This window comes from Drosophila erecta, unplaced genomic scaffold, assembly GCF_003286155.1.
Source record: "Drosophila erecta strain 14021-0224.00,06,07 unplaced genomic scaffold, DereRS2 tig00000092-arrow-pilon, whole genome shotgun sequence".
In the NCBI taxonomy this organism is placed as follows: domain Eukaryota; kingdom Metazoa; phylum Arthropoda; class Insecta; order Diptera; family Drosophilidae; genus Drosophila; species Drosophila erecta.
The window spans coordinates 8743606-8875097 of record NW_020825207.1 but is presented as its reverse complement, the minus strand read 5'-3'; the positions used below and the strand labels follow the sequence as shown (position 1 = coordinate 8875097).

The 131492-nt window shown below is 47.2% G+C and overlaps 25 protein-coding genes across 50 annotated transcripts in view; 14 read left to right on the top strand and 11 right to left on the bottom strand.

The window, feature by feature from the left end:
* Positions 1-12087, bottom strand: part of LOC6548773 (pikachurin) — a 24859-nt gene extending 12772 nt beyond the window's left edge. Inside the window, exons 1-12 of one of the 4 annotated variants that reach the window (XM_026980409.1) lie at positions 11540-12087; positions 5473-5878; positions 3739-3855; positions 2270-3092; positions 1921-2063; positions 1507-1853; positions 1259-1448; positions 1066-1202; positions 787-1004; positions 640-715; positions 426-578; positions 1-361 (exon numbers count right to left, since the gene is read on the bottom strand). The exon at positions 1-361 is cut by the window's left edge and continues 1063 nt beyond it. In XM_026980409.1, the coding sequence (XP_026836210.1) occupies positions 1-361; positions 426-578; positions 640-715; positions 787-1004; positions 1066-1202; positions 1259-1448; positions 1507-1853; positions 1921-2063; positions 2270-3092; positions 3739-3855; positions 5473-5605 (2698 nt within the window). In that variant the 5' untranslated portion in view covers positions 5606-5878; positions 11540-12087. The remainder of the gene's footprint in view (positions 362-425; positions 579-639; positions 716-786; positions 1005-1065; positions 1203-1258; positions 1449-1506; positions 1854-1920; positions 2064-2269; positions 3093-3738; positions 3856-5472; positions 5879-11539) is intronic. The other 3 variants (XM_001975392.3, XM_026980408.1, XM_015156213.2) reach the window with 3 other exon arrangements.
* A 1884-nt stretch (positions 12088-13971) lies between these two features.
* Positions 13972-15578, bottom strand: LOC6548774. Its single transcript, XM_001975393.3, has 6 exons — positions 15347-15578; positions 15147-15272; positions 14941-15087; positions 14611-14728; positions 14382-14551; positions 13972-14249 (listed from the first exon to the last, which is right to left on the bottom strand). The coding sequence occupies exons 1-6, from the start codon at positions 15546-15548 to the stop codon at positions 14065-14067; spliced, it is 948 nt and encodes a 315-aa protein (XP_001975429.1). The 5' UTR covers positions 15549-15578; the 3' UTR covers positions 13972-14064.
* Positions 15579-16084: 506 nt separating this feature from the next.
* LOC6548775 (FAS-associated factor 1) lies at positions 16085-19519 on the top strand. 2 transcript variants are annotated; one of them, XM_015156817.2, is made up of 13 exons: positions 16085-16272; positions 16426-16494; positions 16586-16820; positions 16894-17022; positions 17091-17280; positions 17335-17536; positions 17596-17803; positions 17862-18007; positions 18069-18223; positions 18282-18427; positions 18487-18761; positions 18821-18940; positions 18998-19519. In XM_015156817.2, exons 1-13 carry the CDS (start codon positions 16234-16236, stop codon positions 19154-19156), a joined length of 2073 nt encoding a protein of 690 aa, XP_015012303.1. In that variant the 5' UTR covers positions 16085-16233; the 3' UTR covers positions 19157-19519. The 2 variants fall into 2 exon arrangements, with proteins under 2 accessions (XP_015012303.1, XP_001975430.1); XM_001975394.3 differs by having other exon boundaries at positions 16879-17022.
* Positions 19516-26279, bottom strand: LOC6548776 (putative ferric-chelate reductase 1 homolog). 2 transcript variants are annotated; one of them, XM_001975395.3, is made up of 8 exons: positions 26134-26279; positions 21738-22224; positions 21340-21674; positions 21127-21278; positions 20442-21063; positions 20265-20377; positions 19918-20046; positions 19516-19853 (listed from the first exon to the last, which is right to left on the bottom strand). In XM_001975395.3, the coding sequence occupies exons 2-8, from the start codon at positions 22208-22210 to the stop codon at positions 19734-19736; spliced, it is 1944 nt and encodes a 647-aa protein (XP_001975431.1). In that variant the 5' UTR covers positions 22211-22224; positions 26134-26279; the 3' UTR covers positions 19516-19733. The 2 variants fall into 2 exon arrangements, with proteins under 2 accessions (XP_001975431.1, XP_026835893.1); XM_026980092.1 differs by having other exon boundaries at positions 19522-19853; positions 19918-20073.
* Positions 26280-27173: 894 nt separating this feature from the next.
* Positions 27174-28225, top strand: LOC6548777 (ER membrane protein complex subunit 7 homolog). The gene is made up of 3 exons (XM_001975396.3): positions 27174-27604; positions 27665-27811; positions 27875-28225. Exons 1-3 carry the CDS (start codon positions 27269-27271, stop codon positions 28127-28129), a joined length of 738 nt encoding a protein of 245 aa, XP_001975432.1. The 5' UTR covers positions 27174-27268; the 3' UTR covers positions 28130-28225.
* Positions 28214-29395, bottom strand: LOC6548778 (exosome complex exonuclease RRP42). The gene is made up of 4 exons (XM_001975397.3): positions 29224-29395; positions 28979-29175; positions 28762-28927; positions 28214-28708 (listed from the first exon to the last, which is right to left on the bottom strand). Exons 1-4 carry the CDS (start codon positions 29278-29280, stop codon positions 28238-28240), a joined length of 891 nt encoding a protein of 296 aa, XP_001975433.1. The 5' UTR covers positions 29281-29395; the 3' UTR covers positions 28214-28237.
* Positions 29396-29568: 173 nt separating this feature from the next.
* Positions 29569-30593, top strand: LOC6548779 (proteasome subunit beta type-6). The gene is made up of 3 exons (XM_001975398.3): positions 29569-29738; positions 29802-30276; positions 30352-30593. The coding sequence occupies exons 1-3, from the start codon at positions 29694-29696 to the stop codon at positions 30504-30506; spliced, it is 675 nt and encodes a 224-aa protein (XP_001975434.1). The 5' UTR covers positions 29569-29693; the 3' UTR covers positions 30507-30593.
* Positions 30586-36231, bottom strand: LOC6548750 (monocarboxylate transporter 13). Of its 2 annotated transcripts, none has more exons than XM_015156212.2 (4): positions 35786-36231; positions 32325-32440; positions 31782-32255; positions 30586-31723 (listed from the first exon to the last, which is right to left on the bottom strand). In XM_015156212.2, the coding sequence occupies exons 2-4, from the start codon at positions 32400-32402 to the stop codon at positions 30860-30862; spliced, it is 1416 nt and encodes a 471-aa protein (XP_015011698.1). In that variant the 5' UTR covers positions 32403-32440; positions 35786-36231; the 3' UTR covers positions 30586-30859. The 2 variants fall into 2 exon arrangements, with proteins under 2 accessions (XP_015011698.1, XP_001975435.2); XM_001975399.3 differs by lacking the exon at positions 35786-36231 and adding an exon at positions 32548-32819.
* LOC6548751 (transcription factor grauzone) lies at positions 32917-34959 on the top strand. The gene is made up of 4 exons (XM_001975400.3): positions 32917-33154; positions 33213-34156; positions 34211-34592; positions 34644-34959. Exons 1-4 carry the CDS (start codon positions 33035-33037, stop codon positions 34911-34913), a joined length of 1716 nt encoding a protein of 571 aa, XP_001975436.1. The 5' UTR covers positions 32917-33034; the 3' UTR covers positions 34914-34959.
* Positions 36232-37539: 1308 nt separating the features above from the next.
* LOC6548752 (ubiquitin-fold modifier-conjugating enzyme 1) lies at positions 37540-38344 on the top strand. The gene is made up of 3 exons (XM_001975401.3): positions 37540-37791; positions 37854-38153; positions 38215-38344. Exons 1-3 carry the CDS (start codon positions 37669-37671, stop codon positions 38284-38286), a joined length of 495 nt encoding a protein of 164 aa, XP_001975437.1. The 5' UTR covers positions 37540-37668; the 3' UTR covers positions 38287-38344.
* Position 38345: 1 nt separating this feature from the next.
* On the bottom strand, positions 38346-43635 carry LOC6548753 (transmembrane protein 131 homolog). Its single transcript, XM_001975402.3, has 3 exons — positions 42754-43635; positions 38995-42697; positions 38346-38930 (listed from the first exon to the last, which is right to left on the bottom strand). The coding sequence occupies exons 1-3, from the start codon at positions 43318-43320 to the stop codon at positions 38494-38496; spliced, it is 4707 nt and encodes a 1568-aa protein (XP_001975438.1). The 5' UTR covers positions 43321-43635; the 3' UTR covers positions 38346-38493.
* Positions 43636-43978: 343 nt separating this feature from the next.
* On the top strand, positions 43979-51390 carry LOC6548754 (ATP-citrate synthase). 4 transcript variants are annotated; one of them, XM_015156819.2, is made up of 9 exons: positions 43979-44110; positions 45302-45467; positions 46940-47125; positions 47187-47913; positions 47972-48295; positions 48877-49024; positions 49099-50332; positions 50395-50735; positions 50799-51390. In XM_015156819.2, the coding sequence occupies exons 2-9, from the start codon at positions 45309-45311 to the stop codon at positions 50965-50967; spliced, it is 3288 nt and encodes a 1095-aa protein (XP_015012305.1). In that variant the 5' UTR covers positions 43979-44110; positions 45302-45308; the 3' UTR covers positions 50968-51390. The 4 variants fall into 4 exon arrangements, with proteins under 4 accessions (XP_015012305.1, XP_015012306.1, XP_001975439.1 ...); XM_015156820.2 differs by having other exon boundaries at positions 48826-49024; XM_001975403.3 differs by lacking the exon at positions 43979-44110 and adding an exon at positions 44992-45214.
* A 92-nt stretch (positions 51391-51482) lies between these two features.
* On the bottom strand, positions 51483-52621 carry LOC6548755 (transmembrane protein 208). Its single transcript, XM_001975404.3, has 4 exons — positions 52480-52621; positions 52259-52414; positions 52063-52199; positions 51483-52005 (listed from the first exon to the last, which is right to left on the bottom strand). The coding sequence occupies exons 1-4, from the start codon at positions 52483-52485 to the stop codon at positions 51780-51782; spliced, it is 525 nt and encodes a 174-aa protein (XP_001975440.1). The 5' UTR covers positions 52486-52621; the 3' UTR covers positions 51483-51779.
* Positions 52622-52774: 153 nt separating this feature from the next.
* Positions 52775-53829, top strand: LOC6548756 (peroxisomal membrane protein 11B). Its single transcript, XM_001975405.3, has 2 exons — positions 52775-53089; positions 53147-53829. The coding sequence occupies exons 1-2, from the start codon at positions 52912-52914 to the stop codon at positions 53698-53700; spliced, it is 732 nt and encodes a 243-aa protein (XP_001975441.2). The 5' UTR covers positions 52775-52911; the 3' UTR covers positions 53701-53829.
* Positions 53830-53858: 29 nt separating this feature from the next.
* Positions 53859-55572, top strand: LOC6548757 (palmitoyltransferase ZDHHC3). Its single transcript, XM_001975406.3, has 4 exons — positions 53859-54319; positions 54580-54801; positions 54872-55084; positions 55155-55572. The coding sequence occupies exons 1-4, from the start codon at positions 54032-54034 to the stop codon at positions 55311-55313; spliced, it is 882 nt and encodes a 293-aa protein (XP_001975442.1). The 5' UTR covers positions 53859-54031; the 3' UTR covers positions 55314-55572.
* A 3801-nt stretch (positions 55573-59373) lies between these two features.
* LOC6548715 (muscle M-line assembly protein unc-89) lies at positions 59374-65302 on the top strand. The gene is made up of 7 exons (XM_026980214.1): positions 59374-59465; positions 59566-59857; positions 59935-60419; positions 60573-60664; positions 61049-61261; positions 61327-65211; positions 65274-65302. The coding sequence occupies exons 1-7, from the start codon at positions 59374-59376 to the stop codon at positions 65300-65302; spliced, it is 5088 nt and encodes a 1695-aa protein (XP_026836015.1).
* Positions 65270-97489, top strand: LOC6548717 (myosin light chain kinase, smooth muscle). 5 transcript variants are annotated; one of them, XM_001975411.3, is made up of 21 exons: positions 65270-75375; positions 81608-82318; positions 82379-83122; positions 83248-83955; positions 84019-84191; positions 84533-84620; positions 85110-86433; positions 86495-86627; positions 87612-87780; positions 89533-89578; positions 89638-90509; positions 90586-90997; positions 91235-91613; positions 92948-93256; positions 93947-94221; positions 94285-94797; positions 94855-95196; positions 95253-95354; positions 95410-95587; positions 95715-96429; positions 96793-97489. In XM_001975411.3, the coding sequence occupies exons 1-21, from the start codon at positions 65367-65369 to the stop codon at positions 97158-97160; spliced, it is 18570 nt and encodes a 6189-aa protein (XP_001975447.3). In that variant the 5' UTR covers positions 65270-65366; the 3' UTR covers positions 97161-97489. The 5 variants fall into 5 exon arrangements, with proteins under 5 accessions (XP_001975447.3, XP_015012311.1, XP_015012310.1 ...); XM_015156824.2 differs by lacking the exons at positions 65270-75375; positions 81608-82318; positions 82379-83122; ... (8 more) ...; positions 90586-90997; positions 91235-91613 and adding an exon at positions 92002-92103; XM_026980403.1 differs by lacking the exons at positions 65270-75375; positions 81608-82318; positions 82379-83122; ... (8 more) ...; positions 90586-90997; positions 91235-91613 and adding an exon at positions 92540-92873.
* Positions 87782-89378, bottom strand: LOC6548718. Its single transcript, XM_001975412.3, has 3 exons — positions 89153-89378; positions 88890-89083; positions 87782-88832 (listed from the first exon to the last, which is right to left on the bottom strand). Exons 1-3 carry the CDS (start codon positions 89287-89289, stop codon positions 87802-87804), a joined length of 1362 nt encoding a protein of 453 aa, XP_001975448.1. The 5' UTR covers positions 89290-89378; the 3' UTR covers positions 87782-87801.
* LOC6548719 (probable cytochrome P450 4aa1) lies at positions 97158-101519 on the bottom strand. Its single transcript, XM_001975413.3, has 4 exons — positions 101302-101519; positions 98980-99163; positions 98534-98917; positions 97158-98473 (listed from the first exon to the last, which is right to left on the bottom strand). The coding sequence occupies exons 1-4, from the start codon at positions 101317-101319 to the stop codon at positions 97527-97529; spliced, it is 1533 nt and encodes a 510-aa protein (XP_001975449.2). The 5' UTR covers positions 101320-101519; the 3' UTR covers positions 97158-97526.
* LOC6548864 (cytochrome c oxidase subunit 6A1, mitochondrial) lies at positions 99907-100416 on the bottom strand. Its single transcript, XM_001975414.3, has 2 exons — positions 99982-100416; positions 99907-99924 (listed from the first exon to the last, which is right to left on the bottom strand). Exon 1 carries the CDS (start codon positions 100318-100320, stop codon positions 100036-100038), a length of 285 nt encoding a protein of 94 aa, XP_001975450.1. The 5' UTR covers positions 100321-100416; the 3' UTR covers positions 99907-99924; positions 99982-100035.
* A 1295-nt stretch (positions 101520-102814) lies between the features above and the next one.
* Positions 102815-103695, top strand: LOC6548865 (trypsin alpha-3). Its single transcript, XM_001975415.3, has one exon. It carries the CDS (start codon positions 102819-102821, stop codon positions 103599-103601), a length of 783 nt encoding a protein of 260 aa, XP_001975451.1. The 5' UTR covers positions 102815-102818; the 3' UTR covers positions 103602-103695.
* Positions 103696-104075: 380 nt separating this feature from the next.
* On the top strand, positions 104076-108270 carry LOC6548866 (myeloid leukemia factor). Of its 7 annotated transcripts, XR_003407939.1 has the most exons (6): positions 104076-104259; positions 104937-105157; positions 105216-105744; positions 106305-106496; positions 106852-107135; positions 107570-107646. XR_003407939.1 is itself a non-coding variant. In XM_026981155.1 (5 exons), the coding sequence occupies exons 1-5, from the start codon at positions 104204-104206 to the stop codon at positions 107688-107690; spliced, it is 1110 nt and encodes a 369-aa protein (XP_026836956.1). In that variant the 5' UTR covers positions 104076-104203; the 3' UTR covers positions 107691-108270. The 7 variants fall into 7 exon arrangements, 5 of the variants coding, with proteins under 5 accessions (XP_026836956.1, XP_001975452.1, XP_015012317.1 ...); XM_026981155.1 differs by lacking the exon at positions 106852-107135 and having other exon boundaries at positions 104076-104250; positions 107570-108270; XM_001975416.3 differs by lacking the exon at positions 106852-107135 and having other exon boundaries at positions 107570-108270.
* On the bottom strand, positions 108221-109391 carry LOC6548867. The gene is made up of 2 exons (XM_001975417.3): positions 109248-109391; positions 108221-109190 (listed from the first exon to the last, which is right to left on the bottom strand). Exons 1-2 carry the CDS (start codon positions 109273-109275, stop codon positions 108322-108324), a joined length of 897 nt encoding a protein of 298 aa, XP_001975453.1. The 5' UTR covers positions 109276-109391; the 3' UTR covers positions 108221-108321.
* LOC6548868 (death-associated inhibitor of apoptosis 2) lies at positions 109384-112082 on the top strand. The gene is made up of 4 exons (XM_026981154.1): positions 109384-109461; positions 109589-109970; positions 110432-111464; positions 111524-112082. Exons 2-4 carry the CDS (start codon positions 109599-109601, stop codon positions 111610-111612), a joined length of 1494 nt encoding a protein of 497 aa, XP_026836955.1. The 5' UTR covers positions 109384-109461; positions 109589-109598; the 3' UTR covers positions 111613-112082.
* A 243-nt stretch (positions 112083-112325) lies between these two features.
* LOC6548869 lies at positions 112326-121585 on the top strand. 7 transcript variants are annotated; one of them, XM_026981150.1, is made up of 8 exons: positions 112326-112835; positions 116944-117823; positions 117933-119119; positions 119183-119350; positions 119414-119693; positions 119755-120539; positions 120608-120843; positions 120905-121585. In XM_026981150.1, exons 2-8 carry the CDS (start codon positions 117013-117015, stop codon positions 121431-121433), a joined length of 3996 nt encoding a protein of 1331 aa, XP_026836951.1. In that variant the 5' UTR covers positions 112326-112835; positions 116944-117012; the 3' UTR covers positions 121434-121585. The 7 variants fall into 7 exon arrangements, with proteins under 7 accessions (XP_026836951.1, XP_015012322.1, XP_015012321.1 ...); XM_015156836.2 differs by having other exon boundaries at positions 112327-112603; positions 119186-119350; XM_015156835.2 differs by having other exon boundaries at positions 112327-112603.
* The last annotated feature ends 9907 nt before the right edge of the window (positions 121586-131492 follow it).

Below are 131492 nucleotides of genomic sequence, written 5' to 3'. Positions count from 1 at the left end.
TTGTGGTCGTGCTGGTGCTCGTGCTCGTGGCAGGGGTTGGCTTATGCAAATTCCTGTGCTTTTTGGAATGCTTCTTGTGCGCCAAGCCAGACACCTTCTTCGCTGCCTCTCCATTGTCCTTCGTCTCGAGGACCTTGGACTTGTGGAGGGCCAGCTCGGGCAGCTGCTCGGGCGGCACCTCGGCGGCCTTGTTGCAGCGCTCGTTGTGGATGCTGCAGCGGCACTCGTAGCTCTCCATTTGAGGCACGCACTCCGCCAGGGGGCCGCACGGTCGTGCCACACAGGCGTGGGGGCAGTTGCCGATGTTGCTGCCACCCAAAGCCTCCGCCACAATGCCCAGCGAGTGGCCATTGATGTCGATCTGTGAGTGGTGAACAATGGTAGACAATGGGATTGAAAGCGGAAATGGGATGTGTACCACCTACCCTCTGGATGCAGCCAACGAAGAAGGGTTTGTACTTGAGGTCCAGAGGCAGACGGTCCACGTGGTTAACGCCTCCCACAAACAGATTCTGGTCCAGCGACAAGTGCCAGAAGCCGTTCGATGAAATGGTCAAGACCTCCTGATGCTTGTCCACCTAGGGAATCGAAAATCAATAGGTGGGTAAAGGAAGTTGAAGGACCGCGAGGACTCCCTACCTTGAGCACCGCCAGCCGAGCTGTTCGAGAGATCTTGATGGTGTGCCACTGACCCAAACTGAGAGAATGTTCGCTCCTGGGAAGAAAAATCGTATATTTAATTTCAGATGCTTCATAAATGTGACCTAATACGGCTGTAGTACTCACCGCACTAAAGCTGGTCCACTGCCGAGATCAAAGGCGAACTCCACAAAGCCGTCGTTGAGGTAGAGGGCTATAAAGTCTCCTCGATGCTCTGGACCTGAGTACAGGATCAAGCCATCTGCCTGCTCGGGCTTCAGGGTCACCTTTAGCTCCAACCAAATAAGGGCACTATCACCCAGTGGAGCGTAGCGCAGGAAAGATGAGCCATTGAAGGCGGGAACCTAAGAGATGGTGGGTATTTGGATAACCGAATGGCTAAAAGATATTTCAAAGAACACCTACCTGTAGATCCATTCGAATCTCACACAAATCTCCAACAAATCCTATTGGACATAGGCATATAGCGCCCTGATCTGAAGGTAGGCACTTGCCACCATGCTGGCAAGGATACCTCACACACTTGTCAGTGGAGCAGTCCTCTGTGGGACGTTGTTAATATAGAAGGCTGTTTGAAACTCTATTAATCACAACTTACGTATATCGAAGCCATTGATGACATCGCCCAAGGGATGCTCTGTGAACTTGTAGTCATGTTCGTTGGCCACAAAGCGACGAATGCAGCCGGCGAATCCCTCGGCCAGAGGTAGACGCTTGGCCAATCCAGTTATGTTGCCAATTCCACCCAGAAAAACTGGTTCCCGGAATGTAATCCGTGAGAATAGTCCCTGAAAGAGTACAGCTCATGTACGAAAAGGTTTTCTAACTCTGCCAAGGACAACTTACATTGGATCTTCCCTGGACCTTGGTGCCATGATTGAGTACCAACCAGGCATCCCATCGATGACGGTAGATGATCACCGAGTTCCATTCGTTCAGCAGGATGGTCTCCCGAGATCGAACGCTGCCTACGCCGGAACCGCAGTCAAACCAGAACTCCACAAAGCCCTTGTTTAGTAGCAGGGCCATGAAGTCGCCGGTGAGATCATCGCGCTCTCCGCTCAGCAGTATAATGCCGTCAAAGGACTCTGGACGGAATTCGATGCGCAGTTGAACGTGCTTGTAGGCGCCATGGAGTGCCGGAAATGCTAGCCAGGATCTCTTGGCGAAACGCGGAACATGTGCCCGTATATCTGTGGCCATTCACAAAAGTAACCATGTTAACTTTAACAAGATTTGCTCCTTCGAGGATCCACTCACCTTCCTGGCAGCCAGTGCCCGTTTTGCCAAAGGGACAAAGACAACGAGAGCTGGCGGCAGTTGCCTCCAAGGCACAGATTCCATCGGAACCACAATCCAGACTGCATGTGGGAGTGCTTCTGCAGTTGGAAGAGTTGATTAAACTACATTAAATTAGTTTTAAAGTACTTTTCCAGCTTTCACAACCAGCATGTACGCATCTAAGTTCGCACAATTTCTGCATACCAAAGTTCAACATGACCAACAAAGAAATACTTTTGGAAAGGCCAAAGGATTTCGCCCACCCAAATTGCTTAAGGAATGTCCCACCCCCAACCCCAAGTAATACTCGTACATTGCTATGACCCACCTGTCTGTTGTCATGGCTGCTCCCACTGCAGCCGGTTCCGCTGCTGATATGTTCTCAAGTCGGTTGCTCTCCCTCGTGATATGCATTTGGACCTTGTTGCTGGTTGCGTTTGGGTACTTCCTGCGGTTCTTGGCCGTGTTAGTATTGCTTGTCTGCTGATATGTTTGCGATTTGCTGTTGCGTCTTAAGTTTAATTGATTATTGTTGACATCGTCGTAGACGGACATGTCCGACTTGTAGCCGTAGCTATAGTCATCGCTGGCGTCACCCTCGCCATAGTCCACATCGACTCGGTTCCTGGGCGCCCTGGTGGGGGATCTCCTTGTGGTCGTGGTCCTCGTGGTTGTGCTGGCGGTTGCCCTTGGGGTGCTTCTGCTGGGAGTCGGGGGCATTGAGACGGGCCGTGCCGTGCTGGCCGCCTTGAAGTCGGCCACATCCTGCTCCTGGCCCTCGGACTCCGAGTTGAAGTTGATGCTCTCCGCTGATATGTAGTAATCGTTTGAATTGACTTTCTGTTGCTGTTGCTGCTGCTGCTGTTGCTGAAGATTCAGCGATTGCTGCTTCTGCTCCTGTGTCTCCGAGTTGCTGTCCTCCAGTTCGCCATAATCGTAGCTGTCGCCCTCGGATCCGGACTCATCCTCTGCGTTTTCATTGCCCGCCGGCGAAGCGGATTGCGAGGCGGATAGGGCGAACGTGGACTTGGCCATCGCCTTGCCACCATCGTCGTTCGCCAGCTTGGCGCTGAACGAGGCGCCCTTCTGGTAGAGCACATCCTCGTCCGACTTGCCACGCCCATCCAAACTGTTGGACGTGGCGTTAATTACTGGAAAATCGAATTGGATCGGGTTACGGAATGCAACCGTTTTAATTAAATTCAGCGAGTGAGCGGGACAAATGCATGCTTTTTAATACATTAATTTCCTCATTAATAAAAAAATCTACGACCAAAAATTAAATATTCCCAACTCAATAATTACGGCTAACTGAGGGCAACAACAAAAACGTGATCCTAGCTACATCGATATTATTTTAAATTAGAACGCCGCTTGACCAACAATAACTGATTGTATTTCATGTAATTTTTTCAACACATTGTCCAAAACGCACGAATTACATGCAAAATACACGCAGACGTAAAATAATACCGAGTAAGAACACAAAAATATCAATTTGTCGACCAGCCGGGGGGCATCAACATTTCGGAGCCGAGCATTGCAAAATTGCAAAATTGCAAATTCCCCAAACAAGTCGTTGCCAAATATAAATAGCACCAGAGCACGGGAAGGGGGAGTACTCATCCCGCCCTCTCTGATGCCAGTGCCATCCATTACAGGTGATTTCCAAATAATAACCGAAATGCCAAATCAATTTTGTGGCCTGGCGCTAGAAACCTGCATCCATGCACCACATACATACTCGCATATCTGCATATACATAGCAGTATATCCCCAATCCCATCCAGAACGCACCTTGACAGCTGTAACCGTTCTTGTTCAGCTCGTAGCCCTCGATGCAGTCGCACTCGTACATTCCATCGTGGATCTCGTAGCATAGCTGTTCGCAGGGGCTGGTGTGTCCACAGTGGCCTGTTTTTCGTGGGTGGAGCGGAAAGAGCGTGGTGGAGGGTTTTTAGTGGGATTGTTCAGTTAGCATTGTGGCATATTCGAGTAGAAGGGAGTGATAAGGGGCGATAAGGGGGCAATAAGGGCGGGGGCAACTTTTCGGTCGAGCCGAGTCGTTTCAGTTCGGTTCATAATTTCAGTTCACTTCAGTTGAGTTTAGTTGAGTGTCCCGTCTGCCTGTCTACGCCTACGTCCATGTCTCCTCCGTTTATTCCTGCTACGAGGTGTGGGTGTGTGTGTGTGTGATCCTGGGTGTGACCGACGTGTCCGCAATAAATTCTAATAAGCTTTAAGGACTTTGGGCCTGGTTTCGTTTCGGTCTGCTCCTGACTTTCGGGCATACGTTTTCCGTAATTTACTGCTGGCCATGGCAGCATTTCAAATGCACCAACCCACCTACCCACCGACCCACCTTCGCCATCTTCGCCATCTGACCGCACAAATTCATAATGACTACTTAAATAACTCGGCTGGGCGATAGTTCTGCTTGGCTGTTTTTAGTGGGTAATGGAAAAGTTTTTCGTACCCAGTTCGATGGCAATTTAAATGCAAATTCTATAGGCAGGAGGCGGATGAAAATCACGGCACATTTGGGCTTGCATTCTTGCCGCTCACTTGACACCGAAATTGTGCCAGAGCAGAGGAGGAAATGGCTGGGAAAACATTCGAAAAGGGAAAGGAAGGGAAAGAAAAGTAAAACATTACAAGCATTACGCATACGCCCGAGTGGCCCGGCACTTACGTCACACATTGTATTAAATGGAACGAACGCAGAGGCACTTTCTGAAGATGGAGACACGAACACGTCAGCTACTCTGTTAAAGTGCCATCAAAAGGAGGATGGAACGGACAGGGGCGTAGATGGGGCAGGATTCACAGGGGATGGCTGGGCGTGCGCCATTCTGGACAAAGCTTGTGCATGCATGCAGACTTGCTAGTTGATTAAGCAACTGTGGGAACGATTAAAGTGCACTGGACACACAAACCCATTTGCATATGCACACTGCACACAAGAGCGCTGGCTTCGGTCACACAGGACCTATCCCCCGTTTATCCTTGTTGAAAACTCCTTTGCCCGCCGGCCGTGCATTGCGTATTCAAATTGAAATTGAAAAATCGCATTTTGTATGCAATTGAAATCGAAGTGTCAGCAGCACACACATCAGCATCGTCGCCAATGACAGATTCGCCCCCATTGGTCCTGGAAATATGACAACAGCCATTGCACAACTTTCACCTTCCCGCATCGCCTCGCCCTCATCATCAGCCGTTCGTTTGGGTTCGGTTTTTCTGGTTTCCTGGTTTACTGGTTTCCTGGTCTTTGGCCCCTACGCTCACGCATAATTAAGTCGCTCATTAATGTCAAATGCCGCACAATAGTGCCTCGTTTATTGATATGTCGAAAGGGTTGGGGGCGGTAAAGTGGGGTAGGGCTCTTCAAAGTTGAATTGCCCGTGCCAAATATCGAACTTGAAGTGCTGGAAATTTCCGCAATTAGGCCCCTGGCACAGTCACATGGGCAGGGGTGGGGGCGGGGGCGGGGCGTGATTCATTTGGGGGTTCGGTTTCTGTCAAACGCACCTTGAAAGGCCGCCTCCTCCGGCTCCGGGATCGCACCCACTGCAATGCTGGCCGACGATAGTGATGATAGCACCAGGAGGAGCCACACGCAGACGACTCGGCAGTGGTGATGGTGATGCTTTGAAGTTGACATGCTGCACTCTGTCCACAGGTGGGCGCAACGGGGCGTATACTTGGTGCGGCGAAGGGTTCCCTCTGCTTTCTTTCGGCGCTCAATTCAGTTGGCTTCGACGACAGATGGTAGTGGTGCTCTGCTCGCTGGCGTTCCAGTTCCAATTGCGATTGCGATTCCGAGTCCTTTGGCCATCAGCCAGCGGCGAGCATGGAGCGTGCATGCGTCTCGACGTTGCCTCCGCGACTGTTGCTCCTAGTCCTGCCGCCAGTCCTTGTGCCCGAGTCCCAGCACCTGAAAGTACCAGCACACACAAGAACACACACAGAAACGCGACACAAGCGCGCAATTAGTAGGCGGCAAAAGCAGAGGCAAGAGAGCTCAAGCCGACGCAAACGCAAATCAAGTGGTCATTATAATACAACCACAAATTGCTAAACACGCAGTGGCCAAATGGAACACCGCCGGGGAACCAGGTTTCGTGGATTGGTGCGGGGGGTAAGCAAGAAGTATACACTAAAAAAATAAACTGGAGTTAAATACGGGGGGTATTAGGGAGTTAGTTGTATTTATTAGTTATGGGATTTGATATGATATGATTTTATGTTATATTAGTGACATGTTTAACTAATCTTGCACTTCATAAATTATAAAAGGCCCTTTGTTCACAACCCAAAAATAGTTCAAAAATAATCAAAATATAAGCAGGGACCATTGCAATAGCCAAATCAAAGGCCTTCGAATTATTTCCTCTCGTTCCACAGAATCATACCTAATTTCTCTCCCTGTAGACAGGAGCATAGGCTTGAGTTCTGGCATGATTCATGGCGTTAGTAAAATCAATAGGAGCCACCATGGCAACGCCGCCACAACAAATAGACAAAGCCCCACATCAAGCGTGGCCACTCCTACACATTACCCAAACCCCACCCATCAGGCACCAGCACCACCCATTCCACCTACTTTGAGCAGCCCACCTGCCAACTGGCGTCCTACCTTAAGCCAAATACTGTGTGGCCAAGTAATTAGAAATCAATACGAGCACAATTCGGCAAAGTGTCTACCCTGCATAGCAAAATAGCTGGGCATGGGCATAGATACTTGCCGCAGGCAGCAGCAGTAGTTGATGGAAAAATCGAAGACGCAAAGAAATCCAAGTTTTCTTTGCCCATTTTCGGGCCTTTTCGTTGGCCAATTTTAAATTGAAATGTCAGATGTCTGCAAGATGGAAGGAAAATGCGTGCAAATGTTATTAGGCACACACACACACACACATGCACACCCATCTCCCTTCTCACTCTTGCTTCCTTCTCCTGTCTCTCTCTAGCCCCGTACTGCTATCTCTTTCGCTGGCATCGCACTTAACCCGTGCTCGAGAAATGTGTAGCATACTTACTGGGGCAAACATTGCAACCGCAGCATCTCCGCTGTTTCGGTTTTTGCTCTGCTGTTCTGCTCCGTTCTGTTCCTTTCGCCCCACTCTTTGTTTTTCTGACGTTATTTATTTATACTCTTTGGTGCCCCACTGGGGCATGAGGCATCCAGATTCAGGAAGTCCCCCAGACGACCGGATGTTTGATTTGATTAATTAAGCTAAACCAACTGGAAGTTGCTTCTATTAACTGTTTGTGCTGATGTTGCTTTATTTCGGTGTTTTATTCATTTACAATGTACTCCGTGCTAGATAAAAATAGATACAAATAGATGCATGTGTTGCATCAGTTTTTTAACGAAGAATGAGTTTTCTTTAGATGAACCTTCCGAAGATATCAGCTCCTTGTCCATAAGACGTTGAATCTTAACTGAATTCTTTGATTTAGGGATTTTTTTATATTTTCTTATAAAATTATGCTTGCCAAGCAAACGACTCATTGATCATTCTATATAACTTATGATTTTCAAAGCCTATAATGTAAAAACCTCAAATGTTTATATAAACATTCTAATGTAATTACGTACGACTTTGACCTTTTATCTACCGATCTGTAAGCTTTGTGTAGTTCAACAGAACAAAAACTTTTTGGAAAATAGCTTGTATCTGAAAAGGTCAAGAAATCAATAGAACCACCTTACTTGTTTTCTATATGAATCACTTTTAATGGCTTCCAAAGACCAAAATGAAAGGTAGTGTAAGCCTGCAATCGCTGTTGGAAACCCCTTGTAAGCGTACTATATATTTTTATGGCAATTTTCATATGCCTGCGCTTAAAATCGCGTTGACTGCCTGCGGCCTCGGGAGGTTTTCCCCAACCTCCACCCCTTACCCTCCCCTTTCCTCCACTCATTTCCCTTTGGGGCTTTCCTTTGCTGTATTAGTGTGTGTGCGTATGAGTGGGTAAGCACTCGCAATGGTTGTGCGTGCAAGAAAAGTTTTTGCTTTTTTTTATAAGTTTGACGTAAGGCTAAAAAACCCATCGCCATTCCGCACTGTCTCAACTTGAGTCAGTCGAGGTCTCGTTTTTCGTATTTTATTTATTTACTTTTTTTTTTGTTTTTCGGGGGCGACCAAATGTTGCCGTATTCATTTATATCGATTTTTCCACCTTGGCTATTTACCCACACTCTCGACACACACAGCCACACACACACACAGACACACACAGCCACACACACACACACACGCAGACGGTGCAGAGAGGTTGACATACTACCCACATACTTCTTTTCTTTTTGTACGTTTGTATCTGCACACTCTGTACGTTATATTTTCGCATTTCTTTCATTCGGGATATCCCCACTGCCAACCCGTTTTTGTAGTGTTTTCTCCATTTTCAATTTTTTTTTTTTTTTTTTGCATTTTTATTGCGTTTTTAATGGCATTTCTTTCCGGTACAACGCCTCCGAATGGCCAGCAATGTAGAATGTGGAAACCCGTCGCCCAGAATTCACTTTTGTGTGGGTGCCGTGCGGGGGATTCCCCGCTATCCGTGCTCCTTTTTCCCATTCGAGAACTCGAAATGCATGCCGTCGATGTGTGGATGGAAAACTCATTATTCAGGTAAGCAGCGGCACAAAAACGTGAGCTCATTTGCCTGGAAAATGCGACCTCAGGAACTAATTAGAACGCATGGGTATCGAACTTCATAATAGGCAATCGTTCAACAGCAACAACGAGCCGTTCAACATTCTCGACAATCGTCAATATCCATTGTTAACTTTCTCGTTTTGAGAATAAGTTGATCCACCCAATTAGCCTAATGGACAAAGATGAGTGCTCCAAGTGGCAGTGATTTAATTACACAATTAAAAGCTCATTGGGCAGCGGCCTTTCATCGTCGATGTCTGATATCCGATAGTTGACTCTACGGAATCCATATTCGTCGCTCGGCTCATTTATCACAGATTACCGACTTTCATTTGAGTCGAGTGAAGGCTGCGGCATAAAGTTTATGCATCGTAAATCGTAAACTCAAAACTTTCGCCCACTAGATACTACGTGACCACCAAGTGAGGCGGAATTTTTCATCTGCGGGAATACTCTGGTATTCCAAACAGACCACAACAAATGATCAAATTGCTCTGGAGAGTCGCAAACTTTTGTCCAGAGATATGCCCAAAAACTATGGGGTTTGCAGTGAAAGTGAGTCGGAGCCGGATAAGTGGTAAACGAATTATTTGCATGCGCATAAAGTGTTGCCTGCTTTTGAGCGTTCTGGCCAAGTGTCCTTTGTGGTTGAAAAACGAAGGGGATAAGCCTAAGCCCCCGTTGCTTTTCAATTATTAAGGAGCGCTGCTCTCGATGCCATGGCTAGTTTATTGATTCAAAAGGCAAACAAGGCCAAACAAAATGGCTTCCAGCGGAATAATATCCATAGCTGATGTCACGCAAAAACTTTATACAGAAAGCCAATACAGGGGAAATCCCCGAGCGCACTGAATCGAAATCAGAATCACAACCTCAGAGCGGAAAAGTTAAGTTGGAAATGAAACGAAACAAAACAAAGTAGAGCGAATACGCAAACTAAAACTAAAACAGAAGCAGCGAAATACAATAAAAGCTGGCCAAAAGAAATGGAAACAGGAGCGGAAAACAGAAAACAGAAGCTGATTCCTATACAGCAGCCAAACACAAAGGGAAAACGTTGGTCCGGCAATAAATTGTGTTTTTATAAGGCAGGTAAATAGAGCACAAAATCCGAGGAGGGCCAATTGGGTGGCCAGCAACCACAAAATACACGGAAACACAGAAAAAACAAGGCGCATCTTGAGGGTAGGAACTCGAATCAACTCGATTCACGCATGCCACACTTCTGACTCCCCGAAACTGGCCAAAATGACAGGCAAGAGACAGCCGAGCGACCACAGTGGAGATACGCTAATTGGGCTAATCTCCGTCGCTATTCCTGCGCATTGAGGCAGTTTTATGGGAAGCCTTAAGGGTACGACCTATTTAAAAGGGGGAAAGGGAACCGGTGAATTACTCTGTAATTTTATTTCAACACGAAATCTGATAAAACGACCTTCTTACTAACTTTATTTTTATAGAGAATATTACTTAAAAGCACGAAGTCTTATGACTATTAACTCTACCCCAAGCTGCACGATGAAGAAATTATACAAAATCATAAAAATTCACTACAATAACTGAATGTCATATATAGAGTATTTTATTTGTTTTAGTTGGGATTTAGGCAATTAGCAAATAAAATGCAGCCAATTCACTTCAATAGTTGCGCGACTGGAAATATAAACTAATTGACAACATGTGTCTATTATTAACTTAAGCTACTATCTGAACCGGGTGTTTTAATTGACTTAAAGAATTGGATTACTAAAAACAAATGCATTTACTGCTTACATATATGTTTTTGGGCGAAAACTGTTTCTTTTGTAAACAGTTCTTACAGGTTTTTGGTAATCAAATAAAAGCTATCAATAAAAACATGTGAATCAAAACAAGATCAACGAGAATTTTGTGCTGTTTTTAGAAGTATGCATTTAATAAATATGATTGTATGATGCACTATGATGATAAGCAAAACATCATAAAAAGAAAAACACAGACTCAGAAAAACACAGAAAGTAAGAACAATACTTTTAAGTTAGCCTGCCGCAACTGAATCCAATTTAGAAATAAAATAAATATTAGTTTCGTTTTCCGACGGATGGTAAATCAATAACACGACATGTGTTATTTAAAAATTGATAAGGATTTCATTCTTAAGCTGTCTTTCGTGCCAATCAAATCAAACTGGTTTTAGTTTTGGGAAATGGGTGGCTTGAAGCGCACTATCCCAAGTTTCCACTGTAATAGCCTTGAGGTTTGGCGCGTTTTTTTCATGGGGCTTATCCTGCCTGCGCTTTGAGTGCTTAGACATCGGCCCAACGTCGCACTAAATATATATCCTCCTATATATCCTGCTATATATGCTGCTGTATGCGGGACGCGGGCCTAATTTATGGCGAATTCGCAGGTGCGCGTTTTACTTGAGAGCTGTCAAAGACCGCGTTCCTCGCCACAACGGCAACAAAGGCAACAGCAACAACAAAGTAATTTCCCCCGCAAGGACCCAAGGACTAAAACAAAAGCACACACATATATTCTCACTCAGCTCGAGGGAGTGTGTGTGTGTGTGTATGTTTGTGTGGGAGTGGGCGATTTTATGTGAGTGCTTCTGTGTGCGTGTGGGTGGAAAAGGGGAACTCCCCCAAAGACTTTTGAACTGCTGGCGATGTGAACGAACTGGTAATTATCAACATCATCATTGCAACTTTAGTTTGACCCAAAAATCGCAATAAATAAATAAAAGTGGTGCGTGTGCGTGTGAGTGAGTGCCTGTGCTTGTGTATGTGTATGGATGGATGTATGGATATGTATGGATGTGGGTGTGAGGGCAGTGGAGTGGCCACTTGAAGTTCGGTAGCCACATAAATTTCCATTATTTCATTTCGCTATTTTACGTCTCCTTAAAGTACACGCACACACACACACACATGCCCAGATGAAATCCTTACGCTTGCTGTTGCTCCTGCTGCTCCTCTTCTTGCTCAACTGCCTCTGGCTTCGTCCTCGCTGATTTCTGATTCCCTCTCTCCTCTCCGCTCCTCCTGCGACTCCTCTTCCACTGGCCTGTGCTTTATTTTTCGGCGTTCAGCGATTTTCGTGGTATTTACATTTACACACTCCTGCACACCCACACACTCTCACTCACTGGGGAGACTCACTCACACTCACACTGACACATTCAGCTGTCGTATAAGCTGACTTTCACATTGCACTTACGATTTTTCGATCGGAGCACTTGAAAATCGACAATTATGGGTGAATTTCCACGCTTTGGCTAGTTTCCTGCAATGGCTATATAGCTTATTCGTTGTGCGACGGTGTGTGTATGTATTATTTTGGTTGTATCCTGCGAGCGTATGTCTGATGGCGGATACGGATGATTTCTGGCGTTTCTAGCGATTCCGTTTGTTTTTCGTGGAGCGTAACGTTTTTACACTCTAATTGACGGGAGACTACTGAGCGTATGACAGTCGATTTGGTATGGAAAAGCCACTTGCCAAACGGAAGAGAGATTGAGAAAGAGAGAGCGGGAGCGGGAGCGGGAGCGGGAGAGAGAGCGTCTAGCAGTCGCAGGAAAAAAACAAACCCACGCAGACATCTCGGAGAGTGCCGGACACGGAGTCCTTGGTCCTGGTCCTCCTCGTTGTTTTTATATCCGCTGTCCGATTATCCGGCCATGTAAAGAGGCGCCAATTCAATTCACACAGTGAGCTCGGCTAATAGGGTTGCAAGGATGGCTTCTTTTGAAAAAGTTTGTTTTATTGACAACAAACCAAGTCTCGCGCTTATTTGAAATATTTTTTATTTTTTCTAGCTTTAGCTTATAGATTTCCTTAACCGAGTGCAAAGTATCTGTAGTAAACTTCTAAAAACCATATCCTTAAATATATTTACAAATGAAACACATGTTATTGTGCGCTTAGAGCCATATTGTCATTTGAAAATGCTTAATAATACTTAAAGATTTTAAGGATTTTTATCTGTTTCTACCGCTTTTGTTGTTGTTTTTATTTGGTAAATAAATATTAATTCTGTGCTAATTCGACGCCCACCTGGCAACTCTGGAGCAGCTCCAAAAGCTCCCTCTCCCTTGCTCTCCACCCCATACAAGTCCCACGCACGCGTGTGCTGCATGGGAGCGAGAGAGCCAAAACAAAAAGAGCGCAGTCAAGCATTCCGGGCTCGGATTACAACAACAGACAGGCGAGAAGTTAACGGTGAAAGATGTGCGGCGCTGAGAGTCGGAGAGAATGTTAAACAACATTTTGTTGTTGCCGCTGCCAGCGAACTAACAGTTAACAGCACAATAAACACCTCCGGAGAGCCACATAGCCACACTTTAAGAGACATAAGCCCATAATGAACTCGACGACGACACGCGTGTACAAAAACAACCCGGGACGCCTGCCACTTGCGGGGAGTGGGTGGGCGGGTGTATTGTTGTTATTTGTGCAGTGGCCAGTAAGTCAGCTGATCAGGTTCAGGTTGCAAGGGTTGATGAAGGGTTGATGTTGGTGCTCGCCTGCCGAAAGGAATGATAAAAAAGGAAAACATATTGGAGTGGGCACAGGCATGTCCAGGGGGCTAGGACCCCAGCCAGTGGCCAGCACCCCGCATCCTCAGCCCACGATGGTAACCGAGACTTGGCAAGTCTGTTGTCGGCGTTGTTGCTGCATTGACAAGTCGACGTTACTAATGACCCATCGCTATTCATGACCCCCGACAAAGCGAACGACGTATGACATGGTTGTTTGTGTGTCTGGCTGCACTTGGAGAAATGTCTGCCCTAAAATGGGTCTGTACTCCCAAACACAAATCGATCAACAGATTTAGATATAAATAGTATTCAGAAATGGAAAAATAGGTACAAAACAAAGTAGTACTTTTAGGATTGGGGAGGAGGAAGGATCTAGAACCTCTGCCAAAGGACTTAATGTTGCGCTCGGTGCATATGTTGCAGGCTTGCTGGTTGCATTCCCCCACCCCCTGTGCCGGGCCATCCCCGTCGACATTCAGCAAATGAGGCATTAATATCCAGCCGGGGACCTCCTGAACCCAGAGCCCAGAAGCCAGAGCCCAAAAGCCAGGCGGCGACCCCTTTTCCTTCCGATGGCCCTCGGGCTTCACAGCTCCGGCTTCCATGTTTTCGAGTATGTCAGGGCAAATATTAGTATTCCACTTCAGTGTGAGCATTTTGTAATGGAAAGTGTTGCCGTCGCATCTCTCGTCCTGCTGCATATCCATCAGTCGAGCAACCAAGCGCAAGTAATGTGTCACATTACAAATGTTTTTTCCGTTCCGCCACTCAAAGCGAAGTGCACCCCCCATCATCACTTCTCCACGACGCATTTCAATAACAAAAGTATTAACCACGCCACTTGCTGAAATCGACACAACCATAAAGCAATAAGTGCGACTTTATTAACTTATCAAGCAGAAGCAGAAATTATGGATGGGGCTTTGGATTAGGAGCTTAGTGCAGCAGCAGCAGTGCATTTGTGTAGAAGACCAGGGCCAAATCGCTTATGTGCTGTCTATTGTCGTCATCAGCCAATACGTTGATGTCCTTCGGCGAGTTCCCCTCCAACCAGCTGCCAATTTCCATTACGTTGCGCCAATTGACAAACTCATTGTAGCCAAACAGCCCGCAGATGGTGGCTGCGATGTCGGAGATATGTGGCAAAGGCAAAGGCAGAGATATATGTCAGCGATACCAGCAAGGATAGCCCATAGAACAGCAGCAGCAGCAGCAACAGCAACATCACCACCAACCCACTGAACCCTGCTCACCTTGCTCCAGATAGAGATCGCGATATGCGACGGGCAGCCCCAGGCTTCGGATGGCGTTCTGCTCGCGTTCCACCTCATCGCACTGACTCCTGGCCAGCAGTTGGTACACCTGCGGGGGGCTGAGGTGGGGGGCACAGGCCTGATGCTGCAGCACGTAGAGCAGAAGGACCCTAGATGGAGTTATCGTCTAGCTTTAGAGGTCTTAGGCGGAAGATATGTGTACGCTCACTGGTGGGTTCTCTGGTATCCGTAGGTTGGTGCATCACTGGCCAGGAGTTCCAGACAATCGCCGGAGACCAGCTTGCAGTCGGGTGGCTTCAATTCCACAATGTCCCGGAGGCAGAGGTCTAGTAAATGTAATCAAATATGTCATGCACAAAGGCAAATCAAACCCCTGGTTGCGATAGCTTAAATGAAAAATCTGGCGAAATATTGGGGAAGCTGCGATATATAAGATTTAACTACATTCTACTAATGAATTATTTATATGATATTATTATATATACTATATATAACACCCAAGAATTAGGTTTCACTGTGTGGATTTAGCCAAACTCACCGGACTGCGTCCTGTTGAGCTGGCCCTCGTTGACCACTTTTGAGTAGACCTCGGCCAGCTGCTCGTACTCCCCATTGGCATCCAGTTCGCCCAGTTTCAGCGAGGGCGGCAGCAGCAACACATTCCCCTGAAAGGCGATGCTAAGAACTAACCAGAAATTAGCATACATAAGTAATAATACGCAGTTAGTTGTGTAGCAAGCATACTCTCCCCCTGGACGCCCTGGTCCCTGGACAGCAGTCCCGATCCCCTCCTGATGTGCTCCATTCTGTGCAGCAGATGGTAGTAGAGCTGCCGCTCGTAACGCGTGGGTGCCACGTAGCGCAGTTTCTCTGCAATGGACGGGGCATAAATAAATACGCACATCCGTCATCCGTATCGCGAGTGTACGGTTCATTGAGCTTACGTTTTATCAGGAACTGCGAGAGCAGCAGGGCGAATGTGGAGCTGGCACTCAGCCGGCGTCCTCCGGAGAGTCCGTCCAGTAGCCGGTAGATGCGATGAGGCAAAACCTGGTCAGTATCCGATCCTGCTCCATGGATTGGCGGCAGCAGGAAACCGCCGGTAATGGCCAGTAGAAGAGCGTATTTCAGGCCCACGAGCAACATGTTGTCAGCTTACCAGCCCGGAGTCGTCTACACCACAGCTCCATCCTGGCCATCTACAAGTCACTTCGGACCGCGTCTTTGATTTCGCCACTTCATGAAGATTAATTGAGCCGCATTTATATCGCCGGCTGTGCGGAGGCTCTTTTATTCGTCCCCGGGGGCGCAAAGTATAAAGTTTCTCATATTAATCACAATTTACAGCTGAATACATTTCGCAGATTGAAGGATTGGCTTTCAGTTTTAGTGGGAATTCAGGACTTTCTTCTGTGGGCAGTTCATATCGTTTGAATTCGGATTTGCAAAGTTTTCCCGCCATTCAGCTTGAATTTAACTGACTGCAAGCGAGTTAACAGAGCTGTAGCTAACAGCTGCAACTGCCTATGAAGTATATCGTATCCGGTTGCCAGTGTTTCATTTGTCGTCTAAATTAATCAATTTCCAATCAGCATAGGTTGAAAAAATTTAAAAAAATAAACAAAAAATAATTAAATAAATATAAAACAAGTAGGAAAAATGTAATTCAAAGTGCCGTTAGCAGAAGTATCGTTACTACGCATAAATTGCTTACTCGCAACTGGCCACACTGACTAGCCACTTTTTTCTTTGTGTAATTTTTTGTAGTGAAAATCGGTAGAGTTTAAAGAAGAATTTATCGGTCAAATAAAGCGAACCACAAACGTTTCCAATGTCGGAGAACAAGGAAGAGACCCTGGCCAGTTTTCAGGTAATGCTCTTCATAGATCTCCCCCGAAAACACCCTCAATTTCGCTGCGCACATTGCGATGCGTGTGCGTTTTTGGTGTGTGGGTGACTTTGGCAGATAGTTCCAATATCGAACTATTACTATATGGTATATGGTCTTTATGCTCATCCGCAGAGCATCACGGGAATTGACGATGTGGGTGAAGCCTTTGCCCACTTGGAGGAGGCCGACTGGAATCTGATGGTGAGTGTGCAGGTTCTTTGTTCAGTTGCCCTGCTTTGGATGCCCCATCTCCGGACATGCTTTGTCATAACACTACGTTGTTGCTTTGCAGGAGGCACTGAGTCGGGTGATCCCGCACGACGATGCGCCGCTGGCCAGTCCCCATCCTATCCAAGGGCCAGAGCCACCGGCCAGGAATCCCGTGGAGAGCACCAATGGCTTCCGTCCGCCTGGTTATGATGAGATGCCCGGGACCTCGAACGCTTCCGGTTTCTTTGCAGCCGCCCTGCATAACCAGAACCAAAACCTAAACCTAAATCAGCCGCACATCCAGCAAAGATTTCCAAGTGAGTTGAACATGATAGCGCCGCTTTTGTGCCTTGACTTGAAACGTATCTACTATAGCGTCACAATTGCTAGCCCAGCTGACGTCCAGTATTAACCTGGACCCCGCGTCCAGCCAAAACAACAACCAGAACGTGGTCACCTTCAACATCCACTTTAACCAGCAGCTCTACCAGATCCGTTTACCATTGGAGGCCACAGTTGGTAAGGATTTCTATTGGATCTTGATCTCGAGCCGCCTGAGCCAACTTATCCATAAATCTCCCTATTAGAACAATTGAAACGCAAAATCTTTGACGAGACAAGTGTGCCGGTGTGCAGGCAAGCCATTCGCGGCTGGCCACCCTCGAAAGCCAGCGATGCACAGCAGCTGGGCACGCGTATATGCAACCTAGATCTCGCACCGGAGAACGAACTGATCCTGGTGGACCTCACCGACGACGGTTTCATGGACACCGAACAGTGAGTCCCCTCGAAAATACTCTTTAAATCATTATACTCAATAATCTTGCGTAGAGATGAAGTGACGCAGCGCGTGGACAAGAACTTCACCATTTTCATACAGTTCGAATCGGACACCCCACTCACTCTAAGCATGTCAGGACGTACGACAGTGCAGGAGGTAAAGATGAACGTGTGCGACATCAAGAGCATACCAGTGCGCCACCAGGAGTGGACCGGCTGGCCTAATGGTTGTGACAATGACACCACTCTGGCGGTACGTCGAAATAAATAATTTCTGATGTTAGCTTAATTCTAATGCTTCAAACTCTTTAGCAATCTGGTATTGGGCTGTCGCATAGATTCGCTGTTCGCAGCACGGAGCGTGCAGCGCCAACAAATTCCAACCAGCACAACGCATTCGAAGTAGTGACTGCGGACAGCGAGAGCTCAGCTGATGAGTTCGAGGATGCTACAGACTTCAACAACGCCGAGTACATATTCACTGACTTGCCACCCGCTCAGCACCTTAACAGACACTTAAGTGAGCATTATAAATACATTCTTTCTAATGCATTCGGTAAAGCTATTTAATTTTCTAGTACCAAACAACACGGATGACGAGACAAGTGGCTCTACGCAGTTTGTCGAGAACTACAAGGCGCGCTATGGCGAGCCCTGTCCCGAATTTTTTGTGGGCAGTCTTGAAAGCGCCAAGCAGCTGGCCTGCCTTAGACCCGCCAAGGAGGTAATATTTGGCTTATTCCTCTTGTAAGTTTTTACTAGCTGACTTTTTTTTATGATTTTAGCGTAAGTTGCTGGCTATTTACTTGCATCACGGCAAGAGCATTCTTATCAACGTTTTCTGTGATCAACTGATGAAACATGAGAGCATTATCCAAACTTTCAAAGAAAAATTCGTTCTATATGGCTGGGATATGACCTACGAGAGCAACAAGGACATGTGAGCCGTTATTGGTGTACTTCTATCTTATTTTATTGATAATTTATGTGTGCCGCAGGTTTCTCTCCTCGTTGACCGCTTGCATTAGCAGCAACGCATCTCTGACGGCCAGAAACATTAAATTGGATAAGCTGCCAGCCATTATGTTGGTGGGAAAAAGCCGCCAGCTGGGCAGCAATTGCGAAGTTTTGTCTGTGATTCATGGTATGCCCACTGAAATCTTTAAAATGTGGTATTTCGTATTATAATTTAATACTTTGTAGGTAACATTGGTCTGGATGACTTGCTTACGAGGCTTATTGAAACCTGTGAGATGTTTGAAGAGCAGCTGCAGGTGGAAATACGGCAAGAGGACGAACGCGCTGCCCGTGATCAGGTGAAGGCAGAGCAGGACATGGCCTATCAGGAAACTTTGCAAGCCGACATGGCTAAGGATGCGGCAAAGCGCCAGAAGGAGGCTGCCCAATTGGCCGAGCGAAAACGAATCGAGTCCGAGCGAGCCGAAGAAGATGCTAGACGGGAGTCCATTAGATTAGTTGTAAGTTCTTGTGGTTTTTCGTTTATAAAGAGCTTATAAAAAAAACATCTTTCGCCCAGGCTCAACAATCCTTACCTCAGGAGCCGTCGGAACAGGAAACGGGGACTTCTAAGATACGTGTGCGTAAGCCCACGGGCGATTTTCTGGAGCGGCGCTTCTTTACCAACAACAACCTACAGGTAAGTGCTACTGAGCAAGCACTTGAATCGCCTGCTGACTGTTCTCTGTTCCACCAGGATCTGCTCAACTTTGTTACGGCCAACGGTTTTCTCATCGAGGAGTACAAACTAATCAGCAGCTGGCCGCGTCGGGATCTCACGGCCATCGAGAGTAGCCAAACACTAGAGTCGCTCAAGCTCTATCCGCAGGAAACGGTCATCCTGGAGGAGCGATGATTCCGCTTGTTACTTTAAGGCAGTTCCGTTCGATTGGTTTTAGTTTTTGCATTAATATCTGAAGATTGTAGATCTACCTATAATTTACGTACTTTAATTAAGCGGAGCAAGCAACACGTTTACGAAAGCATACACACCACATACATACATATATACCTATATCTAAAGATAATGATAATGTCTAGCTGCAATTAAGAGTCAAAGTTTTATACAAATCCATACTATTCATAGGATATCCAACTTGCAATCCGATTGAGCAGCACTCTCCAGCACCAGATACTACCGGTAAAATATATATGCATGTAGCGCAGCAGATAGAAATTGAGCAGAGCAGCAAAGAATAGAAAGGAAATACTGCATTTATGTTGGCTTGTTTTATTTTATTAATAATAAATTATATAACATGTACTGAACGCTCCGCCCCAGGTTACACATGCGCCTAATTACACTTAACAACACAAAGCTGGATGGGAAAAAGGGTTGGGATTTGGGCGGAGGGGAGGGCAGAGCCGTGGGCGGAAGGGGTTAAACAATGAGCACACAAATCTGACACGAGTATTGGAAGGGAATTGAGCGCCTAGGACTTCCCCAGGAATTGTTCGATGGGCGCCAGCACAACCAGCAGAATCAGCACCGTGACGAAGAGAACCAGCACCACGCCGTAAACTCCAAGCAAACCCTTGCGCATGCCCGCATACTGAAATTGGAAAGTAACAGGATGAAGAATATCGACGATATTGATCCGTGTTAACACTACTTACCGGGGCATCCATCTTTCGCTCCATGCTCATGCCATTCCGCATGGCGTGCTGCTGATGATGGGACATATCGCCCATTTGGAAGGTGTTCGCCCGCTGGCTCTGATGACGCTCCGAGGCCATGCCGCCAATCTGCCAATGATTCAAACACAAGCCGATCTACACATTAAGGGACATAGCCACCAGTTCTCGAGGGGATGATGGGTGACAGATGAATTAGTATGGAATGAATGAATGTTTAGGGACACAACTAGAACCACTGTACAGGCAGGCGATGCTGGGTCTAATCTTTGTACACTTCGGGGTCAGATGAGAGGGGATAACCAACCACTACAGAACGGTTTACTTACGGAGAATATCAGGTGGACCAGCACCTGTACCACCACGAAGCTGACCAGAATCCAGTCCATCCATTCGGGCAGCTCGGCCTTTGGTAGTTTTACCGAGAAGAAGATGGTAACAACTGCAAGAAGATTTTGGAGTAAGACATGAAATGTATTTGGATGATCTCCGACCGCTGAACTTACTTCCCAGAATATGGGCCAGGTTACCGCCCAGCCAATGACCCCAGTTGAAATACGGCCGCTTCTTGTCATTGGGTCCCGGCCGGAACAGAGCTCCAATGGGTTGAATGAAGCACAATATAACCGTGATCAGACCGATTATCGAGTGGGCATGCCACACAGCCCGCTTCAGCTCCACCCAGATGAGTACGTAAGCGGCCACCGTGAGCGACCAGGTGGTGACCATGAGGAGGCGATGCCAGGCGAACCACTGATCCTTGCCGCAGCTCTGGCTGCCCACCCACGTCTGCTTGAAGTAGCGCGCAAAGATGATGCCCAGCGAGGTGGTTCCAATCCATGCGGCAATCATGAAGGCTCCATGGAGCTGGATCAGCAGCCTGCTAGATCCGCTCAAGTCTTGCACCTCCGCCAGATTGATCGGCTGCGCGGAGGGTAGTCGTCCGATGTCGTGGTAGCCCACGCTGTTCTCCTTAAGACTGCTGCCCGATGCCACCAACAGGTGGTACTTGCCATTGCGCAGATCAAAGGTGCGTCCCTGGACATTGGTCACTGCATCCCTTTGCACACGGCAGTAGATCACTCCGTCCACAATGGAGGCGTCCAGCAGGCGAGCTGAGTTCTGGTTCTATAAAGAGCGGTAATCCATTAATTCAATATTCTTCATTTGATATGGTGATATTCAACTTACCACACTGGATCTCACTGCCGAGTAAGGAGAGGCCGAAGTCAAGGAGGAATACAGGTTAACCCTGCCATTCTCTGGCACACACTCGGAGGTCAAGTCGTCACCCATCTTGGCGTCATCAGAAAGACCAACAGCAACGTAAGCAGCATTGGTTCCTAGAAAAAGCGATGAAGATGAAGACCAGCTTTGGGAAAAATAAAAAAACAGGTGACTCACCCTTGCCGGACTGAATCTCAAACTCAAAGACATCTCCTCGCACCGTGACCACAGTAATGGAGGTACAACTCTGCGTAGCCACGCAACCGTCGGGGAATCCAAAGCAGTTCTTGCTCTGTCCGCAGCCATTGTAGATGGGATCCGAGGAAACGGCGACCACGTTGTTTGGCGCCACATAGCTGGGCGGCACATAGGGAGCACGAGTGGTGCCCGCGGGGTAAGATGGACTCTGTGTGGGTAGTGGTGGAGCAGCGGACAGATCGCGACGTACTATCTGGACGGGCTGGGAGGGCACGCCCACCCAGAATTCATTGTAGCTCTGGGCAATGGTGGCACTGATGGGTATAAGTAAAATATAGAATCATTGAAGCCTGGCAGTTAAGGTCCCAGTGACTCACTTGAAGACCACCTGGCCGAGGAAGTCCACTGGTGATTGCCACTCCAGGATAACCTGCTGCTTGGGCCCGGCATTGCTATGCGTGGCTGAATTATTCACGGAGTTCTCGCAGTTCATGAGCTTAATGGTGCCATCGCGGGCGGGTCCAAATTGTCCGATGATCTGATGAGGTGGATTCCGATTGCGCGCCTGGATCATGTAGCCGCCGAAACTAAGGCCAGCCGGCACACCCGTCAGATCCACGCGAAGCGTCTGACCCTGGCCAAGTGTCGAGGAGGAGGTCTCCACGCTGAAGGGCGACACACTGTTCTGGGGCAGCACACTGCCGCCGGAGTGGAACGGCAGCATGGTGTCGCACACGGTTTCCGGAGCACCTTGCGGCAGACTCTGTCCCGGATCCGGCCAGGTGGCCATCGCCAGCAGCGCCGTCACCAGCGTTGCCAGCCAACTCCGCATCGTCAGCGGCCGCATCATCGTGAATGGAGCACCTGTCGTGGTAGACAATGCCGCTTAGAGTTCTGGTATCGAATGGTAATTGAGTGATCAGTAGCGAACCGTGTCCCGACTTCCGTTCCCCTATGTTTCCTCCTCACCCCAGAAAGAAACCATATATGTATGTACATATGTACGTTGCTATCTGAAACCCTCGTCAGACATTCGTCATTTCCATCTTGTGTCGTCTGTTTAATTACCATGGCATAAATAATTGCTTTCCCGCTTATCGGGGGCACGTTTTCAGCGAACCCGCAAACAAATGAATTGCGAATCTATCTGTGCATCTACATATTTGATAAAGATCGAAGTATCAACAGCTGCTGAGTGGATGGGCACTTTAAGTACCTATGACATAGGGTAAGAGAACGTTCCAATAGAAATATAAGTATGCTCCATAGGTACTTCTCCTAACATTAGTCTAATTGATATGCTTCTTAAGCAAATTACTAAGAATACATCCCAGCTCCTCGTTAGGTTAAGCTGCTCATTTGAAATGAATGTTCCAAACGACAAATTAAGAACCAATTTGTTTGGCATTATGTAGCCCACACATCAAAAGACTGTACCACAAATCAAAATACAGCCATTTAATTACGACTGCGGCCGCTACTGGCCGAGATTGTGTTTTCCCGATACAAATATATGCATTTGCGGGCGGACGTATCGCTTAACACCGTTTAGCTTTCAGATTGCCGGCCACTCAGCGCTTATCACTTTGGGAATATCACGGCTCGTCGGGCATCGCTGCGTATGCGTACTATTTTTACTGACTGCAAATATATATTACGCATACGCTTATGAATCGAGCTAATTACTCGCTAGCGGCCATAAATCAACGTTTATTATTACTTAAGCAAATCGGCGCATTAGATGAGATTTACGAGCTACGGGTGCTACTTTTGTTCATACTCGCAGGTTAAGAAAACATTAACGAGGTCAGTTCCCCCTTTGAGTCACAAGATGACTTTTGCTTTCGGCGAAGCCAAGATCAAGATCAATGAGGAAGTGAGTGGGTAGAATACATTATGGGCCTGGGACTTTCCCATGTGCGGCGGTGGCAATACAGACGACAGTGATTCATCGACAACCGCACGGACATTTGTATCTGTATCTGTATCGCCTGTATATTTTTATCCCGCTCCGTGTCAAGAATTCGAATTGAACTTGAATTTGAAAGCGTTTACGATTGACCTTGCCGGGTTTTATAGCGCATGTATCTCATATAAGCGTGCTTACTTGTTTTTATTCATTTGCCTTTCTGTGAAATGCCAGCCAAATGTTAATTAAAGCGCGGCTTAAGCTCGATACAGTCATTGTTTACAACAATTTTTGGCAGCTGGCTTTGGCTGAACCTTTGACCACTTGGTCTTTTAAGAACCGCACAATGGGTGTTCGCATTTGGGTAGACCTTGAAAGTCAAATGTATTGATTGTGAGTGATTTATCTGAAAAGCATTCAGCCAGACCTTCGCGAAGGTAACACTTCGCGTATCTACATCGGTGGTTGGATACATATGCGTACATATGTATGTATCTGAATGTTCGCACTCTCTGTAGAAGGCAAAGTGAAAACCGAAAGAAATTTCACCTGCCGCCGTGGCACCAAAGTTACGATAAATGCTTTCCATTAAATTCTTGGCACATTAATAAGCGTTTCGCGCCATATAGCCATTGGCCTACCCATATAACCCTATGACCACGACTCAACAACAAACTCAACTGGAACTCGGCTTTTGTTTTCTGTGAACGTGGGACAAAACTGATTAGCGACTTTTCCGACAGCAACAATGAGCCATTATGTGGGCCCCCACCAACAACAGCGTGACTCCAACATGCTCATTGTGAGGGGTATATATCGCATGCATATATACACGGTATGCAGTGCACACATAGAGCTTGTCTTGCCCTTGCTAAAAAAGCCAGTTTTGAAACTCGTCACAAAATAATCGCAATTTGAATGCTATCGGTGTGTGTATGCACGAAATATAACCACTTATACGTTTTTGACAGTCCAACTCTAATTGCTTCGATCAATGCGAATGGCATGTAGATCGCCGCCATAAAGGTAAACGACTTGGTTAAACCCACCGCCTTGGACTGGATGTCACTCCAGATGGTTTGTGCTGAATCACCCACTTCTAGAGTTGCGTAAAGCAATCATAATTGGCATATGCCTGTAAGTCGATAAGATTTCACTTGACTTTGGCTAGTCCGTTAGATTGGGGCGCAATCAGGCCAAGAATTAGGTCTTCATATGCTGGTTTTTTCGCTTTATCATCCATTTGACGTGTTGGATGTACTGTTCCTGGGTAATTTTGTAGCACACGCCAGCTATTGGCTTTTGACCCCATCCAAAGAGTTCAAAGGGGGGCGTGCCTTGGGTATGGGGTTTGACCAGACCAATTTCCTTGCACCGTCACAATCTTGGCCGGACATCGCGTGCCAGCACCTGTGTAAACTGGGTTAACTACTGGCCTGTGGTGCGCAGTTCCAGGTACCCAGGCACTAGAGCCTTCAATCCATTCGGTTTGCTTTTTGGAAAGGAAGCATTGCTACTGAATTTTCAGGCTGGCTCTGTGCATACCGAATACGATTGATCAACATTTGCACATGGAACTTGATTGGCATGTGTCAAAGATGAGGGCCTTAGTTAATGTTTAACCAGGCGATAGTCGCACGACTATTTATAGATCGATTTGAACTACCTATGGCTACGAATAATGAAATATATGAGAATTTCAGTATCTATAGGATAACCCATAATCATCATATGTCTTCTTGACCGTGCCTATTAAGTATTTAATGTAGTATATAAGGTAGTATATATGTTATTTGTATAGTATGGCCATCTAAAATGCCCTCAAAGCAACTTCTGTCCAAAGTAAGTGCAAATTAATTGATTGAGATACGAACAGGTGCTCACTGTAAAACCTGGTAGAATGCGTTAACTGTGCCACAGTCGCGGGCCGAGAAAAAGGCCTTAACGACTCGAATATTGATTCGATGTATTCACATAAAATGCCCATTAGATGACATCATATGGCACAGATCGAGGAAATCGCGTCGCAAAGTGGGGCCAAAACAAAAACTGTAGCAATTGTCGTCATTAGTGTGTCTCAACTTATGCATGGAAGTGCACTTGTGGAAAGTGACTGTCGCCGCTGATTTATCAGCCATCGAATTGCGCAAGCCACTGGGCTCGTGGACGCGAGTGTGTCCATTCCTATAAAGGGACCAAGGCACGTCCCGAGATAAACCCGAATAGGTTGGTCTTCTGTTTTCACTACCTTTCCGTCGCGACTTGTTTACATCACACAATTTTGCGCAGGCGCGACGCTTGACATCACTCACTAGCTTTTATTTCTCTGCTCATTTAATTAATTATTAGCCATTGTACTCGTAATAGAAGACTTTCATTGCGTCTTGCCATTGAAATGTTGTGTGCGAAAAAAGATAAATCTATGCAAGCGTTGAATTGAATGGGCAGGGGGTGGGGGAAGGTGGAAGGGAGAAGGGAGAAGTGGGAAGGGGAAGGTGGATTTGTGTGATCTCAGCATCATTAACATTTCTGAAACCGGTTTCACTGTACATGCGACACAGTTCAAGTGGATTGGATACAAAAACACAGCAATAGCTTTGGAATTTTTATGTACTGATTAGGGGATCGGTCTCAAATTCGATGCGTTCTCAAACATATGTACATATGTCCTATTGACATTGTCTGAACGAACACCAGAAGAAGCTAGGGCTGTGCTTCAGGGTGAACTTGATGTGTCACTTGTTGCACGTTGCAAAACTGCATGTGGCACTTATTGGCCATGGGCACACCTGCACGCCCAGTAGAACTACATCGCCATTCATCGCGAATAGCTCAAAACCCGTTTGGTCAAAGCACGCACTAACCTAAAATCGCTGTCAACAATATTCGAAAATCACTCCGAGCTGCGTTAGCTCCGTAAATTCTCCGCAAATAAACCGTATGGATATGGCAAACCGAACGCAACGAATTGCCGCCAACGACTGAAAAGTCGGCGGAGAGCGATGGAAAAGTGCTGAGAAGTAAGTATTTGAAGTGGTTTCAGTCGTGTATCGATAGTGAAGCCAACCCGCCGATACCACCAACTACCGAGCTTTTTGGTTTTAAGCCAGCGAAACTGGTTTTTAAATACCTTAATACAGTTTGATACCAACGTTTTAAAAAGGCTCCATTTCAATTTCATACTGCACAACAAATTTTGAGGGTTTATTCTTTAGAGCTAACTTCAATTATGAAATCTTAAGTATTGCCCAGCTAAGTGGCAAAATAAATTCGCTGAACTATTTAATATTAAAACGTAAATACAAATATTCTAGTGAAGCTCACAGACAATTTTTACAACTACAGAATTTTGTTCTGTGCTGTCCAGATTACTATGTATATGTAGAACAGGGACCAAGATTTTCAATCTAATAATAAATCCAATATTCTATTAAAGTATCCCATTTTTAAGGAGGCCTTGCGAATCGAATTTAGCTAGATGCTTATCTTCTGGTTATTCTTGAGTCCTCGAATGTTTACTTTCAATCGTTTGATTGAGTGATAACCTGGAAGCGAGATTTGTAGCGAACGAATTCGAAGGATGATTATTCCGGCAGGGAGATCTTATGCTTTAAGCTTTTTTGTCTTAAGGGTTTTAGGCACCATATCCTTATGGATATCCATATATTTCCTCCTTTTTACCAAAAAAGAAAATGACTTTCCTTTCTAAGAGTTAAAGTCACCATAAGCAAGACAAGAAAATGTTTTTGAAAAGACTTACACCTAAACAGATGTATAATATATTAAATTGCTTCAAATACCTTGCACGTCTTTCATTACAATAATGAAAAATCAACTTTCTTTCATTTTCAATTGCACATTTAAATTTACCGCAAATCCATTACATTTGGGGAAAATTGTTGCCAGCCCTGACATTGGATTTTTCACAACCTCAAACAACGGTCACACTATCGGCTGACTATTGAAAAATTTGAGAAAAAAATTAATTTGACCCGAATAATGCGCTTAAAGTTATTTATTTTTACGGCGCTTCTCGCCCTTGTCAGCTGCGAGGTTATCATTGGCCAGGATGAACTGGTGGACGAGGTGTCTGGCCTGTTCACCATCGAAGGACGTGTTTCTCCGCCTGATTCCCTTTTTTCACCCATTCAAGGAGGCGGACGAAGTGCTCCGGTGAATAAGAATGCTCCCAAATGGCACACGGAGATTACGCTGTCCATCAATGACGGCGAGTTCAAGGGATTCGTCCGAGAGGATGGACAGTTTATGATCAGCGGAGTGCCCTCTGGCAGCTATATCCTGGATGTCCACCACCCGGATGTGTTCTATGAGCCGGTCAGTTAAGGGAATCCCTTCAATAGAACGCCACATTTACTGACATTTCTTCAATTGCAGGTGCGCGTCGAAATTAATCCAAAGGGAAAATTCCGCGCCCGCAAAGTGAACTTTGTCCAGCCCGCCCAAATTATGCAGGTGCCATATCCACTGCGCGTGAAGCCACTAATGCCCTTTAAATACTTCCAGACCAGAGAGCAGTGGAAGGTACGCTATTATGTTGCCTAACACGGTAGAAACGCAAATCTAACTTTTGGTCTTGACCCGCAGATCACCGACTTCCTGTTCAGCCCCATGGTCCTGATGATGGTCCTGCCCCTGCTCCTTATGCTGGTGCTGCCCAAGATGATTAACGATCCCGAGACCAAGAAAGAGATCGACAATTTACAGTTCCCCAAGATGGGCAATGATATGCCAGAGATCAGCGAAATGCTGACTTCCCTGCTAACGGGCAAGCAGCCAGAGCCCAAGGAGAAAAAGCCTGCTCCGGCAGTCAGGCAGGCGAAGAAGCGGAAGGACCAGTAGTAGTTGGCCACCAGATAGCTTTTAGATTTAAACCTAATCAGAGCTCCGAGCTGAAAGTCAAAGTCAGGTCGAATAAATGGTAAATTTTCATTATAAGACATTGCCGCTTTATTTGAGAAACCCAATTGTTTGCGGCCGCTTGGGTCCGACACGCTCCTGCTCTAGATTCAGCATTTTAGTAAGCAGCCGGTCCAGGTGCTCGCCAATGGCCAGACCCAACTCCAGACAGTTGCGCATGGTGTCCCGGTGCATGGCCCCACCGCCGGTCAAGTGTGTTCCCGAAAGGAATGCCTGTCCATCCCTCATGGAAACTGACACAACCACGCTTACTGTGCTGCAGACCTCCTCCTCCGCCGAAGGATCCACTAGGCAATAGTCACCGACCTTGCAAACTGTAACCAACAGTGGAACAGTCTCAATGCTGATGCGGGTGCAGTCATACGGATTATCCGATATAATGAGGTCTGTAATGCCGGCATCCAACATGGTGGCCGTCACCCGGGGCAACTTTGTGTTGAACAGAGCTGCTTTGGCGGCCAGCGACACTGCATCGTGTAGATTGCCGCCACACTCCAGAATCTGCAAGAACAGGCATTAACAATTGGATATACTTAGGCACACTTGAGTCTAACCAAGATGTCTATGTAAAGCTTCCAGCACTGCTGACCCGGAATGAGGCACAACGTGCGGTAGTCGAACGCCAGTGGCGATTCGTAGGCATTCTGCAGGGAGAGAATCAGTTCCTGGGCCAGATCCGACCCCCCGCGTCCCTCAAACTCTGGCGTGGCGTTAGCAGAGCTAAAATATATATGTTATGGCACATATTTTGAAGTTCTTCAGTATCATTACCAATCCACAAAGAACTCGAGTTTACCAAACTCGGGAGTCAGCGGGTTGGGAACATCAATCTCGGTTTTCACGCCCACCAGTATGTCTGTGTTGGCAAGTCGAAGGCGGGCGGAGCCACTAGCATTGCTGACCAGTCCGGTTTCCAGGTCCATGGGTCGGTAATCCCGTCGAGAACGTCCATCGCAACGAAAGTCATCCTAGAATCGAATAGTTTAAGGAACAGCCTAAATTTCCATTTCACTTACCTCCACGCCGTGTAGAATATATGTTTTTTCTGCTTCGCTTAGTGCAACATATGCCATTTTAGTCTTAATTTACGCAAACAAATATTCAAAACAAATTCAACATGTGCAATGAACTAACATCGATACTATCGATGTCCCGAACTTCGACAGACCAGGGCTGCCACAAATACCTGAATTCGATAGTTGATAGGTGAAACAAGAAATGTATTCCATACGGCTAAGAAGTTAAATATACAACATTTTAAACATAATTAATAGACATTTGTTCCCATGGGCGACTTTACACTGCCCTTCAATTAAGTGCGAAAGGTGTATTTTTCTGTGTGAGGGCAGGGTCGGACAACAACATTTCGAGCACAGTCGTTTCCAAATCTGGTAACACTTTTCCAAAACAAGCCAGTCATTTCGTTCTTGCGGCTTTTCAACAAACATCAATTGTAAATTGAATTGTGACAAATTGAAAGATCAAAATGCTTCCCGACTTTGATTTAACCGATACGCCGGTCAGCACTGGCGTAAGTATGAAGCCCATAACCCACATAAATGCGTACTAAGAGCACAGTCCTACCGATTTGCAGACCACCATTATGGCCGTGGAGTTCGATGGCGGAGTGGTTATTGGAGCCGATTCGCGCACTAGCTCTGGCGCCTATGTGGCCAACCGGGTCACCGACAAGCTGACCCGCATCACGGATAAAGTGTACTGCTGCCGCAGCGGATCCGCCGCCGACACCCAGGCCATTGCCGACATTGTGGCCTACTCCCTGAACTATCACGAAAACCAGACCAACAAGGAGGCTCTGGTGTTCGAAGCCGCCTCAGAGTTCCGTAACTACTGCTACAGCTACCGCGAGTCTCTGCTCGCCGGCATTATTGTGGCTGGTTGGGATGAGCAGCGCGGCGGCCAGGTGTACAGCATCCCGTTGGGAGGCATGCTTACCCGCGAGTCCTGCACTATCGGCGGATCGGGATCCAGTTTTATCTACGGATTTGTAAGGGAGCACTACCGCCCCAACATGCAGTTGGAGGAGTGCGTTTCGTTTGTCAAGAAGGGTGAGTAGTCTATTCCCATAATGATGCTAACAAAGTTTATTTTCAAACTAATCCCATTTAAACCTCCTCTAACAGCTGTCCAGCACGCTATTTACCACGACGGCAGCTCCGGCGGTGTGGTACGCATTGGCATCATCACCAAGGATGGCATTGAGCGCCGTATCTTCTACAACACGGAATCGGGCGCATCCGCTGTCTCCAGCACTCCCAGCTTCATTTCCTCGGAATAAATAGTATACTTACCCAAATAAGATCGATCAGAGGAAGAGTTGCAAACTCGTCTCATGCTAATAAACTTGGTTTTTGTAATATGGTTACTTTAATTTGTATTTTGGCTCTTATGGCAGTACAAAAGTTAAGTCTCTATTGGGTAAATGGTAATAAATAATCGAAAACCTAAGCCTAAGATGCATAGTCATACAAATAGTGCTGTTCCTGACACTGGTCCTTCCTCACAACTCAGATAACTACTGCGGCGAGATTGGAATGTTCCCTACAGGTAAGTCATTCCACCGCCTATCACATGACAGTCAATACCGAAATCCCTCGCTTACACTCTAATTCAGTCCAAGTGCACAATAATTTAGGAGTTGAGTTTGGTCACCTCGGCTGCGTCTATAGACTGCGTCTCCATGGACTTGTTGGTGGCACAGCGCTGCCTGCGGTGGCGGTACAATATCTCCGGGGTCCAAAACAGAACCACCGCTAGCAGAATAGCTCCTTGAGCATACAGGCAGATAAGGTAGGAGTCGGCGTAGTCTCGTACCCATCCCAGCAGCTGACCCACTGTGATTACAATAATGCCTTTGGACATCATGCTCAGTCCGAGGCCGCCGGCTAGTTTTTCCGAGCGGCAATGCGCCGATATGGTGAGATTGTTGTTAATTACGGTGGCTGATTTCATCATGCCCGTCAGCACAGACATGGAGATGATCACGGGCAGCGCTTGATTCTCGGCAAGCACACAACGGGCGACAAAGAGTCCAACAATGCCGATCAGGAACACCACACGATAGGGGATTCTAAGGTGATCTGTGACGATGGGCAGTAACAAACGACACACAATGTCAGCTCCAGCGACAAGGGACATGCAGAATGCCACCATCTGGCTGTTCAGTTTTGCCGTTTGTTCAAGGAAACCAGGAAAGATCATCGTGAAGTTTATGGTGGCCGTGTAGACTAGAGCCATGCCCACAATGATGCTCCAAAATACTACATCTTTGAGCAGCTCCAGATCCATTGCTTGTACCAGACGTTGTCCCATTCGGCTGCACAGAGTATCCACATTTGGCGGGCTACGCTCGGTTTTGCTTTGGTTTGTAGAAATAACAACCACTTGAAGGGGACTAGTCCTCTCGCCATCGGTCTCGGCCAGGAGTCGAATGTGTTTGCGGTTGTTGTGCTTGGCAGGCGGATTTAGGGGTTTCAAGAAGGCAGCACCAAAAAGCTGTGAAGTACTGAGGCTGTAAGCATTGGATTAACCCAATTTTATATTCTTAACTTACCCCAAATAGTGATAGGGAAGACATGGATAGGACGGCGTAGCGAAAACCATGGTTATCCAAGAGGTAACGCACTAGGTGGGGGATAAGCACCTGACCAAGTCCAGCACCTGCCAATGAGACACCCACAGCTCGTCCTCGCTTTGTCGTAAAGTACGAGTTAATGGCCATGAATGTGGAGGGCGAGATGAGGCCCAGTCCGAAGCCCACGAAGAAACTGTAGCCCAGAATAAAGTGCCAGCTTTCTGTAGCAAAGGCGCACAGAGCCAGGCCCAGGGCGACTAGGATGCAGCCTGTCGCGGCAACATTTCGGGGCTTAAAGCTTTTAATTGCGGGTCCAATGAAGAGGCCAGAAAAGTTAAGAGCCAGGCTGTTTAGATTTGTGATCAAGGCCGCGGTGAAGGTGTCCTCTTGCATTTTCTGCAGCTCACCCACAAAGAGCTGGCCGAAGACTGACAAAATGGATTGGTTGGTCATCTGGAAGCCGGCATGTGCAATAAAAATGTTTACTTTTGTGTTTTCGTTTCAAGAGTATTGACCACTCACATTAATCAACGCCACGGCCGCTACCACAATCCATCCGTAGCCGCCATCGGGCACAACGCGACTCGACTGCACATCCATGACTGTGCTCTCCGGGTTTCTCGTCGAGATTAAGCTGGCTAAAAATATGTAAACAGCGATAAGTGGACTTTTAAAACGTCTGGCTTTGTTTATGGCGTCTAAACGCAGGTGTAAAATGTGCGTTCCGATAAGAAATCGGACTTACACATCGGAGACGAGGTGAACGGCTCGTCTCAGTGATTTCTCCAAACTGCGTGGCCATTTCGTAAACAACGTTTTAACAAATTAAGGCGAATTAAAGCTTAAATTAAAATAAATTAATCTCAAAGTCGCAACACTTTGAGATAGTATGACCTGTCTGCGAATGCAATAAAATGTACATACTAAAAACTGCGCACTTCTTATGAGTGTGATATGCACCTTCCCTTTATGTGCCAGACTGTCATTTTGTTTAACAAAATAATTACGGTTTTTCTATTGCTGATAGTGCTTATCTAATTGTTAAATGCAAATAAAGGCAAATAACCCAATGTAGTTAGTTTGAAAACACTACGGTCCCACTATTCTGGATCGGCTTATCGATAGCCGCTAGCGATGACAGTAATCAGCTGTGCGTTGGCCTGCTTTTAATTGTAAAATAACACAAATTGTTAATATTTTTTGTTGTATATGTACCTGCGTCTCTTTTACAAATGCCTTGCTTTTTGTGCACTAAAAGTGTGGATGACGTGTTCGGCAATATAGAATTTGCCTCAGAGGAAGCCGATTCATTGGGCCTGCGATGCATCATCGAGAAACACTTCTGGCTCCAGGTAAACAAACCAATAACATCTTTAGTATTATTATTATTGAGGAGTCCACTTTTTTCAGATCCCTGCCTCAAGAACCGGCTATGTGTGCGGCGCTTGCTGGGAGCAGCTGCTGCTCTTCCACAACTTTTACCTTAATGTGGAACAAGCTCACAAAGCACTGGGTGAAACTGCATTGAAGGAGACATCCCCGCCAGAAGTGGTTGCTTCCGCACTAGAGGAGCACATCGTAAAAAGCGAGCAGGCTGACAGCGTAGCCGCTGCCGTCAAACGCCGACGTGGCCGTCCTCGAAAAGTCACTCAACACGATGCACGCGAGGAGCTGAAGAGCGTGCTGGAGCAAATAAACCTAAACGAAATAAAAATCGAGTTCCCTGAAGCTGACTTGACAATTGCCGATGTGCTTGAGGATCAGGAGGAGCATGATTTCCTGCCCGACGACTGCATCAGCAAGGAGGGCGCGGAGGAGCCAGAGGACTTGGAGAAAGAACAGCCGAAGCTTAAGCGAAAAGTTAGCGGACGCTCAAGAGGTCGTGGACGTGTGCGATTGGCGGAACGGCCCCAAACAAGCGCGCTGCCCAAAATCCAGAAATCACAAGAATTCAACGAATATATTCGTGAGCACTATAAAGTTCAGTGCCACATCTGTAACTTGCCAATGGAGGGTTTCTCCGAGATGCTGGCCCATGTACGACGCGAGCACAAGCAGCGCGGCTATTCTATGTGCTGCAACCGAAAGTTCTGGAAGCGCGGCGTTCTTGTGGACCATTTGCGACGTCACCAGGACCCTGAAACCTTTAAGTGCTCCATCTGCGCACGCGTGATGGGCCACCGTCGAAGTCTGGAGTTGCACATGCGCATGCATGAGATCAAGACGCGCGGGCGACTCTATCACTGCGAACAGTGCTCCAAGGGCTTCTTCAGCGCAGTTGTTTATGAGCGCCACAAGCTCACTCATATACCCCGAGAGCAGTGGCTGGTGAAATGCACGCACTGCGAGAAAACGTGAGTGAGCAAAAGATGTGCGGTTTTTCAGATTGTTACATTTGTATTTTTCAGTTATCCCAGTCAGTATACGATGCAGCAACATGTTAAGCTGGTCCATTTGAATTTATATGCCAAGATCTGTGATGTCTGTGGAAAATCCATCAGAGGTCGCGAAGCCTTGGCCAGGCACATGGAGGAGCACACGGGCGGGCCGCAGGCAGCAATCAAGTGCCACTTGTGCGACTCAATGCTAACCACCAAATATGGACTTGCCCGCCACATAAAAATGATGCATACCGCTGAGAACCTGCAGCCGATGCAGTGCGAATTTTGTCTGAAGATTTCCCCGAGTCTACAGGCACACCAGCACCATATTAAGTACACCCACAATACGGTGCGTAGCCATCAGTGTCCCATGTGCGAAAAGGCCTTCAAGAGGCCGAATGAGCTAAAGGTAATTAGTAAAATTATTAACAAAGCAGGTGTTATGGAACTATTCTTGCAGGAACACATGACAACCCATACTGGCGAGGTTTTGTACACATGCCCCCATTGTCCGCAGACCTTTAATTCAAATGCCAACATGCATGCACACCGCAAGAAGGTGCACCGCAAGGAGTGGGAAGAGAACCGCCACAAGCGACTGAATCGTCCTCGCAAATCGGACACGATCATCGCCGTTAGTGTACGCAAGACCACAGAGACCAGGCAGGATGGAGGGATGGGAACTGCAGGAGCGATAGCAACTACCAACAGCCCTGGATCAGAATGCTAGCCCTAGGTGAACCTTTAACCCAATAAAAACCAAATGGGACACCACACGCCTGTTGTAGCGACGAAAGGGGTAAACAATTTATATTATTATTAATTGAAATCCCTGCGCCGATGGGATCAACCGGCGGAAACTGGTTTTTCCATCTGCACCCCGATCATCTCGAACTGGTAAAACGGACATCGGAGCTGGCGTTATCAGCGATTAAGGTCGAATGTGGTAATTTATAACACATATAGACGCATATAGCACATAGGTTCAGTTTAAATGCTCTTATTTTGACGACGAGCAAGCCGCGATGCCTGGCTTAGGCAGACGGACAAACCAGTTTGAGTCGGTTTAGAAAAGTGGATTTCATCCTTATCAGCGAATTGGCATTATCATGCTCAGTTCAAAGGTACCATTAATCGGCGTGTGTTTGTACACATTCTAGTCTTCTGCGGAATCTTCAATCTGTGCCATAGAAATGACTAGGCAACCTATGATGGCTTGTTTTCCATCTGTGGTAACATCTTATTTACCAATGGAATATTTTGAATATTTTGCAAGCCGCACATGCTGCGACGCACATCTGCCAAGATCTCTGACCCTTTTTTGCATCATTACTTTGTTGGCTGTGATTCCCATTGGTTTAAGTGATTCCCGTGGATCTATCTCTTACTTATATTTATAATAGCTATTCATTTTACTCAAGACGTTACGCGAACCATTTTCGGTGATTCCCTTCCAATTCAATTCGTCTATATATGTAATTTTCTTTCTTTTCATCAGTAACAAATATTGCATTCAAATTGTTATTTCGCAATGTTTTTCAATGTCAAATATTATCTGACATCCAAATTAAGAACGATAACACGATTTTAAGCGACACTTACCTGCTGTAACTAGGTAATCTAAATATTCACTGTCAATGAAGACAAATCTTTTGTTTGTTTAATTTCACACTATCACTGTGCCGGCTCAGCTCTTCTAGATTTGATGCTTATCGCGCAACGAGCAAATATTATTTAAACAATATGCTTCTTCCAGACCCTCCTTTATATTCGTGAACAGTGTTGCCAACATCTTTCATAGGCTCTGTCCTGCGGGATCAAATCCCATGAGCCAGTAGAGCATCCCAAAGCCCGCAGCAAACCGGAGTACAGAGCCCGTTGCTCTGTAAGCCTCTTACATATGTACCTATTATATACGTACACAACGTATTGGCGGGATCTGAAGAAGTGGTAAGAAACGAACTTATTTTATGCGGCAGGAAAATTCTGGTTTCAAAAACTCAGTTCGGCGCCAAAATATCGATAGCCAACTAACAGTTGTTTTACCCGTGGCGTATATAGTGGAACCTAATTTCGAAAACTCAGTTCGACGCCAAGTTATCGATACGCAATAAAATTTTAAGAAAAATATCGATTTATTGATATTTTGATATATTATCAACAACCCTAATTTAGAGTCTCAAAATATTTCAAGTAATCTCAAGTAATAGTGAGGTCTTTAAAGTGAGTAGTAAAAATTGTTTTAAATAAAGCCTGAAGAATGTTTAACTTACTGTTGGAACACATAGTTATTGCCCCTTTTAATATTTGTTTAGGAAACATATTTTCTTTTAGCCCTATAATTCCCAACTAGTTCTAGTGAAGACTGTAAGGCATGTCTTCTAATTTTGAGTCACAAAATATTTCAAGTAATCTCTCTTACCGGTCGAGCATTGAGTGTAGTGTATTTGTAGTGTATGTACCGGTGTATGTATGTATGTATGTATATATGCATGTATGTATGTATGTATGTATGTATTTATGTATGTATGTATGTATGTGTGTGTGTGTGTGTATGTAAGTATATGTATGTATGCATATATGTATGTATGTATGTATGTATGTATGTATGTATGTATGTATGTATGAATGAATGTATGTATGTATGTATGCGTTACTTGCACAAATTAGTAAAAATTGTCTTAATTAAAGCCTGAAGAATGTTTAACTTACTGTTGGAACACATAGTTATTGCCCCTTTTAATATTTGTTTGGGAGACATATTTTCTTTCAGCCCTATAATTCCCAACTAGTTCTAGTGAAGACTGTAAGGTATGTCTTCTAATGTAGAGTCGCAAAATAGTTCAAGTAATCTCTCTTACCGGTCGAGCAGTGAATGTAGTGTATGTGTTCTTAAGTGTGATTACTTGCAAGATCAAATTGGCATCTCTCTTGAACAAATAACCGGGCAAATGTAGGGATGTCGTAATATTAAAATCGTATCGATGATATTTTTTTTATCAAAAAAAATGATGATAATATTTAAAATATCATAAAAATATATGGAAAAAAAAAAATATAAAAAAAATCGCAATATCGATATTTGGGCTAAAACAATATCACGATATAAATTTAAAATTTTCAGAAAAATATCGATATATTGATATAATATATTATCAACAACCCTAAACAGTTGTTTTACCCGATAGCTTAGTGGAATATATAGAATATTAAGCATTAACCATGGATATGACTAGCAGGTGGAAGAACCTGGTACATAAACAAAATGTGTACAATATTTATTTTGTTTCTACTAATTCAAGAAATGGAAAAGGAAAAATGGAAATTCGTACAATTTGAACCCTCCAGAAACGCCATTTACTGCGCCGCTGTCTGCACCCACCTCGCTCAGCTGTTTCGGTTGTCTCCCTCGCACACATAATCGTGAACGTGTCAACCGAAGGCTTTTGTTTTCGTTCCGCATTTTCCTAGCTTTTCCGGGCAATATGGTAGACGACAGCACACGAAAAACGCTCAGCAACATTCCCCTGCTCCAGATTCGCGCTGGTCCGCGTGAAAAGGATGTGTGGGTGCAGCGGCTAAAGGAGGAGTACCAGGCACTAATCAAGGTGCTTATAAAGATTCCGATTAAGTTGTAGTCGATGGAACTAGTAACGTTTCCCCTTTGCAGTATGTGGAAAACAACAAACAGTCCGGCAGCGACTGGTTCCGCCTAGAGTCCAACAAGGAGGGCACCAAGTGGTTCGGAAAGTGTTGGTACATGCACAACCTGTTAAAGTACGAGTTCGACGTGGAGTTCGACATTCCAGTGACGTACCCAACCACTGCGCCCGAGATTGCCCTTCCGGAACTTGATGGCAAGACAGCGAAGATGTACCGTGGAGGCAAGATCTGCCTGACGGATCACTTTAAGCCTTTGTGGGCACGCAATGTTCCCAAGTTCGGAATCGCACACGCTATGGCTCTGGGTGTAAGTACTCAAAACATACCCACGACATCGATGGATCTTCTTGATCAATCCTTTGTTACAGCTTGCTCCTTGGCTGGCCGTGGAGATTCCGGACCTCATTGAGAAGGGAATCATTACGTACAAGGAAAAGTAGCTAACTAAACTAGATAAAATTACTGGCAACAAAACAATGAACAAAGTTTAATACGAAAGTCATTTATCTTTGCGTTTATTAGTCAAAAGTCAAATTGGAAAAGATCATTCTGCGTTCCTTCATCGTCGCGTATCCTAGGTGTCTAAGTGGTAAGAATTTCATTTGGTTGATTCAGTTTGATCAGTGAGCTTGCTCCTCGTCATTCCCTTAGTTCATGTGGTTATGGTTGTTGCGCTGTGATGACTGGCGCCAGGTATCCGACCAGATTGAGCTTGGCGAGGTAAAAGGATCGTACTGCGTGGGAAGGCTTTCGCCGGTTAGTCCTGCTCCAGTTCCAGATGCCGTTCCCGCTGAGCCTGGTTCTTGTGCAAGGTTGTGCGTCTGACGTGCGTTCTGCTCCAAACCTGGAGGAGGACGCATGACACCGATGCCGGTTGTGGCGTTGGGCCAGGTGGAGTACCCTAGTGGTGACCAGTTTGTGGCCCAGTTGCTCGGATCCATATTCGCCAGCAGCGAAATCTTCTCCTGGTGCCTTTGCTGAAGCTCCAATTTCTGGGCCTGCTGAAGAAGTAGCTGCTGTTGCATGACCAAGTCGCTCCGCTGCTCCCACTGCTGTTTTTCCCGCTCCCTTTGTTCGTAGATAGCTGTTCGAGGAGTGCAAGAAATTCATTAGGAACTTTTAAGCTTGTAATCCTTAAAGTTACTTACCATCTTGTGTTATTAAGTCCACCTCGGTGTTGGCAAACAGCGAATTACTGGCCGTAGCTGAAAGTGGCTCCCACAGCGATGTCACCATTGGCGGCGTGGAGTTCTTGCGGTTGTCTCCGATCGGTCCCAGATCACTCGAAGAAGACGCGTGATTCCAATCAAAGCCATTGTCTGTGGGCGCCAATTGCGGTGTCCGAAGCACATCCCGGAAAGAAACGCGACTGCTCGTCTCCCAAGGATTGCTTATGCATTTAAGCGCATCTGGTGATTCTGGCGGCGACGCGCTATTTGTGGTCTGTCCAAAATTCAACTTCTGCCGCTGTTTTCGCTCTGGCTTTTTGAATCCCACTCCAGCCCCCGTGCCATTTGTCAACTTTTGATCCTTCGAGCGACGTTCCCTTTCCCGCTCTCTTCCTGGTGTTTTTCCCATTTTCTTGGCCGATCCGTTCTGCTCCTTAAGCACACGCGGTTCTGGTGGCTTGTTGGGCTTCGGCGATATGTTCTCCTGCTGGGGTGGACTCGATTTGGTCAACACCTTTTCGTGTTGCTCCACAACGGGTGTCGCGGCTTCTGGCTTTGGTTTGGTTGCCAATAGGGCCACGGCAGGTGTAGGTTTTACTTTCTTCTGGGGCCGAAGCTGAACTGAGAGAGAAACACCTTGGGGCGATGGCGTCGAAGATTTCTTAACGGGCTTTGCTTCCGGCAAGGGGGCAGGAGCAGCAGCAGGAGGGGTAACTGGAGTGCTTACCACTGTCTTTGGTTTTGCTTTTTGTAGATGCTTGCTTAGCGCATTCATGTCCATGCTCCATGGTGACCAGGAGGACTTCGACTTTGACTTAGAATTCGTGGAATTCAGTACACTTCGCTTTCGTAGTTCCTTAAGTTGGCCATTTCTGACCTTCTGTTGTTGCTGCACAGGCTCTGCTTTAGCTGCCGCCTCCTCCGCCTGCAGTTTTACTATATTGCGTAAATTAAACGTAGGCTGCAAAGGACCCTTGTTTCTGGCCGCATCGTAGGCACTCTGTTGGACCATTATGGCTTTTGCATCAAAGACAGCAGCCACCAAGACCAGTCCAAAGCTGGCTAGTAGCACTACAAGAGCGGCGTTCTTTAGGGAGGATTCCCATCCAGGTCTAACCAAAAGAGACGCACATAGTTCCACACTTTCCGCTGGCATTTGTGCTAAAAGTATATAGCTTATATCGTAGGTAAGGTTCGTTAGCAGCGTAAGGGATCGTTTTACCCTCGAGGTAGTAAAGTCTGCGCTAAACGCAATCTCTACTTTTCTAGTTTCATTCTCGCCCAGATCAAATCCCGCGCAATCCATCACCTTAAAGCCGAAATCCTCACAGTGCAGAGAGCCAATAAGGAAGCCCTCGATCCTTATTGGGATGACACCCGAGTTGCGGGCCGTGAAACTGCGCGTCACTACCACAGCTTCATTGCCAGACTGGCATCCCTGAAATTGGTCGGTGTCCATCTCAAAGAGCAACGGCGAGGCGGCTCCCGGGCGCCGATTTCCAAAACGGAACTGCGACTGCACGGCCCGAGCCTGGAGCCACACAGCCTCATACAGCGTAAGATTGCTTCTCACGTGCAGCAGGGTACAGTACTTCTCCGGCAGCTGGGCGCTGAAAGTGATGGGTATGTTTAAGCTGGCGCCTCCAGGCAGCAGAATGGGATCACCGGCTTCAGGCAGGGAAAAAACCGCTCTATCTGTCAGATAGCAACTTGTTGAGCTAACGTCAATCACTTCGTGTGGTAACGAAAGCTGCGTACGGCGCGCAAAAGCCGGATCCGATAGAAAGTAGTCAAGCAGGAGCGGACTCTGCGAAGGATTCGTCAGCGTTATCCACTGGCGCTGCACCTGGCCAACCTCAATAGCCGGAGTAGGTGGAATAGGCTGAGACTGTACCAGCTTCGGCCACTCAATCGTTATGGAAAAGTCCAACTCCAACGGCGGTAGCTCTTCGCTGTGTAGCGTGAGAGACATAGATGACAGTTGGCGTCGCAACTGCCTAAAGAGTTCCGTGCGTTGCCTCAACTCCACTCCGTCATAGAGGAGATTATTGTTGATAACGCCACCGTTGCCATTCCCTCCTCCTGGAACGCTCGGGAAGATGGCTAGATCGTTAGTGGACTCTCTTATGTAGCAATTATTTTGACACACGGAGGCCGGGTCAAAGTAAATGCGTCCAACTTTGGTCAGCGTTTGCGGAGCAATCGTAGTGCCCTTCGCGTTAAAGTCCTTGAAGCGCAGTCCCACCGGAAGAGCAAAGGATACACCCTTTACGTGCACCGGGTGTGTGAAGCTGGACCGGATGCTAAGCACGGCAGTGCACATTTTACCAGGAAAGCAGTTCTTAAAGTTGAGTTGCTCCTGCTCAATCTCTAAGTGGCCCACAGAGGCCTCGAACTTAACGCGGACGCGTATCACCTCGTATGGCGTCCAAACCTTAAGGGTTCCAAAGGTGGCATCCGCTTCGTACGTCTGAATGGCCACTTTAAATACGGCACTCTCACCGGCGCGGATCTCTGTGCATAAATGCCATCCCTTAGTCTCGTTCTCGACACTTACCGGATGTCCGATTGCCGTGGCGCGACAGCCCAGGAAGGTGCTTTGCGAGTAGACAGTTTTTGGATGCTTGAAGAACCAGTTGGTGATTCTAACAGGCACTGGATTGTCGTTCCTCAGGATCACAAATCCGTCGCGCGACATCTCAGCGAATGGCACAGTACCCAGATCTAGCTCCAGGTTGTATGCCGCTTTCTCCAGTGATTCCTGGCGAAAGTTAAGCACAATTGGCTGCGTGGAGACGTGTAAACGGCCACTGCATGATAATAACGGAAGTTTAAAGACCGTGACGTTCGTCTCAATCCTCAGAAAGGATTTAAACGCCACCTGGTCGTTTAGCAGATTTAGGCGTAGGAGCTCAACAGATTCGCCTGGCTGAAGGAGTATCCTGGGATCGCCCACTAGGGCTACTTCTAAAATGGATTCATCAATGGGCTCTGTGAGACTTACGTTAAACAGAATGAGGGGTATTGCGAAGTTGTTTCGCACCACAAGCGAGCGCTTTCTTTCCAGCGGTTCACCCTCGCCGTCTTCTGGCGAAGTGGTCACAAATCTGGTGGCATTTCTGTCAAAGTAGAGCCCTCCATGGAAGATCTCCGCTCTCACCAGTACTGTGAAGGTCTGATCCGCACCAGGACTGGAACTTGACTGGTTACTGTTGATCACCAGCAGATCATTAATGGTTTCGTCGCCTTCGAACAGGCTGGGGTCCAACACTATACTTGTGTTGTTTGCGTCAAACGAGAGACCCGGAATCTGGCGAAGGTAACTGCCGAAGAGTTGGCGGCTCTCATCGTTCCGAACATCCAGCTTGAACTGTAGTGCATCCGGAGCGTTTAAAGTGGCCACACGGCCAAAGTCCGCCAGTGGATTGCGGGCATAGGCAGAATGCCGTGGCAGGATCTCAAACTCGACCGGAATAACCAGAACGTTTTCGTGGCCGAGATCCAATTCCTGCTCTGCGATTTTTATGCGTATGTAGGCGCTGTGATTGCCAGCTGTGCGGCCGTGGAAGGATATCCTAATGACCGGCTTAAACGTGTGTGGCGGAATTTCCCACAGATTTTGTGGACCTTCCGAGCCACCGCTGGGCAACTCTAACTGAAACTCACCGCCGCTGCTGTATATCTAAAAAAGAAGGTGGTAATGAGTAATGTAGCTTCAGAGTGTTGAATAAACCCTACCTCAAGTATCTGCAGCGGCCGCTCGTGCGGGTTGTACATGTGAATCTCTGGCGTGAGTGTCGCATTCATGGGCGCCTTAATACCCACCAACGGCTTCAGGCGGTACGGGCACTCACTGCCCTCGCCCTGCACCGCCAACTCGGCCTGGCCGAAGGAGGTGTGAATGAGAAGGTCGGCGGCAATGGCGCCCAGTTGCCGCGGTAGGAACACGACGTTAAAAGTGGTATTGCCTCGCGGCGGCACCTCTCTCGTGCCCAGGAAGCTGCTGTAGAACGCCGGACTTGGTCCGGCCACCGCGTTCAGCTGGAGAGTTCGGTTGGAGTGCTGATTGAACAGTGTCACCGTCTGGGAACGCGCCTGGCCGACGGACCACGTTCCAAAGTCTAGACGGGACGGCACAAGTTGAAGGTCCCCCAAATCGTGGATTGGTGCCTCCTGCAGCCCCAGGAAAGTCTCCTGAAAGACCTTTTCACCTTTGGCGCCCAAAGTGAGAAGGAAGATCAGGATGAGCAGGATGGGTTCTGCGAATATTCGCAAAAGCGGCCTCATCTGGACTTGTGTGGGCATGGCGTGTGTTCCCGTGATCCTGGGATGCGGCCTGTGTGTGTGTTTGTGTGGGCGGCGATGGCGCTGCTCCTAATTCCCGTCTTCCTGTCCTGCTGCTATTCTAAATTGGGGATTCCTTGGCGCTGCGCTTTATTTATATTATCCAATATCGCTGGCCAAAAATTATTATCGCTGTTCGGTGTGACCGCCGTGGAATAGAAACAACAAACCATCCGGCACAGGGAAATACTAACCATATGATCATTTTTAAAATATACCAATATTCTACAAAATCCTTTTTAAAGGCGCAGCAGGTGGCTATATAAAATGTGTGATTTCTTGTTCAATTCAATTTTTGAATTACTTTTTAAAATGAATGAGATCCTGTGATAGTAGTAATATGTTTAATATGCACAGTAGTTTAATATGCACATTGTTGATTTCAATTGTATTGTTGTCATGCTTTTAAATGAAACATTGATTCGTAACGGAATATTTTAATGTATGATACATTTATATCAGAAACGATCTAAATTGCCATAAAAGTTATTACCATAAAAGTTGTAAATAAATCGGTGCAATTTGTAGAGTCTTCCGCATTTAGTACATATTTTGTAATACTGTCGCGCCAAAAAGTATGCTCCAAATAAACTGTATACCAAATGTATCGGCATGTATTTCAGCGGAATACAGTGAAAGAGCTATCGAAATTTGGCCACCGCTAGCTTATAAGAAACGACAACCAAAAGAAAGTTTCAGTTTAGTTTACGTGTTGAAATTAATCGCAGGTCGTGAAGCTGATTTAACAAAAGTGAGTGCCCACGTTCCCCGTTATGATAGCCGCGTATAATCAACACCCAATTTCAATGAAAAGTGACGACTACAGTGGAAAACATGAGCAGAAGAAATTTCGCACAGATCGCTCGGCTTGCTTCACGCACTCAAACATACACACACACACACACACTCACACACTAAAATCACATGCATATCCGCTGAATATTACAGAAATATTAATGCAAAAATCAGCAAGCATTTTGCAATAATTAGTGGCGAAGATTAACAGTTATTTGACCTACGAACGGTGATGCAACAGCCTTATTGATTTTGCCCACTTTCACCGCTTACAATATTTTAGTTTGGGGTTTCGGTTTCAGTTTCGGTTTCAGATTCGGTTTCGTATTAAGTTTCTTAGTTTCACCAGCACGGCAGCCAATTTGCATACGCATCGGCAAGGCGTGAACTTCGTTACCAGATGTAAATTAGATCGTGTGTACTTGCAAAGTCACCACCCATCACCCCCCTCAGTGCGCGCTCTTCATTGAATTAGATTCCATGCCATTTCCGATTTGCTAGCCATTGGCTCTTTATGTATTTGGGAGAAAGTTCGGCCCTCAGCCAAAGTGACCCACTGACTAACTGCAGTAACATACATCTTGGTAACCGGTTCCGCTGTAGGTGCTTCCCCCACACTCAATGGTCCAGGGCCAGATCCCGTTGCAGACCTAATCTCTGGGAAAGCAGACGGAGAGCGAGAGCTACAGCACACATGCATACATTCCATCAACATATCAGCCGAAAATTCTAAAGACCCGAAGCCCTAAAGCCGCGAAGCCAAAGCCGCGAAGCTGAAGCCGAGTCAACGCTATGAAATCGAAATCAGAATATGCCTGGTACTGGCTCATTTTCATGGCTGGTGCTGTCGCGCATTCGATTTCAGTTTACTCCCAGACCCGACGACGTGCAGGTTGATTAACAAGCTGCCCAGCCCAGCCTGAAGCTACCCAACCAGAGCTGAAGCCCAGCCACGCACACTTTGAAACGTACTCGAAACCTATTGCACCTGCACACAGTCGCGCTCTAATCAATTCTAAGTAAATAAATCAAAGTTTGAAAGTACAGGCAAAGTCAAACGGTACGCGCGAATACACGAGAGACCCTCCTTTATTTGTCTTTGAAGAAGACCATTTAATCTTAATTGATTTGTTTTTATATTCTGCAGCTTCATCATGTCGGCGAAAGCAATCACCGAGGCCTCCGGCAAGGACATCCTTAACCGCCATCTCAACAACCATGGCGCCGGCGCGGCCACCTGCCGTTTTGCGACAGTAAACTCGACGACAGATTGGTCCAAGCTCGCCGTTGACCATCCCTGGCTGCTGACCACGGTGAGTGCCAGTTAAAAATAGCCGCGAAACTCGGCGATTGCGCATCAGCCGATGTGTAGGAACAACAATTGGGCCAGCGACAACAAACGCTCGGCGGGATTGTCATTGAACTTGACATCGTGGTGGACGCTTCACCACCACGCCGATGCCGAATGACTAAGCGCGGTTCCTGATAAGAAAGAATTGGGCGCCAGTCGTGCGAGTTAATCGCTGGACTATGCGGACTAGACGGACGGGCGCGGGCGCCAACGGACAGCTCACCCCATGGCGCACTCTGGTTTTTATCAGATTGCCGGGGTCCCAGTCCCAGTCGCAGGTCGCGTGGCATGGCGTGGTCTTGGCCCGGTTGGTTATCCGCCGGCGGATCAGGCTCACCTCATTTGTGAACACGATAAGCGTGCGTGGAGACTGGGATTCTCGATCACGCACCTATCTCTGATTGACCTTCCGATCGATAGTGGAAATTTTGCCTGTAGCCAAGTACTTAGAGTGGGCCATTCGGGAAAACAAACATGTTATTTTTTTTTAAAAACCTTTATCAATGAAAACTTTGTGTTCGAAATCTTATCAAGTTATTCGTTGATTTGGGAGCGTCTCAATTTATTAGTCTTATTTAACATTGTTGCGCGACCTGAATTTATAAAGTATAAACAGATTTCATATATGCTGGTGTTGCTGAAATCCAGAAGTGTTGTTGAGTAGAGTGGGTGATTTAGAGAACTACGATCTTTCAAACGATTTTCGCAAACGAATATATTCCATTGAAATCCAATTAGTAAAAACTTATCTATAAGTTGTTTGTTAGCTTAAGAGTAAGCGTCCCTATTCTTAATTGATGCAATGTAGATAGAAAGTATTATCTTCCTTATTTGTAAATGCCTAAACTCGGATTTTAAATCACGGTTTAATAGGCTCATTGTCACGTTTTTGTGTGAAGTATAAAATAGTTTTATTAGATTACTCTAAAGAGGGATTAGCAAGCAATCACACACAATAAAACCCCCTCTATATTAGTTAAAGATGAAGTTGCTATAATTTCACTTAGTTAGTTAGTTTAATATTTTAAGAAAGTGCTAAAACTCAGATTGTAATAATGGGAGTTCTTCCGGCTTTAATTACACGACAAAGTGTATGGCCTGACGACTCGGATGATATTTCGCAGTCGGACTGTTTGCTAAATTTACACTCGTACGATCTTCTAATAAGCATATGAGATGTGTTTTTGTGTGGGCACAACTACAAGTTCTCGGGTAAGGGTACGAGCACTGGCATTGTCATTGTCATTGCCAATGACTCGGGAACGACCCCTGATGTTATCGGCTGATCTTTTTTGACAGATGCTGATCGTTGGAACCGGCTTTTTTTTACTGACGCGGAGATCAGAAGGCTCAAGTTCAACGATTTGTCGCTTATTTCATTTAAAATTATATTTAGAACACATTTAATTAGCACCATTCTTTCCTTTGTTGCAGCCGCTGGTGTGTAAGCCCGATCAACTTATCAAGCGCCGTGGAAAGCTGGGACTGATTGGCGTCAAGAAGAACTTTGAGCAGGTGAAGCAGTGGATTGGCGAGCGCCTCAACAAGGACCAGAAGATCGGAAATGCCGTGGGAAAGCTCAGGAACTTTATCATCGAGCCTTTTGTGCCCCATACGGATGTGAGTTCTGAAGTGGTTTTATATGTGTTTATATACTTAACATGAATACCTTATCCAATAGGCTGAGGAGATGTATGTGTGCATCTACTCGCACCGGGCCGCAGACACCATTCTGTTTTACCACCAGGGTGGCGTGGATATTGGGGATGTGGATGCTAAGGCCGTGAAGTTGGACGTACCTGTGAACTCCTCGCTGTCGCTAGCCGACGTGAAGAGCAAGCTGTTGAAGGAGGTCAAGGACGCTGGCACCAAGGAGCGCATTGCCAAGTTTGTCAGCGCCTTGTACACGACCTATGTAGACCTGTATTTCACATATCTTGAGATTAACCCTCTGGTGGTGATAGCCGACAATTTGTACATCTTGGATTTGGCGGCCAAATTGGATTCGACAGCTGATTTTATCTGCCGTCCCAAATGGGGCGACATAGACTATCCTCCTCCATTCGGTCGAGATGCATATCCCGAGGAGGCCTACATCGCCGACCTGGACGCCAAGAGCGGAGCTTCCCTGAAGCTGACAATCCTTAATCGTAACGGTCGCATCTGGACGATGGTGGCGGGCGGTGGCGCCAGTGTTATTTATTCGGACACCATCTGCGATTTGGGTGGAGCCACCGAGCTGGCCAATTATGGCGAATACAGTGGAGCCCCATCGGAACAGCAGACGTACGAGTACGCAAAGACGATTCTTAACCTGATGACCTCCTCGCCTAAGCATCCCGATGGCAAAGTCTTGATTACTGGAGGTGGCATTGCAAACTTTACCAATGTGGCTGCGACCTTCCAAGGTGAGCGATTGATTCCGCATCTTATCAGCAGTCGATCTAAATCTAATAATCTGCGCAGGCATCATCACCGCCCTGCGCGAGTTCCAGCCAAAGCTAGTCGAACACAATGTATCGATCTTTGTGCGACGCGCTGGACCCAACTATCAGGAAGGTCTCCGAAAGATGCGCGACTTTGGCAGCACCTTGGGCATCCCACTGCACGTTTTCGGACCCGAGACCCACATGACCGCTATTTGCGGAATGGCTCTGGGCAAGCGGCCTATTCCCCAAACGGCAAGCGTTGAGTTCTCGACGGCCAACTTCCTGCTGCCCGGTGGACAGCAGGCCCAGGCAGATCTCAAGGCGGCCAGCGATGCCTCTGACGCGTTGGGCTCCGGTTCCGGTAAGTAGAGAGGAATGAATTGTGACGTAGTTGGATGTTTTAAAGGTTTGTGTGAGGCTAACCCGGTATTTCACTAGTCCATTTTAGCTGTAATACAATGAACTTTTTGTATACCGCTAAGAATTGCAATGCATCGATCGACCTCACTTATCTGATCTCTCTCTTTTCTCTCTTTGTATTTTGTATGTTTGCATTGCTCGCCCTCGACTACAACGACAACGAAATTTGTCGCCACACTCACCAAAAAATTATAAAAATATCCACATAACCTCCACCAAATTATTAACAAAACCAAATATACAACAAATTTGAAATGCTCGTTTGGCCAACCGATCTGCACTTGATCTGATCCGATTTCGCACGGTCTGATCCCTCATAACCCCGTGTTCGTGTAATGTGTGTGTTTGTGTATCGTTCTGGTTTGTCAAACTTCTACACGTCCTGATCTCGCTATCTGCTCCTCCATCATCATCCAATCGATTCCCGACATCGATCTCGACTCGTTTTTCGACTCGTTCCATTTGGGATAGCTCTGAGCCCGACCGCAGCTAAACCGATTAAACTACCACCTATCTCAGCAGATGAGGCCGACAGCGCGGGCATCTCCGGTGCTCAGCGCAACGGATCGAGTCTGAACCGAAAGTTCTTCTCCAACACCACCAAGGCGATTGTGTGGGGCATGCAACAGCGGGCGGTGCAGTCGATGCTCGACTTTGACTTTATTTGCAGGTTGGTCAACCTCTGGTTTAAATAGTTGTATCCGACTCGCCCTACCATATACTTATATTTGCATATTTTCTCAGGCGCGATGAGCCCTCAGTGGTGGCAATGGTATATCCCTTCACCGGCGATCATAAGCAGAAGTACTACTGGGGTCACAAGGAAATTCTTATTCCCGTGTACAAGAAAATGTCTGACGCCATTCATAAGCATAAGGAGGTCGACGTTATGGTCAACTTTGCTTCCATGCGCAGTGCGTACGAGTCTACGCTAGAGGTGCTCGACTTCCCCCAGATCCGGACTGTGGCTATCATCGCTGAGGGCATTCCGGAAAACATGACTAGAAAGCTTATTATTGAGGCGGATAAGAAGGGTGTGGCAATCATTGGACCCGCAACTGTGGGAGGCGTTAAGCCCGGTTGCTTTAAGATTGGCAACACCGGCGGTATGCTGGACAACATTCTGCACTCGAAACTTTACCGTCCAGGCAGTGTTGCCTATGTTTCGCGCTCCGGTGGAATGTCCAACGAGCTGAACAATATCATCTCAAAGGCCACCGACGGCGTGATCGAGGGCATTGCCATTGGAGGTGATCGGTACCCAGGATCCACCTTTATGGATCACATTTTGCGGTATCAAGCCGATCCTGAGACCAAGCTGATCGTCCTTCTAGGAGAGGTTGGTGGAACCGAGGAGTACGACGTGTGTGCCGCTCTGAAGGACGGACGCATTACCAAGCCTCTGGTGGCCTGGTGCATTGGTACCTGCGCCAGCATGTTTACTTCGGAAGTCCAGTTTGGTCATGCCGGATCCTGTGCGAACTCCGACCGTGAGACGGCAACAGCGAAGAACAAAGGCCTTCGAGATGCCGGCGCCTATGTTCCAGATTCGTTCGACACGCTGGGTGAACTCATCCACCACGTCTACGGCGAGTTGGTTAAGACCGGTCGAGTTGTGCCGAAGGAGGAGGTGCCGCCACCAACTGTGCCCATGGATTACTCGTGGGCCCGCGAGCTGGGTCTTATTCGCAAGCCCGCCTCATTCATGACGTCGATCTGCGACGAGCGTGGCCAGGAGCTGATCTACGCAGGAATGCCGATCAGCGAGGTCCTTAGCAAGGACGTCGGCATTGGCGGTGTCATCTCACTGCTATGGTTCCAGCGCTGCCTGCCGTCCTACGTGTGCAAGTTCTTCGAGATGTGCCTGATGGTCACTGCGGATCACGGCCCCGCAGTTTCTGGTGCTCACAACACTATTGTGTGTGCCCGTGCTGGCAAGGACCTGGTGTCCTCAGTCGTCAGCGGTCTTCTGACTATCGTAAGTTAATTCATCCGGATTTACATTTGCAAGAAAGACTGTAACTCTGATTTACCCTTTAGGGCGATCGATTCGGAGGAGCACTGGACGGATCGGCTCGACAGTTCTCTGAGGCATACGACACCAACCTGCACCCAATGGAGTTCGTAAACAAGATGCGCAAAGAAGGCAAGCTTATCCTGGGTATTGGCCACCGTGTAAAGTCCATTAATAACCCCGATGTGCGCGTGAAGATAATTAAGGAGTTCGTGCTGGAGAACTTCCCTGCGTGTCCACTTCTCAAATACGCCTTGGAGGTGGAGAAGATTACCACCAACAAGAAACCGAATCTTATCCTCAATGTGGACGGTGTGATAGCCACCGCATTCGTGGATATGCTGCGTAACAGCGGCTCATTTACCAGGTGAGGAAACGGCACTTGTATTGAACTTAGAAACAGAAACTAACTTACTCCATGCACTTTCAGTGAGGAAGCACAGGAATACATTAATGTCGGCGCAATCAACTCGCTGTTCGTACTGGGTCGCAGCATAGGATTTATTGGCCATTACATGGATCAGAAACGTCTCAAACAGGGCCTGTACCGCCATCCGTGGGACGACATCTCATACGTCATTCCCGAGCAGTACAACTAAGGCGTGTAGATGGAGCCGCGACGATGTTATATATATATTTACGTATATACAAGCATATATATTATTCGGAAGTTGTTGTAGTTAAGCACAGATGTATGATGTTAGGCAAAGAGGTCACCCGCTCCACTGGCTGGAAGAATTCATTTCGGTCTATCCGCGCATGTAACTCTCCCCAAATCCCTATACCCTCTCACTTAACCTGCATTTAAAGTTCTTAAGTTACCAGCATTACCCTCGTTGTTTTTGTAAGCGCTGCGTGTCCGGAGCCCTTTGGGGTTTTGGAATCTAGACCTAGTGAAATCTAGTGCTCCGAACCGCGCAACACACCATTACCCGGCATAACATTATTTGATACTTTTATACTTTAGTTTGGATGCTCACAATTGTCTAGACAACAAGAGAATAAATTGTTGCAAAAGCTTACTTTTATTTTTCTCACCCTTCCTTTACTATTTATTCTTTAAATCCCACGCTTCCTTTGCCAGCATCTCGAAGAGAAACGGACACTGCACTAGTTCCTGCTGCACTGAAGCACATTTATTTATAAACAATTACACGAATATATACAATGCACAAAAAATCGGAGGCAGCCTTGAGGAAATGCAATTTCCCTCGCAAAGTTTGCGTCTTTGAAAATTCACCGCAATTAAATCGCACAAATGCTTTGACTAACTAAAACAATGGATTGTCTTTTGTCTCGAGCAGTTTAATTTGCTGAACAATTAACAATTTGGAAACGCACACACAACTAAGCGTAGAATCTCATTAAAACCAGGAACCCCGTAACCCGTAGCCACCTAGGGAGGTGGCTTCTATCTCATGCGACGCATTTTGCGCTCCATCTTTTTTTGCTTTTTCTCGTCGACCTCGGGATTCTCGTCCTGGGCGTTTCGCTGCGACAGCCATGGCTGAATAACGCTGCCCCAGAGCATCCATCCAGCTCGGATAGGCGCCAAAAGCAGCACCAGCCAGAAGTAGTTGGAGATGAGGGCCAGCAGGAGGGTGCCGGAAGTAAGAATGATGAGATCCTTGACGTTTCTGCGGGGAGAATCTTGTGTAAGTAGAGTTATTCAAAGCTTCAGTTGATGCACTTACTCCGCAATGCCGCCTTCCATATTCAAGTCGTTGCCGGAGTCCAAAAGAGCACCGCTCTCAGAGTATTTAGCCTTTGACATGAACGCCATAAACTGGTAGGAGCTCCCCAGGATCAGCAACGACAGAATGTGCATAAGCTGATTAAGAGGGAGAAGCTGATAATCGAGTTCATTGCAGAAGACTTTCGACGACCTACCACTGAGGTGGTGCTGACTTGAAAGACCAGGAAACTAAGCAGCAGCGCGGGTGCAGCGCATCCAATGGCCATGTTCCGGTAGAAAGCCAGTGTAGTCTTGTTTTCCTCCACGATTTGCTTGGCGCCTTTCGTGCCCTGTTTACCCTTTTGCTGGGGCTGAAAGTAGACAAATGGTTTTATGTAATCCTTGAGGGCATCATCCCTGTGCTAATTACACTTACAGCCATTATGGGATTGCAAGTTGTGTGTCAGCTATTTCAAAATCTAAAATCGGACCACTATTTACGTGGCGACGTCTTCGACTCAACAAAAAGGTGTTGAAACAACAGTGTTGAGTAACGTAGTCATCACTTATGGCAAATATGGGCTTAGAGGTAAACTTGTATTAAGAGTAAACATAAATGCGTTAATGGAAAAGAGCTTAAACAATTAATTTATTTGTATTTCCTTTATTATAACATAATTTAAAACAAATTTCCGTCCCCATAAAGTATTCTTACTACGCCCATGGTCTGGCGTATTAATGAAATTCCTTGCCATTCACAGCGAAACGGCAAATCAGCTGCGGGGCCCTCAGCTAAACAAACGACCTTTGGATTTTGGATTTAGCTTAATTTTGAATTTAGCTGCACAACTAGCTGTGCGGACACAACATGAATATGGATCGACTAGTGCAGTTGAACAATCAGGCTGGCGGACGGGACAAGATCGCCCGACTCATCCAGTATGCTTCGCGTGCAATGTGGGACTCGCTGGAAGCCGCCAATTCCAGTCCAGCGCTTGTGGACAACTTCAAGACGGTTGAATACATCCTGAGCACATTCCGAAAATGTAAGTTTTCTAATGCATCCCTTAAATAAGTACCTAGCTAATCCCAATTTAACTCAGTACTCCGCTTTGGCAAGTGCGTTGATGTGTTCTACGGCGCACTGAAGACCATTCATCATCCGGATCTTAACATCCGTGTGACGCTCACCTTGAGCAAGCTGTCGCAATCGCTGTTCCTCTTTGCCGACCACTTCCTCTGGCTGGCCAGGACGGGACTGACGGCGGTGAACGCCAAGCGCTGGTCTAACATCGCCAACAAGTATTGGCTTTTCTCGATCATCATGAACCTGTGTCGGGACTTCTACGAGATCATGAGAGTACTGGACCTGCATCGATCCGGCTGCAAGGGCGGTATCTCACGCTGCCGCATCCCCACGAGCATTAATTCTCCGGAGGACTTCAAGCGCCTTGCCCTGCAGTCGTACGTGCTGATGCAGGGACACAAAGACATAGTTGTGGACACGGTGAAGAATGTGTGTGACTTCTTCATTCCGCTGACGGCCCTGGGCTACACGAGTCTCACGCCCCGGACAATAGGACTCCTGGGGGCAATTTCATCGCTGGCCGGACTCTGGGCTCTGCTGGAACCAAAGGCCAAGCTAACGCCTGCATAACACCTGATATTGAAAACCTTGTAGATAAGGGCCCATATTTCCTTGTATCTATTTTAAGTGTTGTATGTATTGTATTTGTATTTGTGCTCGGATTAAGCTGAAAGATAAACGAACGATTTTATGAACAAGCGCCACCTTGCTTATCCTCAACCTGCCAGAGCGCCTGGGCGAATGGCAAACAGCTGACACCATCTCCGCGGACGCGAATGGCACATTTCTTCAGTTGTGTTTTTTTGCTTCGCATTTTGGCTAATGATCCGCAGTCCGGCGGCGTTATCACGGAATTGACGAGGCCGATGCGTCACTTGTGCGTGGGCTGCATCCGGACACCATGAACTACTCCTACTCCGCGCTGTCGCCCGGCGGTAGCGGAGGATTCGGTGGCGTTGACCAGCACAACCGCTGCTGCGGAAACAAGGCCTGGTGCGTCAAGGACATCTGCGGCATTGTGTGCGTGATCATGACCTGGCTGCTTATCCTGTTCGCCGAGTTCGTGGTCATGCGGCTGATCCTGCTGCCCAGCAACTACACCGTGTTCAGCACCATCAACATGATCATATTCCAGGCACTCGCCTTCCTGGCCTTCGCTTCGCACATACGCACAATGCTCTCGGATCCGGTGAGTTGCTGATGGCCAGTCTGTCGGCTTTTCCGACTATGTACTTCAATTCACCTATCTATGTGTATAGGTGGCAATAGTGGCAGAGTTTAGAGAACTAAACCTTATAAATTCAATATTTTCCCAATTAAATACTTTTGGTATATAAAAATACCTATAAATATGTGTTAAATTATCCTATAAATATTAGTATAAATTGTTCACTATTTGAATTTAATTATAAATATATTGAATCCGGATTATCGTCTGCTCCATTATAGGGCGCTGTACCGCGCGGTAATGCCACCAAGGAGATGATCGAGCAGATGGGCTACCGCGAGGGTCAGATGTTTTACAAGTGCCCCAAGTGCTGCAGCATCAAGCCGGAGCGGGCCCATCACTGCTCCGTCTGCCAGCGCTGCATCCGCAAGATGGATCACCACTGTCCGTGGGTGAATAATTGCGTGGGCGAGAACAACCAAAAGTACTTTGTGCTCTTCACCGTAAGTACATCTCTTTTACCATATTAACCTCGCAGTTAATGACTCTTCTTTGACGGCTGTTGATTTATAGTTCTATATCGCTTCGATCTCCGTGCACACGCTCTTCCTAGTGCTCACCCAGTTTGCGGAGTGCGTGAAAAACGACTGGCGCACCTGCTCGCCGTACTCACCGCCGGCCACTATATTCCTGCTGCTCTTTCTCACCTTCGAGGGCCTTATGTTTGGCATATTCACCATCATCATGCTGGCCACTCAGCTGACGGCTATCCTAAACGATCAGACGGTGGGTGCTTGGCTTGCTCTCTCTGCTCGAGATTGTACGGATAACTTTCTCGCATTCCTCTCTCCAACAGGGCATCGAACAGCTGAAGAAGGAGGAGGCCCGCTGGGCCAAGAAATCGCGCCTCAAGAGCATCCAGTCGGTGTTCGGACGCTTCTCGTTGGCCTGGTTCTCACCATTCACGGAGCCTTCGTGCCGCACAAGGTTCAACTCGCACTTCTATTCGGTGTGAGGGAAGCAAGCGGAATGCGGATTAGCTTAATCGAACAATACTAACCGACTAACAAACGTACAAGGCAACAAGTTGTCGCTACTTGTTGCGCCGCTGAGTGCAATTTTGTATTTTGCAATTGCTATTTTTCGATCAATTGTCAACTATATATTTACTACAAATCGTATGTGTGTGTTTAGGCCTAAGCGAAGGATTAAATATGCATTGCCGTGGCCGGGTGAATATGTGTACTTACCTGAGAGCCCTTCTAAATACCTTGTGTACATTTTGTATTTATTATCAAGTGAGAGTCTCCGCAGCAGAAGACATGCGCGGCATCTCCGATCATCCTCAGGAGAGCTTGCTCTTTCTCGGGGCAGCCAAAATTATCCGACATCCGACATGGACAGGCGAGTCTACTGCTTCTGCTGCTGCTGCCGCTGGTGATCTGTCTGCTCAGTTCAGTTCGGTTCAGTCTGAGAAAAACGATCGGAGATCCAGGAGGTGTCTGCTGGACGTGGTGTGCGCCATTCGAACGCCGATGCTGTGTTGTACATATTGTTTATATATAGAAAGATAGAACATCACTGTGTTCCCAAAGTGTGAGTGTGGATGTGCGAGTGTCTGGTGGATTTCAAATTGGAATTGGAAGTGGAATACGTGTATATGCGCTGCACCAGCACCAGCAGTTTGATATAATGCCACAGGGCGAAAATGTGAATATATCCTAATTACACATTTTCCGATCCATTGTGCCCGACGAATACGCGTAATTACCAGCGGAAAATTTCATTTCAGTGAATCGGAAACGGAAAAATTCAAATTTTTACCGTCGTTTGTGTGCGGCGCATTCTAAATATAAATAAAAAAGAAATCGCTGTCGGTTAATGCCGCGTCGAAAATACCCATCCGACAATACTGCGCCCTAATCCTACACAGCAAGTCCTGCAAGTCCCATGCCAAAGTGGCCCGGTTTCGGCTAATTATATAGTGAGACGTGAGACCTGAGACTCGAGCATGGAGAGATCGCCAGCAGCCAATGCCGCGGGTAAGCATCGTCCGTCCAAGTGCCCAGTTCTTGGGGCCCCGGCGCCGGGAAAGTGAGAGATTCTCCTTTTTTCTGCTCCCGGTTCCCAATTCCCGGTTCCGAACACAGAGTACTTAATGGCTATTTGTGGGGCCATGTATTTTTATGGCCAGCCACGGGCTCCGTCTCCGTTTTCCCCTCCTTCATCGGCATTTGTACGGCCACAGTGCGGTTACGTAATTGTGAATTGTGTATGAGAAATTTTCATAATTGTACGTTGGAATATGCGCTGGTCGAGTGTCATTATCGCGTCCGCATCCCGGCGAGGACCGAGCCGTTCCCAATTGCCTGAATACTATTTGCAAATCACATTTGATTACGGCTTCCCATGCAGAAAGATTCGACATGCTCGCAAATACGTGTAGTGTATGAATAATATTTGGAACTATTTTTAGTGAATATTCGAGATACTCGATGTTTGTGCAGGGTATGGGCGATGTGCACGGGACAAACGAGCTTTTCAGAGTAAACACAATATTATTGATACAGGAATTATAGTGTTTATTGTATTTGAATCTATAATCAGCAAGACTTCCATATTTTGGGATATTTGTGTTTAGTAGTATCTTTAGTTTATGAATGAAATGCTACAAGGTGTTATTAATTTTTATATAAAATAAAGTTAGTTTCAAAACTAGTTGGCTAACAACCAGCTAATTCCAAATAAAAAATCGTCAAACCAAATCCGAAACCAAAATCCGATAACCAAATATCGGAAACCAAACAATTTTAGGCGGCGGAAACCTAATTGTATTGTATAAACGTAACCCCTAAATATCGCAAATTGTCTACACGAGCAACTAAAATATTTATGTGTATATCTTTAGATAATAATTTTAAAACTTCTTAATTATATTAAATCGGTGATTTAAGTCAATTGTTTTTAAGGTAAGAAAGGGAAGGTTGAGTAATTATGGTTGTGCGGCAGTTGATTTCATATTAAACCTGATTAGGGTATCCTGAATGCGAATTCACTTCAAAGTTGCGACTCTTTGCGCTTTCCCAGCCGGCATAACTATGTGTGCTCGTGTCTACCCGTGGATGCGGGGCCATTCTTGACATTTCGCAAATATTTATGATTATTTGTTTGGCGGACGGTTTCCTGCGGCATCGTAATTTATAAAGCGATTAGTCATGCTTATAATTAACGCACCGTGCTACCCACTTTGCAGAGCCTCCTGGCGAGGATGGGGTGCCCGAGACGGGCCACCGACCACCGCCTCGCATCACGTTCAGCGAGAACTCCAGCTCCCTGATCCGCTGCATCCCCAACGAACGGGCCACGTTCTTCGTGAAGATCGACTGCGCCGAAGAGGATGAGCCCGATCTGCTGCCCTTCAAATTCGAGTGGTAAGTCATAAATCTGTCGAGTGAAAATATATACTCGTATGTATAGTTTCCTTGACTTACCTGTGCACTCGGCGCGCACTCGTGTGAATCACCGTCCTTGCTCCGCCCGGTCTGCTGTGCATAATGCCAAAAATTTGCGCATTAACCATTAACATATGACTTCTGCGCCAAGGAGACCGATTTGCTCAATTGAGCAGACCGAGAGCACAGACCCACCGACGTCTGCGCCACCAAAGAGCACCATTAGATCTTTAGGTTCCCATTTTTCGGTTGTTTCTCTGACTATTCCGCCATGGGCCCCCGAAAACTCTTGAGCGGCCAGTTCCACATCGACGATCGGCGCATTAACATATCCGTTGCCCAGCGGGCGGACATCAAGAATTGTAGCAGCGGCGGCGGCAGTGCTATACGAAAGTGCTATTCTATATATACACCACTGCGTATACGTACTGGTTTGTGGAATTCGGGGGTGTGCACGCGGCGTATACTCAATAAATCATCTGCATATCGAAATCAATCAGTTTTGCGCGAGCATTCCTCAGGGATGTGGCACCTGGTAGTTTGGAGGTGACGGACCCGCTGGCCGCGTTCTGTAACAAACGTCTAAATATAGCCACATTAACAAATCGCTGGCTGTCGCGTCCGCGGAACTTTCGTCTGCCTTGGATTTCGTTGTTTTTGGGGTTGTCTTTTTGGGGGGCAGTGCAAGGAATTTCGGCGATGTGCGTCAAAAACGTTTCCATTTAATGCCCTAAAAGTGTTGAAAATAGTTCTTTTCAAACGAAAACGAAAATTACATAATGCCTACATAGGTGGAGAGTGCGATCGGATCGGTTCAGATGTTTGGCAATATCCGAGCGAGAGCAACAGAAAAATAAATAAACCGATACTGGGCTACACAAAGGAAACAAGAAACAATTTGAAAATTCTCGATCTCGGGCGAAACAACAAGTTATTAGCGCTCAACATCAAAAACACACGCATCCCAAAAATAAATTGGCAATCGCGTTGTTTTCTAGCTACCGTTTGAATTATTGCAGTCCGCGGTGCTCGGCTTTTAGTCTATTGAAATAGCTAAGCAAGTTCAAGCATTTATTTATAAACATTCGAAAATATTTTTGTCAATTTTCGCTTTCTCATAATTCTGATTATTGTTTGTTTCGGTTTATTGGTTCATTAGTTTATTGGTGCGGCACATAAACAAATAACTCTTGAGCAGCAAAATGTTTGCACGTGCAAGCTGAGTTATTTAAAAAACGCTTTTAAAAACAGTGAAACGTATGTGGTGTTCTTTAAATTTATACATCCCAGAATTCTGACATACATATTCTTGGTGAGCCGCAAAGACAGGTGGAAAGATTAATGACTTTTGGTATATTTGTATAATTTTGTATAATAATTTAATTTCTTGATTCCAAACTTTGTTGCAATTTTAAGTTTTCCGAAAAAAAAACGGTCTTTTATATAAACAAGTGGAGCATTTGAAAATAAAATGAGTATAACATTCCGTGGGGCTTAAATTGGAAATTATAGTAAATTCTAACGAGTTCCACTAATCGAAACGAATATTGGTGCAATCTGCTTTCAACCGTAACCGATTGCAGTATCGGTTAAAATTAAAAAACAAAAACAAAATAAAACGCCATGGGCAACGGATGTTCCAAATGCTGCCAGTGCAATGAGCACAAGCAACTCAACGGCGCACTCTCCTCGGCCTCGTCGGTCTACAGGAAAAGGTGATCTATTAGAATGGTTTCCAAGGGATTCGAGTGCTTTATGGAGCTTCATTAAGACGCCCTTTTGGGTGGTTTAACCCTAATGCTGCTGTACTTGCAGGAGCCGGGGTGAGATTCCCATTGAGAACTCCGACCGCTTCCGCATCACGGCCACCAGCAATGCCGTCCAACTGGCCGTGGAGCATGTGCAGCGGGAGGACGCCGGCCACTACACGCTGTTCGCCCGGACGAAGAGCAAGGATGTGGTGCGCAGGCACGTGGAGCTCATCGTGGAGGACAGATCCACGGGCGACGATCCGCCGGTGTTCCTGCGCCGCCTGCCCGACCTATCCGTGAAAGTGGGCACCCGGACACGCCTCCTAACCGAAATACGCAGCTCAACAGATCTTAAGGTGAGCTTGAAGTCCATTAGGTTACAATGTTTTGAATTGGTTTATTAATTTAGCTAAAATGATACCTTATTCTCTAGCTCACCTGGTACAGAAATGACCGAAGAGTCTGCGAGAACGACCGCATCACTGAGGTCAATGAGGGCACCTTCCACTACTTGGAGATTAGTCCCGTGACGCTGGACGACGGCGGTCAGTGGATGCTCATGGCGGAGAACTTCGGCGGACGAAACTCCTGCCTGGGAATGCTGAATGTCTTGGTGCCGAAGGCCTACAAAACACCCGAGTTCGTGGAGGAACTGCGCGCAGTGCTCACGGAGCAGGGAACCGTCTCGCTGGAGTGCAAGGTGGTGGGTGTGCCCACGCCCCATTTGCGCTGGTTCAAGGACTCCAAGGAGATCAAGGCCGGCGACATATTCGCCCTGACCGCCAACGCCGATGACCCCACCTCACTGGGCACGTACACCTGCGAGGCGCGCAACTGCATGGGCGTCAACTACTCCAGCTCCAAGGTGCATGTGGTGGGACGCGGAAGTCGCGAGGGATCCCTCAAGCCGGCGGACAGGTGAGCTAACACTTAATTACTCATACGCACTGTTGCCTTTGAGAATAAGATTCATTTATGGGCATTTCTTTTACATTGTAAATATAATTACCTATTAATGGGATATATCAAATGGGATTCTCAAGTTGTACGGATGTTTTTATCTTCCCGCAGCGTGGCAGGCAATGCTCCGCCACCGATATTCACGAACGAACTGCGAGACATGAGCCTGCTCATTGGGGAGACCATCATTCTCGGCTGTCAAGGTGAGCACTCGGAGCACTGGCTAGTGGATCAGCGGAGATCTCCTGCTGGCACTGGGCCAACGTATTTTTGTTTATCTTCTCTCGGGCACTTGGGCGTGCTGGCGAAAATTGGTCCAATTCTCGCCGGCGCTTGTTGTTTTTAGATCGTGCTCTAGAAACTTGAACTCGATCGCACGATTCGGAATCGGAATCGGAATGCCTCGAATGTTGAGGTGGGTCATCAACATTTGCGATCAAAACAAAACCGCTAATTGCCCGCCAGAGAGAAGATAAATAAAGCGAGCAACAGGAATACATAAAACGAGAAGGCAGAGATGGGCGCTCGGGCAGATTGTTTACATGATCTCGCATGATCTCACACCTGATCTTTCCTCCATTCCGCAGTGGTGGTGCCGCCGTGGCCGAAGAGCGTCTGCTGGTACAATGCGAGCGGCCGGGTGGAGACCGCCGAGCGGTACAAGCTGATCGAGGACGGTCTGGGCGTCTACATGATCGAGGTGAAGCCATCGGAGTCCTGCGATGCCGGCGAATGGAAATGCGTGGTGACCAGCTTCGATGGCAGTATGGGCATTTCAACGTGTTCCGTTGCCATGGACAGTGAGTGGATTGGAATGATCCTGTATTACTAGACCAGACCTTTTATAAACCATGTGTTTCTTTAGTACCCAGGAACTATCGCAAGCCCAGGTTCATGGAGAGTCTGCGCGCCGTGCTCACCGAGGAGGGACTGGTGTCCTTCGAGTGCAAGGTGGTGGGCTTTCCCACGCCCATTCTCAAGTGGTTCAAGGATGGCCACGAACTGAAGCCGGGCGATGTCTACCAGCTGACGGGCACCAACTCATTGGGCACCTACTGCTGCATTGCGCGCAATTGCATGGGAGAGACCAGCAGCACTGCCGTCCTCACCGTGGAGGACATTCAGAACCAACTGACCGACGAGGAGCGACTTGTCTTCACCCAACAAAGTCAGAACCAAGCGCCAAAGTTTCTAACTGGACTGAAAAGCACGGATGCTAAGATCAACGAACCCTTTCAGTTCAAGGTGGTGGTGAAGGCCACTCCGGATCCAATACTTTCCTGGTTCCGCGACGAGCTGCCCATTGATCCAAACGAAAGATATAACCATTGTCGTGGTGAAAACGAAGACTGGCTGCTGGACATTAAGGCCGTGGAGTTTGTGGACCAAGCGGAGTGGAAGTGCGTTGCCGTCAACGATTTCGGCACCAGCATCACCTCCTGTTTCCTGAAGCTGCAGATACCGCGGCACTACAAGAAGCCCCGCTTCCTGGAATGCCTGCGCGCTGTGCTCACTGAGGAGGGAGCCGTGAATCTGGAGTGCAAGGTCATCGGTGTTCCCCAGCCCGCCCTCAAGTGGTACAAGGATGGGGTGGAGCTGAAACCGGGCGACATTCACCGGATTATTTCTGGACAGGATGGCACCTGCTGCCTGGGCACTTACACGTGCGAGGCTAAGAACTGCATGGGTATCGTTGCCAGTTCGGCATCCCTTCTGGGCTTCGAGGATGCCCAGAGAAGCCAGCAGCAGAAGAGCGAGCAGCTCCACGAGAATGAGCTACAGAGGAATTACTCCCTGTCCACCATCCAGGAGGAGCGCACTTCTCAGCTGTACGAGACGCCAGTCGGTGACATAACCATCGATGAAAAGGGCGACGTGTCCTTCTCCTTCGACGGCAAGGAGGTATCGGTATCACTCTACGAGACTCCCGATCTTACGGAGGAGGAAGCCCTGAAGATTGTGGAAATGTATGCCGATCAAATCTCGGAGCATGTTACTGAGCACAACATCGTCGAACTGCCACCTCTGCGCTTCGTCAAGGAGACCTCGCAATCGGGAAAACTGCTGATGGAAGCGGTGGTCATTGACATTTCACCAGAATATTTTACAGTCGAGGACGATATGCGAACTGAGGCTGATATGGATGACATTTCCATAAACGAGATCACGGTACACGGCTCTTCGGGAAGGGAAGGCCGTGTGGACAAGGAGACTGAGCAGTATGTGCAGCAGTCCTTTGACAAAATGGAGGAGGAACTGTCGCTATCGGCTCCTATACGAAAGCGAAAGAAGTCCAAGCCCACGGAAACAGATGAGTTCTTCAGCTTATCCAAAGCCTCGGCCTCTGGCAGTCAAGGTGAGGAGGAGACATCCGAGCTGCAAACCTTTGCCAGTGCCCAGATGTCCGCATCCCAAAAGGCCGCCTCTGGTGCACAAGGTAGTCCGGAGAAGGACAAAGATTCAGTGCCACCGCCAAAGCGTAAGAAGTCAAAAAAACCCACAGACACCGATTCCTCCAAGACAACTGAGGATGATGCTCGCCTGCAGGATATTTCGGGTGCAGTGGGCGACGGACTGATGGTAACACCATCCTCCCATGCAAGGGTTGTTACCGATGAGCATGAGATTAATAAAAATCTGATTGCCCTCGTTCCGCTCGCAAAGTTGCTGAAGGTTATCGACAATCATTTGAGTGCCGTCGAGAATGAGGTGATGGAACAGTCCACCATGATGATGACCCCGTCGGCAGCGGATCAGAGCATAGCCATCATCCGCAATATAATCGATCCTATCAAGCAAATCGAATCGAAATTAAGGGTATACTCTGGTGAGACTCAAATCGACGCCCTCATCCAATCGATGGATGAGGATATCCGCCAACTGCACTTGGGTCTGCAGGTCATTGAAAAATGCGTGGAGATCGACGAGACTGGAGCCACGCTCATCCAACGCACCAGTGTCTGCATCATTGACAGCGTGGCCGAGCAAATGAAGAGAGCGCTGGAAGAGCTCAAAATCGTTAGCAGGAAGTTCGAGTCGGAGTGTCTACGGGCCCAAATCGAACTGACTGCCGATGACATCCAGCAGGGATTAGAGATCACGCAGGGCACAATTAAGTCGCAGGCTCTTCTGCAGGAGGCGCAGGAACTGGAGGCAGCAAAGCATTTTTCGGAAACGGTTGAAAAAATGCAGGAAGTACCCGATTCCATGTCCTTTGCCACCATTTCGGAGGCCAATCTGCCCAGCGAAGCAAGCGCTCTAAAGGAGATTTGCCAACCGGTGGCAAAGATACAGGAAGCTCTGGAGCGCGTTGAAATGGAGCTATCGCTGGAGGAGTCCGAGGAGCAGATCTACAAGAAGGTGCACCAGAAGGTGCTTGAGAGCATTGTGGAGCCGATTAAGCAGCTCCAAAGCACACTGCAGTCCATTGAAGATAAGACGGAGTCCCTTGCGGGATCCGAGTCAATTGAGCAGAAAATAAACATGGCCATTCTGGACATTGTTACGCCACCTCTTTTCGAGCTCAAAAAGGGCCTGGAAGTAATCCTTAATGAAAATTCTGGTAGCGTGGAGGGAGGAATGCGGACAGTTAGCACTGTGGAATCAATGGTGCCCCCCTTGCAAGAGATTCAAAACGGCCTCGCGCAGCTGGGACAAGAACTGGAAAGTGGTCAGAACTCCGTGCCTCAGGAGGAACTGCGATCAGAGCCAGTATTGGGTGTGGCAGATACCCAGAAACTTTTACAATCATTTGCCCAGGCGGTCTTGCATTTTGAGACCAACATCGAGAGGATCTCTGCCCGACTCTCCCCTAACGTTAAGATTCGCTTGCTGAACCTCAAGGATGAACTGTCAGCTCTAATAGGCTCCATTTTGGAAAGGGAAATTACCGGACATCATGTAGAATTGCTGGACAGACTAAAGCGGCCCGTCGACGAGCTAAACTACTGCATCCGTCAGACAGAGGTCAAGAATATGACCGGTTCCTTAGCCGACCTGATTGAACCACTGAGTATGTTGCAGGAGAACACCCAAAAAGGTCACCAACGTTTGCTGGTCGCTCGGGATCCCGATCAGCAGGCTCTTCAGACCCTGGACAATATACGCAGCCTCATCCGCAACGTGGTCATCGATATAGAAGAGCACGAGTTTAAGATTCTGCAGCAGGAGATTCAACAGGATGAGGAGCAAGCGTCACAGCAGCAGGACAAATCATTCAGTGCCCTGCGGAAGGTGTTGGAGACCAAGGTGTCCCTGGAGGAAGCTGTTGCCAACATAGAAACCCTGCAGGAGGCGTTAAATAAAGTAAGCGAAAGTCCCAAGGCCTCCGAACGAGTAAAGACCTCCTCAAACGAAGCCCAAGTGTACCTTCTTCGCATCCTGCAAATTGCTAAAGGACTGGCGACATTTAGCGAGGCAGAAACAACTCTCGACGTCAACGAGGCCAACACAACTAGAATTCTCTTCGAGTGCGGCAAAAGTTTTGCTGACTTGGCTAAAGCCCTACACACTGCCGAATCCTTGACTGAGAGTGAATTCATAAATGCACTGAATCAGTTTGGTGACATTGTTGGCCAACAAAAGGAGTCAATGGATGAGAAACTTTCCATAGCCAGTCCGCTCTCTAGTCTGATTCATGTGCTCCAAAATTTGAAGCCCCCGAGAGCTTCAATGGAGGACTTATCCACCTTGGATGATGTGTCAGTGCTTAAGTCAGCCGCAGAGTCTTTGCCCACTGATCCGGATGCGGGTGTGCCCACAAGTCCAGAGAAACCATCGACTATTGATGTTTTACTGTCTGATTTGAACCAGGGAATCACATCGGTCCTTTCGCATTGTGAAGATCCTGACGTGGTTTCTCTGTCGGGAACAGCTGCACAGCAGGTACAGGCAGCCCTCGTTAAGATGCAAGAGCTGCAAAGTAGTTTGGCAGTGGTTCAGGAAACCAACTTGATAGAAGCAGCTCATTCCATGTCAGAGGCCAGTCAACAGGGAACCTTCGCCGAAGCCCTCTGCAGCTTGGAGCGCTGTGTTCTTCAGGTGGAGGAGTGCATGGCCCATAGTGGCGTCGAGAGTTTGACTGATCTCGAATTGTCCAAGCTCAAGACTTTGGCCACTCCATTGCACGATGTGAGGCAATACTGTGAGCAGATTGATGTGCAACTCTTGGAAAATGTCACTGATATATCCACGCAGGGAGATATCTCTGAGCTTAAGAGCAGCGGCCATCAGCAAACCGTATCAGATCACATCCAGGAAGTAGCCGTCGTGGAGGAAGAGCCGCAAGTGGATGTATTCGATATACAACAAGGTGTCGCCAGTGGCATCAAGCAATTGGAAGCCTGTCTGGAAGTCACCCAGACGGATGCCAATAAAGAGCTTCAGCAAGTTGGCAAAATAATGGAGCAACTGAAGTCAGATCTTGAGAACATACAGATTTCCCTTGTCACTGATACCGTTCAACAGGAAACCGTTCTGGCCCAGGCGGAAATAGCTCGCACCATGTTCAGATTGAAGGAGTGCTTGGTGCACACTTATGAATCTGGTTTAGTGGACTCCTTGGAGAACGTAGAGAGTGCCTTTGAAGACATACTGCTTTCGTTACCAATACTAGAAACGCAGTTGGCCGAGGAAATGTTCGCCAAAATCGAAAAGGCCTTTGCCAACTTTGTTGTCTTCTGTGAGCGCCCAGACGCTGTGGATTATCAAAAATTAAAAACTCTAAAGCAACCTATTGAAAATCTAGTAAGTTCCATTGGAGCTGTGGCCGCCCAGCCCACCGTAGACGTGGAGAAATCGTCTTCAGTTGTTGTTCAGCTTCAGACTAGTCTAATGGCTGCTTTCCGGAGTATAAACGATGTCAGCGATCTGATTAGTAACGAAGTTTTAGGTGGCCTTTTAAAGACTCAAAGCAGCTTAGTGGCTGTCTTTGATTTTATTGAGGGTAATGACAATACAATTCGTGTCATAGAACTTTTACAGGAAATGGATTCCATTACTGCGGAACTGAAGGCATTGTCTGCAATTCATGTTGAGCCCACAGTACCAATCGATATAGGCATAATTATAGAAAACGTTTCGTCTGGAAAAGCGTTCCTTACCGAAATCGAGAAAGGACTTCGAGCGCATAACCCGACATGTATTCTTTTGGTAGATGAAAATACGGACGACATTGCTCAGCTAGAGGCAACTCTTGTGCAAATTGAGAAAGAAATCCTTTCTCAACCCCAACTCACTCAGATAACCACTGAGCAGTTTGCCCTCATAGATGCACTGCAGCTGCAGATCAGTAATCTTCAGAAAAATCTTAACAAACTGAACGTGTTTCTTTCCGAACTTCAAAGTCAATCGGATGTCTCCTCACCCGAATCAGCGTTGGATACTGACATCGATATTAAAGAGGGATCAGGAAGCCAGGAGGACGTTGAACCCGAGGCTAAAAGACCCAAAATGTTGGAATCTGATCAACAACTGGATTCTTACAAACAAGAAGGCCCTAAGAACACAGTGGATGAAAACAAGAAGGAGATTGAAGCAGACTCAAAGCTTCAAAACCAAATTGAGTTGGCCGCTAAAAAAGATGATCAGAAGGCAGATAAAATATCTGAACAAGAACAACACCAAGACAGTGAACAGCAATTGGGAAAAAAAGAGGTGGATGATGAGGAAAAACCAACTGAAGTTGTGTCCCAAAAGGCATCCCCAGAAACTATTTTGGAAGCACTAACGGAAAAATTATCGCAATCTTCTAACAATGCTACACAAAATGAAGCAGTTAAAACGATCATGACAGAGTGCCAAGATATTCTAGATAATATTGATAATATCGAAAAAGTTTCAAAGTCTATATTCAAGTTAAGAGAGCACATTGTTCACACCTATGATGGCATGCCACCAGAGGAACAGACAGAGAAGGAACTTGTTGAAGAACTTATTGAATCCCTATTCGAAGCCTGTCCAGAAGCCACTGACCACGTAATTCAAACCTACATTAAAGAAATTAAAACCAACATTATTTTAACAAAAGCGGCAATCCAACTTATTGATGATAGCAACATGTTCACTAAGCCGTCTCTGCTAGTTCCGAAACTAGTAAATCTTGAAAAACTTTCGGAAAAAACTCAACCGAAAAAACTTATTGATAAGTCATCAAAAGAAATGATTGGCCTGCAACAGAATTTGATGGATATATTTATCATATTTGATGACCTCCTAGATGAAAGAACGGAAAGAATAAATCCGAAAATAGAAGAAATAAAAAAAATATTACTGAGTGAATATGACTATATTGAGAAAAAAGATGGGCAACTCCATACTGCTGTAGTTTTTGGAAAAATACAATTAATTACTGAAAAGATTCTTTATATTTGTGAAGATTTTAAACAAATTATTGAAAGTCAAAACCAAAATAAGGATGCAGCAGGAGATATCAAAAAATCTGAAATTGAAGATGTTGTTGACCATTCAATAGAACGAGACATTTTAAAAGAACCCCAGCAACTGGAGATTGATACCGACATTAAATCAGGCCAGGCAGATTCTTTAGATGAAGTCTTCGATAAACAAGCCCTTGAAGAAAAGCAACTAGAGGATAGTGCACAAAAGCAAGCTGATCAGAATGTCGAACAGAAGCCGCAGAAACCAGAAGTATCTGAGGTCGTAGCTGAGAAGATATCTGAGGAAAAGATTGAAGAATCCAAGAAACCTGAAGTAAAGGAAACTGAAGAGAAATCAGAGAAAGCCAAAGCCTTGGATAAACAAGCACTGGAAGAAAAGCAACTTGAGGATAGTGTACAAAAGCAAGCTGATCAGGATGCCGACCAGAAGTCCCAGAAACCAGAAGTATCTGAGGTCGTAGCTGAGAAGATTTCTGAAGAAAAGATTGAAGAACCCAAGAAATCTGAAGTAAAGGACACTGAAGTTAAATCAGAGAAAGCCAAAGCCTTGGATAAACAAGCACTGGAAGAAAAGCAACTTGAGGATAGTGCACAAAAGCAAGCTGATCAGGATGCCGACCAGAAGTCCCAAAAACCAGAAGTATCTGAGGTCGTAGCTGAAAAGATATCTGAGGAAAAGATTGAAGAAACCAAGAAACCTGAAGTAAAGGACACTGAAGTGAAATCACAGAAAGCCGAAGCCTTAGATAAACAAGCCCTGGAAGAAATGCAACTAGAGGCTAGTGCACAAAAGCAAGCTGATCAGGATGTCGACCAGAAGTCCCAGAAACCAGAAGTATCTGAGGTCGTAGCTGAGAAGATTTCTGAAGAAAAGATTGAAGATCCCAAGAAATCTGAAGTAAAGGACACTGAAGTGAAATCACAGAAAGCCGAAGCCTTGGATAAACAAGCCCTGGAACAAAAGCAACTAGAGGCTAGTGCACAAAAGCAAGCTGATCAAGATGTTGACCAAAAATCGCAAAAGCCAGAAGTATCTGAGATCGTAGCTGAGAAGATATCTGAGGAAAAGATTGAAGAATCCAAGAAACTTGAAGTAAAGGACACTGAAGTTAAATCAGAGAAAGCCAAAGCCTTGGATAAACAAGCACTGGAAGAAAAGCAACTTGAGGATAGTGCACAAAAGCAAGCTGATCAGGATGCCGACCAAAAATCCCAGAAACCAGAAGTATCTGAGGTCGTAGCTGAGAAGATATCTGAGGAAAAGATTGAAGAATCCAAGAAACCTGAAGTAAAGGAAACTGAAGAGAAATCACAGAAAGCCGAAGCCTTGGATAATCAAGCTCTGGAAGAAAAGGAACTAGACCCAAGTGCACAAAAGCAAGCTGATCAGGATGTCGACCAGAAGCCCCAAAAACCAGAAGTATCTGAGGTCGTAGCTGAGAAGATATCTGAGGCAAAGATTGAAGAATCCAAGAAACCTGAAGTAAAGGAAACTGAAGAGAAATCACAGAAAGCCAAAGCCTTGGATAAACAAGCACTGGAAGAAAAGCAACTTGAGGATAGTGCACAAAAGCAAGCTGATCAAGATGTTGACCAAAAATCGCAAAAACCAGAAGTATCTGAGGTCGTAGCTGAGAAGATATCTGAGGAAAAGATTGAAGAATCCAAGAAACTTGAAGTAAAGGACACTGAAGTTAAATCAGAGAAAGCCAAAGCCTTGGATAAACATGCACTGGAAGAAAAGCAACTTGAGGATAGTGCACAAAAGCAAGCTGATCAGGATGCCGACCAAAAATCCCAGAAACCAGAAGTATCTGAGGTCGTAGCTGAGAAGATATCTGAGGAAAAGATTGGAGAATCCAAGAAACCTGAAGTAAAGGAAACTGAAGAGAAATCACAGAAAGCCGAAGTCTTGGATAATCAAGCTCTGGAAGAAAAGGAACTAGACACAAGTGCACAAAAGCAAGCTGATCAGGATGTCGACCAGAAGCCCCAAAAACCAGAATTATCTGAGGTCGTAGCTGAGAAGATATCTGAGGAAAAGATTGAAGAATCCAAGAAACCTGAAGTAAAGGACACTGAAGTTAAATCAGAGAAAGCCAAAGCCTTGGATAAACAAGCACTGGAAGAAAAGCAACTTGAGGGTAGTGCACAAAAGCAAGCTGATCAAGATGTTGACCAAAAATCGCAAAAACCAGAAGTATCTGAGGTCGTAGCTGAGAAGATATCTGAGGAAAAGATTGAAGAATCCAAGAAACCTGAAGTAAAGGACACTGAAGTTAAATCAGAGAAAGCCAAAGCCTTGGATAAACAAGCACTGGAAGTAAAGCAAATTGAGGATAGTGCACAAAAGCAAGCTGATCAGGAGGTCGACCAGAAGTCCAAAAAACCAGAAGTATCTGAGGTCGTAGCTGAGAAGATTTCTGAAGAAAAGATTGAAGAACCCAAGAAACCTGAAGTAAAGGACACTGAAGTTATATCAGAGAAAGCCAAAGCCTTTGTTAAACAAGCACTGGAAGAAAAGCAACTTGAGGATAGTGCACAAAAGCAAGCTGATCAAGATGTTGACCAAAAATCCCAGAAACCAGAAGTATCTGAGGTTGTAGCTGAGAAGATATCCGAGGAAAAGATTAAAGAAACCAAGAAACCTGAATTAAAGGACACTGAAGTTAAATCAGAGAAAGCCAAAGCCTTGGATAAACAAGCACTGGAAGAAAAGCAACTTGAGGATAGTGCACAACAGCAAGCTGATCAGGAGGTCCACCAAAAATCCCAGAAACCAGAAGTATCTGAGGTCGTAGTTGAGAAGATATCTGAGGAAAAGATTGAAGAACCCAAGAAACTTGAATTAAAGGATACTGAAGTTAAGTCTGAGAAAGCCAAAGCTTTGGATAAACAAGCACAGGAAGAAAAGCAACTTGAGGATAGTGCACAAAAGCAAGCTGATCAGAATGTCGAACAGAAGCCGCAGAAACCAGAAGTATCTGCGGTTGTAGCTGAGAAGATATCTAAGGAAAAGATTGAAGAAACCAAGAAGCCTGAAGTAAAGGACACTGAAGTGCAATCACAGAAAGCGGAAGCCCTTGATAAACAAGCACTGGAAGAAAAGCAACTTGAGGATAGTGCACAAAAGCAAGCTGATCAGGATGCCGATCAAAAATCCCAGAAACCAGAAGTATCTGAGGTCGTAGCTCAGAAGATATCTGAAGAAAAGATTGAAAAAGCCAAGAAACCTGAAGTTGAATTAGAGGAATCCAAAGCCTTGGAAAAACAAGCCCTGGATGAAAAGCAACTAGAGGTTAAAGCACAAAAGCAACCTAATCAGGATGGAAAATCTCGAGAAGATATTATAAGGACATTGAACGAAAGGCTCCAGGCATTATCCAAAGCAGTAGGCTATAGTTGCGATGACATTTTGGCAGAAAGTCGTGATATCGTCAATAACCTTGAAGATTCTGAAGTAGTGGCAAAACTTTTATTCAAATTAAGTGACCATATAGTTCACACCTACGACGGAAAAACAGAAAAAGAAAAAAAAGAGAAAGAACTCTTTGAATCAATAATTGAATCGCTGTGCGAGGCTTCTGTTGAAGCAGCCGAGAAAGTAAAACACAATTACCTTAAGGAAATTAAAACCAATGTGATTTTAACAAAAGCAACTATTAAACTAATCGACGACTGTAATATGTTTACCAAACCGTCCTTATTAATCCCCAAAATTTTAAATTTGGAAAGAGTTGCAGTAAAAATTCAATCAGAAACATATGTTGATAAGTCGTCGGAAAAAATGATAAGTTTGCAACAGAGTTTAATGGATATTTTCGTAATTCTTGATGACTTTTTAGATGAGGAGACGGAAATTTTAAGACCAAAAATTGAAAATATTAAAACAACGTTGCTCAATGACTATGATTATATTGAGAAAAAAGATGAACCACTTTTAACAACTGTAATAAATGGAAAGATTAAAGTTGTTTCGCAAAATACTTTAACTATAATTGAAGAACTTAAACAATTGACTGAAAAACAAGCTCAAATGTTGCACAGCGTGTCAGATGCAGAGGCAGATATTGTGGAAGATATTGATGAAAAGAATATAAAAGAAAATAAGGCAGACGAAAGCCTTAAGAAGGAGGTTAGGGACTCTGAAGCTATGTCTAAGAAAACGAAGATTATTGAGAAGAAATCCATTGAAGAAGAGAAATTGGATGAAAAGAAAGAAAAACTGACGGAGTCCACTATTGATAACAAATCCGAAAAGGCTCTGGTGTCCGAAATAGTTACCGAAAAGATTACTGAAGAGAAGGCAGAAGAAAGCCAAAAGGAGGAAGTTAAGGATTCTGAAGCTAAACCTAAGAAGGCGAAGGTTTTGGACAAGAAATCAATCGAAGAAGAGAAACTAGATGAAAAGAAAGAAAAACAGACGGAGTCCACTATTGATAAAAAATCCGAAAAGGCTCAGGTGTCCGAAATAGTTACCGAAAAGATTACTGAAGAGAAGGCAGAAGAAAGCCAAAAGGAGGAAGTTAAGGATTCTGAAGCTAAACCTAAGAAGGCGAAGGTTTTGGACAAGAAATCAATCGAAGAAGAGAAACTAGATGAAAAGAAAGAAAAACAGACGGAGTCCACTATTGATAAAAAATCCGAAAAGGCTCAGGTGTCCGAAATAGTTACCGAAAAGATTACTGAAGAGAAGGCAGAAGAAAGCCAAAAGGAGAAAGTTAAGGATTCTGAAGCTAAACCTAAGAAAGCGAAGGTTTTGGACAAGAAATCAATCGAAGAAGAGAAACTGGATGAAAAGAAAGAAAAACAGACGGAGACAACTATTGATAAAAAATCCGAAAAGGCTCAGGTGTCCGAAATAGTTACCGAAAAGATTACTGAACAGAAGGCAGAAGAAAGCCAAAAGGAGGAAGTTAAGGATTCTGAAGCAAAACCTAAGAAGGCGAAGGTTTCGGACAAGAAATCAATCGAAGAAGAGAAACTGGATGAAAAAAAAGAAAAACAGACGGAGACAACTATTGATAAAAAATCCGAAAAGGCTCAGGTGTCCGAAATAGTTACCGAAAAGATTACTGAAGAGAAGGCAGAAAGCCAAAGGGAGGAAGTTAGGGATTCTGAAGCTAAACCTAAGAAAGCGAAGGTTTTGGGCAAGAAATCAATCAAAGAAGAGAAACTGGATGAAAAGAAAGAAAAACAGACGGAGTCCACTATTCATGAAAAATCCGAAAAGGCTCAGGTGTCCGAAATAGTTACCGAAAATATTACTGAAGAAAAGGCAGAAGAAAGCCAAAAGGAGGAAGTTAAGGATTCTGAAGCGAAACCTAAGAAAGCGAAGGTTTTGGACAAGAAATCAATCAAAGAAGAGAAACTGGATGAAAAGAAAGAAAAACAGACGGAGTCCACTATTGATAAAAAATCCGAAAAGGCTCTGGTGTCCGAAATAGTTACCGAAAAGATTACTGAAGAGAAGGCAGAAAGCCAAAAGGAGGAAGTTAGGGATTCTGAAGCTAAACCTAAGAAGGCGAAGGTTTTGGACAAGAAATCAATCGAAGAAGAGAAACTAGATGAAAAGAAAGAAAAACAGACGGAGTCCACTATTGATAAAAAATCCGAAAAGGCTCAGGTGTCCGAAATAGTTACCGAAAAGATTACTGAAGAGAAGGTAGAAGAAAGCCAAAAGGAGGAAGTTAAGGATTCTGAAGCTAAACCTAAGAAGGCGAAGGTTTTGGACAAGAAATCAATCGAAGAAGAGAAACTGGATGAAAAGAAAGAAAAACAGACGGAGACAACTATTGATAAAAAATCCGAAAAGGCTCAGGTGTCCGAAATAGTTACCGAAAAGATTACTGAAGAGAAGGCAGAAGAAAGCCAAAAGGAGAAAGTTAAGGATTCTGAAGCTAAACCTAAGAAAGCGAAGGTTTTGGACAAGAAATCAATCGAAGAAGAGAAACTGGATGAAAAGAAAGAAAAACAGACGGAGTCCACTATTGATAAAAAATCCGAAAAGGCTCAGGTGTCCGAAATAGTTACCGAAAAGATTACTGAAGAGAAGGTAGAAGAAAGCCAAAAGGAGGAAGTTAAGGATTCTGAAGCTAAACCTAAGAAGGCGAAAGTGTTGGACAAGAAATCAATCGAAGAAGAGAAACTGGATGAAAAGAAAGAAAAACAGACGGAGTCCACTATTGATAAAAAATCCGAAAAGGCTCAGGTGTCCGAAATAGTTACCGAAAAGATTACTGAAGAGAAGGTAGAAGAAAGCCAAAAGGAGGAAGTTAAGGATTCTGAAGCTAAACCTAAGAAGGCGAAGGTTTTGGACAAGAAATCAATCGAAGAAGAGAAACTGGATGAAAAGAAAGAAGAACAGACGGAATCCACTATTGATAAAAAATCCGAAAAGGCTCAGGTGTCCGAAATAGTTACCGAAAAGATTTCTGAAGAGAAGTCACATGAAAGCCAAAAGGCGGACGTTAAGAAATCTGATGCCAAATCTAAGAAGACAAAGGTGGTGGAGAAGAAATCCGTAGAAGAAGTGCTGGACGAAAAAAAAGAAGCACAGATAAATGTCGCTTCGGATACAAAATCTCAAACGGCTGATGTTTCCGAAATCGTTTCGGAAAAGATATCTGAAGAGAAGGCAGAAGAAAGCCGTAAGGTGGAACTTAAGGACTCTGAAGCCAAACCCAAGAAAGCGAAGGTCCTGGAGAAGAAATCAATCTCAAAAGAGAAACTCGATGATAATGGCAAAAAGCAGAAGGAGGACGGTGCTGCTGACAAATCCCAAAAGGGTGGGGTTGCCGAGGTTGTTCCCGAAAAGATATCTGAAGAAAAGGTCGATGGAATTAAAACTCCCGAAATTAAGGACTCAAAATCTAATAAGTCAACGGTATCAGATAAAAAATCAGTCGATGAAGAGATGCGAGGTATAAGGGAACAGAAACGAGATGGGATCGCCGACGATGAAAAGAGGCAGGAGGCCAAGGTGTTCGCTTCGGTTCCTGTAAAGATTGAAGCTGAAAAAACAGATCAACTTGGAGCAAAGAAACTAACTGTTCTGGATGAAGAACTGGTTGTTGCAAAACGAAAGCCGTATGAAGCTGAACCAACAGCAGATTCTATTAGCCTGCAGACATACAAGTCCATGGACTCTGAGTACAAGGACCGAAAGGAATCCCGAAGTGCCAAGCGGAAGCCAACTGTTGACATCCAACTAACCAACCGAAACACGGCGTCTGGCAGCGACCTCAAGCTGACTTGTGGGCTATCTGGTCACGAGATGAATGTGCAGTGGTTCAAGGATAACTGCCCCATCGAGAATGGTGCCAAGTACAGGAGAACATTGAACGACGGACTGTCGTGCCTTGAAATCAAATCGGCCGAACTGGGTGACTCTGGCATTTATCGATGCATAGCGTCCAATCAAAATGGAGAAGTCGAAACTAGCTGTCTTGTGACTATATACGAAGCACCTTCAAGTAAATTTGGCACTCCGCCCATATTTACACGCAACATTAGAGGTAAGTGCCAATTGTGCCCATCTACCTAGTGATCCAATGCCCGAATTTCAAACTTAATTAGTGCTGAATTGCTTTAAATTCGCATAGTGCACCTTGCATTTGCATCTGCAAGTATATATGTATATACAAATGCATGTGTAGTATAGACCTAGTATATAGGAAACTAGTTCGTAAGGCTAGAATAAGTCGCGTACTTTATGATGTGTCGGGCGTATTTGCTGCTTGACTAACAAATCGATTCGCACTTTCGGTTCGCAAATATGGCAAGTGATCAATGATAAAGGTAAACGGTGCTCTTTATCATCGCATTTAAATAGAACCCCCATAAAAATAGCTAATTTAATTCGAATGGATGCGGTGCTCACACTTATATAACTTCGTTTACTGTATGTATTCAATTAAAAAAGTGTCTGGTATTTAAATAGAATCGCATTTTGGCAATTAGTGTTGCATGTGTGTGTGTGCGACGTCGGCAGCAAACAAAACAGAATTCGTAAAATTGTTTTTAGCATTAACAATCGATTTTGGGGGACTAGGATCGATTCGAGAAGGAATGTGCTTTCGAAATTTTCACCACGTTCGGTGACAGTCGTGAATCTTCTTTTGCATCGAACGGACGTCTCACGTCCTAAAAATTCTCGATCGAACCGTTGCGGGCTATATATATTGATCACAGTCATACATATACGACTCGGACGGATAACATTTTTTTCGGTTCTCATTTACGAATTATATCCTTCCAAAACCGAAAGAGGCCGTACGAAAACGATCCGAAATGGGAGAAACAGAGAACGGAGATATCGAGCCACGTGCCTCCGCCGAGCCGGAGGCGGCATCCGCCCAGGATACCCTGCAGGTGCCAACGCAAAAGAAGCGCAAGCTTAAGTCCCCAACTCCAGGAAGCCTCCGTGGACGCAGTGCCACGCCCATTCACGGCCGGAGCCAGACCCCGTTCACGCTGTACATGACGCGACGCAGCGCCACGCCCTCGACATGGCGCAGCATTACTCCGTTCCTGAATCGCGAGGAGAAGGAGAAGACTCCCTTCGAGCTGGGCAGGGACATCAAGAGCCAGACCACCTGCAACATCGCCGTCTTCGATCGCGCTCTCGTTATGGATATTTCCGAGCCGTTGGATGTGCAAAAGCCCGTGCGTTACATAACTTCCGATTTGTCGGTGATCGATCGCGCTGCCGTAATGGATGTGTCCAACGTTGAGGTTATCTACGTTGTGGAGGAATACGAGGAGGTCGAGGAGGAGGAAATCATTGAGGAGGTTAAGCCAAAGAAGAAGGAGAAGAAGGCTAGGAAGCCGCGCACCCAGCGCAAGTCTATTGACAAGGACATGAGTCCTTCCGGAGCCGAAGATGGCGACGATTTGGGTGATGGCGGCGATGACAGGGAGGACAGTGTGGACCTGGACGAAGGCGATGAGCCGGTGAAGAAGGGCAAAAAGAAGGCACCGCCGAAAAAAAAGGAGAAGAAAGAGAAGTCTCCCAGTCCAAAATTGACCTTGAAACTGGAGATCGGCGGTGGTCAGAAGGCCAGCAAGAAGATGTTCGAGCAGCAGCAGCAGCAGGCCAAGCCGCCTCCAAAGAAGAGCAAGATGGTGCTCCAGATGGAGGAGCAGGCAAAGGCAGCTGCCAAGGCCGCCGAGGAGGCAGCTGCGAGGGCCAAGCCCAAGGGCGAGACCTTTGAGGAGCGCCAGAAGCGTCTCCAAGCCGAAAAGGAGGAGCAGGAGCGCCTGGAGGCCGAGCAACGGGCTCAGGAAGAGGCTGAGGCGGAGGCGGAGGCCGAGGAGGACGAAGAGGAGGATCCATCTGCCGTCGGCGAGGAGGGTGAAGATGGCACTGAGGCCGGATATGGAGACGAGGATCAGGAACAGGAATATCCTGAAGACGATATCGATGTGGAGCCCGAAGAGGATCCCAAGAAGAAAGAAAAGCGGCGCGGCAGCGACTCCTCCGACGACTTTGTCCGCCCCGATCCCCACGAGGAGGAGCGCTGGCAGCGCATTGCCGCCGTCGAGGGCGAGGAGTTCATGCAGCAGATGCGCAAATATAGCCAGGCCAAGCGGATCAGTGAGAAGGAGCGCGATGCCGACTGGCAGCGCCGCCGGGAGCAGGCTCGCAATCCCAAGTTCATCAATTTCCTGTCCGACCGAGCCGTTGAAGCCGGGCAAAGTGTGCGCCTGGCCTGCGCGGTGGATGGTCCCGAGCTGTCGGCTAAGTGGTACCATAACCGCAAGCAGCTGGAGCGCGATGGATGCCATCGCATCATCAATAACAATAATATTCTGGTGCTGGAGGTGCTTAACACCACCATCTTGGACTCCGGAGAATACTCGTGCGTGATCTCGAACCAGAACGACGAGACGAGCTCGTCGTGCATTGTGACCATCTACGAAATTTTCAAGGACGAACCCAAACCCCCCTCCATTCAGTATATCAAAGGTATTTGTCGGGCATCGCGACTGCTGACCTCTGCTGACCTAAGAGCTTAAAACTTGCCCATTTCAGAGTACTACCATCTGCGCGACGATGAGCTGACCATCGAGTGTCACGTGCACGGCTATCCCCGACCTGTGATCACCTGGTGGCGCGGCTGCTTCCAGGTGAAGCCCAGCTACAAGTTCACCATGCTGGAGGAGGCGCACGGTGTGTGCAAGTTGCTCATCTATAAGCCGGGCAACAAGGATGGCGGTATCTACACGATGAAAGCCATCAATTCCAGTGGCGAGGTGCAGATCAACCACACGGTCGAGGTGGCCCGTAACCTGCACTACCACGTACCCGGCATCTTCCATGCCCGCGACAAGATCCAGCTAGACAGCTTGAAGCAGGCCAAGAAGGCCATGGAGGCGGCCCTCAAGTCGAAGGCCGACTCCGACCAGAGGCGGGCAGAAGCGGAGGAGGAGCAGGCACGCCTGCATCCTGTGAAGGCCACGCCAGAGAGGCTGGTGCCCGCCAAGCAGAAGCTGGCCTTTGCCACTCAGCTGCGCGACCGCATGGCGCTCGAGGGGTCGACCATTAAGTTTGTGGCCACAGTGATTGGACCCGATCCCAATACCCGCTGGATGAAGGACGACAAGTGGGTAGTGGTCGGTGGCAATATTAAGAACCTCTCCGAGGAGGGCAAGGCCATCTTGGAGGTCGCCAACGTCACATCCGCCGACTCCGGTGTCTACAAGTGTGTGGCCAAAAACGATCTCAGCGAGATCGAGACCTCCTGCTACTTCAAGGTGTACGCGGCACAGGCGGATGGCGATGAGTCTGAACCCATTTTCGCCCTACCACTGCGAGGTATTTCAAGCCCATTCTATATGTGTGTGCTCTGTGGCCCAGTGTTATCGGTTACACGATCCTCAAAAAGACCCATGTACCCATGTACTTCTGTATGTCCGACGTTTGGTGTTCTGTTGCAATTGAGGTCGATTGCGTACGAAAATAGCCAAATTGATTGATTGACTTTGTTCTCAGATGTGTATCATGCCTCGCAGAACGATCTGATTCTCGACACGAAGGTGCGCGGCAACCCCCGCCCTGAAATCTCGTGGACCAAGGACCAGATACCCGTGGTGCTCGACGATCGTGTGGTTCAGATCGAACACTTGGACGGCATTTGCGAGCTGATCATCAACAAGCCGACGATTAATGACAACGGAATCTATGTCTGCACCGCCAAGAACAAACTGGGCAGTCAGTCGACCACCCACACGGTTGTCGTCGACACCACCCACACCTCGCGCCGATCGAGCATCCTGTCCGCCATTGCCATGCAGGAAGGAGGAGGAGGAGGAGGCGACGAGGCAGCCGATGCCAAGGCCAAGGGCAAGAAGAAGAAGAAGGAGGATGAGCCCGAAGGCGGCGATGGTGGCTACGAGCGACGCAGCCGGATGCCGGATCCTTCGCCCAAGCAGATGTTGTACTTCACGGTCAACCTGTCCAATCGGTACGTGGCCGAGGGATCCAAGGTCAAGTTGCAGGCTGTTATTGGTGGACCCCAGCCCATGATCAAGTGGTTCAAGGACGACCAGAACGTAACGTATGGACCCAACATTCGCAACATGAACCGCGACAGCCTGGCGGTGCTGGAGTTCACCAATGCCAAGGTGGAGGACTCTGGAACCTACTCGATCGTAGCCCAGAACGAGTCGTGCAAGATCACCACCTCCGCCATGCTGCATGTCTACGAGACCAAGGTCAACACGGATGTGCAACCCGTCTTTATTCGCTCTCTGAAAGGTAAGATATTGGGTATTGGGTATCGGATGAGTGTTCGAGATCGATCGAATCATCTATAATTAGCAATGTGTATAATTGTGCATTGCCATTGACTGCAATTATTATGCAATGCTATTCTGGCAATGTTTTTATGTAACCAGTCTCGGTGTTTCGCTCTCAGAGACCTATCACCTAAATACCAACGAACTGATCCTGGAGACAGCTGTGAGGGGTCAGCCTACACCGGCGGTCCAGTGGTTTAAGGACAGCATTGAAATCCAGAGCGGAGGGCGCTTCCAGATCATCGAGCACCAGGATGGCACCTGTGAGCTCATCATCGATCGGCCGGATAACAAGGACTCCGGCAAGTATGTGGTCAAGGCGGAAAGTCGCGCCGGCAAGATGGAGATCTCGCACTACGTGCTCTTCGAAGGTCAATCCCATCACATTGCCGAAAATATCCATGGTGTGTTCCATGCGGACAAGAGCCTGTTGCGTCCAAAGGAGGTGGAGAAGCCGGTGGAGAAGAAGCCAGCTCCTGCTGCCGAGCCGGAATCCGAGGCTGAGGACGGCAAGGCAAAGAGACGTGCCAAAAAGGAGGAGGACGATGGAGCCTCCTCGGCCTATGCCACCGACTACGCCTCTGATACCGCCAGTTTGTCGAGCAAGCGCCGCGAGAAGAACATCGCGATCCACTTCAGCACCTCAATGAGAGATCGCGTGGTGGCTGAGGGCTCAAAGGTTAAGATCTCATGCTTCTTGGAGGCCAAGGAGCCGCAGGTCAAGTGGTTTAAGGACGGCGAGCAGATCCAGAACTCACCGAAGATCAGAGGAAGGTACAGTGAGGGTCTGTGTCTGTTGGAGATCATGAGCGCCACTGCGGAGGACAACGGCGAGTATAAATGCTGGGGTCGCGACGAGACTGGAGAAGCATCCACCTCATGCCGACTGGAGGTTTACGAGAATCCCGGCACGGGTGATGTTCCACCCACCTTTACGCGCAACATCAAGGACACGATGCACGGCAAGATCAACGAGCTGCAGCTGGACGTCCATGTGCGCGGTCTGCCCACTCCCTCTGTTACGTGGGTGAAGGATGGCGTCAAGATTGAGAACAGCGATAAGTACCAGCAGGTTGACCACGATGACGGCACCTGCGAGCTGTTCATCAGTCGCCCGAAGGCTTCGGACAGCGGCAAGTACGTGTGCCAGGCGGAGAACCGCGAGGGCAAGACCGAGATCGTCCACGTGATCACAGTGGAGCCACGTGTAAGGGCACCTCGCATCTCGCCGCCCAGGGAAGGCAGACCTCCACGTCCGGGCGGCGATGAGGAAGCACCTGCTGCCGGAGAGGAAGGCGCCGAAGGCGCACCTGAAGGTGAGGGTGGCGAGAAGCGCCGCAGGAAGCCCAAGCCGGACGAGGAGGAGCAAACCAGCTCCAGGCGCGAGGTACCACCGCCTCCGGATCTAAGGAAGCGTTTGTACTTCCGCAACTTCCTGTCCAACCGAACCGTTAAATCGGGCAGCAACGTCAAGTGGATGGTGAACATCGATGGACCGGAGCCAACTGCCAAGTGGTTCTTTGGCGACCAACCAATCGCCTTCGGACCGAGGAGCAAGATGTCCATGCAGGACGGTATCGCCTGGTTGAACCTCGTGGGAGTCACAGAAGAGGATGCCGGAGAATACACCTTGCGGGTCCGGGGTAGCGAAAACGAAATCGTGAGCACTTGCAATTTGTTTGTGTACAGCACGGGCAAAGCGGAAGTGATTCCGCCCACATTTGTAGTTGGCATCAAAGGTAGGATTCTCTATGTGATGGCGGGAACTGTCCAACCGAGTGCGTACAGGTGGATGTCTTTGTATCGATGAGCTAAGTGTATCCCTATTCGTAGTCCTAGAATTACTTTAAGTGAACTAACAACCTTTTAGGCCTACTCCCCCAAACTTTAAAGTGCTTCGTCTTATGTGTCTTGGGTTGTGTCTCTTTGTCTTTGTCCATATTCCAGATGCATATCATTCCCAGGGCAACCAGCTCACACTGGAATGCAAGGTATCTGGCAGTCCCAAGCCACATATTTACTGGCAGAGGGATAATACCCTACTGCCCGTTGAGGGCACCAAGTATCAGTATGAGGAGCAGAGCGACGGAGTGAAACTCCTCACCATTAACAACTTTGGCAGCAATGATTCCGGCTTGTATACTTGCTATGCGGAGAGTGAAAATGGCCAAATGAAGATCAGCAAATTTGTCCAGGCCTCTGATTATGTCAGAGAGAGAATTGCCGAGAAGAAACCGATTGACAAGGTCATCCAGGAGATCAAGCGCGATGAGTCCTCAAGCGCCGCGGCGAACGATACTGCAGCCGCCAAGGCCAAGGCTCGTGAGGCGAAGTTGCGACTGAATCTGGAGACTAGCTTGAAGACCATGACCATCGGAAGTGGTAACAAGGCGCAGCTCATCTGCTATGTGACTGGTATCATCGAGGATGTTCACTGGTTGAGGAACGATGAGCGGGTGACTAAGGATGCGCGTCATAAGATCTACAACATAAACGGAGCCATCAGCCTGGAAATCTACGATGCCCGGGTGGAGGACAGTGGTCACTACCGCTGCGTAGTGAAGAACAGTCGGCAGACTGTGGAAAGTGCTGGCCAGTTAAGTGTGCTGGATCAGTCCGCTGGCAAATTACCGGAAAGCTTCTCCAGTGGTATTATAGGTAATTATGAAAGCATCCTTGCCTACACACCTTCTCACCTTTCTAATTTTCGCCTTTTAGAATCGTACGACGACCAGCGTAATGAGATCGTGCTCAGTTGCCAGGTCAAAGGACGTCCAAATGTCAGTTGGATGCGTGATGACCACTCCATATGCAACAACCGGTACAGAACAGTAGAAGAACCAGGTGGCGTTAGAAAGCTGGTTATACGCAATCCCATATCCTCCGACTGCGGCATCTTCGCCTGCTATGCAGAGCACGAGGATAGGATTGACTCCACTAGCATCACCATCAAGGCGGCCGATCTCAAGCGCCTGATTAACGTCAGTCAGGAGGAGATTCCAAGCATCAGCGATCACGATAGCGCGCACTGGTCACGTAGCCAGTCGCATTTGAGTTCCGGAAGTCAGGTCAACGGCAATGGAGAACTTCATCGGGCCGGCGATCGTGTCCTACGCAGCGTGGGCAAGGGAAAACCACTTTTCCACACCCTGTTGCACGATCGCACAGTTTCGGAGGGAGCCAATATCCGGCTGCTTTGCGCCGTATCCGGAGACGAGAATACCCACATCGAGTGGCTGAAGAACCACAAACCACTGCCCAGGGGCGACAATCGCTATCAGACACTCTTCCTGAATGGAGAAGCTTCGTTGGAGATCTTCGCTGCGGTGGCCGATGATAGTGGCAACTATACCTGCTGTGCCTCGAACGATTTTGGAGAGAGTTTGAGCCATGCCCAGCTGCGGGTATACAAGCACTTCAAGGAAGCCCCATTGCCAAGTACTTTTACGCAGCCCATCCGAGGTATTACCCGTCTAAAAAGAGCTACGGAATCCATCATCGCTTGCACCTCCTTAATGTTTTAACAGCTTCTGTTGGCCCCGATTTAAAGTTAAAGAAAGCTACTTATTAATCCTTACCCTTTGCAGACACATATTCTCTCAACGAGAATGAGTTGGTTCTGGATTGCCGCGTACGTGGCCAGCCGCGTCCTGAAATCCAGTGGATCAAGGGCACGGAGCCCATTGAGAGCAGCGAGAAGTTCAAGCCGAGCGATCAGGCCGATGGCTATGCCAAGCTGGTCATCGTGAATCCCACAGAGAAGGATTCGGGCATCTATTGGTGTGTGGCCCGCAACGAGGGAGCGGAGAACAAGATCTCCCACCAGGTGGACTTCAAGGGACGCCAGCACTACTCGCTGCAGAAGACGCACGGATTCTTCCATCGCGACCCCAACAAGCCGCACTTCCTGCTTCCATTGGGCAACCAAACGGTCTGCAACGGTGGCACCGTGGCCATTTCCGCCGAGTTCATGGAGACCAGCACACCCATCGAGGTCAAGTGGCTGCGCGATCGCAGGGTGGTGGATGGACCCAATGTCAAGGCCCTGGCCGATCGCGGCGTCTACACGCTGACTATCATGAATGCCGGTCCCGAGGTGGAGGGCACCTATACCTGCCGCGCCTCCAATGCCTTCGGTCGCATCGAATCGAATGTCAACGTCGATGTGGCCGTGGGAGCTGAGAAGGATGAGCGTCCTCCGCTGTTCCTCTCGCGACCGGACACCGAAATGAAGATCGCCGTGGGTGATCCCTTCTCGCTGTCCTTCCGCATTGCCGGCGATCCGAAGCCAAAGCGTAAGCGGGATATACCACAAAGTGGTGGGGAGTAACATCTGATGTATGATCCTTGTCTTGCAGTCACCTTCATGAAGGGCACGAAGGACATTACCCAGTCGGATCGGGTCAGCAAAGAGGTGTCCGATGACTACACAAGGTTCTCAGTGCAGCAAGCCCAGATCTCCGATTCTGGCACCTACTTCGTGGTGGCCCGCAACAACTTCGGCACTGACAGGATATTCGTCACTGTGACGGTAGGCTGCGTGTCCCCATCTGTGTCCTCATGGGATCTGTTCATCATACGCTATATATACTAGTTGACGTGTTGCTTGTGGCTGTCCCTCTATCGCTTTCGCTCACTAACCACTGCAATTCGTTCTCTTTTCTCTGCTTCTCTTGTTCCAGATTAAAATACCCAAAAAGAAAGAAGAATAAAGCTTATTAATACAATTTATTTTGCAAATTCGAACGCCTCCCTTCAACAGCACCAAAATACAACTACAATTATATCATACTTAGCCCTCAGTCTACTTTCCTGACTCTATGTGTTCACTCAATGCAATACAATATATCGTTCTGACTACAAAACTTATAGGTAAACCCCCGCGCTCGATCCGCCACACCAACGCAACCACGCTGGGGCCTTCCCCTGGACAGCTACAGCGACACCTCGTACTTCAGAGGTAAGGATTGTATATTCGGGTGTGGCCATAAGGCTCCTTGTGCCGTGTGCAAAGTCCCTCCATGTCCGTGGTGTCCGTGTTGTCCGTGGGAGTGTCCGTTTCTGTCTATGTGTGGTACTGAAGACCCAATCCTCATTTGCAATTATCATTTGCAGATCGGTTGAACCGCCCCAAGAAACCTCAAACTACAAAAGAAATTTCCTGTGAGATCGTAGAAACCCAGCACACAACCAATAACTATTCCTGTATTTATCTTTTGTTAGTATTTCTGAACGATCGACTTAATTACTTTTATTATCGTACCTACATATATAAATAATGTATTATATAAAGCACAGCAATCCAGCTTATACATTTACGTAGTGGAAACAAGAAAATAAAAAATATTTCTCCGGGGCGTAAAGAGTTTTACTTGAGGTCGCCCTAATATCCACTCCCGCCCCCATTTGAGCCCATTCATTTACCAGTTTTCTCTCATCCATCCCTCAGATCCACCGGGTTGCATTTCCACCGAGCCACTGGTCGTGGACTCCGGACCCACCCACATCTCGTTGTCGTGGGGCAAGCCGGTGAGTGCCAACTCAGCGCCGGTGATGGCCTACAAGGTTGAGGCCTGGGTGGTGGGTCACGAGGGCGGAGCCTACTGGCGAGAGTTGGGTCTGACGCCCATCAACTCGTTCGACGCCTTCAACCTGAAGCCCAACGTTGAGTACCACTTCCGCGTGACGCCCAAGAACCGATATGGCTGGGGACCCACCGTCCAGACCAGCAGTCCTCTCCAGGTGGGCGGTGTCGAGTGCCTGCCGGAGTTCGTCAAGATCCTGCCGGGTCAGGCCAAGGCTCTGTTGGGCTCCTCCTTCACCCTGCAGTGCAACATGCGTGGAGCGCCGAGGCCCCAGGTGACCTGGTTCAAGGATGGCATTCAGCTGAGCAGCAGTTCGGAACGCGTTAAGATCCGGCAGATCGGTTCAACCTGTGCCCTCACCATTGCCACCGTCAGCGAACTGGACTCGGGCCGTTACACCTGCGAGGCGACCAACTCGAAGGGCAGGGTTTCCACTTTCGCCCGCCTCCAAGTCGTCTCTGATTCGAGAATCTACGAGGCAGATTCGCGTCTGAAGGAGATAGCCCATGGTCGCAATGTAGCGGATGTCGGCGACTCGCTGCCCATCTTCACCATGCGCCTAAGAGATCGCCGCGTCCAGGTGACCTATCCGGTGCGACTCACCTGCCAGATCGTGGGCTATCCTGTGCCAGAGATCTTGTGGTACAAGGACGATCAGCTCATCCACACTGATAGAAAGCATCTGATCAGTGCCGAGGGACAGTTCTTCACGCTGGAAATTGCTGCAACCACGCTGGACGACAGCGGTACCTACACCTGCCTGGCGAGGAACGAGCTGGGTTCCGTGTCCTGCCACTGCACCCTGGTGGTGGACAAGGGCATCCGAGCCTACATCTCACCAGACTTCTATGTGCCCTTGGATCCCTTCTATATATTCCGCGAGGGTTCCGAAATCCGTCTGTCCACGAAGGTCGAGGCCTATCCATCCGTTGGTGTCACCTGGCACCGCAACGGGATGCGTCTGCGACCCAGTCGTCGCCTGACCGCCTCCTTGGACTGCAATGGTTTTGTGGAGCTTATCATTGCCGAGGCCACCGTGCGGGATGCAGGAATCTATGTGTGCGTTGCATCCAACGTTGTGGGTAAAGTGGAGACCATCTGCCGCGTGGCCATTGAAGAGGAGGAGAACAAGGTGCTGGCGCCGCAGCGATCCCTGGAAATTCCCAGCATTAAGACTGATGATCTGCCGTTAGTATTGCATTTGCTATCGTATTTAGGAACCTTCAATTGATCACTCATTTCCCCCTAGTTATTCCAAGGAGCCCCTGTTCGTGGTCAAGCCCCGATCCAGCGAGGCCTACGAGGGTGACAACGTCATCATATTCTGCGAGGTGGTCGGCGATCCCAAGCCCGAAGTCGTTTGGCTGCGCGATTTTCTGAATGTGAGTATGAGTATGTAGTGACGTAGTGCGAGACCAGCTTGCACATGTTGCACATGCGCAGTTCGACGTCGGACAGACGCAGTTCGTCAGTTGCATTCGCGGCGTCAGCAAATGTGGGTCGTTCCATCACTACCCTCTCTCGATTCCAAACCCGTTGCCTTATCAGAGACTCAAGTTTAGGTGAACCAGCAACGTGGGCCCTACCGGCATCAGGAAGTTCGAATTTAATTTCCGCTCGAGCTGACTATAAATAAGCAACTCCCAGTGGGCCGTACACTTAGTAGAACGTTTTTTCGAGTTGCCACAGTTGCTCGCGCGGATAGAATTTGATTTTGATTGATCCGCGAGCGCGAACAAAGTGTCCAAACAAGCGGAGCATCGCATCCCTCTCAGAGGTAACCAGCCCAGAAACCGATCCGCCAGCAAAGTGGCTACAAAGTGGCACGTGAAGAATAGAGTGCAGGGGCAGCTGGCTCGGATTACGGACAAGTGCGTCATACTGAAACGGTGCGCGTTATACAAGACCACAGGCACTTAGACAGATCTTACAAATCCGATTCGCTGTCAAACGCTAATTCAAGTTCAACCCATATCAAATAACAGGCTTGTTCGCAACAAACAATTACGCGAGCCAAAAAGGAAAAAATAAAAAATATTATTAGCCACTGTCGCGCACGAAGTCGACCAAGGAAGCGAGCAGGCAGGCAGGCAGGAGGAGTAGGAGGTCAGGGTGGGCAACGTATACCCATTACCAGTTTTCCTATTCGACAGTCTCGAAACTGAATTTTGTGCTTATATGGCCATAAGCTTAACACAATAATAACAACGGCGGCCGAGTCAGCGTCAACGGCATCGACATTTGTATAAAGACAGTCGTGATTCATGATCTGCGACAGCCGCACAAGTCCTTATAGTCGAAGCTCATTGCATAGGTGACCTTGACTCATTCAGCCCACTGATCGCCACGTTTTCTTTCGCCCGCAGCCGGAGTACTACAAGGACGCGCCCCACTTCCGGCGCATTGGAGACGGACCCGAGTACAGGCTGGAGATACCCAGCGCCAAGTTGGACTTCACCGGCACCTATTCCGTGATAGCCAGCAATTGCCATGGCGAGGCCAAGGCTGTAATATCGCTACAAATATTCGCCAAAGGTAAGGAGCACAATGTATTTATTAACTGGACGGGGGGTACATATTCAATAGGCGGGGACAGACCACGTCCCGCCAAAACTCTTCGGCCATGGTCAGCAAACTGCTCACAAATTCCGCATCCGCTTGTACCCAAACGTAGTGTAGAGCTCCGTTGCTTTCGAACGTTGGACTCAGGACGCAATAGAGTGCCTTTTTTACATTTGCCGCAAACATCTGGATTTGTATTTGGGCCATGTACTTGGGTGCAATAGACTCGCGAGCCTCGAGGTACTTCTCAAAGTCCTCATCAGTCCTTGGCGATTTGATTTCGACAATGTGATCGTCCGTGATGCCATCAGGGGCAGCGCACAAGAAGGGATAGCTCTCGTGCAGGATCAAACCGCATTCTATGTAGTGCTTGTTCTCCAGTTTCTCAGTCTGTTTCAATATAAATCGCTTATGTTCCTTCTGTTGCACCCGATCCGCGTTATTCTTGTCACGTCCTTTGCAAAACATCATATTGAAGATTTGATCGTCGTCCTCCGGAGTTTTACGGTTAATGATCATGTGCATCATGGAGCAACGGATGCGCATGTACTGCGTCTCTATCCACAGTCGGGATTTGTATTTGCCCCGTGTCGCATCGTACAGACTTTCGATAATTCCCGTCTGAGCCTGTGCCTCCATGTGTTGCACATAGCTGGGTGGATCGAAGACGTTGTACTCTGCTGCTCGAAGCAGCACATGGTGCACAAACATGGGCTCGAACTCATCGGTGGTCTCCACACATTGGCGGTAGAGCGCCGAGTCCCTGCCACAGTTGGCCAGCTCTTCCAGAATGGTGTGTAGAAAAGCCTCTCCCTCGCTGGCACTAAGTTCCTTCGAGTTTAGTTCGCTCTCCATTCGCACCTCATCCTTGGGCATTATATCACATATTCGAGTAGCAGTTGTGGGCTCCGGTTGCACCAGGTTTTCCAATTCATGGCCCCAAAACTCCACCACAGCGGAGGGATTTCGATCTGCGCTCCTGTTTAGTAGCCAGAAGGTGAAGGCCACGATGTGGGCACATGTACCTGAAACGGGCTACAGATTAGGAACTAGATAATTGTGGCGAACGGAGTTATCCTCACATGCTGCGGAGCACAGGCTGCATTGTCCGTCCATGATCATCCGCGCACTTTCAACGACCTTGAGCGCCACATTTGCGTGGGTTTCCGTGTTGGCGAAGTCGGTGGCAGAAAACACGAGCCCCTTAAGTTCGCAAACATCGCCATGCCTGCGCACTTGGACGTAATCCGTCAGGAGATCATTTTTATCCGTTGGCCTGTGGGAAGAAATTTAATATATTTAATTGAATATGCAGTACGTATGTGCGAAAGGGATGTGCACTCACATTTGCTTTGATTTCTCAGAGGCGCCGGATAGGCAAAAATTATACACCATTCCGCTATTCAGAACAGGTATATTGTGTACGTCTGCTTTGCGGAAGCCGGGCTCCAGGTCCATGGGCACAATAATCATGCCCCTCATTTTATTTTAACCAAACTTTGTGCACAAAATGTTAAGAAAACGATGGTTCGCTAAAAATAAACATTGGGCCGCGATTGCTATCGATTATCGATATTATAAATAGGAACACTGTGAAAAATACTACTAAAACCGTTGATTAGCCAAGACACTTACCGCAACTGCTTGGCAAGCAGTTTGAAGGGCGCCAATTTCAAAATGCGATTTATATATTCTAAGTCTAATATAATATCTTGTTTTCACCAGATATACTCAACAAAAGCCGCATGGATAAAGTGCACACGAGACATGGGTAGGTTCAACCTCAATAATGACATAAAGTATTATTAATAAGTTTCGACAATTATTCAGCAACATCGAGACCCTTCCCCGATTCGTTCGTAACTTGCGAAACCTGCGCTGTTGCGATGGGGATGCGATATCGCTGGAATGTCATGTTGAGGCCGATCCAGAGCCATTCATCATCTGGGAGAAGGATGGGCATGTTGTGCCCAGCGATCGCGACTACGTAATGTCCTTCGATGGCATAAAGGCCACGCTGAGCATTCCGCGCGTGTATCCAGAGGATGAGGGCGAGTACACGTGCGTGGCCAAGAACTCGGTGGGCCGCAGTCTCTCCTCCGCCTGCATTATTGTGGATGTGCCGGAGGAGAAGGAGAATATGCTGAGCCGCCAGCTAGCGCGACCCAGTGGCCTGCTCTCCGCCCACTCCACGCCCCGTTCCACGCCAAGATCGACCCCCGCCAGAAGTTTCTCTCCCCTGCGCCTGTCCTACCGCACCAGCAGCATCGATCTGTCCGCCGTGGCGGAACGGAGGCGCAGTGATGCCCGGAATGCCATCACGGCGCCCAAGTTTCTCGCCATTCCCTACAATCGCGTCGTCGAGGAGGGCGACAGTGTGCGCTTCCAGTGCGCCATCGCCGGTCATCCCACACCATGGGCGACGTGGGACAAGGACGGCCTGATTGTGACACCCACGCCGCGCATTGCCGTCAAGGAAATCGATGACCTGCGTATCATAGAGATCGATGAGGTGACCTTCGACGATGCCGGCCTGTACCGCGTCACTCTGGAGAACGATTTCGGGCGCATTGAGGCCACCGCTCGCTTGGACGTCATCCGCAGCTCCCGCTACTCCAAGTCGCCCTCGGTGCGCAGCGTGCGTGCCTCCTCCTCCCGTCGAAATGCCCATTTGTACAGGCGCATCATGGGTCCATCCACAGGTGGGTGATGCTCCTTGCCCGATTTTTGCAGTATGCAGTTCTGCCATTATTTCACTTAATATCTTTTAATCCGCAGCAATTGGCGGACGCATGGCTCTGGCAAGTGGCTATCGGGGCTCCTCTGTGCCCTCGGTGAGATTCTACCACAACGACGTGGAGCTGGAGGCCTCGGAACGGGTTCACATCCTGCTGCAGGACTCCATGGCCCTGCTGATCGTGGACAATGTGACGCGCGAGGATGAGGGCCAGTACACCTGCATCATAAGTGGCGACCACGATCCGCTCGTCAGTTCCACCACAGTCACCTTCCACGACCCCAACACGGCGATCCCCAGGCGCCGTGCTGTCATCACGGAACCACTGCCCGAGATTACCAAATCTCTGGAGGGCGAGGTGATCGATCTGTGCTGCTCCATCGCTTGCGATGAGCCATACAGCTACGTATGGCTGCGAAATGGCGAAATTCTACCGGACAGCGATGAGTTCAAGTGAGTACCTGGTGGCTGAAGGGAGCCGTTTCTTATCAGTAAGACTACTTCAATCTGGTCACGAAAGAGCTTTCACTTAAACATATTTGTAAAGTTGTAATAATTCGCTCAGTGTTTTATAAGCACCCAATTTCCAGCGATAAGCTCGTATTGAGTGACAAAAGCCAATGGGTTCCCTTTGTTTCCACCTTAATGCGAACTATGCAAATACTTATGGCACTTTCATTGTCGCTGCAGTTACATTGATCACGGCAATGGACGCCTCTGCCTGCGAATCAGCGACGCCTTCGACATTGACTCCGGCACCTACAGCTGTCAGGTGTTTACCATCAGCGACATCGACGACTCCACCTCCACCACCGACTCCAATCCGAACTGCAGCTCCATTTCCAGCGGATGCGATTGCAGCAGCAGCGGCGAGCTGTGCGTCCTGGAGCGCGATCTCCGTGGCCAGGATGAGGAGTGCGTCCAGCTGCTGAAGACGCCGCTTCCGGTGGTCTGCGCCACCGGCGAGGAAGCCCTCTTCTACGCCCGTGTTTTCCCCTGCGACGCGGAAGCCGACTGGTATCTCAATGGACAGCTTTTGGCCCAGGCGGATGACTCACTTAACATGACGGTGCGTATGCGTAATTAACGTAATAAACTTTGGAACGGCGTGTTTGGCCCCAAAACCGAATCCGCAACCGAAACCGAAACGAAAGCAAAAACAAAGCTCTTCATTTTCTGCTCTTGCCTTGCCGCAGGCAGCTTCTTCGCACTTTTGGCCGCGAAAACAATAATAATAATTGTGTGCATATACATTGATGTCCACATGTCGACCCGAATGTGTGAGAGCATGCTCATTAGCATAAGCCGCCTATGGGAGGAGCTGCCAAAGATGCGAGCTGCATGCCAACGATGGAAACACTCGCTCATCGGCGCTCGAGCGGTGCACATCGCGGTGCCATCGGTTTTACCACAATTCCATATACATTCCATATACATACCCCTCCAGATGATAGGGAAATCAAAGAGCCCAGCTCCAATCGAATCTGAATCCGAATCAGAATCAGTATCAGAATCAGAATCCCAGGCGATCGGCACAGGGGCGTGACAAGATGTCACAGGTAGGCGGAGGCGAGCCAAATGGATTGCCAGTATCAATGTCGCTGGCGTTCGATTCGGTTTAAGCCCCCATAACTATTCCCATTTCCAATTCCATTTCGAATTCCCCCCATTCGATAAGGAACGCCGTTTGTGCTCCAATGAAAATGAGAGCGGGCGTGAAAGTGTCATTGTCACGATCATTCCGCTTCGATCGCCCGTCGTCCGCTCATGGAATTCCGCTCGTGGCGTAGCTCCCATCCGTTCCCGCTGCTCGCTTAATTGGTGCGTGCCACGGAGCGCGTCGTTCAGTTCTATAGCAACCTCAGTCCGCGTCGCGTCGCGTCGCGTCACCAGCACCTTGCTCCGGACTCGGCTCGCCCGGATTCGGATTCGGATCGCCACTCTCCGTACACTTGTGCATACAGTATATAATTGTTTACCCATGTGAGCGAGGGTACACCGCGAGAAAAGTGACCAGCCCGCGCTCTTGTGTGTTATTGCAATGCAACGTGAACAAGTTAAAAATCATAATTGTACACCCTATATCCAAAATATTGCAATTTCTAACACAACCACTTCGGCTGCTTTAAACTTTAAACTTTCAACTTAATAAGCTGCTTTTCAAAGGCCTTTAATATCATCTCTACACAAACTAAAAGTTTATCAGAAGATTTCAATCAACGATGTGCATGTTCCAATAAAATTGCAATTAATGAAGCTTTCGAGAATGCTCAATAATTTGGCTCACTTAAAGAACAATAATTCCCCAATTGAAGCGTAATTACAGCGGGTAGTGCTAGCATTTCCCTCAGTGTATGTGCGATGTTCAACTAATTTTCCATATGCTTCCTTGCCTCCTTCCAGTTGGAGTCTTATCCAGAGAACGGCATTCGGCTGCTGCGACTGCGCGACGTGACCGCATCGAGGAGCGGCGAGATCTGTCTGCAGGTGAAGCATCCCCAGGCGGAGTCCCGTCGGATTCCCGCCAGCCGCACCTACACCAGCCTCCTGGTGCTGCCCGCCATCCGGGGCAACAGCTCCTGTTCCTCGCTGGCGGCCAGAAGCTGCATTTTGACGCGCCCCGAGGACTGCACCGCCTTGATTGGTGGACAAGTTCGGCTGAGCGCACGCTACGAGCCATTCCCGGGCACCAAAGTCATCTGGTACAAGGCGGTGAGTGTTGGATATTATTACATTGATAGGGCTTGGGTATATAAATAGCCATACATCTCGAACTCTAAGGCGGCATTAGGCTTATGGTCGCTGGTCCGGTTTCGAACGGAGCGTGGTGTTGTGCAATCTTGACCCAATTTGGAAGTGGCAGGCAGACCGGAGGATTACGAATCCATATTTTCAAATTTCATATTCCATATTCCATATTCTTTATCTGCCCTAAGCCCACTCGGCACCCTATCTCCACAGCCCACTGCCTCGCTTAGGGCATTTAGCCTAGGTGTCTCTCTACTGGGACTGTGTCACGATCAGTTTGCGGTGTTGTTCGCTTGGGTTCGCTGGGCCAGTTGGGTTGGTCGGGTTGCTCGGGTGGCTTGGGTTGCTTGGGTGCTTCGCTTGCCTAGACTGGCTACGTAATGGTTGCAAAAACCGCAAATGCTTGGCGAGTCGCACCAGCGAAGGTTGACTACATCGATACACCCGAAACAAATCATCATACATATCTTTATCTTGAAGTGGCAGCCGAATTTATCTTGTTTTCACACTTGGGGCTAAGTAAACATGCTGTTTGGAGCTGTAATTACACTAGTTGTACAGTTCAAGTACTGGGGAACTTTGTTTGACTAGGTTTACACCTTGTGCTCAGTGCAAACCGAGCACTTCTCACACAAATCTCTCTTGGCTCCACAGTGCCATCCCATCGTTGAGGGCTCCAATGTGACGATCCGGACGACGAGCCAGCAGTCGACGCTCTACATCACGGACATCTCGGCGGACGACAGCGGCAAGTATACGGTGGAGGTGATGAACGACTACGGCGTGGAGGCTGCCGCTGCCTCGGTGGCGGTGGAAGGTCCTCCGGAGCCACCCAGTGGCCAGCCCAGTGTCTCGCTGGGTCCAGATCGCGTGGCAGTGGCCTGGTGTGGTCCACCCTACGACGGTGGCTGTATGATCACAGGCTTTATGTAAGTATCATCAGACTCAACTAACTCTGCTATATGTTGGTAATACGAGCGGCATCCCTTCAGCATTGAGATGCAGACCATTGGGCAGGACGGGGATGAGGACAGCTGGCTGCAGGTGACCCGAGTGGTGGACAGCTTGGCGTACACGGTCAAGAATCTGCAGCCACAGATGCAGTACCGATTCAGAGTGCGCGCCGAGAATATCCATGGACGCAGTGCACCCGGCCAGGCCAGCGAACTGGTACAGATAACCAATACGCCACAGAGGACCACAACAGATGCCAGCGATCATTTTGGACGGGCGACAGTGAGCGTGCAGTCTGGTGGAGACTTCAAATCTCGCTTCGAGATCATCGAGGAGCTGGGCAAGGGGCGATTTGGCATCGTTTACAAGGTGCAGGAGCGCGGTCAGCCGGAGCAGCTGCTGGCCGCCAAGGTGATCAAGTGCATCAAGTCCCAGGATCGGCAGAAGGTGCTCGAGGAGATCTCCATCATGCGCTCGCTGCAGCATCCCAAGCTCCTGCAGCTGGCCGCCTCCTTCGAAAGTCCAAGGGAGATTGTCATGGTGATGGAGTAGTAAGTATTACTATGCATATCTACAGAGGATCACCACTGAGATTTCTGATTCCCTAGCATCACTGGCGGAGAATTATTCGAACGCGTGGTGGCTGATGACTTTACCTTGACCGAGATGGACTGCATCCTGTTCCTGCGCCAGGTTTGCGATGGAGTGGCCTACATGCACGGCCAAAGTGTGGTGCATCTCGATCTGAAGCCGGAGAACATAATGTGCCATACCCGCACCAGCCACCAGATCAAGATCATTGACTTTGGATTGGCCCAACGACTGGATACGAAAGCGCCCGTCCGAGTTCTCTTTGGAACCCCAGAGTTCATACCACCAGAGATCATTAGCTACGAGCCCATAGGTTTTAAGTCCGACATGTGGAGTGTGGGCGTCATTTGCTACGTGCTGTGAGTGGAGCATACCGAATATTCTCTCCCGGATTATCTATAATTCATTTTTGTAGGCTCTCGGGTCTCTCGCCCTTCATGGGCGATACCGATGTGGAAACCTTCTCGAATATAACCAGGGCGGATTACGACTACGATGACGAGGCCTTTGACTGCGTGTAGGTTGCACTATCTTTAACTAACATTCTTAAATCCTAAGAACATTTCTCGTAGTTCTCAAGAGGCCAAGGACTTCATCTCGCAGTTACTGGTTCACCGCAAGGAGGACCGCCTGACCGCCCAGCAGTGCCTGGAGTCCAAGTGGCTGAGCCAGCGCCCGGACGACAATCTCAGCAACAACAAGATCTGCACGGACAAGCTGAAGAAGTTCATCATTCGGCGCAAGTGGCAGGTTAGTAAATGCCTCAAGCTCGCTGCTTCCAAAGATCCTAACCAATGATCCCCACTGCTGCTACCTTTCTAACCCTGCCCGCTGCTGCTATCCGCTGCTACTGCTGCTACTGCTGCTGCTAATCCAGAAAACCGGAAATGCCATCCGTGCTCTTGGTCGCATGGCCAACCTGTCGGTGTCGCGACGGAACTCTGCCATTGCCATGGGCGTGCTGAGTAGTCCAAGGCCTTCCATTTCCGGTCTGGGCATGCTGACCGCCAGTGCCATCGGTGGTGGGACTAGCACCCAAATGACATCCCTCCACGAGGAGGAGGACGACTTCAGCGGTGAGATGCCGCCAGTGGAGAAGCGCACCGTTCTCAAGCTGCGGGACAAGTCACAGTGCAGTGAACGCAGCGATTCCGGCTACAGCGAGTGCTCCAATTGCAGTGGCGCCCAGGAGACGCTGCTCCTCTCGCTGGCCAAGTCCAAGCTGGAGGCGATAGCGAAGGCGAGTACCTTGCCCACCGTTGTGCACGACGACACGGAGCATACCGTCGCCCTGGAGCTGCCCACCAAGGGCGAGGCCATCATGCGCTCCGACTTCACCAACACCATCAAGATGCGCAAGAAGTCACTGGAGGACAGCGCTGCGCGGGAGAAGCCAAAGTCCAAGCCCCAGGTCAAGCCCCTCTTGTGTGAGTCCAAGCTGAAGGTGTCCCAGCTGAAGGACAGGTTCCAGGTCTCCCCTGCTCCTGCTTCTGCATCCGCAACCGCATCCGCATCCGCTGCTAACAAACCTCCGCTTGCCTTTGAGTCCTACAAAATAGCCAAGGTGGCGAGTGTGGGACGCATCAGTAGAAGTAACTTTTGCTCCTGACCCGAAACGGATCTTAAAGTGTTGCGAGGGTTCTAGGAACTACAATTTTAAACATAAAATAACCCGAAAATGATTTCACTAAACAGAAAACACTTGATAACGCCCTTTCCTAACTAAGACAAACTGATTAAGATCAAACGATCTCTATGCATTTAACTTTGCTGAAGTTCATTTACTAGCAAACTGGCATATTTAATCTAACGATATATTTACATGTAACTAGAGAAGATAACCCAAGTCCTGCAAATATACCTAACTCTTCATACAAATCACTTTAAGATCCGTTTAGGGCTTGCTCTGGAAACCAAACGAAGCACTAACCGCCTGATTGTTTTCCGATTTGCAGCAGAGGAGTCGGCGAGGACCGGCAGAGGCGCCGGCTCCAGCTTACCCAGTGGATCCTCCAAAGGCAAGCCGCCCCAGGTGCGGTCCATGCCCAGCTCTCCGCTGCCCCAGCGATCCGCCACGCCGACGCGGCTGATGAGCCAACGCGTCCGTGAGGCGGCCGAGCGTCTTGCCCAACAGCACACGGTGTCCAGTGCTCAGCGGCAGTTTGGCAATGGGAAAGGCACGGGCACTGGCACTGGCACTGGAAATGGTAATGGTAATGGCAATGGTAATGGAAATGGGAACACGGCGGAGACGAATCGCGAATCACGCGCGCGACGTCTCATCAGCCGATTCAACAACGAAACGCAGCATATCACGTCCTAGATTAAGTCGGTTAAACGCCGACAAGCATAACTTTATTACAGATAAAGCAGATATAGCATTGTTTAAGTAAAAAAGATGTACCCCAGAGAAACTCTACGAAACACTCGAATATGAAGCGACTGCGAAACGCGCGGCGACTGCGGATCCGAGCGCACCCACCCAGCATCCTGGATCCACACCCACACCCACACCCACTCACAGTAGGATATGTGCACGGACTCCCTCCGGTCAGAGGGAACTGTACTTAGGCTAGAGGAAGCTACGTGTTTAAATTATTGTATCGATTTATATACATATTTACCATACTAATTAAAGTTAATGTAACGAAACGCAGGATCAGTAATCGCAGGATTAGAACAAGGGCAATCAATGTTTGGTTAGCGCATGGTCGCGCGGCTTGAGGCGCACCCACAATCCGCCGGAGGCTCTCAGTGTGATCCGGAAGGTGGCCGCAATGGTGGTCTTTCCGGATACGGGCAGCAGCTGGTAGCTTCGCAGCAGGCGCGACACTATGGTCTTGATCTCCATGATGGCGAATCGATTGCCAATGCAGTATCTGGGACCAGCGCTGAAGGGAATAAAGGCGTAGGGATGGCGGGTCTCCGAGTTCTCTGGCGAAAACCTCTCCGGCTGGAACTTCTCCGGATCGGGATAGATGTGGGCAAGGCGATGGGTGGCATATGGGCAGATGAAAACGTTGCTGCCGGCGGGCAATGTGTGCTTCGCCAGGCGAACCTCCTCGCCCAGTTTGCGGGCGATCAGTGGGACACTGGGATACAGACGCAGTGCCTCCTTGATGCACATTTCCATGTAACGCATCTCGTGCAGATCCGTCATCGTGGGCGCTCTGTTACTGTCCTCGAATATGGCCGCCAGCTCCTGGACACAGCGATCCTGGCACTCGGGATTCTGGGTCAGCAGGAAGAGAGTGAAGGCCACGGCGGCACCCACCGAGTCCTGGCCAGCCAGCATGAAGGTGCAGGCCTCGTTGACGATATCCTCCTCCGTGAAGTCCGGATTGCTCTCGGAGATCTCGATCATATGGTCCAGCAGGCACTTACGCTCGCTATTCCCATTATTGTTGTTCTGGATTTGGCGACGCCGCTGGATCATTTTGCGGGTAAAGTCGTTGAGGCGCTTCTTCTGGTTCAGCTCATCGTTGGCCATCTTGGTCCAGTGGTAGATACCATCCAGCAGCAGCCAGGGATGGGTGAACCGCGCGGGCATCATGATCTTGCCCTGGCGGAACGGCGAGTCCTCCATCATGACCACATCCTGGCCCCTTTTCTTGATCGGCACTCCCAAAACGGCCTCTGCAAGTCGTTCAGGGATTAAGTGTGGAAATATGGCTTGCTAATCCCCTAGAGACTCACCATTTAGTATGTCCAGTACGCAGTTGTTCACGTACTTGGCAATATTTATCTCTGTGCCCACGGCCTCGGCATCCAGGTTCTCGTACAGCGACTGCGAGGCATCCACAAAGGTGTCAATGAACTTCTCCAGCAGATTGTGATGAAAGGCTGGCTGGATGAGCCGCCGATGGTTACTCCACTTGGCGCCACTGCTGGTTATCAGGCCGTCACCCAGGAAATTGTGCATCAGCCGGTAGAAGAACACCTTGTTGGTGTGCTTCTTGGACGAGAGTATCACCTGCAGATCCTCCGGCTCCAGGACAGCAAAAAAGGGAAAGAGCAGCACCCAGATCCGCACTAGAGATCCATATAGGTCGAAGGCCTTGCCGGCACAGCGACGCATCACTGTAAAATGGGATCAAAAGGTTTCCTTCACATAAACGCGACCATCTCTAATTGGATCTTACAGTCCTTATCCGTGACCAGCATGCAGTTTCCCAGAAATGGCAGCGATGGCGGACCCGTGAGCTTCAGCGAGAGGAGCACCGACCGCAGGTACGTGTTCAGGGTGGCGTAGAATGTGTAGATGCTCAGGCTGATCACCAGGAGGATCAGGATGGAGCACAGCTCCAACTTGGTGGTCCGCTCCAGCTGTTGGGGGGAGGGTAGGAGCACAGAGATTCATTAGGTCAAGTCGCGTGGCTAATTGCCGCACAGGTCAATATTTGGACGGCTATCGAGAACCCGGGCTCTTGAACGCACTTCATCGGCTACGCACTGGAGTCTAATTAACTGGGGATCTCGGAGCACTTAGGCATTCGAACTTGGATGCGAGCACTTGCCCTTGCCGCGTGTCGCAAGTTTTCGGCAAACACACGTTATCGTAATCGCAACGAAAGTATAAGTTATGTATCTAACTGTCGTGTGAATTGCTTGGGCCAACACGGCGTATGGGCGATGCTATGCGATCTCAGATACAAGTACGTGTGTGTATCCATAAGATCGATTAAAGCACCACACCACACCACACCACACCACACCGTGCATGTGTACGTGTTGGTTTGCTTTGGTTTTGGCCCATTCGAGTCGGCGTTTCGTGGTGCAACAGGTTACGATGAGCACAAAACATGACAAATGATGATCACCGGCCAAAAATCCAGGGACAGGCTTTTGTTGCCCAGTTCCCACACTCCTCCCAATCCCCAAAAGCCCCAAAAACCCCATTGTTTGGTTCTGGGCGAGAGTAAGAGCCCCAACCATTAGCCAAATGCGACAGCAGGTTTCATGGCCAAGTGAAACCACCAGTTGACTGACTCAGATCTCAATGAATAATTTATTACGGGCAAGGAATCGGCAAACCATCATACCGACGGTCATATCGGTAATCCAAAAATCAATTTACCAAGAGTGTTCTAAGGAGTATGCCAATCAGCTTTGAGAGCAGTGGGAACTTGTGGCAATGATCTTACCATCAGTTTCTAGTAAAATAAGTTCAAAAGTAAAATAATAGACAATGGGCGCGCCTAATCCTCCTGAGGCACCTCATCCTCGTAGCCCTCGGGCAGAGCATTCACCTCGGCGTTGTGGAACAGGCTGCGGTTGCCATCGCCCCAGGGGAAGCGCTTGGTCCGGCGCCTCAGGTACTCATACTTGGCGAACGGCTCCCGCTCCACGTGCTTGTGCCCGGAGAAGGCGTTCGCGGCGCACAGGACGATGGCCGGCAGGGCCAGCAGGAAGGTCACCCGCTTCCACAGACCAGCGGTATTGGCGGGCATGTTGCCCATGCGCCGGATATCAAAGCTCGGCATGTATCCGCACAATCGCTCAATTTGCTGTGATGCCTGGCTTGGTTTAGGGATCAACTGGAACACTGTAGCTGCTCGAATTTGATCCGTAACACCGACGCCTGCTGCCCGAAACTATTGGCGTAATTAGGAACTCTCAAGGGGAGCCGAGCACAAGGTCCAACAACCCCAGTATCTTTTGTTTAATCAGCCCCATGCTCGTTTTTGGCCAGAAGCCGTTGAAGCGTCCAGAAGGCTACTTCTATTTTTCCTCTTTACTTCTTATTACTTTTTTTGTATTTCTTTTTTTGGGCACGGCTCATCCATCCAGGCTGCGAGATGTGCAGAACCCGCCTGTTTGCTCGCCATTTGGCACTTGGCCACTAATAAATACACATACACCATGATTATTTCCCACTAATTCCATAAATTATCATAATGGTCTTCCGAAACGAGAGGCTGCTCATTGAGGTGATCCGACCGCCCAAATCTAACGCTTCAAATTCCGTTTAAAAGTGATTCAAGTGCTGGCGAAGTTACCAAAATTGGTGAGTTAATCTAGTTGAAAACTTCAGCTAAAAACTGGGCATCTCCTACAAGTTGAAGAGCTCACTTCGGATCGAAAATTCATAGAACGATATATGATAAATAAATAAGAAGTTTCAAATCTAATATATTTCACTATTGGTAATGAAAGTAATGTTTGTATTTTTAAACTTTTCTAAAGTAAAGTGTATATTTTAAAACTTTTCTAAAGTAAAGTTTATATTTTTAAACTTTTCTAAAGTAAAGTGTATATTTCCGAATTTGATCCTTAAAAACATGCACGCATCCTTATAACTAAAAATCCATGAGGAATTGCTACACTTTCAGATAATAAAATCGAAAACGCAAGAACCACCATCTACCATCTCACTTAACTATTATACCCTTCATTTATAAACTTTAATTGCATAAATCCTTTTTATTATTGCCAAATTGCGGTCTAATATTTGTATCACTCACCACTTTTTCCACAAACATTTTAGTCACTTATTTGTATTCCGTTGATATAGTCAATATATTTTGTATAGATCCTCAGTCGTTCACACAAGAGTCCTTGCCACAATCACTGGCCTAATCCACACATAGACCAGTTGGGTCCACTTCGTCTGGGGTATATCCGTTTTGAGGTCTTCTTACCCAGAGTCACATCCGGCGACTGATGAGCTACGAGTGCGGGACCTCCGCCGGTTGGCGTCTATTTATAACCGATTTGGCCCGATCGAGCTCGGCTTGAACACGCCGAAAAAGATGTACGTGCTACGTCGCTAGACTGCCCCGGATACCCGAATCCCCGATTCCCCGGGTATCCGCAAGATGCCCGAGTGTATCGAGTATACGTAGTAATTGCCAACTAGTCGGCACTCGAAGTGCTAAGTAGCTGAGAAGTGGAGGTGATGCTGGATGCTGGATGCCCCTGCCAAGTGGCATGGCAATCAATTATCCGTTTTGTGCTTGTTTGATGTGCCTCCTCCAGCTCTCCTTGCTCATCCATGGCATCGCAGACCCTTTGGCATGCCAGTGGCACTTCACTTTCAGCGATCCGACTGGGGGAAGTCAGTGGGAGATCTTCAGACGCGTGCCAGCGGATCGAACTTTGAGCGGATTTTCAAGCGGCGCAGACGGGCCTCTTCAAGATCTTGATTACATCAATCGTTCATGTTTACTGTCCAGTCGTCAGATTTTGCACATTTTCCCACTGCTGCTTTTAACGTCATCATAAATTCTACAAAATATATTCTGCATTTATTTCCGCGAAACTTCTATGTACCTTTACTAACAGCCAATTGTTTACGGAACTCAAACGAATAAACTTTCTTATTCATTCATCACTCAGTATTCCCAGATCTGTTTAGTCAGTTTATATAGTGTGGGTCATATTATTGGCAGATATATTTCGACTGGAATTATCAGATTTCCGGCGGTGCTTTTACCGATTAAGAGTTGTTATCAACAGTCCAATTATTAATAATTATTATTATGCCAAACAGCCCGATTAGCCCATCACTTCTTGTACCTTTGCTGCGGCTTTTGTGCACCACCGATTAATATAGTAAATAAATCTCAGCCTACCTTATCTGAAGACACGATTCCACGGAGCACTTCGAGATCGAGATTACACTCCTCGACTAGACACCGTCGTCATTCTGGACGAGTAAAGTTCAGTGGCAAATGAAATAGAGTCGCTCGATGACTCAGTGGATCGCTTCACTGATAATCCCCATTTGGGTTCTCCTTAGCTGACCAGTTGGCGTTGTGGGTATTGAGTCTTTAGAAGACCACCGCCCAGTTTATAATGGATATAAAACGAATTGAGCTGCGAGTCCTATAAACTTTACGATATCGTAGCAGAATTTTATGAAAATCCAAAATACCTATCGGGGATGATCGCTAGACTCGCCATTTGGGTGTTAAGTGATAAGCAGGCTTCTCCAACCCTATATAAGAGGCCCAAATCGAACCACATTTCAAGTGTTATAATGTCGCTGCGGTTGGGCTTATGTCTTTTGGGTCTACTTGGCCTGGTTATCCTCTCGGATTCCGCCTCCATAAGCACCCACATTGTGGGTGGCGATCAGGCGGACATCGCCGAGTATCCGTACCAGGTGTCCGTTCGCCTGGAGACCTACATGCTGCTCCACATCTGCGGAGGCAGCATCTACGCACCCAGGGTGGTCGTCACCGCCGCCCACTGCATCAAGGGACGCTATGCCTCGTACATTCGGATCGTGGCTGGTCAGAACTCGATTGCCGATCTGGAGGAGCAGGGCGTGAAGGTCAGCAAGCTGATCCCCCATGCCGGCTACAATAAGAAGACATATGTGAATGATATCGGTTTGATCATCACTCGCGAGCCGTTGGAGTACTCCGCCGTGGTGCAACCCATTGCTATAGCCCTCGAGGCTCCTCCGTCGGGTGCCCATGCCGTTGTGAGTGGTTGGGGCAAGCGCACCGAGGAGGATGAGGCTCTGCCCGCCATGCTGCGCGCCGTTGAGCTGCAGATCGTCGAGAAGAGCACCTGCGGAGCCCAGTATCTGACCAAGGACTACACGGTGACCGATGAGATGATCTGCGCCGGCTATCTGGAGGGCGGCAAGGACACCTGCAATGGAGATTCCGGTGGACCCTTGGCCGTGGACGGCGTCCTGGTGGGTGTTGTGTCCTGGGGCGTGGGCTGCGGCAGGAAAGGATTCCCGGGAGTCTACACCAGCGTCAATTCCCATATCGATTGGATCGAGCAGCAGGCGGAGGCCTATCTCTAAAGAATGTGGAAAGTGTTGCAAGCTCAAAGCGAACAAATAAATCGAACAAATTATTACGTTACCACAATGATAAATACAACATGAACATTTAAAAACCGTAACACATAATATATTTAAAAGTTTATATACGTGCGCAAAGTCTAACTGGGTTTCCTAATTAAAATACCTTGTTTATATAGCCATTTCATCGGAATGTATGGGGCATTCTTTATGATTTATTTGTAAATAACATTATTAACTCGTGGGAATAGGTAAATATAGTTTGCCTTGAGGAAGGGAAAAGTTCCTAGTAACTAACAATACATTTTATACTTTACACAATCGTTGAAGCAAGTACAAGTTTCTGTGCATATTTTTAAAATAATTAAATTAGAAATTTGCATTTGTTAAAATCCAAATAGTTAGAAGAATTAAAACGATTCCGTTTTCAAAAATAACGGCTTTTGGTATTTTTTAGAACAAGTATATATTTAAGTTGTCGCTGCCGCTGGTATATTTTAGCCAGCAAGATACGGGCACGCTGACAAAGAAAATATTCGTGAAAATTCTGCATACGGAAAGAAGAAAATTCCAGCAACAGCAAGCCAACACAAGCCAGGAAAATGTCTTTATTTGGAGCGTTGATGGGCGATTTCGACGACGATCTTGGGTTAGTACAGTAAGTATTACATGCCGCAGGAACTGGAAAAATGCGGCTCGACCTGCAGAAGCCCCATTTATATTTCCATACGTGTGCAGCTAATGTACCCTTTTGGGACGTGGAAAGACAGCAAAATAATCGCGAAAACAGGTGTAAATCAATAATTGGCTCATAAGCCCCACAACCAGGCCAACTAAACATGCGTGCCCAAAAATTACCAATAAATAGCGTTCCAAAATGAACGGTAACCATCTGAGTGTGCATTTGCGTGTGTATGTGTGTGTGTGCGTGTGTGTGTGCAGCATGCGTGAAGTGAAGACGTAATAATCGATAATTTGAATCGAGCGACCGCAGGGAAATGCAATTGGGGAAAATGCACTCGCAAGCAGGCGTTATTTCAAAGGTTTCCCCCTGTCACTGGGCCATTAGATAAGCCCAACCGCAAAGTGACCCATGAATTGCCTATCGGAGCCTCTATCATATAGCAAAACATGGCAGGCTACGCTGCCTTTATCACTTATCTGGCCACAAATCATTCAGTTTCGCTGTGTTTAAAACCCCTTCGGCTAAGTTTATAATGAAACAAAAACGTAAAAGCAAATCAACCAGTGACCGTACGCAAATGGAGCCCCAGTAATCCCCGAATATCAGTCAAGTATCACCAAGTTACTCACCAAGTTGTCTCTACTCTGCAGCAACCACATGAGCCACACCATAAACGCGATGAACATGCAGATGCGCTCGATGAACCGCCTGATGAACGGCTTCATGCCCGATCCCTTCATGCAGGTCTCGCCCTTCGACCAGGGATTCCAGCAGAACGCCCTCATGGAGCGTCCGCAGATGCCGGCCATGCCAGCCATGGGACTCTTCGGCATGCCCATGATGCCCAACTTCAATCGCCTGTTGAACGCTGGTGAGTATTCGATGGACTTTTGCATTGAAGAGCCCCATCTAAAACCATTGTATTGCAGATATTGGTGCCAATTCAGGCGCTTGCTTTAGCCAGAGCACCGTGATGACCATGTCCTCGGGTCCCGATGGGCGTCCACAGATCTACCAGGCCAGCACTAGTACCAAAACAGGACCAGGAGGCGTTCGCGAGACCCGCAAGACGGTGCAGGACTCGCGCACTGGACTGAAGAAGATGGCCATTGGTCACCACATTGGCGAGCGAGCTCACATTATTGAGAAAGAGCAGGACATGCGTTCGGGACAACTGGAGGAGCGACAGGAGTTCATCAATCTGGAGGAGGAGGAAGCCGAGCAGTTTGACAGGGAGTTTACCTCGCGAGCTTCACGCGGAGCGGTGCAGTCTGGCCATCGTGGTGGTGGGATGCAGGCCATCATGCCCGCCCGTCCACCGGCTCACACCTCGACGTTGACCATTGAACCGGTGGAGGATGACGACGAAGATGACGATTGTGTGATCCAGGAGCAGCCGCCGGTTCGCTCCTCAGCGGGCCGCCATTATTCCACTGCGCCAACGGCACCGCAGAACAGGTGAGTGTAAGGGATAAAGTCACATCCACATCCGAGTCCCTGTACCGTGCGCGTGATTGTGTAGGATTAGCCGAATAGCATTTGCTGAAGCCCGATCCAAAGATTCCCCCAACTAACCACAACTCCTCTCACACAACTGTTGCTAAATTGAAACATTTGTATTTACTTGCAGATATAATTACTAAATCTAAAGTCAATACAGTATATTTTACTAACTATCCGATAAAACAGAAACAGAATTGCATACTATAAATTTCTGCTAATCACATTCCCAACTGCGTTCAAACGAAACGAATCGAATCGAATCGAAATCATAAAATGCACAGAGGTAGGCGGCAACTTAAGCTCTCAACATCTTTCGTTTGTTCAGTTTTCGTTTTGCCCACGACTCCTTTCGTTCGCCATGATCTCACCCACTCACGACGTAAAAAAAGCTTCGCGTTGAATGAACTGGATCGCCAACTAGCATAGTCCCGACCCCCAAAAGTATTGTTGTAATCTTTTCCAACTTTTCTTCGACTCGATTCCATACTACGGCAACAACGACATCGACGTGGCAGTGGCAACATTGCAACAGCAGCAGCAGCACCAACATCCGCGCCAGCAACCTACGATACAAGCAACGGAAACAACAATAACTACGTGAGCTCTCGTCGTTCGTATCTGCGAAATGGGCATGGCCTGGCCACGCCGCGCCGCCCACTAAGGACACCCCCATCCTCGCCGCTGGCCACGGTGTCCACTTCTCCAAGGTTTGTTTAGTTGCGTTCGGCTGGAGCCGGCAATGCGGGATTAACCTAGTTACATAGACTATGTCAGCTTCGTACCTCATATCAATCTGCTTGTATAGTCCTAACCAAAACCGTCTTCGGACAGCCGAAGTTTGATGCAAGGGTTTTGTGGTCCGATTGTGGTCAATTGTTGACGACGCATTAATAACAACGTTCTTGATTTATTGAAACCAATACTGTTTGTTTTCGAACTCTACTGGACTTCCTGGGTAGCAACGATTTGATCTTGTAATATACCATTTACCCAAGTGTATTAACGACATATCGCTCTCTCTTCTCTTCTCCATCAACATTTTGTACTTTCCAAATCATGCAGAGATTGGCGTCTTTATAATTCGCGGTACCACCGCAAGTAGAGCGGATACAGTACCAAATACATAAACCGAAACCTATGCTAATCCAGATAAATATCATAAGTAATCAAGTCAACGACGAGAAACTCGGCTTTCGGCTGGCTTCGACGTAACCACATGCACTCTACTAACCGAAGGCGCCACCAACGCTACGCTCCGCTTCATCGCCACAAGAACTTCGAACTTCAAACAGCAGCAACACCACATCTCCGTGCCGGCAGCTCAACACTACGGCCGCAAGCTTCGTGTAAGGCCGCACCTTCCCACACACATCTAACTCTCTGCCTGCATACTCGCATTTTGACCCGCCCGAAAGAGCATCGCCTATCCGTTTAACATGTAGACCACAATCTGCGAGAGCCACACTCGACGATTTAACACACTACGCGACGACGCCCAATTGGCCATCGACGATAATCAAAATTTTAACCATGTTGCTGCTGCTGTTGCTGCGCCACCACTAGCGGCACTAAGCGCGAATCCTACGAATCCATCACTCGCTTGCCTACATCATCCATCATTGCTCCTTTGACCTTCTCTTCCTGTTATTAAATTTTCACTTGCGTTCGAATTGGCCTGTGTACGAATGATTATGTGTACCTTTCGTTTTGTATGCCTATTTTTAAGAATCGTTTCTGTGAATTAATGACTATCTGTATCTGTTTCTGCTCCCCCCACCAGCATACATCCACATCCCTATGCCGCCCATCCGAGGCGCCAACAGCGCGCCGTAAAGCATCATCACACGGACGACGAGGCGGCCAGCTCCTCCAAGGCAGGCAAGCGCTGCAAAAAGCAGTAGTAGCAGCGTTATCACCTCTATGCCAACATCTTCCGAACCGCACACTCAAAAACACTGGGAAACAAGCGTTGGGTTCTGTTCCAGAGCATCTTTATGTTATAGCTGAAGAACCATTTCAAATATTTTTAACAAACATAATTCATAACTAGTTATGTCGTGTCATATCCTGCGTGAGTCGACCCCTCAGTTCAACACTAAAAATTGTACAAGTTAAAGCTACTGTTGATGCCCACGCAGGATATAGATCAACTTGCTTGCACTTACTTAACAGAAATGTGACTATTCAACGCCGAAATCATTACACTCTCACACCTAATCGAAAAATTCAATGAAAGTAATGGAATATATATGAAAACGTAGTTATAAGTTTGAATTATTTGATTAATTCTCAAGTTTCTAGATTTTGTTAGCCACTAAGCTTTAAATAATGGATGCCAGTTAACGTGCAAATGAACACAAGCGATTTGAAGGCTCCGAACGATTGAAAACAATTACCAATTCCCCAATACATGTAATTCGTAAGGCCCAAGTAAATGTTGATGTGAATTTAATTAAATGGTAATTACATTATAATAGTAAATCCAATGTGTTCTACTTATGCGACTTAAAGAGAATTCAACTTATTAACTGACTAGTCCACCATCTCCATTTGCGTCTCCTCGGATTCCCGCCAATTGCGCTGCACCATCTCCACCACCTGCTTCCAGATGGCCGTCTTACGCAGGAAGTTGGCAAGACAGGCGAGTATAAAGGCCCAAGCCAAGCCCAAGTAGTAATCCGTCTCCACAATGGGTTCACGGGACAGCGGCTCGACCTCTGAGCGAAGGAGGATGAGCGGATCAATGGACTGTGGATTAACAGTCTTCACATTGGTGTGACGCATAATGAACCTGGCAAAACTGCGCTTCTCCGAGTCTTTCCACGAGGGATCGTATTTGATTACCGGCCTGCCCTGGTGGAATATCATCAGTGTGGGCAGCGAAACGATGCCGATCTCTGCATTTAAGCGACTATACTCATAGGCATCCACATAGGCGATGGGCAGCGTGGGAAAGAAATGGGGCAGCAGGTTTATCACCGGAGCCACACGAGCGCACTCCAAGCTGCTTGCGGTGCAAAAGTGGACAACCACACAATTGCCCGGCTCGTGGCGCTTGGTGGCATTGCCCACCGGCTTTAGCAGATTCACTATCTCCTCGGCACTTCGCATTATTAGCAGTGCGGGCTTGGAATCTGTCTCATTTCCTGGATCCCGCTGCAGGCACTTGATCATAATGGGGGGCTTTCGAACCGGAGGCAGCTCGGTCAGGTGCAGGATGTGCTTGTCATCCGGCGCACACGTGTGCCGCTCCTCCAGAAGGGCAAATGTCTTGAAGCTATAATGGCACTGGCCCCGAGAAATTCCCAGGGAATCCGTTTTCCCATTTGAGTAGAGTCCGACATATTGGAGGGCAGTTAGTAGTCCGGAGAGTTCCGCCTGACCATGCGCGGCGCAGAGCACTGTGGTAATATAAATATGTCAGTGCTTGAAGAACTCGATATGAATAAATAACGTACAAAATATAAACAACAGATTTAGATTCATTTTGTCGTTGCTTGAACAGCTGTTAAAAAAGTTGGCTGTTATATGACACTCAATGAATACCTGGAAACCTCTTGGTTTTATATATAACGAATATCGAGCTAACTGCTTGCACTGCTTTCGCTAAGCAGTTTAAATTAAGACGGTGTGTCATCGATGAGACATTAAGGTGTATCGAAAAACATCGATGTATGTTTTTACATCGCTACAATAAGTTTATATTCTTACCCTGTCTTGTTTTCATTTTCGTCTGTGCTCGCTGGTGATTCCCTTGGTGGCATTACATCATTGGTGGATCCATTGGGATCCAAATCAGACGCGCCACGATGACGGAGCAGCACATGGAGCTGGAGAGCGTTCGCCTGGCGACATTTGGGGAATGGCCCCTGAATGCCCCCGTTTCCGCGGAGGATCTGGTGGCCAATGGTTTCTTTGCCACGGGAAACTGGCTGGAGGCCGAGTGCCACTTCTGCCACGTGCGCATCGACCGTTGGGAGTACGGCGACCTGGTGGCGGAGCGCCATCGCCGCTCCTCGCCTATCTGCTCCATGGTTCTGGCTCCGAATCACTGCGGCAATGTTCCGAGGAGTCAGGAGAGCGACAAGGAGGGCAACAGCGTGGTGGACAGCCCTGAGTCTTGCGCTTGTCCCGATCTCTTGTTGGAGGCCAATCGCTTGGAAACCTTCAAGGACTGGCCGGTGAGTACTCTGACCTGGTGTCGCTTGCTTCTGGTGATTCACCAAAGCGGACTCTTTGTAATCACTATAGGGTTTCAGTTTCAAGCTCACTTTAAGTACATATGTAAGTATGTTTACGTAGTTAAAATGTAGCGTAAATAAGAAATAAGGGAAAACCCAGTAGAAATAATCTCTAAAACGTTTGTTTGTATACAAACAAGAAATGACTTGTGAAATATGTAAGCTGCCTAATTAACTCAATTCAGCTGAAAGATGTTTGGAAATCAGTTGGGAAAAAACTAGTTCTTCGAAATTAGTCAAACTTGGTTGAACATAGTTTCCACGAAGAGAATGGAGATATATGTTTACAAATATCATTATAAACTTGAAATGAAGATCATTGTATAGTAATTTTAAATTCTTCCAACTGAATAATTTTAAATCTAGTTCAACTTTAGTTAAAAATGTCACCATCTTTTCAGAATCCCAACATTACGCCGCAGGCTCTGGCGAAGGCTGGTTTCTACTACCTGAACCGCCTAGATCACGTAAAGTGCGTATGGTGCAATGGAGTGATTGCCAAATGGGAGAAGAACGACAACGCCTTTGACGAGCACAAGCGCTTTTTCCCACAATGTCCTCGTGTGCAAATGGGGCCACTTATAGAGTTTGCCACCGGAAAGAACCTAGATGAGTTGGGCATCCAGCCCACCACCCTGCCACTGCGTCCAAAGTACGCCTGTGTGGACGCCAGAATGCGAACCTTCTCCGATTGGCCCATTACCAATATTCAGCCCGCTTCTGCTTTGGCCCAGGCTGGTTTATATTATCAGAAAATAGGCGACCAGGTGCGCTGCTTCCACTGCAACATTGGATTGCGCTCGTGGCAGAAGGAGGATGAGCCGTGGTTCGAGCACGCCAAGTGGTCGCCAAAGTGTCAGTTCGTTCTGCTGGCCAAGGGTCCAGCCTATGTAAGCGAAGTGCTCGCGACAACGGCTGCCAACGCCAGTTCCCCGCAAGCCACTGCTCCAGCCCCATCGCTCCAGGCAGACGTACTGATGGACGAAGCGCCAGCCAAGGAGGCGCTAGCCTTGGGTATCGATGGAGGAGTTGTGCGCAATGCCATCCAGCGCAAGATCTTGAGTTCCGGCTGCGCCTTCGCCAGTTTGGACGAATTATTGCATGCCATCTTCGACGAGGCCGGCGCAGGAGCTGCACTGGAGGTGCGTGAGCCGCCCGAGCCAAGTGCTCCCTTTATTGAACCATGTCAGGCCACTACTAGCAAGGCAGCATCTGTGCCAGTATCGGGAGCCGATTCCATCCCAGCCAAACCACAGGCAGCTCCAGTTGCGAATATCTCCAAAATCACAGACGAACTACAAAAGATGTCGGTGGCCACACCGAATGGAAACCTGTCACTGGAGGAGGAAAACCGACAGTTGAAGGATGCACGCCTGTGCAAGGTGTGCTTGGACGAGGAGGTTGGCGTGGTGTTCCTGCCCTGTGGCCATTTGGGTAAGTCGCTGACCTATCATGTACCATGAGCTGTAGCTAATTTCCTATTCCCCCGACAGCTACCTGCAACCAATGCGCCCCCAGTGTGGCCAATTGTCCCATGTGCCGCGCAGACATCAAGGGATTTGTGCGCACGTTCCTTTCTTGAAGCGCATATCGACATCATACAGAGTTTACCAGCTAGTTGTTAAGCGAATCGATTGATAGCACCCACACAAACTACTACAGCGAAGTTCAAATTATCCGGTGATTAGCTAATGCAATATCTTTAATCGTCTACTAAGTACTTGGCCAACTGCAGCTATCCGTTTTTACATTAGCTACGGTTGTGAGTTGTCGTTACTAACTATCGCCTTGTGTCCGAGCAAATCTCTTTTAGACCAGACATTATATACGCTGAAAAGACCTTATATAAATGAGCAGCTCCATTTCGCACTGAAAAGGGTATCAAAGCTCCGGCACGACCGCAGATCACTTATGTATTTCTTGTTATCGTACTCTTATTAACACATGTATGTATTTTTGTTGATCATGTTTATAAGCCGCTGATAGTATGGTATACACACAACTATATGCATCTCGCGAAATACGAATAAATGTATATGTAAATGTTAAAAATTTATTTTGTCTCTTGGGAAAAATCTATTGTCTTAAATTCATAATTTAATAATGCATATTGTTAGATGGGTGGCAATTATTAATGCATTCAATTAGATCCTCTTCCAAACGGTTTTAAAATATTTAATTTATCTTAGTTTTAAATCCAAACGGTTTTCAAGGGATGTGCCCCATGAGATTAGGCTATTATCTTGTAACAATCTGTTTCCACTGCACACAACTATCTCGATATCATCGCCATGCTCGTTCGATACTATCGATAGTGGCATCGATGTTTTGACAGCTCTACGCAAAAGTACCAAAATATTGGTATCCAAGCAATCGTTTTCAGCTCTCCGCGTGAAGTCGTGTGCGCTGTTCGAACTTCGAAGGCGAGCTCCAATGAAGCTCTGGTCGCGGAAAACACACAAGTTCCAACGCCAAGAAGTGCAGAAGCTAGTGAACAAAATTTAGAAGAACCGAACCGAAGCTACGGCTAATTTTATATGTAAAATCGAAAATTACCAAACGCGCGCTCGTGTGTGAGTATATTCTGCGAGTATTTCAAAGGAAGAGTGCAAGTGTGTGTGTGTGTGTGGTGCTGCTGCTGCTACTGCTGCATTTTACGGAGTGTGGGCGGGAGCGAGCGGGACAGAAAGTGCAGCATAGTGTGGTGTGGCAAGCAGTGACCATTTCCCCCCGCCCCCGCAAAAACCCTTCCAGTCCGCTACCTTTCCATTTTGGAATCTTCTTCGAAAAAACACTTTTTGTACGGTGAGAAACAAAGCGACGCACGCACACACACGTTCAGCGAGCGTTGCTTAGATAGATAGAGCAAAAGGGGAGGGAGGGCAGAGAGAGCACGACACGTATCTGAAAATCTCAATCTCACAAGTACACACCGTAATTTCGGTTGTCGAGCGTGCTGCGCATACGCGCTTGGCTTCATTCCATTTTTCACATTTTCTTTTCGGGTCAGTCGCTGGAAACAGCTGTGCGCTGTCCCTCCACCTCCCTCTACCCCACCTCACTACCTTCTAAAGAGAATGACCAATCCACCCATTAAGGTATTCCCCAGCGAACCGCAAAAGCCCAATCAGCGTTTATTTTTTATTCGGAACGGTTATTCATTTAAAACTCTGGATAACCTGTGGCTGTGTGTGTCTGTGTGTGTGTTGGCAATGTTTTGCAAATACATACAATTTCAACAGCGCAAAAAAAAAAAAAAGAAAAACAAAAGCAGGGCGGGCTTTTTACCGTTCTCTTTCTCTTTCTTCCGCCTGCCAGAGGAGAATGCAAAACTAAACAAATAACGAATTCCCGCTATCTGGACTGCGAGTGTGTTCAGAATTTCTATATCCATATCGATATATGTATCTGTAGGGTGTACACGTTTGTTTAGCAATTGACCCAGTGTTTCCCTTAAATATTGAACTCAATTGGAGGCGCAGTAGCATTCAGTGGGACTTTATTGACTGCATTACTCATATGCAAGTCCGAAAAGGGGGATCGAATGCGATTGCCGCACCCCTTACTTGCTGCACTTAGCTGCCTACGAAGAACTTGCATAAAAACGTGCCGATCTCAACGTTTGATGTTTTACAAGAGTAGTTGCCATGGTGGTAGATAGCTGAAGTACAGTGAACTTGCGCTAAGCTAGTCTGTGACTGATCCACAGAAGTTACTGTCAACCCCTTACAGATTTGCATTAATCACTTGTAATTCGCTGCCCCATTCGCGGAGTTCATTAAACCCATTTAAGCGCATTACAAGTGAATAAGGTTTTAAATAGCCTTTTAAGCCTTATTCATATACCTGATACATTGCTGCATTGTCCGTCTAAGAAACAGTTTTTATAAATCATTAAATCTGTAAGTAGTTATAATGGTGTTTTAAGCTACTTGAATAAACAGCGTATTCACTGCATGTCGGGGTAGTTCTTTCCACTTCCAGTTACTGCTAGCCGGTTTTCACTGTGCCAGGGCTGCGGCACCTGCCCGCATCGCAGATCGAACCGTTGAGAGCCTCGCATCTCGCGTTCAGCATAAGTTGCAACCCTAGTCGCTCACTAACACACACGCAGACATGCTGCTCACGCACAATGGAGCCAGCTCCCCAGTTTGCGCGCGTGTGTGTGCACATGCATATATGTATATGTATGTGCGTGGCAGCATTAACTAGTTTTATTTGCTTGGTGAATGTCAATTTCATTGTAATTGCACACCCCAAGCCTCTCCACGAATAGAAAAGGAAAACAAGTTGGCCAGCGGGCAGCGCTGTTTGGCGATTAGTGCACCGCACCTGGGAGTTGCCATTTTAGCCGCAACATTTGGCGAGGTGACCTTCGCCAGAGTTGCCGATCGATTTGTGAGTTGCACTTGCTGCTGCGGCGGCAGCTCTAATTGTTTTGTTTACATTTCTGTGTGCGGTGCGAAAATGCGAGAAATGCCAGAAAACGAGAGCGCCAGCGAAATTTAACGGTACGTGGTTGCTTGCCATATACATACATAGGCATACGTACATATGTATATGCATCGGTTTGTGTACATATGTGAATTTGCGATCAATGGCGCTGCTTCGCTAAATAATTTGACCTCTGGGCCACCAATTAATGTGTGGATGCTGCCCATTCTATTACCACCACGCCACGCCACGCCACACCATCTTCCCATGTCGCATTCGCACATGGATACATACATGTGTACTACCAAAAGGTAAAGAAGTGCAAGACTGGTTGTGCGCGTGCGCGTGTGTGAGTTTCGGAGATTTTATGGCTGCTGCGAAGGTCACGGCTAAGCGTATGCAAAATAAAATCAAAGCTAAACCAGACCCCAAGCTTCACAGAGTGTGTGATTCAGTGAGATCGCAGAGCAGAAGCTGATAAGGAGTTGGCCAAGTCGAGTCTCAGATGCCCTAGCAGCTATTGATTTGGCCATATAGTTATGTAAATAGCCCATTGGATAGCTCGTGAAATGTGCACTTGTCTGTGAAAAGTCAGTCTATCTACTTGTATATACATATCTACTTGCATTCCTTAGTTAGATTCCTTAGATGCATTACCGGTAAACAGTTAACAAACTGCACGAAATTATGCAAGTTGAGCTCGCCGGTTTCCATGACTACTATGTGCTGCTTTTGATTAAACACAACATTGCCACATGCAATAGAAAACTACCACCGTTTGCCTCGTTTCATTTGCTTTGCTTTCCTGACCACAGGACCACGTTTATTTGGTCCTCGCTATATCGATTCACTACCTGATGCCGCCAACAAGGAAATGTCTCCTCTTTAATGTTGAATAAACTCCATCACTCAAGGGTATTCATACAAATAAACAAAAACCAGCGAATATAAAACAGTTTTGACGTGAATCGAGGTAACGTGCCAACGATCTCCCCTTTAAGGCCTAGACTCCAGCACTCCCTTTCCGTTTTGATTGTTTATATCGTGCCTTAACAAATTATTAACGGAAGTACATTCACCTGATCAGTTGAATGAACATGAGCTCTGCTCTTTCCTACTGTTTTTATTTTTTCGCCTTGCCCACTTGCTCACTTTTTTTTTTTTTTTTTTTTTTTTTTACTATTAAACATTTTTCCATATTTTTTCTCGACCATTGACAGGCGTAGATTTTTTTTTTCATATTTTTTATTGTCGCGATTCACTCACGTGCAAACAATCGTAAAAACGCCAGAGCACGCGCTTGTTTGCATTTGATTGCATTTTTCCATTTAATGCAAAGTGATCTTCCCACTGACCTGTCCCAATCGGTGGTTCTGATTCGATTGTGCCTTTTTTACAAACGTAAAAGTAGCAGGAGGGCTTTACTATCATCTGTGAAAGAATCTTGGATTTCCGGAAAAAAAATAACCTTTTTGGACTTGACGTAATCTGTACTTAATGTGGAGCAAGTCTTATCGCGGGTACACACAATTAAATGTTATACAGCTTTGAACTCCACGAGAAGGTTGGATTACTCATAAAAACAATTTGAATTTGTCTAACTTGAATTTCGTTTGCGAATCATCGCTTTATTTAGCACAATTTTATTGAGATTCTTGTTCGCTAATTATCGTTTTTCGATTCGGTTATTAAGTTGTATACTTTCTAACGAAAGAACTCGTTTGAATTAGTACTAGCTAGTTGCCCGTTTTAGAAGCCACATCAATTGACTTGCTTTTGTTGGTTAAAAATAAAAAAAAACACTAAATTGATAAATCCGTTCAATCGATCGGTAACCAAATGAACATTAGTCATTCTCAAATTAGTCACCATTTAAGGAGATTTCTCAATGCGACACACTTTTCAAGTGGTGGTTCCTTGTTTTCACTTTTAAAATGTTCCGTATGCCATTTATTATGTATGAGAATATTTCTTTTTATTTTAAACAAAATTGCATTCATATGAGTTGAATGATTTTATGACCTCAACTTTTATGCCAGCAATAATCAAATTAAAATGACTTTCTGTATTAATCATAAATTCTTGCTGAAGTTATTCGAATCGAAAGATTTTGAAATTAATGAATAATACAGGGCCTTAATAGAGTCCGTTAAAATGTTGTTCCATTAACCTTTTCACACTTTTCAAACTTTTACTTGAAAAATGTTTTGCAATTAACCGGAAAGAATGCTGATTTCACCTTCGCAGTTTCATATTTAGTTCTTAATGCAATTAAATAAATTACTACTACACAGCTTTTTTGTAAGATACATGTTACTAAAAAAAAAACCATCTAAGCAAAGAGAAAATGACTTAATTGCCACTTGAAACCAACAGACTTTTTTTTTTCTTTCTCCAACTTGTTGGTTCCTCAAATTTTCCTCATTAGCTTCCATTGCAAATGTGTGGTCTTAAACAACACTTTTCTTATCCTTGGCAGGACCGACTTTGAAGCTTCTCAACACTGCCGGCAGGACAAATCAGCTGCGACATCCGGCAATGCACCAAGATGAGCAGCAAGGAGCAGCAAGCAGCAGGCCGGGACTTTAAGCGCAATTCAAATGCCTACTCCAGCCTGCCGCCTTCAGGAACGGGAGCAGCATCCTCCGGAGCAGCACTGGGAACGGGAACGGGAACTGGCAAAAGAGCCCGTGGCAAACAGCCACAGTTGGAGCAGGAGCAGTTTGGGCTCTCTAACAGCCTGTCCAGCGAATCGATACGGCAGGCATGTGCCTACTACGACGACGAGTTGAGCGATGAGGACCTCATCGAGATTCAGCAGACGCCGCAATCCTTTCACCAGCAAACAAAACAACCCCTCCAGCTGCAGCCAATCAGCTTCAGATTGGGAGATGATCTGGGGGACGAACGAAGTGCCTTCTGTGGCAGCCAGGAGATGCAACAGGCGCCATTGAGCACGCCGATCAAACAAGCGGCTGAAACGGACGAAGCCTTATGTGTGCTCAGCGAACTGGATGCCATTCTGGATGGCCACGATGTCTCACAGCTGAATGGCACCTGCTCAAGCGGATCTGTAAATTCCGGCAGCGACGATGACAAGGTGGAGGATTATCTAATGGATCTGGACAACTACCTGGAGCAGATGGATAATGCCTTAAGCCGCGAAGAGTCACTCATCATCATTGACGGCCACACCAGTTTAAAAAGAGAGCCCAGAACTAGAACTCTGCCTTTAAGTAGGAAAAAGAAGTCAAATAAAAAGAAGTGTGAAGATCAGGAGGCGGCCCAAGGTGATTTCCAAAGAGAACATCAAATAAGGAAGACGTTCAGCTGTTCAATAAGGCCCACAAGCCAAACAGGTTGGTAATCTCTTCTAAGCGACTAGCCAAGCCAAGAATTTGGCTTGAACTTCCTCTTAGGTCGGCTTAATACTCATATAACAATACTATAAACTTTTCTTCTTTCTAGCTTCCTCTTCTGGATCATTGGAGACTTCCACGGAACCCGTGATGGACGTTTGGAGGCGACAGTCCATGCGTCGCGCACTGGAGCAGGAAGACACCAAAGCTACAGTTGAGGCGGAAAGAGAGGAAGACGATATACCCACCTTATTGGTGGAGTTGCCCCCAAGGCGCGATGCGGAAATGCGTCGCTGTTTTTCCCAAGGCGATTGCCAAACTTCAGCCGCCACTTCGGGTGGCTCTCAGATGCTCACAGAAGCACACATCTTCGATAACCTCCTGCAAACGAACGCACGGGCATCGAGCGAAGAGCCGCGACCCCGCCAGTATGGTCGCCGCTTGGAGGGACCTCCGACCCCAGTTCGCTCCTTGATTCTAGCCCAGAGTCGGCCACAGAGCGCTCCGACGCGGGTACAGTTGAGGGAACCGCAGCTACAGGACACGCCCACGCATCCTATTATGTCCACCTGCTCGGAACTCAGCTCGCCGCGCTCTTCACGAATGCCCAGCCCCGTTTCCCTGCCTTCGGACAGCAGCAGCAGCGAAAGCAGTTCTGCTGATCACGATCAGGAGCCGGATCCGGTGCAAACCACGACCATGTGCAGTGCCAGTAGCACAACGCCCCTGGAGCCGCTGCACCAACTGCAATTGCTACTGCGCGAGAAGTGCGGCTTCAACAGTCAGTGGCCCCACGCCGGGAGTCGTACCCTTGCACTGATTGGATGCACTTTGGGAGTCTTTAATATGTGCCGATTTGCCGTGCTCACCATTAACTTTGGTGGCAACTTTCTGCTGCAGTTCCTTCTGCTCTCAGTAATTTTTGGCATCCCACTTCTGTGGCTGCAAATGTGCTTGGGTGCCAAAATTCGCGCCGGACCCGTTTCCATGTGGAAGATCAGTCCGATTTGCGCTGGAGTGGGCATAGCGCTGGTCATGGAGCAGTGCTTTCTAGCCTTGTACTCAACGGTATCACTGGCCTGGATTTTAGTCTACCTGAGGGATGTGTTCCCGACAGCATCTCGTAGTGTATATCGCTGGCAGGAGATGGCATTCCCCTATCGCTCTGATACATCGAATGCCACGGGAAACCTCACGCAGACTGTGGCCGAGTACTTCAACGTGGTGGTGCTGCAGCGGCTGCATCTGGCCAAACATCCCGATGCCAGCGGAATACGGTTCCACGTGAATGATCGGGTAAGTTCCACCCTCCCCACTATCCCGCTTCCCATCTAACTGACTCACTGCCACTTCCTTCAGCAGCTGGCCTTCTATCTGGCCCTCATCTGGGCGGCCGTGTTTCTCATCCTCTGTAAGGGTCTGAAGTCCTTGGGAAAGTTGGCTTACATAATCTACACTCTGCCCATGGTAGCTCTTGCGGTAGTGACTGCGAAATTCGTCTATGTCGTTGATCCAAGCAGGATACAGGTGACTACGAGAATATTGAAAATACTCTTTAAACAATCAATATGATCAAACCCAATTTCGTAGAACATCTTCGCTGCCAGCGACTTCGACGACTTTCTGGTGAATTCAAATAGCTGGACGGCGGCCACGCAAGAAACGTTTCTTACTTGGGGTCTCCTAGGCGCATCTGTAATCGCTATTACGAGCAGAAGCCACACCAATGCCAACAAGGCCGCTTTGAGGAGGGACGCGATTCTCCTGGTATTGTTAACCCTGATCGGATTGGGTTTAATGGCACTGCTAGCTTTGTGTTGTGCTCAGATTCTGTGGCAGCATGGATACGTTTATGTGCCAGGGTCGTTTGGTGAGTGGAAACCTCCTTTTCCTTAGTTTTAAACTTTATCAAACTTTATTATTCCATACAGAAAACCCTGATTGCTACGCGTCCATTTACTCGCTGCAATCAAACACCAATCCCTTTCTGCTTTCCTACCCGCGCTCGCTGATTCCGCACTACTCCTCATTCATTGGAGAGACTTACAGAAGAAACCGCACCATGATTCACGTGGAAAGCGGCTTCCAGGCACTGCGCTTCATCTCAGAAATATTTCCGGCCGTGCTCTCCCTGGCCAGTGATAGCATATCGTGGGTTTGGGCTGCAGTGGCCTTTGCAACCTTCGCTGGATTTGGCTTGGCGCAGCTGTGTGTGATGTGGAAACCCATCTCAAGTGCCTTAGGTAATTCCACGAGCTCAGTGTTGTTGAGCTGCGTGACTGGTCTGCTTCTCAGCATCCCATTCGCCACCGAGATGGGCATCTCGATCCTGTACTATGTAGATTTTCTACTGGGCGGCTCCTGGTTCATTCCGATCATCTGGACGGCTCAGATTTTTGGCGTCTTTCTTATACGAGGACGTCCCTACAACGGAGATGACCTCGTGAATGACCTGAGACTTTGTGGCTCCATGTCAGCATTCCTTGCTTTGTCCTGGAACGTTTTGCTACCCATTGGCCTGATCACATTGTCAGTCGTGGACTACAAGGCTTCCCTGTCGAATCAATTCTACTATTGGCGTGGAAAGTCATACTTTTCCTATTGGTCCAGAAAGATGGGCAGTCTTATCCAAATTGGAGTGCTGCTGGTCATTCCCGTGACTGCTATTATTCAAATCTACCGATATCTGGCGCACGGCCCTCCCGATATCTTGGAGGTGAGTCTATTACATTATTTGGCTTACCGTTAAGCACTTTAATAATGCTCGTTTCCCTTGTCATCTAGCGCATTCAGCTGCTGTACCGACCGCCCGAGGGGGGAGAGGAATCTCGCCGTCCATCTGCTCGACAAACGACGTCCCAGAGTCGTCGTAATGCCTTGGGCCAGACCGCGGAGGGCGCCCAACACGATGCACAGAATGATGCTCCGCCAAAGTACACGCCACCTCCGTCCTACACAACGGCCACTGGAGCCCGCCTTGCCAAGCTTCTTCGCCAGAGCATTCGTCGCAGCGTGAGAAGGTATAGAAAACCATCACTCAATACAAAATGGAAATGTTATTAATGGCCAATTTATCCACAGGGTTCTGGGCGACTCAAGCCGAACTCGACCCGTGCTCTCCCTCGATGCGGAGTCCGCATCGCCAGCGGCACCGCCTGATTACCTGACCATACTGACCAATCCGGCTGGCAGTAGTTTCAACGCGGATCCTTCGCCAGCTTCCAGCAGCAGTCCCGAGTCCATAGAGATCGAGCAGCGTCCCGCTAGCTACGCCCAACGCTCGCAATCGCTGGGCAGGAAACTGCATCGCTCGGGGGCTTCGACACTGGAGCGGCGGCCGTATACGGCAGAGGATGTGGTGACCATACTCCGCTCCTCGGTGCGACACCGCCAGTCGGAGGGAGGCGGAAATTTGGTCACTGCCAGCACCCTGCCGCGCCCTCCAACCGCCGCCATGTCCACACACTTGGAGGACGCCTCATTCCGATCCATAGAGAATCTCGTGCTGAACGCCGAGCCGCCGGATAGGACGCCCGGCGTGGAGCTGGAGCTCGAACTGGAGGCTGGACAGGCGGAGGAGTGCGCGCGAAATAATACATCTGTGATTTAACTGACTAATATCGTACCGTACATAGCGTAACTCTTATGCGATCCACATATCCGCTTGCTTTCTTAGACTTGATTAGCGCTAGTTATCTAAATACGAATAATACTTTGTAGTTATGCGAATAATAACGAAAACAACTAGTTGGTATTCCCAAGTGTGAGCTCTTCTGATCCCTAAAACCGGTATTGCACGTCGATCACCCACCCCATTTCAATCCATGCACATATTTTAGGCTTACGGATCGCGCCTGTCTGCGCAGTTGCCCTTTAAATTATCCCAACAATGGGAGGCCGGCCTACGTGCCCTGCTCTCGAGGGCCATCTATTTAAGGGAAAACGCACTGGGCCCTAAGCCGATTAACAAACGTGACCAGTTGAAAAAAAGTGAAAATAAGCGGAAGTCCAGGAGGGCGTAACCAACAAAGGCGGCTAATGAGCCGGCCAGGATGTTTCTGCATATTCCGATTAAAGTGTCACGCAATTTCTTGTGTTTTCTGTCTGACTTGCATATTGCAAAGGGATTGGCCTGCAAAAAAGTTAATCCGCGGAATTTTGAAATCGGCACGAATTGGCGGTGGATATTTGGTATATCTGGCAACGCTGGTTCAAAGAACCAGTTCCAGTGGGTTGGGTCCCGACTATAACTTTTGTGAACTTCACACATAGAAGAAGACCTGATTTACGTTATATTACCTGTTATAATTAATAGTTTTAATAAATATTATACGTAAATAATGCTTAAAACTTGTATTTAGGCAAACGAAATGGTTTGATAGAAAAACCAATATGTGTAGTACAAGTACTCATAAAACTGGGATTATAAAATATTAAATACATATTAGTTTTCATGAAAATATTTGCTATATATATAATAAACGAGTTTTCTGAGCCTAATTTACTTTAATATAACTATAATGAACTATAATTAGGTCGGAACAAGCAAAGTTTAAAATGAGTGGGAAAGCGGTATTTTTTAGGCCATTTTTGCGTCTTTCAGCGTCTGGTAACACTGCACGGCAGCGAAACAGAAACATAAAAAATTCGAACGGCAACGAAAGCGGGTGGACGCACGCATCACTTTCAACCGCGTCGCGTAGAGCGTCCAAAAAACACAAGTAAAGTAAAAAACAAAAGTGAAGATTCGAAGAGCGAAGAATTTTCCAATCGCCAAACTTATGCAAAAACCATAACTTGTGCATGGGCAATTGGAGTCGCGCGTTCTTTGCCAGTCACATTTGCACGGCCATTTTAGAGCCAAGTTAAGGCCAAAGTTTTCTGCCGCGCCGCCTTCGTAAGTCGCAGGTCGAAAAGTGCTCAAACGAGATTTCCACTTGAAATTCCTGAATTTCGTTTGTCTGCGCGAATCGCATCGAATCTAAACGAATTGAAGCACAAATCGCAGCAGCAGCCGCAAAGCAGAAAAGCGCAAAAGTCGAATTTAAATTCCGTCTGCAAAGTGCCGAAAATTAGTGTCTTTGTTGTGTTAGTGTTTTGTTTCTTTGTCTGTGTGGGTGTTACGATTACGATTGGATTAGCGGTGTTTTCGCCTGATTAAAACGGTAAGTGTCCTTGCGTTTATCCCTGCGAGCACAGTTAGTTTGTTAGTTTGCTGGTGCCAAGTTCGGCACTCACACACTTGCACACTTCCAGCAGCGCCACTCACAACTTATTTTGCCGCAATTTGCTCTAGTGTTTTGTATTAGCATTTTTATGTCCCGCCTCGCCAAAGTTGACAAACAAAACGCACACACACACACTTACGCACGCATACGCACCGACACGTAAGCGCACGCACACAAAGGATTTCATTACATTTTGGGTGGGACGTAACGGTAACGTTGAAGTGTAACGTATAACCCTCCCCTCGTTCTATCTCTTTCCCGCCCAAAGCCCCGAATGCTGTGCTACCGAATTTGTTTTCGACTTCGCTCAGTTCCGTTCTTTCCTGTTTTTATTTATTTTGATGGCGTATTTTGCCATTCCGCTTTGTTCGAATTGCGTAGCTTGTCGCCTGCGCTATCCTTCTACAGTCCAATCTGGCTAAAAGGAACTGTCGTGGGCCTCACTCACGTGAAAAAGAATACAATTCAGAAAGCGCTACCTTGATTACCATTTTACTTACTTATCCTTATGTACTCATTTTAACTTGGTATTCGATTTTAAAGTTCAAAATGGTAATTTTAAAATATGTAAGGTTATGTTTATAATCTTATTCTCTCATCTCGTTATCTTATTGTGGTTCTACAACTTATTTATGTTCATATTAATATTTATTGCAAAATCAACCTTTTCTGTTCTACTATTACATTAGCTCTAGTTTTACTGTACATTATTCGTTGTCAGCTTTTCTTCCTAGTTTCTGCCAGCATTGAAATGAGTTCGCAATAAATATTGCCCAATGTCAAATAAAAGGGCGATGAGCCAGCCTTTTTCCGCCATGGCCCCTTTCCACCTCGGCCTATCTCCTCTATTCGCTCTAATCTCGGGGGACACTAATGCTTTACGACAATTCCTATGCCCTATGCCGCCCAGTACAAACTTAATGCACACATCAATGGCAAATTAGATATACTCCACAGCAAATGTACTAATAACAATCATCGAGTGTGTGTGCGGGCTTCCCATTCATCCCATACCACACCACACCATACCATTCGAAACCATCCCATCCCACATACGTCCTCTCAAGACGATTGTTTTGTTGATTTGGCTGTTACTTCCAATACATTGGCATTTAAGGGGCAGAATTGGGATCCACTTATGCCTGCCTTATGTCTCATTTGTCGTCGGGCAAATGGAAATCGTTTTGTTTTTGCCTTGTCAAGTGACAAATTTTCATTGTCTCCCGCCACTAATCGCTTACTTAAAACAAAAAAAAATAAAGAAGAAACCACGCCAAAGACTCCAAACAAGAAATAAGACATAAGACAAGTGTAAATAAACACTTGAGCAGGGAGCGTGGGATAGGGAGTCACGACTAACCGATATCCTCTGCAAAGTGTGGGCGGGGGCACATACGAAATGACTTTATCATAAAAGGTACACATGCCAGAAGTTAAGCCGAGGCCACTTTCCGTTATAACTTTCAAAGGCCTTTGTTATTTGCTCCAATAAAAGCATTTTAATCGATACTCTTGACTTCTGTCAAACCATTCGGATTTGTTTTTGTTTACTAATGGATTTAATGAATGGTGTTTTTGGGGCGGCATAAATTAAGAACTTTTTTCCTTTGTGTAATTTACGTTAATACACAGCTGGAGATGTGACGCAAATGACTTTCTCATATCGAAAGGATATTTTTATATATTGTATTTGTTCTGTTAGCAAACCTATAATCTTTCCTAACTAGTGTTCATACCCCACCGCCCTTGTGTCAAATTTATAAAAAGAATGACGTATAGTTCATGCTTTGAACATCACATTCTACTACTCCACATACCTTGCGATACCCTGTAAATTCCAGTGTATGTACTTAGAGTACGCACACGTACTTGCCTCTTCTGGTGGCATTGCCCGCGGCACCTTCACTTGGCGCAGCTTGCCTTAATTTCCAGCGGACAAACCACTTTGTTATCGCCACGCCGAGGGCCCTTTAATCTCTGGTAGTCCCTGGTTGGCTGGTCAGACCCACCTCCTTCTCCGTCTGCCCATTGATTTACGTCTCTATTTTCCAAATGTAGTGCAATCGATTTAGATTGATTTTGTTTAAACAAACTGCACTGGGCAGCAGAAGCAGCAGCATAAAAGGCACCAGAAAGTGTAATAAATAATTGGAAACGGAATCGTTGGGCTGATTTTAATGCCAGCGTTAATTGCGAGAGCCACCCAATTTCATTTCCATTTCCATGCCCAATCGGAATCCAAATGCCATTCCCCCCTTCCCCCACCACCATACCTTCAACACTTTTATGCCGATGTAGTGATGCCCTAGGCCAATTCCAATCCTATTCCTATTCCATCGATGCTTTGGTAATTAGTTGTGAATTGGATTGGGGATCACATAAAAGTGTTGATTACACACTCCGATGGCTGCGCCCCCGTGCCACGCCCCCTTCCCGGCTGGGTGCCAAGTGTTTTGTTTGTGTTTATCTCGTCTTCGACGTGTCTTTTTGGGTTTTTCGGAGGAATTAGGGTTAGCCGTGCGTAGTGAAAGTCGATGGGACAGCAGCAGGTGTTGGGTCCAGCAAATAAAGTTGGCCAGCAGGAAGCGCTCCAATTAATCGCATTTATCGCAGGGAATTTCAACTACGCAGCCAATTAATTGGAGCAGTTTGAGATGCCAGATACAGATGCAGATACATAAATTCCCACAGTAAAGCGACTCTAATTGAAATTGCACTTGGCCAGGCATTCAAATTATACAAATGCCTCAGCAGATTTGATTAGCAGCAGTGAATTCTAGGCTGCGTAGGGAGCCCCAAACGTAAAACATTTTGTCAATTACAAAAATGCTGAGCATTTTCTTTGCAAGTCATGGTCGGGGGTGGCTTAAGCGGAAAACATCTTCGCATAGTTGCAGCAGCAAAAACATCAAAGTCATTTCATGTCTTCATAATTTCGTCCACCAAAAGGGCAAACAAAAAATGTAAAAAAAGGCGAGGAAGACCTCAGCTATCTTTTTCTGCTGCCTGTCCCTTTCTCGCTATTTCCCTCACTTTTGGCTAAGTGAAATGACCTGCCATTTTGTAAAAGGCTAAAAAATAAGCAAGAAAAACACGACAAGCCGAAAACAAAAAGCTCAAGTCACAACTAATAAGATTGAGTTAAAAAGAGGGGACAGTGCGGAAGAGAAAGAGCGATCAGCGAGGGAAGGTTAATGTCTTATCGACATGCTGCAATCTATGTATTTAATTGACTCGACTGCAATTATAGGGTACACTCTTTATATATATGTTTGTATGGATATACATATGTATGTATATGTTCGTATAAATGTGTATATATATTGAAGTGTCTTCTTCCTGCAGATAAAACGTCGTAAAATGAAAGAGAAATACTTGCCTATAATGATTTCGCATAAATCGTGACTACTCGCCAAAATGAAAGGCGAGAATTTATACTAACAGTGTACGAGATTGTATTTGTTGGAGCTACAACAAGTTACAATGTAGGCAACGCTCCATTCGCAATTCAGCGTGGAGTGTCGGTCGATGTCAGAGGCTAGTACCCCCAGTACCCCCAATTCGCCTCCTCTGACTCCACTTCGCATGCCAATCGTTCGACGTTTCCCGAGAGTCTGATGCTGAAGCTGTAGCTGGATTTTTAGCCGGAGTCTGATGCCTTTGGTCAGCCAAAGTCAGGCAACAAATATCGAAGCCAAAAAATAAAATAAGCGAGAGACAACGTATCGAACTGAGTTTATTGAGCCGAAGTCTAAATACACTATAACTGAGTAAATTTAATTTCATATAGATGGTTTTGCAATCACTAGGAAAAGTCTCGAAAAGTATGCAACAAAAAATATATAATGCCAAGGAGTGACTGCCAACTGCATACTTTTAAACACCTTTAAAGGTGTTTTAAAATCCCTTTCTACAACTATTTCTTACACCCAACTTACAAACTTTTGAGCAGAGCAGTGATACCCTCTGTGTAAGGTATATAAATAAAAGAAAAGGCAACGAAACCTGTAAGCGGCTACAATTCGCGGCCAGCTCCTAGAGATGCGCACGTGACTTGGTCATCCCAAAGATGCCCTTTCTCTTCTCAGTTTGGTTGCCCCCACTCCCGATCACGTTTGCCAACAAATTGAAATTTATTTGTGCTATGCCACAGCAGTTAATGCTTATTTATAACGCCAATTAATCGCCCGACATAGATAAAGCGAGGGGTATGGCTGAAAAATCAGGGCAAGAGGAGAGATATATTTTTTTTTCGTGGAATTCAATGTTGTGCGCTAGGAAATTAAAAGCAAATATAAAATATGACAAACTATTTGCATATTTAATTTGTTTTACAAAATCCCCGCGCACTGTGCATGAAAACATGACAAGTTTATTGGGGCCCATAAACTGGGCTAAGTTATGATTTACGAGGGTGGATTAGGCCATATATATAGTAGGAGTGTCATTTCCCACGCTCACGCCACCATCTCTAGGAATCAAAAGCTGCAAAAACATTTAGCCACGCTGGGTTAGGGACACTCAGACCAGCAGACAGACAGACGGACAGGCGGACAGACGGATCCACAGACGAGGGACAATGTCTCTGGCCATTGCCAAATCGTTAGCACTTGGCACTTTTGGCATCGCATCCGCCAGATACTCGCTGCCTCATCATCACCAGCGTCATCGTCATCATCGAAATCCCCGGCTCTCGAGACATGGTTCGTTTCGGGGCTTAGACTTTCAAGTGTGTAATGAAATAAAAATATGTATTTAAACTTTATTTGATTGTCGTTGATTTCGGACGACAGCTCCCCGTTCCCTTTCCCGTTCCCATTCCCGTTCTTAATGAAAGAATGTAATAAACCAATTTGGTTTCTCTTTTCTCCACCATTTGCATTCTTCCGGCCATCCAGGGGAGGCAGTCTTCTATAAATTTTGGAAGCTAACCAGACGCGACATTACCCCGGAGTCCGACTGTCCCGCGAGTCCACTACCCGACTACCCATCATTAGGCCTGACAAAAGTTGTTCTTCCAACTCATTTGTACAATGGGAAATCTTCCCATAATTAACGGCAGTGCTTGGACAACTGAATCCGGACGGAGTTGGGGGAGTCGGACTTGGAATTTCTATGCCTCGGTGCACACAAATGGAGGGAATATGGACGGATCCAAGGGAGGGGTTCAGGGGCAACTCAGACGCGGGACACTCAGACGACGGGCATTGCAATTGGATTGCCTGGAGTATATTCCTATTGTTATAGTTTGTCATTCCGATTGCCGTTGTGTGTAGGTGACCATCCGTTCGTCGGTCCCTCGCCTCGGGGCGGAATTATTAAAAGTGAGCCAGACAAAACACCGAGGGTCTTCGAGGGGGGTGTTTCTCTATAGGGAACCAGAGCGGGACAGATGCGATGGCCAGTTTGAGAGCCGACTCCCGTTTGATATATTGCAGGCATCCGGTAGACAACGTTGACGTAGACGTGATGCTGCAATAAAATCTGCGCCGACTCCTCATTATACATAAATACCCTGCCCCCTAGCAGGGTATGTCCACTAACATTGATTTGAAGGAAACTAAGGTTGAAAAGGTAGGCATGCTTAAGTGTGTTGTTATGAATGTTTGTTTATATGTTTCAAGTTAAGTTTGAACATCGTTGCAAGTTCTTGTCATATTTAAATAACATTGAAACATGTTACACAAATATCTAAATTATGTAAATGATTATGGCTGAAAGTTGTAAAAATTCAACCATTTTATCTCTTAAATGAATAAAAATGGAAATGGAGTTGAGTGCCGAACAAAAGAATGTAAAACAAATGGGCGACAATATGAGAATGGGCCACAGAAAAATCCTTTTGGGATTTTCCTAAACATAGGGTATTCCCACTTCGATTCGAAAGCTTTCGGAACATTACTCTCTTTCCAGCCGCCTGTCACTGTTGCGGTTGTCACATTGTCGCCATCGTTGTCTCCATCTCCTCGTTTGAAGCCTACACACAAACTCACAAACAAACCAATAAAAGGCGCTGTCTGTTGTAGTTTTGGTACGTACCCCTCGGCCTTTTGGCCTCGGAACAGCTTCTTTTTCTCTAATTTTCGTTGCAGCCAAATATTTGAGCCGCAAACATTTAAAGACACCCAACAACATGCTATAGTAGACATCAGCCCACGTTGAAAGCCAGGAAAGTTGGGGCATTTCTCAGGCCCCTCACCTTCCGCCTCATTTTTCCGAAATGTGTCGCATCGTTTTAATTAAATATTTTCAATTTTATGGGCTTGTTTGCATTTGCATTTTAATTTTCGTCTCGGGTTGGGTTTAGTTTTTCCAGTGGTCCACAAAAATGTTTCTATTTATTTGTTGTTGATTTGATTTCGGTTTATTTTTTTCCAAGTTGGTCAGCAGAAGCAGCGACCAAAAAACAACAATAGAAAACCGTGAGACGGTGACACCTGGTGGTCTACTCCCAATCTTGGGCCAGAGACTGGTCTGATCTGCATTTAAATTCCCATTCCCATATCCATGCCCATACCCATTCCTATTACCATTCGGGCAGCACATTTTCCATTTTTCATGTTCATCTTCTGTGTCGGTTCATTAGTTAGGATTACTGGACAATTATGTCGCATTTTGGTGCCGCTAATAGTTGTTTATTTATACAATTATAAAATTGAAAGCTCACATAAATTTGTCTGATTTTCTTGTGGGGGTATTATCAGCATCAGAATTTCCATTGTTGAAAAGTCTTTCTTGGCAACGAGTGAAAGTTCTCAAAATTGTAAATTCTTCAACATCAAGGGAAGTCATACTTTTGAATCCAAATTTTGGAGGGGCATCAACTTGGAGTTCGGGGATGCCCGCTAATGGCCCTCAATCGGGTCTTATAGCGGTGGCTTAAATCGAATTATGTCTTTCATTTGCTTTGTATGCCTCTGTGCCGCATTTGAATTGATTTCAATTTGGCTTCATTTAAAAGTGATTTTAAATTGTGAGTCGCATTCAGCATCCATTTGCGCGGTAAATTAGATGGAAATGTGAATTAAATTACTCGACATATTGCATTTAGTCGGCTTTAATTGCACAATTTCCCATTTAGTCATCGAATATAATAATATTTACCATTCCCATTCGATTGCTCCCCGATAAGTTATCAATTCCCATGAACACTTCCAGCACAGGATTAAATGTACTATTTTCCCGATAAAACTGAAAGCCAAACTAATGCCCGATCCTTTAGATAGGCGAATTGTTTGCAAAGCTCCTAGAATTCCCACAAATATCGCTCCATATATGCAACCTACTAGAGTATCACCAACCGTATCTATTCGTTTACTTTGGCTATCAGAAATTAAGTTTCCCAAGCTCTTCATTATATCCCTCCACCCTTTTATGTGTGCTCAGAACTTTAATAATGTCAGACCCCTTCTCCCTTCATCGAACAAAAAACAAACACCGGAAACGTGGGCAATATTAATCGGTTCCCTCCCTACGTTTTATATGTGCGTTATATATATTATGAACTTTATCGAAACCCCAAATCAATTTATTTATGTGCGTCGTGCGCTTTAGTGGAGCAATCAGAATGGGAAAAGCTTGGGCTTATCTTCAACACGGTCTTTAGCGTCTGATAAGCTACCCTCCCCCACTCCTGGGCCCTTGAGGATGCATTCAGTCGAAACCCGCTCGCAAAACTGAAACCCAACCGAGCGTTCACTGTTCAACAGTTGAACTCTACCCCCATCCGTTTCTCAGGCTTTCTCCGCTTTGGTTGGTGGTGGTGGTTCTCCACGATCCCGGTGCAATAAAAGTACAAAAAGCAAATAGGTTCGACCCATGGGTAAATATATACACATCTATACGGTTATGGGGTACTGTAGTACTATGGAATACCATGTGCACAGACGAACGCAATGAATGAAATGTGTTTCCGCTTCGCCTTGCAATAATAGTTGGGAAATTGGTAAAATTGTGCCTGTCCTCCGGGGGATCCGTTAAATGTGTCTCATTAGGCGGCTGTCGGAATGTGGGCGTGGCCGGGTTAAGGGCTTCTCCGCATCGACCTCACAGCCCGCACGCACGCAGATCACTTTTCAGAATTTTCAGCGAGTGCGTGCCATGAATTGTCGTTTAAATTAAATTAAAACCAGTTGACTAGGCGCAGGAATATAATATAGAAAAGGCAAGGGGACGGCCCACGGAAATTGCAACTGCAACCCACCACCACTGGGTGGAAAACGACGATGTGGACGAGGATGCGGATGAGCTGGAGGATGCGGATGCGGATGAGCCACCCCATCCTCAGGTTCACGGATAAAAACAATCTGTTTGCTGCCTGTCACAAGGCAAACACGGCGTGCATGTTATACGGGGGAAATCGGAGGAGGGCTGCGAAGGAAACTCATAAAAATCCACAACGATTTGTTGTCGTTACGGGCAGGAGACTGATGACGAAAGAC

Bases quoted from the DNA above. Each gene is read 5' to 3' on its own strand.
- LOC6548774 (XM_001975393.3), bottom strand. From the start codon at position 15,548: ATGTTGCTCGTGGGCCTGAAATACGCTCTTCTACTGGCCATTACCGGC. The intron at 15,088-15,146 runs GTATGCTTGCTA...ATTTCTGGTTAG, and splicing joins CCAGGGCGTCCAGGGGGAGA to TTCTTAGCATCGCCTTTCAG. The intron at 14,729-14,940 runs GTGAGTTTGGCT...TACATTTACTAG, and splicing joins GCTCAACAGGACGCAGTCCG to ACCTCTGCCTCCGGGACATT.
- LOC6548775 (XM_001975394.3), top strand. From the start codon at position 16,234: ATGTCGGAGAACAAGGAAGAGACCCTGGCCAGTTTTCAG. The intron at 17,281-17,334 runs GTGAGTCCCCTC...AATCTTGCGTAG, and splicing joins GGTTTCATGGACACCGAACA to AGATGAAGTGACGCAGCGCG. The intron at 17,537-17,595 runs GTACGTCGAAAT...CAAACTCTTTAG, and splicing joins ACAATGACACCACTCTGGCG to CAATCTGGTATTGGGCTGTC.
- LOC6548776 (XM_026980092.1), bottom strand. From the start codon at position 22,210: ATGATGCGGCCGCTGACGATGCGGAGTTGGCTGGCAACGCTGGTGACG. The intron at 21,675-21,737 runs GTGAGTCACTGG...TATACCCATCAG, and splicing joins CTCGGCCAGGTGGTCTTCAA to TGCCACCATTGCCCAGAGCT. The intron at 21,064-21,126 runs GTAAGTTGAATA...CGCTCTTTATAG, and splicing joins CGGCAGTGAGATCCAGTGTG to AACCAGAACTCAGCTCGCCT.
- LOC6548777 (XM_001975396.3), top strand. From the start codon at position 27,269: ATGCGCTTAAAGTTATTTATTTTTACGGCGCTTCTCGCCCTTGTCAGC. The intron at 27,605-27,664 runs GTCAGTTAAGGG...CTTCAATTGCAG, and splicing joins CGGATGTGTTCTATGAGCCG to GTGCGCGTCGAAATTAATCC. The intron at 27,812-27,874 runs GTACGCTATTAT...CTTGACCCGCAG, and splicing joins AGACCAGAGAGCAGTGGAAG to ATCACCGACTTCCTGTTCAG.
- LOC6548778 (XM_001975397.3), bottom strand. From the start codon at position 29,280: ATGGCATATGTTGCACTAAGCGAAGCAGAAAAAACATATATTCTACAC. The intron at 28,928-28,978 runs GTAATGATACTG...TATATATTTTAG, and splicing joins CTCGAGTTCTTTGTGGATTG to CTCTGCTAACGCCACGCCAG. The intron at 28,709-28,761 runs GTTAGACTCAAG...CTGTTCTTGCAG, and splicing joins AGCTTTACATAGACATCTTG to ATTCTGGAGTGTGGCGGCAA.
- LOC6548779 (XM_001975398.3), top strand. From the start codon at position 29,694: ATGCTTCCCGACTTTGATTTAACCGATACGCCGGTCAGCACTGGC. The intron at 29,739-29,801 runs GTAAGTATGAAG...ACCGATTTGCAG, and splicing joins ATACGCCGGTCAGCACTGGC to ACCACCATTATGGCCGTGGA. The intron at 30,277-30,351 runs GTGAGTAGTCTA...CTCCTCTAACAG, and splicing joins CGTTTCGTTTGTCAAGAAGG to CTGTCCAGCACGCTATTTAC.
- LOC6548750 (XM_001975399.3), bottom strand. The intron at 32,256-32,324 runs GTGAGTGGTCAA...GCCGGCTTCCAG, and splicing joins CGGCCGTGGCGTTGATTAAT to ATGACCAACCAATCCATTTT. The intron at 31,724-31,781 runs GTAAGTTAAGAA...AGTACTTCACAG, and splicing joins CTTCCCTATCACTATTTGGG to CTTTTTGGTGCTGCCTTCTT.
- LOC6548751 (XM_001975400.3), top strand. From the start codon at position 33,035: ATGCCTTGCTTTTTGTGCACTAAAAGTGTGGATGACGTGTTCGGCAAT. The intron at 33,155-33,212 runs GTAAACAAACCA...CACTTTTTTCAG, and splicing joins AGAAACACTTCTGGCTCCAG to ATCCCTGCCTCAAGAACCGG. The intron at 34,593-34,643 runs GTAATTAGTAAA...CTATTCTTGCAG, and splicing joins AGAGGCCGAATGAGCTAAAG to GAACACATGACAACCCATAC.
- LOC6548752 (XM_001975401.3), top strand. From the start codon at position 37,669: ATGGTAGACGACAGCACACGAAAAACGCTCAGCAACATTCCCCTGCTC. The intron at 37,792-37,853 runs GTGCTTATAAAG...TCCCCTTTGCAG, and splicing joins AGTACCAGGCACTAATCAAG to TATGTGGAAAACAACAAACA. The intron at 38,154-38,214 runs GTAAGTACTCAA...CCTTTGTTACAG, and splicing joins CACACGCTATGGCTCTGGGT to CTTGCTCCTTGGCTGGCCGT.
- LOC6548753 (XM_001975402.3), bottom strand. From the start codon at position 43,320: ATGCCCACACAAGTCCAGATGAGGCCGCTTTTGCGAATATTCGCAGAA. The intron at 42,698-42,753 runs GTAGGGTTTATT...CTTCTTTTTTAG, and splicing joins GGCCGCTGCAGATACTTGAG to ATATACAGCAGCGGCGGTGA. The intron at 38,931-38,994 runs GTAAGTAACTTT...CTCCTCGAACAG, and splicing joins GGACTTAATAACACAAGATG to CTATCTACGAACAAAGGGAG.
- LOC6548754 (XM_015156820.2), top strand. From the start codon at position 45,309: ATGTCGGCGAAAGCAATCACCGAGGCCTCCGGCAAGGACATCCTTAAC. The intron at 48,296-48,825 runs GTAAGTAGAGAG...CATTTGGGATAG, and splicing joins CGCGTTGGGCTCCGGTTCCG to CTCTGAGCCCGACCGCAGCT. The intron at 50,736-50,798 runs GTGAGGAAACGG...ATGCACTTTCAG, and splicing joins AACAGCGGCTCATTTACCAG to TGAGGAAGCACAGGAATACA.
- LOC6548755 (XM_001975404.3), bottom strand. The intron at 52,200-52,258 runs GTAGGTCGTCGA...CCTCTTAATCAG, and splicing joins AAGTCAGCACCACCTCAGTG to CTTATGCACATTCTGTCGTT. The intron at 52,006-52,062 runs GTAAGTGCATCA...TTCTCCCCGCAG, and splicing joins ATGGAAGGCGGCATTGCGGA to AAACGTCAAGGATCTCATCA.
- LOC6548756 (XM_001975405.3), top strand. From the start codon at position 52,912: ATGAATATGGATCGACTAGTGCAGTTGAACAATCAGGCTGGCGGACGG. The intron at 53,090-53,146 runs GTAAGTTTTCTA...AATTTAACTCAG, and splicing joins CCTGAGCACATTCCGAAAAT to TACTCCGCTTTGGCAAGTGC.
- LOC6548757 (XM_001975406.3), top strand. From the start codon at position 54,032: ATGAACTACTCCTACTCCGCGCTGTCGCCCGGCGGTAGCGGAGGATTC. The intron at 54,802-54,871 runs GTAAGTACATCT...GTTGATTTATAG, and splicing joins AGTACTTTGTGCTCTTCACC to TTCTATATCGCTTCGATCTC. The intron at 55,085-55,154 runs GTGGGTGCTTGG...TCTCTCCAACAG, and splicing joins CTATCCTAAACGATCAGACG to GGCATCGAACAGCTGAAGAA.
- LOC6548715 (XM_026980214.1), top strand. From the start codon at position 59,374: ATGGGCAACGGATGTTCCAAATGCTGCCAGTGCAATGAGCACAAGCAA. The intron at 59,858-59,934 runs GTGAGCTTGAAG...CTTATTCTCTAG, and splicing joins GCAGCTCAACAGATCTTAAG to CTCACCTGGTACAGAAATGA. The intron at 65,212-65,273 runs GTGTGCCCACAA...GATTTGAACCAG, and splicing joins GCCCACTGATCCGGATGCGG to GGAATCACATCGGTCCTTTC.
- LOC6548717 (XM_001975411.3), top strand. From the start codon at position 65,367: ATGCAAGAGCTGCAAAGTAGTTTGGCAGTGGTTCAGGAAACCAACTTG. The intron at 83,123-83,247 runs GTATTACCCGTC...TACCCTTTGCAG, and splicing joins TTTTACGCAGCCCATCCGAG to ACACATATTCTCTCAACGAG. The intron at 86,434-86,494 runs GTTAGTATTGCA...ATTTCCCCCTAG, and splicing joins ATTAAGACTGATGATCTGCC to TTATTCCAAGGAGCCCCTGT.
- LOC6548718 (XM_001975412.3), bottom strand. From the start codon at position 89,289: ATGAGGGGCATGATTATTGTGCCCATGGACCTGGAGCCCGGCTTCCGC. The intron at 89,084-89,152 runs GTGAGTGCACAT...TTCTTCCCACAG, and splicing joins TCTGAGAAATCAAAGCAAAT to GCCAACGGATAAAAATGATC. The intron at 88,833-88,889 runs GTGAGGATAACT...AGCCCGTTTCAG, and splicing joins CAGCCTGTGCTCCGCAGCAT to GTACATGTGCCCACATCGTG.
- LOC6548864 (XM_001975414.3), bottom strand. From the start codon at position 100,320: ATGCCGAGCTTTGATATCCGGCGCATGGGCAACATGCCCGCCAATACC.
- LOC6548719 (XM_001975413.3), bottom strand. The intron at 98,918-98,979 runs GTAAGATCCAAT...CCCATTTTACAG, and splicing joins GCTGGTCACGGATAAGGACT to TGATGCGTCGCTGTGCCGGC. The intron at 98,474-98,533 runs GTGAGTCTCTAG...AACGACTTGCAG, and splicing joins CGTACTGGACATACTAAATG to AGGCCGTTTTGGGAGTGCCG.
- LOC6548865 (XM_001975415.3), top strand. From the start codon at position 102,819: ATGTCGCTGCGGTTGGGCTTATGTCTTTTGGGTCTACTTGGCCTGGTT.
- LOC6548866 (XM_001975416.3), top strand. From the start codon at position 104,204: ATGTCTTTATTTGGAGCGTTGATGGGCGATTTCGACGACGATCTTGGG. The intron at 105,158-105,215 runs GTGAGTATTCGA...ATTGTATTGCAG, and splicing joins CAATCGCCTGTTGAACGCTG to ATATTGGTGCCAATTCAGGC. The intron at 105,745-106,304 runs GTGAGTGTAAGG...TCGACGTGGCAG, and splicing joins CCAACGGCACCGCAGAACAG to TGGCAACATTGCAACAGCAG.
- LOC6548867 (XM_001975417.3), bottom strand. From the start codon at position 109,275: ATGAATCTAAATCTGTTGTTTATATTTT. The intron at 109,191-109,247 runs GTACGTTATTTA...ATATTACCACAG, and splicing joins AAATCTGTTGTTTATATTTT to TGCTCTGCGCCGCGCATGGT.
- LOC6548868 (XM_026981154.1), top strand. From the start codon at position 109,599: ATGACGGAGCAGCACATGGAGCTGGAGAGCGTTCGCCTGGCGACATTT. The intron at 109,971-110,431 runs GTGAGTACTCTG...CCATCTTTTCAG, and splicing joins AAACCTTCAAGGACTGGCCG to AATCCCAACATTACGCCGCA. The intron at 111,465-111,523 runs GTAAGTCGCTGA...TTCCCCCGACAG, and splicing joins CCTGCCCTGTGGCCATTTGG to CTACCTGCAACCAATGCGCC.
- LOC6548869 (XM_026981150.1), top strand. From the start codon at position 117,013: ATGAGCAGCAAGGAGCAGCAAGCAGCAGGCCGGGACTTTAAGCGCAAT. The intron at 119,351-119,413 runs GTGACTACGAGA...CCAATTTCGTAG, and splicing joins TTGATCCAAGCAGGATACAG to AACATCTTCGCTGCCAGCGA. The intron at 120,540-120,607 runs GTGAGTCTATTA...CTTGTCATCTAG, and splicing joins GCCCTCCCGATATCTTGGAG to CGCATTCAGCTGCTGTACCG.